The 136,882-nt window shown below is 49.1% G+C and overlaps 7 protein-coding genes across 21 annotated transcripts; 2 read left to right on the top strand and 5 right to left on the bottom strand.

The window, feature by feature from the left end:
• Positions 1-16,768: 16,768 nt before the first annotated feature.
• Erfl (ETS repressor factor like) lies at positions 16,769-19,517 on the top strand. Its single transcript, XM_076928440.1, has 4 exons — positions 16,769-16,805; positions 17,449-17,683; positions 17,932-18,359; positions 18,993-19,517. Exons 1-4 carry the CDS (start codon positions 16,769-16,771, stop codon positions 19,436-19,438), a joined length of 1,146 nt encoding a protein of 381 aa, XP_076784555.1. The 3' UTR covers positions 19,439-19,517.
• A 777-nt stretch (positions 19,518-20,294) lies between these two features.
• Arhgef1 (Rho guanine nucleotide exchange factor 1) lies at positions 20,295-40,487 on the bottom strand. 10 transcript variants are annotated; one of them, XM_076929704.1, is made up of 30 exons: positions 38,916-39,064; positions 35,666-35,707; positions 35,484-35,564; positions 34,999-35,112; positions 30,765-30,863; positions 30,577-30,619; positions 30,143-30,389; positions 29,804-29,833; positions 29,513-29,612; positions 29,245-29,341; positions 29,130-29,165; positions 28,782-28,919; positions 27,714-27,819; positions 26,331-26,498; positions 25,887-26,032; positions 24,828-24,974; positions 24,425-24,507; positions 24,145-24,270; positions 23,904-24,018; positions 23,718-23,818; positions 23,378-23,455; positions 23,087-23,162; positions 22,852-23,019; positions 21,972-22,059; positions 21,791-21,877; positions 21,533-21,600; positions 21,365-21,451; positions 20,914-21,080; positions 20,743-20,842; positions 20,295-20,643 (listed from the first exon to the last, which is right to left on the bottom strand). In XM_076929704.1, exons 2-30 carry the CDS (start codon positions 35,687-35,689, stop codon positions 20,633-20,635), a joined length of 2,931 nt encoding a protein of 976 aa, XP_076785819.1. In that variant the 5' UTR covers positions 35,690-35,707; positions 38,916-39,064; the 3' UTR covers positions 20,295-20,632. The 10 variants fall into 10 exon arrangements, with proteins under 10 accessions (XP_076785819.1, XP_034362536.1, XP_034362552.1 ...); XM_034506661.2 differs by lacking the exon at positions 38,916-39,064 and adding an exon at positions 40,334-40,487 and having other exon boundaries at positions 20,494-20,643; positions 28,782-28,922; XM_034506626.2 differs by lacking the exon at positions 38,916-39,064 and adding an exon at positions 40,334-40,467 and having other exon boundaries at positions 20,494-20,643.
• Positions 40,488-41,613: 1,126 nt separating this feature from the next.
• Positions 41,614-45,989, bottom strand: Cd79a (CD79a molecule). Its single transcript, XM_034483773.2, has 5 exons — positions 45,836-45,989; positions 44,124-44,417; positions 43,890-44,008; positions 42,188-42,256; positions 41,614-42,057 (listed from the first exon to the last, which is right to left on the bottom strand). Exons 1-5 carry the CDS (start codon positions 45,903-45,905, stop codon positions 41,944-41,946), a joined length of 666 nt encoding a protein of 221 aa, XP_034339664.1. The 5' UTR covers positions 45,906-45,989; the 3' UTR covers positions 41,614-41,943.
• A 6,248-nt stretch (positions 45,990-52,237) lies between these two features.
• Positions 52,238-57,438, bottom strand: Rps19 (ribosomal protein S19). Of its 2 annotated transcripts, none has more exons than XM_034487582.2 (6): positions 57,316-57,438; positions 56,771-56,841; positions 56,407-56,507; positions 53,324-53,507; positions 52,839-52,893; positions 52,238-52,303 (listed from the first exon to the last, which is right to left on the bottom strand). In XM_034487582.2, exons 2-6 carry the CDS (start codon positions 56,839-56,841, stop codon positions 52,277-52,279), a joined length of 438 nt encoding a protein of 145 aa, XP_034343473.1. In that variant the 5' UTR covers positions 57,316-57,438; the 3' UTR covers positions 52,238-52,276. The 2 variants fall into 2 exon arrangements, with proteins under 2 accessions (XP_034343473.1, XP_034343479.1); XM_034487588.2 differs by lacking the exon at positions 57,316-57,438 and adding an exon at positions 57,128-57,244.
• Positions 57,439-64,296: 6,858 nt separating this feature from the next.
• Dmrtc2 (DMRT like family C2) lies at positions 64,297-71,762 on the bottom strand. Its single transcript, XM_034524241.2, has 9 exons — positions 71,617-71,762; positions 69,446-69,673; positions 69,212-69,366; positions 68,142-68,218; positions 67,758-67,938; positions 67,164-67,290; positions 66,376-66,436; positions 66,060-66,234; positions 64,297-65,059 (listed from the first exon to the last, which is right to left on the bottom strand). The coding sequence occupies exons 2-9, from the start codon at positions 69,667-69,669 to the stop codon at positions 64,947-64,949; spliced, it is 1,113 nt and encodes a 370-aa protein (XP_034380132.1). The 5' UTR covers positions 69,670-69,673; positions 71,617-71,762; the 3' UTR covers positions 64,297-64,946.
• On the top strand, positions 66,248-77,163 carry Lypd4 (LY6/PLAUR domain containing 4). 3 transcript variants are annotated; one of them, XM_076929653.1, is made up of 6 exons: positions 71,943-72,209; positions 73,287-73,398; positions 74,359-74,539; positions 74,908-75,051; positions 76,303-76,629; positions 76,893-77,163. In XM_076929653.1, exons 3-6 carry the CDS (start codon positions 74,479-74,481, stop codon positions 77,093-77,095), a joined length of 735 nt encoding a protein of 244 aa, XP_076785768.1. In that variant the 5' UTR covers positions 71,943-72,209; positions 73,287-73,398; positions 74,359-74,478; the 3' UTR covers positions 77,096-77,163. The 3 variants fall into 3 exon arrangements, with proteins under 3 accessions (XP_076785763.1, XP_076785768.1, XP_034380143.1); XM_076929648.1 differs by lacking the exons at positions 71,943-72,209; positions 73,287-73,398 and adding an exon at positions 66,248-66,510; XM_034524252.2 differs by lacking the exon at positions 73,287-73,398 and having other exon boundaries at positions 71,944-72,209.
• Positions 77,164-104,227: 27,064 nt separating this feature from the next.
• LOC117716145 (cell adhesion molecule CEACAM6-like) lies at positions 104,228-127,532 on the bottom strand. Of its 3 annotated transcripts, XM_076929635.1 has the most exons (10): positions 127,185-127,532; positions 123,926-124,282; positions 120,292-120,570; positions 119,587-119,841; positions 117,665-117,940; positions 106,859-106,982; positions 106,504-106,579; positions 106,075-106,126; positions 105,401-105,432; positions 104,228-104,351 (listed from the first exon to the last, which is right to left on the bottom strand). In XM_076929635.1, exons 1-10 carry the CDS (start codon positions 127,327-127,329, stop codon positions 104,310-104,312), a joined length of 1,638 nt encoding a protein of 545 aa, XP_076785750.1. In that variant the 5' UTR covers positions 127,330-127,532; the 3' UTR covers positions 104,228-104,309. The 3 variants fall into 3 exon arrangements, with proteins under 3 accessions (XP_076785750.1, XP_076785756.1, XP_034368967.2); XM_076929641.1 differs by lacking the exon at positions 117,665-117,940; XM_034513076.2 differs by lacking the exons at positions 104,228-104,351; positions 105,401-105,432 and having other exon boundaries at positions 106,012-106,982.
• Between the last annotated feature and the right edge of the window lie 9,350 nt (positions 127,533-136,882).

Below are 136,882 nucleotides of genomic sequence, written 5' to 3'. Positions count from 1 at the left end.
GCGGGGTTCCTGCTGACCTCCCTGGGTTTGAACAAGGTGGAACAGGTCAGCCAAACCTAGCTTTGCACAAGCTTAAGTAGATCACTTGGGAGTGTCAATGCTTATAGCAATGTGTTTGACCCACCCTCTAAGGGGTACTTGTCATATTACCTCATTCTTAGAGAAACTAAGACCCAGTGACTTAGCCAAAATGGGTGATGAGTGTCTGCTCTTGAAGGGCTGTAGTGGGGACTGCCACATAAGGGTTCTGGATACAAAGTATCTATTTGGGCATGCCAATCTTGCCTTGAAACATAGTTGCCCCTCCAGGGAGAAACGGCTCTTCCCTTCTCCCTAAATAATGAGGTTTAGGGGTCAGGCTGTGGTGGCATATGCTGATAACTCCAGCATTTGGGAAGTGGAGGCAGGGCAGGAAGAGCAAAAGCTCAAGGTCAGCCTCAGCTACGTAGTAATATGTTGAGTCCAACCTGGGCTACAGGAGACCAAGTCTCACAAGCCAAATAAAACACAATGAGATCTTGGGGCTTGGGAGTGGGGAGAAGCCTGACCTGGGAAGTGAGGGGAGAGTACAAACTAGGGAAGAGAGGCCCCAAAAGGGTGGAGTTGAGGGGGGAAAGGGAAGGTAATCAGAGGGCAAGGTCAAGCTACAGCAGAAGGTCCGGTGGCTGATGAACTGCTTTTGGGGTCCTGCTTTTGAGGTGGTTGATATATTTCAGTGAGAGCAAACTGGCTGAACCTTTTCCAGCAGGCGTGTGTGAAGGGAAGCGCCTCAGGGTGTCCACCCTGGGTTCTGTCTGTTATTGTCCAAGGTGGGTCTGGACCCTGGTGTGGGATATGTGTTACCGTGACACCCAGTGTCTGTGCACCCCCCCCCGTGTGAATGGATCAGGAAGGAGGCGATTGGGGGTTGGGATCGAGTGTGTGTCTAGAATACAGGTCATGTCCGTGATGTGCCCGGCTCTGTATTTTCTGGTGCATCTGTGTGTCCTGTGTGTGTGTATTGCATGGTCTATGTTACTGTTTCTATATGTCCCTATGTCCGCGTGTCAGCTGTCCAGTCCAGGCTCTGCGTGTGTGTGTGTGTGTGTGTGTGTGTGTGTGTGTGTATGTGTGTGTGTGTGTGTGTTTGCATAGGCCAGGCCCAGCTTTGCCTATGCGCGGCAGCGGTTCCTTCTCTACCGCCTGTCCGTCTGTCTGCGAGTCTTCACCGTTTGTGTAGGACAAGGAGGAGGTGAGGAGGAAAGGGGAAAGGTGTTGGGGGTGTCTCTCTGCACCCACCCCACCCCCACTCTCTCAGTCCCGGGATCGAACCTTATTTAGAGTCGCAATTCGACATCTGTTTTCAAATTTGATCAGCTCTGAACTTTATTTTCCGAGTTTGAGGAAAATTATATTCCATCGATCGCGCGCCCGCCCCCTCCCCCGCACAGCCGCCGCCGCCGCCTCCATATATCTGCGCGCCGAGCCGGGCCGGGCGGCCACGAGGGCGGGAGAGCGCGCCGCGCCGCGGAGGAGCGAGGGAGGAGGAGGAAGAGAAACTGCAGGAGAGGAGGGGGCACAGAGACACTGTCACCCCGCTCCCTGGCCCAGAGCTGGGTTCCCAGCTTCCCGCGTCAGTCCTCTGAGCGCGTCTCTTTTGGGGTGTCTTTTCTCTGCATCTCCCCGTCTGTGCTCGTGCCCCTCGTTTCTGTCTCCCTGTCTCTGTCACGCTGTCTCAGGGACTCCCAGACTCCATCCTCTCGGTCTCCGTCTTCGCGGGACTGGGGCATCCCGCGTCCCTCGCCTCGGGGTCTCCTTCCCCAGGACGCCGCGGGGCCATGGCTGCGGGATCCGAACTTTAAACACTTCTCCCCGGACCGGAGCGGATGCGCAAGGCGCGGAAAGTGAGTGAGCGCCGCGGGCCGTCTCAGGGGCGGGGATGAGGGGCGGAGATTGCTGCCCGGGGCGGGGGCCCGGGGCGCGGGAGGTGGTCCCCAGAGACCCCGGGGCAGCTTGTGGGGGTGCCCGAGGCGGGGCAGCTTGGGGGTCGGCGGCGGGGTGCGGCTGCGCCTAACTCTGGGGAGTTGGGAGGGAATCCTGCCGGAGCATCTCCTAGACAGGGGTGCGAGGTGGGAGGGATGAGCGCTGGAGGTAGGACCTAGAGACTAGGGTATAAGGTATGGGGGAGAAAGATTTGAGTGTGGGAGCCTCGGAAGTGGGAACAGGACATACTAGAGTGTGACTATTTGGGAAGAGGGCTGAAGGCTGACTTGAGTTTGGGTCTGGATATTTGAGCCTGAGGAGTCTGGACATTCAGGACCAGAGTACCATGGGTTTAAAGGTCAATGTTGGGGCTCAGAGACTAGATATTTGGTGCTGAAGCCCCAGCTATTTGAGGATGGAGTTGACTCGTTGGGGATGAAGGTCAGGACTGGGGTTGTGGATGTTTGAGGCTGGGGATCAGCGCTGAGGATTTGGATTTAGGAGAGAGAGGGGAGGTCTGGGTTGGGGCTGGAGTTCAAGACTGAGAGTCTACAAAATCGTATCTGCATATTTGGTGTGAGAGATCACAGGGGCTATGGGAAGGGTACTGGAGCCAGACCGGGGTCAGCCCATTTGGGAGCAAGAAGTGCCTAGACTTGAACTTTGGTGTAGGGATGTCTTGGACCCCCTGTGTGTTCATCATAGGACCACCGCTGCCATTTCTCCACTGCCTAAGTCTCTCCTCACTGTCTCTCTATCTCTGTCAGCATCTCTGCGTCTCCTTCCAGCTCTCCCAGGAGTCAGGAGCAACTAAGTCCCAGGATGTGTCTCTCTAACTCTTTATCTCAGTCTCCCACAACACCACTCTTACCTCGGTGGCACTAACCCTTAGACTACCCCTTCCAGAATCCCCGTGCCTATGTCTCTCTCCCGCAGCATCTCTCTGTCTCTCACTATCTCTCCGTCTCTGTCTCCCCCAGTATCTCTGTCTCTGTCTCCCCCTCGCTGGTTTCCGCTCAGATTAAGCCGGGGACCTAATTCCAGGCCCAGGATCGAATTTTCTGGCAACAAAGGGAAATAGCGAATCGATCGGTCGCTCCGGAGATTAAGAGACAAGCGGCGCGCGGATCTATCACGGCTAAACGGCCCCCCCTCCCGCTCCCCCCGCCCCGCCGGCCCGCCGAGGCCCAGACGCGCTCCGCATCGCCAAACAGCCTCAGGAGCCCGAGCTGCCCGGCAGGCCCAGGCCTCCCCAAGCCCAGAGCTAGAGCCACGGGAGGAACCTGACAGCTCGAACTGGCTCCTGGGAAGACAGCACACCTGTGCTTCAGGTAACACCCTCTACCCTCCACCCGCACCCCACATCCAACTCACTTGTGCCTCCATGTTCTCCCCATCTGGAACTAAGGTAACACGGCCTGCTTGTAACTGCCTCAGTTCCCTCATGTGCTTCTGGGGCTCACAGGGCAGACGCACAGGCGGTCCTCCCAGGTCCCCTTCTAGCTCTAGAGAGTCTCATTAGCATAAAGTCGCTCACTTAACCCACGCAGCCTCTTACCTACTCTCCCAGGTTACACCTGCTTTCCCAAATCTGAACCTCTATCTGTACCTGAACCAATTCCATTCTTCAAGTCACACAGTCCCCTGTGACACTCCAAACCTTACCCTCAATTCTCTTAGAGAACTTGATTCTCACACATCTTTATATGTAACCTATGTCTTACCTCTGGTAGTACCTGTTTCACACTTGTGCGTGCGCGTGCACACACACACACACACACACACACACACACACACACACCTTCCTTTACACATAGCCTTCATTACAGCGTGACCTCACCCACCTTTCTCATTCACCCTTACAGCTGTCCTTCCAAAACCACACTCATGTGACCCCATACTCTCTCTGCCTGCATCTACCTGCCACCCTTTATATAAATAAACTCGCAGGGGCTGTAGCTCAGTTCACAGAGCACCCCGTGTAGTGTATCCAGAGCTCTGGGTTCCATCCCCAGCACTCCGTGAACCAGGAGTAGTGACACAGACCCATAAATCCAGCACTCAGGAGAGAGAAGAAGGAAGATCAGAAGTCCAAGGTCATCCTTGGCTACATAGTGAGTTTGAAATTAGCCAGGGCTACGTAAGACCCTGCCTGTTTCCAAAACCAAACCAAACATATTTTCTGCCATCTTTTTTTTTTTTAAAGCCTGTCTTCCCCACTGATCTCAGAGACAGAGACACCATCCTCTGCCACCTGTCCTCCAGCCCCAGGTCCCCGACAGCTCATACACATCCCCTGCTATCACATGTATCTTTCCTGATAGCTCTGCCCGTCCAGTGCAGGGCTTTGTCCACTGAGAGCCCTTCCTGTCACATCTGCATGCTTGGTGTTGGCAACTGTTCATCTCTTCCACCCTGTCCCTACAACACAAGACACGTCCAGGCTTTTGGCCAGGCGTGGACATATCTGCTCACATCTGTGCCTCAGATACTAGATGTCCCTTCTCTTCTACATGCTAAGCATCCTTGTTTCTCACTTCTCCTTTCCAGGCTGCACAAGGTCACACCTGCCCCTCCATACTGACAGCTGGTCCTTGCCTGTCTATCCCAGGCATTGCCACCCTCCATCTCTCTCTGCCTTATGTCTCTTTAAGCTGGTGTCTGTCACAAGTCTGTCTTTCTCAACATCCTCCAAGAGGGACACAGACTTCTGAGCAAACCTAGTACCCCCGAGGCATGCACTGGCTCCTTGAGCTGCCTCTCCCTCTCTCTGTTTATTCCTACATGTTTAATAATCCTCACTCCTTGGTAAACATCACTGTAAGCATCTGTGAACCCGCTGACACTCCAACCCGCCCCTCCTCTTCACTATCTGCCCTCTCAACTTGTTGCTCAACACCTTAAGGACCAATCCTTCAGATCCTACCTTGTCTCCAGTCACTCCATCTCAGAAGCACCAGTCCCTCCTCACAGCCCATCTCCACCCAGCTAGCTCCTTGGGAACGCTCACCTCCTTAGGGCGTTCTGGCTGCTTGTGAGCAGTGCCTGGAGCATTTCCTAAACACGTGTGAGACCTGTGGCCAGACATCTGCATAGCTGCTCCCTGCATCATAGAGACCTCCCCTTAAGCCCGGCCTAGGCCTAGTGACGTAGGCCTGCCATCCCAGCTGCTTCAGAGGCTAAGGCAGGAAGGTCAGAGTTCAACCTACCAGAGCAATTTTGCGTGGCTCTCAGGGTTTGGGAGTGTAGCATGGTGGGAGAATGCTGCCTTATATGAAGGAATAAAACCCTAGGTTCAACCCCAGGCAGGCACTGGGGATATGTATGTATGTATGTATGTATGTATGTATGTATGTGTGTTTGTGCACACACACACACACACTCACACACATGCACGCACGCACAACTCACTCCATAGACCAGAGTGACCTTGCACTCACAGAGATCAACCTGATTCTGCCTCCTGAGTGCTAGGATTAAAAGCGTGCGCCACCACCACCCTGCTGAAGGCTGAGATATTCTAAGAGTCCAGGTGTTGCTGCTGCCACTGCTGGATAGCACAGCTGACTTTCAGCAGCATCTGTCCACACACACACACACACACACACACACACACACACACACACAGAGGGAACCTGCCCTCCCCCATCTTTGTGGTGATGCTGATGGAAGTGGATTTTAAAACCACCTCTGTGACAGGGTCACATTCATCCTCATGGGACCCTCATAAAGCAGGCGCTTGACCTGTGTCCCCATTTTACAGAAAAGTAAACTGAGCTCCAAGAGAAGCAATTCTTTTTTTCTGAGGTCCTTGAAACTGGGCTGTGGAAGAACTGAGTCTAACCGAGGCCATGTGACTTCAGTGATGGCCTTCCTAGCCCAACAGGCTTGCTTGCCTCCCACAGCTGCCACCAAGCAACCTGTCCACCTCATCTCCTTAGCAACCCTTGCTTCTCCTTCACCCAGAACTTCCCAGCCTTTCCTCTTGCCCTTGGGGTACGTCACATTCGGCTCTTACAGATGTTGACCTCTGGGACCCAAGCTCCACCTCATGTCCTTTCCTTTCACCTCCTAACGCACAGCCTCCTTGCCAGACACCCAGCCCAGTCTCCTCTGGTCCCCTCCTCGTCACCTGCTTTGATCTCTGCCACCATCTCCCTTTCAACAGCCCCTGAGTCTGTCCTCGTGTGTCCTTTGGTGTTTCTCCTTACCCCTCTTTTTTCCTTCTGTGATTTTGGGGCTGTAACCCAGGTCCTCATGCATGACAGAAAAAAAGTCTACCGTTGAGCTGTATCCCCGTTGGTGCCCCTTCTTTGAGACAGGGTCTAATATAGCTCAGGCTGACCTTGAACTTAGATGTGGGCAGCCTCCACCTCCCAGTTGCTGGGGTCACAGGTGAGCAGGAGCAGGAGCAGGGTTTTCAGTTTTTGAGGCAGGGCCTCACTCAGTTGTTCAAGCTGGCTTTGAGCTCACTCTGTCAGCTCAGGCTGACAGGCTCAGGCTGGCCTCCAACTTGTCCTCTGCCTCAGTCCTCCAAGTATCTCAAACTACAGACGTAGAACATCTGCCTTAGCTCCGTGTCTCTTTATATATCTGAGTCTTTCTATTTCTCTGTCTTCCACTAGCTGTCTCTCCTCATCTTTTCATCTTTGTGCCTTGTTGCTCCCCTCTGACAGTAGAGATACTGGGGCCTTGAAAGCATCCTGATCTGCATCCAAGTCCGGGCTTCATCATTCATCCTTGTCGGACTATGTCCAAGTTAATGTTCCCTGTTCATGTCTCAGTTTTCACATCTGTGAAATGGGCACCATGGCAGTTCTTACCCTACAGGTGGAGGTAAGGCTGGTGCTGAGGGAAACTACAGGGCCAGAGTTATGTAGGGGTTAGATTTCTTTCTCTGTCTCCTCTCCTGGTCCTGTCTCTTCTCCAGGGCTACCATATAGCCTGGTCCACAGTTGGGACTGTGTATACTGTGGGGAGAGAAGATCATGAGGTGGGCAGAGGAGTCCCAGCCAGCAAGGCCTGGGCATGGGACTGGTGTGGGGCTGGGGACAGGGATCGATCCGCCTCGGCGGCAGTGCTAGGGCCAGGATTGCATCTTGTCACAATAATTTATTGCTCTCATCCTGTCTGATCGATGGCGCTGAATTAGCACCGTGCCTGATACCCCTGGAGCCCCGAGCCTCCCCCAGCTTGGCCGGACCCTGCCCCTTATGGGATCCCCACAGCAGCCCAGCTCCCAGGGCCCAGCTCTGAGCAGCCCAGGCCCCTCTGCTGGCCCAGGGGCTCTTTGGCCCCGCCCTTCTCCTTGTCTGAGTTTTCTCTTGCTCCCCGACTGCCTGTCCTCCTGGGTCTTCAACTCCATTTCTCTGTCCCTAACTTTCAGGTCTCCCCCCACCCCACCCCTGTGTCCCCCGTTTTGTCCCAGTCTCCCTGTCTCTGGGTTCTGTTGTCTGTTCCTGCAGCTCTTCTGCCTGTTGTGTCCCACTGTCCTATCTAGGGTCCTCTCCTGACGTGGTGTCCCCTCCACTCACCTCTATCTCTCTGGTTCCCTGCAGTGTGTGTGTGATGCTTATCTGGATTTCACTAAAATGGCCAGTCTTTGCCAAACCCTACAGGGGAACCCACAGAACCGCCAGGGCTCAGGGATCATTCTAGAAGACTCTCAATTCAGCCACTCTCTCTCTGACACTCTCTGACAACATCAAATACAGTTATCTTGTTCCATGTCTAGGGCCCTATCTGTGAGGGACGGCTTGACCATCAACAGGTCAGCTTTGGGGAGCTAGTAGGACCACTGGGGCAGGACTTCTGGCAGCTAGGGTGAAGATGCAGGTAGGTGCCAGGACAGGGACCACACACATTACTGTTGTAGTCGTAATATCCAGGCCGGGGCTGGAATGGACCACGTGGAAATGAGGAGCCATGGGTTTTAGTGTAGGGAACACCAGAGCCCCAGGACTGAAGCTGAGGTAAGGCAGTAAAGAGGGAGCCATGAATCTACATGGGAATGGGGTGTGGAGGACACGGAGTGGGGGGAGGGTACTCATCACGGAAGGGAGGGTGGTCCTCTGGCTGTCTCAGCTCTTGTCTTCCCATCCACTCTCTTGCCTCTGCCCTAATCCCTCAATTTTCCGCATCTCTGCCCCCTCCCCTGCGTCCTCTCTGACCCAGGTTCTCTGGTGCCCTGGCTCTCAGCTCTCTCATTTACTTCCTCTCAGCCCCTCTCCAGGCATCCAGAGTCCCCCTGATTCAGTCTCTCCTTGTTTCTCTGTCTCTGCCCCCCCTCCACTCCTGTCTGCCCGTCTCTGTCCCCTCTGTTCCTCTTTCAGTCTGTGGGAAGTCTACTCTGCTGCTGTCTCACCCTGCCTCTGCTCCCACTGCCCTGTAGGCTCTTCCCCTCTCCCAACAACCTCTCCCTCTCTCTGAGACCCTGCTTGTCTCCCCTCACAGCGGCCTCTTCCATCTCTCAGGGTCTCCGAGTCTCAAGAGGAGCAGGCTGGACTGGGGCTGCTTGTGCCTCCACCTCCGTCCCCTCCCCCAGCACTGTTTTGTAGGCGGGGTGCGTGGCACTGCGGCTCCCACCTCCCTAGGGACTCTCCCTCACCACTACCCTCACTGACATCGTTCTGCAGGCTGGCTGGCTGCAGCCCCAGGGACATTCGTGCTAAGACTGGGACTCCAGTAGAGAGTCAGAGACCCAAAGAGACAAGCATGGTCCCAGACAGAGATGCTGAGAGAGGGAGAGGGAGAGAGAGAGAGAGAGAGAGAGAGAGAGAGAGAGAGAGAGAGAGAGAGGACTAGGTGGGGCGTGGGCCTCCATTCCTGCCCTTCCACGCACTGGACTCTTCTTTCCTTTTCCTAGCCACCCCAAATCTGGTCCCAGCTAGATCTCACCCAGGCCTTGTCCCTGTCCTGCAGTGAAGCCTTATCAGAGGTCCCCTTGTGTGTGTCCATGTGTTGTGGTACATGTAAATATGGCATGTGTCAATTGTTGTGCATGTCCCCAGGAACACAGGATTAGGTGTGTTTGTGCAAGGTCGTGGGGGCTGCCCAAAGCCACACACATCTATGGACGTGACAGTGGGCCACATGTGGCAATCAGCTGTGTGTCTGGTGTGACTCCAGAACTCTGGGTTGTGCTGTGCTTGGTGTTTCTGCATCTGTGCAGGGCTGAGTGACCAAGGCAGGACAGCCCATCCCTGAGGGTGAGGAGGTAAGGAATCTGAGTCCAGAAGTGGGGTGGGAGAGGCAGGGGGCGTGCTGAGGGGCCACTGTCAGCTGGGCTGCTGAGCAGGAGGGGCTCACTGAGGAAGAGCAGTAGGGTGCAGCTACAGAGGTCCCCAGACCTGTGTCAGATCCCGGCCTTTCGGCAGACTGTTTTTGGAGGCTACTGCATCTCAGCCTGTGTCTGACTCTGGCTTCGGATGCCTATGGTGTTCTTTCTGTGTGTGCATGCACATACAGGCATTTGGGAAACGAGATGCAGCAGGCTGGATTGAATGCTGGTTTGCAGCAGAGTGTGTGCATGACCAGCCCTGAAGAATGCTAACAGCTCTGTGTATGCATGCGCACGTGTGACCTTGCGATTGTGCATTCCTGTGTTGTTGCTGGGTGCTGTGTGTGTATACAATGTGAACTTGTGCCCAATTCTGGGCGTGAGGCCGTGTCTATGATGGAGTGTGAGGAAGTGTGTCTGGGTCACCATGTCTGCCTGCGTGTGGATCTGTATGTCATGAGTGACCCTATGTCGCAGGGGGTTTCAGTTCTTGCATTTCGTGTGTTTGGTGTCTGTGTACCATGTGTGAAGTGTGGTATTTCTTCACACATGGCACACAGACACCAAACAGGGAGCAGGGACGTGGTAGTTGTGGCATTTGGAATGTTGTATGTATGTGGTTTGGTGTCTTTGGTGGTATGTGGTTTCTATGTCGTCTGCGTGTATGGTATGTGTGTGATGCATATATGGGTGTGTCATGAGTACGTGTACTTAGGGTATGTGGTAGATATGTGACATGTGGTATGTGGTGTTTGTACATATGTTGTATGGGTGTGTGGTACGGTATATGGAGTGTATGTCACACGGTATGTGTATGATATAGGAGTATTTAGTTTTGTTCGTGGGGTTCAGTATATTTATGATATGAGTGTGTGGTATGTGTACAGCAGGTATGTGGAGTATATATGGTTTATCTGCTGTACAAGGTGTGTGGTGTGTGTATAGTATGTCTAGTGTGTGTGTGGTATGTGTCACGTGTGTAGTATGTATATGGGATGTGAAGTATGAAGCGTTGGCACAAAGTCTCACATCCTAGGGGCCAGGCCAGAGAGTATGGTTGATGTGACCAGGATGAGAACTGGGTGACATTTGAGGTAAGGTGACTGGTATTGGTATGACAGCTCCCATACTCTTCTTTGCTAGGACAGCCATAGAAGCTCCTACTGGCTGGCAGCATGCCCGTGGTCCCAGAGTGTAGATGGTCTGTGTGCCCACGGCCAAGCATCATGTCTGCTGTGTGCACAGATATGTCCACATTGGCATGTGGTGTGAGGAAGGTTACATGTAGGCTCCAGGGTGTGCATGTGTGCGTGTGCATATGTGTGTGTGGTGTTTGTGGGAGCAGTGTGTGTGGGGGAGCAGTGTGTGTATATGAGTGTGCATGTGTGTGTGGTGTGTGTGGAAGCAGTGTGGGGGGGAGCAGTGTGTGTATGTGTGTGTGCATGTGTGCATGTGTGTGTGTGTAGCATATGTGGGGGCAGCGTGTGGGGGGAGCAGTGTGTGTATGCGTGTGTGTGTGTGTGTGTGTGTGTGTGTGTGTGGTGTATGCAGGGGCAGTGGTGGGAGAGGGGTCTTGGGCCGAGTCTCTCTCCTCTTTAGACAGAGCCCCGGAGAAGATATGAAATTTAAAAAAAAAATCAATTTTCATTCCACTTGTGCAGATTGTGTTAAGGGGAGGTGGGGATGGGGGGGCCTGGGTGAGGGATGAAGGGGCTGGGGGCGGTGTGAGGCCTGAGGCGACTCCCGAGGCGGCCAGCACAGCTTAGAGAAATCAAAACAACTGGTTAAACCCCAGCCCAGGGGGCTGGGGTGATGGGGTGAGGAGACAGAGGCAGAGAGGCCCAGAGGCCAAGGGGGACAGAGGGAGGCATCCAGAGACAGAATGAGAGATACTCAGAAGCATCTAGAGAGAGGCACACAGAGATGAACAATATAAAGACCCTCGGTGACAGACAGACAGACAGACAGACAATGAAGGGGACTGAAGAGACTATGAGGCAAGCACACATTTTGAAAACAGACACACACACACACACACAGAGAGAGAGAGAGAGAGAGAGAGAGAGAGAGACACACAGCGAGAGACTAAAGAGATCCACAGATGATGGATGGACAAACCCATGGTGGTGGTAGGGACATTGAGGTTGCTGGGGGCACCCCCGCCAAGCCATACTTAGCCCTTATGTCTAAGTGAGAATGACTCCTCTCTCTGGTGGTGGGGGCTGTTGTGGGGTTCCCCCACTGTGCTGGTCATATTGAGGACTCTGACTGTGGCTCTATGTCTGTGATGAGTGTGGCCTCGTGTGTGCCATCTGGCTGTGGCAGCCTGTGTTAGGGGTGTTTGTGTGTCTGCCTGTGATCCAGTGTGTGTGTTTGATGGAAGGTCTTAGGTGCCTGTCTGGGTGACTGTGTGCCTGCTGCTCACTTGGCTGTGCTGCTGTGTGTGTCTGGGGGGGGGGGGCTGTGTCTCTGTTTCTGTATGGCATTGTCTCTCTGTGTGATTGTGTGCCTCTGTGATTGAAGGTCTGTGCTTGTGTATTTGTGAGCACTGGTGTGTGGCCCTGTGCCTGTGTTACTTACTATGCATCAGTCCAGGCAGATGGTGTGTCTGTACTGTCGGACATGACAGTGTTGCTGCCTGTGACTTCACGGATGTGTAGGCTGTGCTGCGTGGGTTGTGTGTGACTGCGGGGATGTGTGTGGTTCTGTGGGTCTAGACCGGTGTGTGTTTTGAGTGTGTGTGATGGTGTGTAGGGAGTGCGGTGGTGTATGTGACTTTGTTGGCCTGTGTGATGTGGGCTGTGTGCTTGCAGGAGGTGTGGGTCTGTGTAATTGTGCTTGGCAAGGAGCAGAGGGAGGCAGCCTCTGCCCGCCCAGCCCCTCTCCAAACGGCTGCCTCACTCACTCGCGCACACATTCGGTGCCATGGCTTCGGGCGCTAGAGATGGGGGTGAGGGGGGGTGAAGGAAGCAAAATAAAATTAAAAATTAAAGCTTGCCCGGAGTCCCCATCCGCAACGTGCCGGCCGGCGGGGAGGGGCTTGTGATGCGGCTGCTCCCCCTCCTCAGCCACTGGGGCTGGGGCAGTCTGTCCATCTGTCCGGTGGCTCTGCCAAAGCTGCTGCTTGGCCCTATAGCCCCAGGCCGAAGGCCCTACTTCCTCCATGGGTCGATCAGCAATCAATGGGGCCAGGGGGGTGCCAGGGGCACGGCAAGATCAAAGGAGTCCCAAGAGAGGGACACTGGGACTGAAAGAGAGACCTAGAGACAGAGATAAAGACTTTGCAAGAAAGAGAGACTCAGACAGGGAGGCAGAGATGTGGAGACCCAGAAATGGAGAAAGGAACCATGTGGAGACTAAAGGCCCAGGGACACAGAGATCGAGAGATGAGACCTGGAGATGCTAGCAATCAGACATGGGAGAAATGCTGGGCTAGGTGGAGACCCGACCCTGCTGGAGGGGCCAGAACCAGGTCCTCGGGACCGGGGATGGGGGGTGATACACATAGGACAGAGACCAGACACGGAAGAGATGGAAAAAAAGTGGCAGCAGAGACTGCAAGAAGGCAGAGATGTGTGTGAGAGACGACGGGGGGAGCGTGGGAGCAGGGCCCGGAGCGCCGATCCCACGGCTCCTCGTTATAACGTGTCCGGAGGAGGCGGCGGGGAGTTGAAAGCGTTGGGAAGAGAAATCAAAACCAACACGGAAATGAGAGGGGCCAATGGGGGGTGGGGGAGGGAGGAGGGGGACCCAGAGAGGCAGAGAGAGCAGGAGGGGGGAGTTAGACGGGGGTGAGTGTGGGGAAAGAGATGGTGAGGTGTTGGAGACGCTCAGTAGAGAGAGATAGACGGGATGGGCGGGGCTGAGAGGAAGGGGGCCGGGAGGAGGAGGGAGAGGTAGGCAGATGAGGGAGAGAGATGGAGAGACAGAGACAGGGAAAACAGAGAGACGCGGGGAGGTGGATCAGTGAGGGATGGAGAAGGAAATAGGGGTAGGGACTGGGAGACAGCCGTGGGAAGCGGGTGGGCAGAGACAGAGAAATGAGAGATGGGACTGAGGGCTGGGAGGAGAGAGTTGAGGAGGGGGTGGAGGTGGGGGACCGTTCTAGGTGGAGGAAAGGAGGAAAGAGGAGAGGTGGTGAGAAAAGAGGCCGAGTCAGGGAGAGATCGAAATGAGCAAGAAAGAGAAATAAGGAAGGGCTCCCAAAGAGATGGAATATGGGAGGGGTGGCCCTTGGCAGGGGTGACTCCAGGGGGGGGGCAAGGAAGTGTTGAGGGAGCTGTGGGGAGCTAGATACAGAGAGAGGACGTATCCAGGAGTGAGGAGGGGTTGATGGCTGTGTGGTATGGGAGAGGTGTGTGGAGTGTCTGTAGAAGATCTAATGGGTGGGGTGTGTGAGGGAAAGGGTGCTTGGTGTGTGGGTATCCCTGAGTGCAGGCAGGATGGCTAAAAGATGTCTTGTCTAAGCGTAGTGAGTGTGAGCTGGGCAGGAGGCTATAGATGAGGGTGTCTGAGGGGCTGGCCTCACAGAGGGCAAAGGTGCCAGGAAAAGGGTGAGGTATCTACCAAGCAGGTTCTCTGAGGGATTGGGGATTTGAGGGAGTCGGTGCAGGGAGGAGGCCGATCCAAGGGAAGGAATGTCCTAAGGGGGAGGGGGATGTCACGGGAAGCAGGAAGCCGTGTCAGAGGACAGAGACTAGTCAAGGAAGGGGTCTCTAAGTGGGGATGCCAATCTGAGGGGAAGGGTATCTGAGGGAGAGGCTAGTCTGAGGGGAAGGATATATCTGAGGGGTAATGCCAATCTGAGTGGACAGGAGTTTGAGGGGGGAGACAGTCTGCAGGGAGGGAGTTTCTGAGAGGGGAAGCCGGCTGATCTTAGAACGGATGGAGAATCTTGGTTGAGCAGCAGGTTTGAGGCAGGGGTCCATGGGTTCCTTTGGGCAGCAGGCTTGGGTGGCTCTACCTTGAGGGGAAGGGAAAGGACTGTGTGTGTAGGGGGGTGCAGCTCCTAGAAGGGGTGCCTGAGAGGTGGGGAAGCCAGTCTAAGGTGAAAAGATAGAGAACCTTTGGTGAGCGGCAGGTTTGAGAGAGCAGTGGGGTGGGGAGCGGTGGTCTGTGGGTTCAGAGGGCAGACTGAGGATTGGGGGGGTGGTGTCTGCTAGGGAGGAAAGGCGAGGGCTGGGCCTGCTCCTCCTCCAGCCTAGCTAGCAGGTACCCAGCTCTGCCAGTTTTGAGCTGGCCACTGCTGCAGTGTGAGCCACAGAGGGAGCTGCCGGGGGTCAGCCAGGTGGGGGCGAATTTGTGTTTTCGAGCGTGATAAATCTGAAGTAGCTGGAGAAAGCCACATGCAGAGGGAGGCAGGAATACCCAAAGACCCAGGGACCAGTCCCTTACTCCCCCAGAGGTCAGGCAGGAGGCAGGATAGCCAGAGACAGACCGTGTAGGGGGCATCGGAGGGTGTTGAGGGTCTGCTGGTGGCGAATTGCCAGACTTTGATGAAGAGGACCACACAGAGAAGGGTGCTGGGCAGGAGGGAAGGACAGCAAGGACAGCGGTTTCAGTTAGGGACACCCGGACTGCGGGAGGGGAGAGAGTGGACCGGGAGGGGTTGAGGACCGAAGGCAATTGGGTGGGCTGCCATCAGGTTGAGGTCCTGGGAGGGGAGGAGCCCCGCAGAACCCTACTGGCTGACCCGGTTCTCTCCCCGCTGTCCTGTCTCTGTCCCGGCTTCTGCAGGGCTCGCTCTACCATGGACTGTAGCTGTGTCTCGGACCTTCTCTTCGCCCCGCCTGCCCTGCCGGCTCTCTGGACCCCTGGTAACTGTCCTGTCCATCCTCACAGCCCTTTCTGAGTTCCTTACCTTTCCTCTTCCCGTCTCTCTCACGCACCTGTGAACCTGTGAACCTGTCTATCTCGGTCTCCAGCAGTTCCCTGGCTACAAACCCTTTCATGAGAAACTTGACCAGAAACTTCACGGTCTGGTCTGCACTCCCTGACACCTGCTTGCTGGGACACAAAGGTGGAGGGTCTTTGGGAGGATGAATGAGGTGTCAGGAGGGATGAGGACTGAAGGGGCTGAGATGTAAGATTTCTTCGCCATGTCCAGTCCATCGAGGCTGCACCTATGGTACCTGGGTCTTTGGGTGCAGAGCCCAGAGTTCTAGGCTAGGCACAAGGAGAGGGCACAGCCTAAAGAGAAGGAGAGTGGTGCTTAAGCCAGGGGAAGAGGACCTGCGTGGGCATGAATGGGTCACTAATAAGAGGGAGTCTTTGAGACCGTCTGTCTGTCTGCCTGTCCATCTGTTTGTCTGCTCTGAGTTTCATTGTGGAGTGAAGGCATGCATGACACTTCAGTGTTCATGAAGGGGTCACAGAGGGAAAGTGTCTTTGTGTGAATGCATGTCTGCTCATACACAGATTGTACCACAGAGGCCACAGGGATGATCCCAGACTCTACTTCTCAGGCTCTTGCATGTGTACTTTCCGTGTCGACCAGCTTGTGTGCTGTGCTCCTGCTATGGTGGGATAAAAAGGATTTGCCTGTCTCTGGTAGTCTGTGGCAGTCTCAGTGGATATCTGAGGTATATATTGCAGGGTGTGTGTAGATGGCCCTGGGCCTGGATATCAGGATCTGGGCTTGGGTTCCAGACTGTTTCTCTGTTTCTCTCCCACTGCTAGGCTTTGGGGTTGTCTATATCTGCCTGCTGTAGCAGTCCTCTTTCTAGTGGATCCCTTTTTGTCTCTTGGTTGTACAAACATGTTTGTGACGCAGTGGCTTTTCCAGGGAAGTGTGCCATGGGTAGGCCAGGGTCCATCTAGACTGACTGCTCATGGCATCTGAGCTGAGGTGGCTCAGAGATGAAAACTCCCCTTCCACGGGGAGTGGTAACAACTGCCTGTCCTTTGGCAGTTAGGGCCTCACCTGCACCTGTTTACACCAGAGGGCACCCTGGGTGAGACTCTGCTCCTCCCTGCCTCCTGCTTCTAGAACCTAAACCAGAGAGGTCAAGGAACTACCCCCTGGCTACACAGCAACTGGATACAGGGATCAAGGTCTCCCAGCTCAGAATAGTCCCTCCTGCATCCCAGTCTTTGATGGCTTCCCTGGCCTCCCCTGTCTCTTGTACAGCTCTCAATTTGCTAGAGACCAGATTTAAGTATATGTTTACGGCTGGGTCATGCCAATCTCTGGGCAGGTAGGAGACAGAGGATGACATAGGAGGTGGTGTGGACACTGGGATTCAGAGCCTTCTAGACCAGAAAGAGCAAGGGTAGGTAGGATCTCTGCTCCTGGCCTTTAAGTACGTATGGATGGTGGGAACCAGGAAGCTCCCCCCAGGGTGAAGTAAAGCAATTGCAGACATACACATGCCTGAATGTAGACCTGGGAGGTTGTTTGGTTGTCACTGTTACTGTGCATGTGCCCGTCTGGCTATCTGGGGACTTCAGTGTCATGGCCTCATTATCTCTATCACACCAGATATTAGCTGGGCTGTTGGGCTCGTGTCTGTAATTGTGCATGTTGCAATGGATGTGCAGTGCGGGGTTGCTGAGTGCATAAAGCGTAGGCAGCCTACTTCTGTTTGCTTTAGTGGCCCCAAGCAGGAGTGTATGGCACTTGGGTGTGGTTGTGTCCCATGGGCTAACATGGCAAGTGGATGTCTCCGTGATGTGCTATCTGCCATGGGTACCTACAGGGCTGTGCCTGCATCAGACGCAGCCTTCTACTGGACAGCTTGAAGATGGGCGCACACGGGAAGGGACAAACTAGAGGAAGATACACAGATGCATACAGGCTCGTGTGTGCCAGTGGGGGCCTTAGGGAAGGGGCAGATCACAAGTCACAGGAAACACCTTAGGCTTCCTGTCAGGGTGATCACTGCTCAGAGTTGGCCCTCTTCAGGCAAGTCCCAAGACAGCTGTGGATGCAGGAAATGGGTCCCTCTCAATTCCACAATCTCCACCCTTGCTGAACTTGGGGGGAGGGGAATAACAGGGGACTGCACCAAGGCATGTGGGGCCACAAACTTAGGGGCTCTTTCCAGCTGTTTAGGTAACTTAGGGAGCAGATTCAAGCACAGTGGGTCTGAAGAGTAACTCAGGCACCCATAAGATGCTCCTCAGAGGCTAGACATCTCAAGCTGCAGCATACCTGGAGCCCACCAACAGTTTCCTAACCTTAAGGCCTCCGTGTCTCTTGTCCTTAGGGTTTGCTTTCCCAGATTGGGCCTACAAGCCTGAGTCATCCCCTGGCTCGAGGCAGATCCAGCTGTGGCACTTTATCCTGGAGCTGTTGCAGAAGGAGGAGTACCAGGGTGTCATCGCCTGGCAGGGAGACTATGGGGAATTTGTCATCAAGGACCCCGATGAAGTGGCCCGCCTCTGGGGCATTCGAAAGTGCAAGCCCCACATGAATTATGACAAGCTGAGCCGGGCCTTGCGGTGAGGAGGGACTGTGGGCCAGGCCCCCCTCCCCCATTCTGCTGCTCTCTTCTCCCTTCACTGTCCCTTCTGGTCCACCCCCCAAGGTGGGGGCTTTCCCTCTGTATCCTAGAACTGAATTCCAGTAGATCTCAGTATTTGTGAGTGGAAACCGGGTGGGGTGGGGGTGGCGACAAGAGGAACCTGAGCCCAGCTACTGCCTCACCCCTCCCTTGCCCCTCCCCAGTAGCCCACCCTCTCTCCCACAGCTACTACTACAACAAGCGCATTCTCCACAAGACCAAAGGGAAGAGGTTCACCTACAAGTTCAACTTCAGCAAAGTTGTACTTGTTAATTACCCACTGCTGGATGTGGCTGCCGCTGCCACTGGCTCCCCACTCTTGCTGACCCCTGGGCCCTTTGCTGGGGCACCTGGGCCAGATGCTCCACCCCTGACCCCCGAGGTGAGTCTGGATACTGGAATCTTAGTGCTGGAAGAGGGGTGTTTAGTGTCCCTGACATCAGGATCCTCTCCAGAGGGGGCTAAGCAGTACCACCTCCCTACCTCCCCTCTCCAGACCCTGCAGAACCTGTTCTCTACCCCACGCCTAGGAGAGCCGGGGGGTCGGACACCCCTATTCACCCCAGAGACGGATAAACTACGTCTGGACAGCCCCTTCCCATTCCTGGGTTCTGGTAAGGGCCTGGGGTTGGGGGAGTGGATCTGCACAGCTAGAGAGAGGACTCCAGGAGACAAGATAGTGGGGGGAAGATCCAGGCAGAGATGTGTCTACAGAGTCTGTGTGTGGGTACATATGTTTAAAAGCCAGGGAGGGCGGAGTCAGAGTGGCTTGAAGGAAGCGGGTTACAACCAACACTGCAGCCTCTGGGTGTGGTGCACACACCAGCGATCCCAGCACAAGGGCCACAGAGGCTGCAGGACCGAGCTCAGTCTTGCTCTGGACTACAGATCGAGTGCAGTGTCAAGCTGGGTTCCGTGAGACCCAGCACTCAGGAGGCGGCAGGTCGATCACAAGTTGGAAGCCAACTTGGATTACATAAGGGGAGCATTTCTGAAAAGCCAGTCAAGGCAGAGAATGCTCTGCGCAGAGCAACTTAATGGGGAGGAGCTGGCCACTGGCGGGAAGGGCTTTGGGGAGGCAGGCTAAAGGAACAGGGGGGCAGTGGGGGAGGTGAGGGAAGGTGGGAGACCCTTAGTGGAATTACACTGGGAAGGACAGGAAGACCATGGAGGAGGTACACGCACCATGCAAGCAGGCTCCCAAATGGCTAGTGAGCCCGCCTGACCTGTTCCCTGTGCCCCTCCAGGTGCCACCGGCTACTCCAAGCCACCCAGCCTGCTGGGTCCTTATGGCCGCGCCTTCCCTGAGTACCCCTGGAACTTTAACCCATACCTCACGGGCCCCTTCCCCAAGCTGCCCCCCTCTCTCTACCCACCTCACTTCTATCCCAGCCCTTTGGGTTCCCTGGGCCACTTTCCAGCTGCGGGAGCAGGGGGAGGGCCCACGGCTGCACCCATGCTTGCTGCAACAGGGGAGGGCCTGGGCCCCGAGCGTCCCTCAGGGCTGGCAGTGGCCCCTCGCCTGGCATTGCCGGGGGCTGGAGGTCCAGAGGCCACACTGGCTGGGAAGGAGGACAGTGACTCTGAGCTGGAGATCACGGACATCAGCGGCTGCAGCTCTGACAGCGAGGGCGATGAGGGTCTACCAGTGTCCCCCAAAACCAAGTCAGGCAAAGGGGGGAGCGGCAGCTGAGCAGGTGTAGGGTGGATTCTGCTGGTGACCAGGGCAGTCACCCATGAAGCTTCTTCTACTTGGTCTTCCCTTAACACCAGTCCAAGGCCCAGGACCAGCCCTTGGCACCCTCCTGGCCACTTCCAACCCCCGAGCGGAGGCCATGCCTTCTCCACACAGTGGAGAGGAACAGGCTGGCCTCTAGTCTCCTCCCAGGTTCAGATTTGAGGGGGTAACTGCCCGGCCCCACTCTCAAAGTGCAATACGGCGCCCAGCCTCCCCTGACCTCCTATGTGCTGTGACCTGAGTGTTCGTGTGGCAGTGTCCCCAATCCAGTGCCAGCCCCCTCTCTTGAAATCCTCCCACGCAGGTCCCCCTGGGGACAGGGAGCTCAGAGCAATAACCCCGCCCCAGCCCCACCCAGGAGGAGCCTCCCCCCACTGGCTCCCTTGGAAACCCCACAGCCACTTCCAGAGTTTACTACAAAATAAAAGAACAGAGTGTGCAATGTGGGTGCCTCATTCTGGATGACCATGGGCACACCTCACATGCAGCGTGTACGTGTGTGGAGTCCCTGGTACAATACAGGTGAATGGTAAAGATACAGGTGTTTGTCATCAAGCCTGACGACCTGAGTTTGAGCTCTGGGACCCAGGTGGCAGAAGAGAACCGACTCCCACAAGTTATCCTCTGATGTGGCACACATGTGCGCCCCACCCATAATATACTAAATAAAAATGTAAGACAAGCAGATGGACGGACGGACGGAAAGCTTGAAAGGAGCGAGAGTCATGGAGGTGACATAGGTCAGACCCAGTCAGTCAAGGCCAGGCCCAGACATGGGGCCCACTGCCCGACACCCTCACACACACAGATCTCTCCTTAGATAATATATATTAAAAATAAACCTCCAATTCAGGATATAAAAACAGAGCAAAGGCACTTGGGGAAGAGGATGGAGGGTGACCCCCCCCATAGGCAATACTGAGATGGCCTGGAAATGGGGATTATGGGAGTGCTCTGGGAGTGAATCCCTGAGTCCCCCAAGCAGAAGGCAGGAGGGAGAAAGGCAGAGGCCAGGGCAGGAGGCAGGGGCCGGGGTAGGTCCACTATCAAGTTCAGCCAGTCTCCCTCTGCTCAAGGCCTCTGGGGTGTGAGATGCTGTGGCAGCTGTGGGGGTGGGGGCCCCCTGCATCCTCTACCCCACTCTTCTCTTCATGAAAGGCCTGAGGGTAACAAACACGGAGAGAGGGAGGGAAAAGGGTGGGACAAGGGTACCCCTTCCATCCCTTAGAACAGCACCCTGACCCCAGCTCCCCACTCACCTGTCTGAGGAGAGCGTTCAGGTGCAGCCAGGTTGGGGGACAGAGTCCCCCCAAGCTGAGACAGGAGGGGTCTTAAGCGACAAAATTCCTCTTCTACCTCCTGGAGGGGGTCATAGATGAGGGAGACGTTTCCCTCCACAGCCTGCCCAAGTCCCTAGCCCTCAAGCATACCTCCAGTTGTCTGATGGTCACTTCTAGGCTAAGCAGGTTTTCTTCAATCTCCTGGGTGTGCTCGGGGCCTGGAGCACCACCACCACCAGGCACCCTATCCCCATCTCGGGGAGCCCCCGCTCCACTGTCTTCCTCAGTGCTTAACAGAATCTGTTTCAGGGACAGTACTGGGCAAGGCAAGAGGAACAGGGTCACCAGGGGCAGGGGCCCGAGGGCCAGCTGACAGCTAAGGGACAAGGTGGGTATCAGTCAAAAGGATTAGAATGGGGCAGGGCCTGAGGCTGGAGAAGCTGAACTTAGCATCCAGGGCAGGAGAGCAGCTAAAGAAGGGATTTGGGAGGGTTTCTTATTCGTGGACATATAGAAATCTGAAAGATGGAGCCTTTCTCTAGTTCAAATAGAGGCACCATTTGACTAGATACCGGACCCAGAGGGTGCAAGGCTGGCCTACCTTTCTTAAGGGCTGTGGCAGCAAGCTGGCCCTCTGGGCCTGGTCTGCAGAAGGGCAGGAGGTCGCTGAGGATCCGCTCTGTCCGGGCTAGGTAGGCAGACAGAGAAGGATGCTCAGATCCTGTCTGGTTTCACGTGCCCTCCCATAACCAGTGACCTTGAGACTTACCATCAGCTGGAGCTATCTCTGCGCCTCCAGTACCGTTCTCAGAGCTGCTGAGCAGGGGTTCTCGGGTGCTGGGGAGGGAAGCGACGAGTGACCCCATATCCCTAGTCCAGAGACTGGCAGGTTGGGTACAGATAGCCGGAGGTAGGCTGTGCTGGGCTCAGCACACACACTTGTACATGCGCTGGGGCTTAAGTTCTGTAGATGCATAGGGGCACAATCTCCACGCTCCCTTCTCCAGCTCTCTCCTCCACCCCTTACCTGCTTGGGCTGGGCCGGGGTTTGGGGCGGGAGGCAGGGGCAGGGACCTTGAGGGATCCGGCAGTCTCAGTGATGAGGGCACACCAGCTGGGGAGACAGGACAAGACCAGAGGTGGTCAGCACACCCAAAGCCCACCCTGTTCAGGACAGACACCTTCACACCATCCTTGGGGACTCTCACTTCTTGCGTTCCGACGATGTCTGTGCCACCAGCTCATATATCTGGGCCTCCTGGTCCCAGGTAAAAATGACGTAGAAAGCTTTGTGATCTGCACAGGGAGGGAGAGACGTGGCCTGGAGCTCGGGTTCCCTTCTGGGCGCTGTCTGCTATTCCTCCTCACGTGATACAGTCCACATTCACTGTCCTGCTAATACTGAGGCCCTCCTCCACAGCCCTGATCACATGGGCCACAGAGCCTAGGCTGCCTTCGCCTGAAGAGCCCCTCCACCATCAGTGGCCCTAGCACAGCCTCTCAGCAATGCTTGCAAAACTCTCTGTCCTGGGCTTATGCTCCAAGTACCTACAATTCCTAAGAGGGAGGCCAGCATTGTGGAAAACCAAACAACAACAGCAAAACCTGTTGAGGCGGGCTATGCTTCTCTGTAAATGTAGGCAGTTCCCTATATTTTTAATTATTTTTAGTTTTGTATTTTGCTGTTTTTCCAGACAGGGTTTTTCTGTGTAGCCCTGGCTGTTCCAGAACTCTCTGTAGATAAGGTTGGCCTCAAACTCAGAAATATGCCTGCCTCTGCCTCTGCCTCTTGAGTGCTGGGATTAAAGGTGTGCACCAACAAGCATGGCTATTTTTAGTTTCTTGAGACAGGGTGGTCCTTTGTAGTCCAAGCTGACCTGACACTCAAGATCCTCTGGCCTCAGCCTCCTGGGTACTGCGATGACAGTACACCTCATCTCTGCCATCCTTACTTAGTCCCGCCCACTTCTGCCTCACTTGGACCCTTCTCAGTCTCTGTCCCTTCCCAGAGTGGGCTCTGTGGCTCTTAGAGACTTCCACTCCCCCTGTCACAGGGGAACTGTGCTCAGATGACCTGCCCCAGCTCACCGGTGGCCACCTCCCGGGTCATGGCAGAGGTCAGCCGGAGCACAGGCCGCAGCATGGTCTTGCCGTCGGGCGTGGGTGTCAGCGTCCGGCTGTGGGACTTGAGGAGCAGCCTCTCATCCTGGCGCTGGAGTAACAGCAGCAGGTCGTCCAGCAGGAGCACATGCACCTCTGGGGGGAGGCAGCAGGGTCACACCTGACCTCTACCCCTGGCCCCCACACCTGTGCGTGCACTCACCTACAGCTTTGTCTTTGGTTACTCGCCATGTGAGGGGGCCTTCATGGACCAACTTCTTCTTAGTGATGTCCAGGTTCTGAGGCAGGAAGGAGCCATGGTCAGCTAAGGTGGTGAAGGGACGGGAGCTGAACAGCCAAGGACCAGGGACTGAGGTCAGGGGCCACCATGGACACCCTCTGGGAAGGAGGTGGGGATGGAGACTCCCTGGACACATTCTTGGCTGCACTGTACATAAGAACTCCCCCTGGGCAGCAGGGCCAAGGAGAGCTGAAGGAAGACTACATGGTTCACCTTGAACTCGCTCAGCATAGGGTCACTGCTCTGCCGTAGGTGAGTCAGGTCCAGGCGCCGCTGGTAATCCTTGAGCCGCTAGGACAGAGACAGGAGACAGGAGGGTTACAGGGAGCTAGACCAGGCACAGAGGCTGACCCCCAGAGACTCCAAGGTGGGTGGTTAAAGCAGTAAAACAGGGCCAATTTCCGGGGGACAAGCTGAGGTCCATGTCTGACCTCTAGAAATCCTGAGAGGAAGACACCAAAGGCCAAGTGGCTCCTGAACACTGACCTCTGAGCTAGGTGCATGTCCTTTCCCCACCATGGCCTGTCCCAGGTGGAGCCATGCCCCGGCTCACCAGCAGGTCCTCCATGTCACGGACGGCTTGATTGACGTGGTGCAGAATCTCACGGCAGCACTCAGCTGCAAGCTCTACTTTCTCCCGTTCCACAGGCTCTTCTGCAGGCAAAGGGCATGGTGTAAATCCCCAGGCTGGCATGTCCTCACTCAGCAGCCATGTCGGGGAAGGTGGGAGGGAGGGCACCTGTGTTCTGTCCGATGCTCTGCAGCAGCAGCGGGTACTTGGTCAGTCGCTGCATCTCAGTGGGGATCATGTCCTTCAACTGTAGGCGCCGGCATCGTGGGCGGCTCTCCGCTTCCTGAGGAGCAGCAGGCAGCACAGGGGTAGCCCAGGGTCATGCCCATAGCCCTTCTCTTCTAAGACCGAGAGTTCAGTTGGAGCCCTCATCCCTCACACCAGGACACCACACTGTGTCCCACCTCACCTGCACAAAGGCACAGAATCGAGGCTCCTTGCGCTGTTTGGCTTTGAGCTGCTCTAGAGCGAATGACTGGCGGCTGCAGAAGCGGGAGGAGATCTTCTGGAACCATGAGCCCTCAGCTCCATCGAACTGCAGGAAGATTCAGGAGGGGGAGGCCTCAGGTGGGGCTGTAAAACATTCTCATACAGAAATGGAAACCTAAGGTAGGACAGGCCTGGGGCCCAGATCCCTGTGGTATGTAGGATGGAGAGTGAGTGTCCAGGGCCATGTGGGGGCACCTCACCCGGGCCAGGAGCACATCGCCGATCTCCTCAATGAGGTAGCCACTCTCTTGTCTCCGCTTCATCAAGCAATCGAGGAACAGGGCTGTGGGGTGCAGGAAAAGAGGTGCTTTATTGGAGCCCGAGAGACTGAAATGCCTGGTTTGGGCTGCTGCTGGCTCAGGCTGCAGTTGTGTATTTGATCCTTGGGGCTGGTGGGCTGTCATACACATTTCTTGTGATTGTCCAGTGTGTCTGTACCTCTGGAGTGTATGCTGTGGGGGACAGGAATGTGTGGTCCCCAGGAGTAGGCCAGGCTGCCTGGGGCAGGTACTCAAAGGATGCATGGGTTCTGGGCGTATGAGGCCTGGCAGGAGGGAGCTGGCGGTGGGATGTGGAGGAGAGGGAGCGGTGGCTGGCACTCACAGTGCACCTCGATGAGCTCGTCCAGGCTGGGGAAGATGTTCTGCAGCTCCTCCAGAGGGAAGAAGCCCCCATCCGCCATGGGCTGGTAGAAGAGATCATGCAGTACCCGTAGCATGCGCACGTGTGCTGCCTCTGTCACCAGCAGCTCTGCGGGGCCCAGAACAGGAAGCATCACTAGGGAGGGAACAGGCTGTAGAGCAGTGGGTGTCGGCCTTCCTATCGGGCGACCCTTTAACACAGCTCCTCATGCTGTGCTGACCCCCAAGCATAAAACTGTTTCACTGCTACTGCAATGTTGGTGTTTAGAGGCAGAGTCTCTTGATATAGTCCTGGAACTTGGTATGTACTCCAGTTCAGCCTGAACTCACAGAGAGCCACCTGCTACTGACTCCAAAGGCTGAGGGTAATGTGAAAACACACACACACACACACACACACACACACACACACACACACACACACACATGCAGGCATACCATGGTACCCATGCGGCAGTCAGAGGACAGCTTGTGGAGGTGGATCTCTCCCAGCATGTGGGTCCTGACAGCTGTCAGGCTTTGCAGCAGGCCCCTTTTACCTAGTAAACCACCTCCTGGGCCCTGGCCTTGAACTTCTGATCCTCTTTCCCTTTGGCCGCCTGATTCCCCAGGGCATGTGGCTGGGACAGCTTGTGGAGGTGGATCTCTCCCAGCATGTGGGTCCTGACAGCTGTCAGGCTTTGCAGCAGGCCCCTTTTACCTAGTAAACCACCTCCTGGGCCCTGGCCTTGAACTTCTGATCCTCTTTCCCTTTGGCCGCCTGATTCCCCAGGGCATGTGGGCTTTGCTGTATCTGGCTCCTGACCTCAGCCTAAGCAGCCACACTTCTCTGGAAGCTCAGCACTGCTAGTACTTGAAGCACAGCCGACAGTGGCACTTAACTTACACTGAGTTTGTTTCGTAGCCCATTCATCCGCTGCCTCTGCTGGGAAGCAGCTGCTCTCACGCGATCTTGGACTTGGCCTCAGCCAGCACTGGCTAGCATCCCTGGCTGCAGGGAGGACTTCAGGGGAGCACTCACCACTGATGACCTCTTGTCGCTTCACTTGGCTCTTGGGCAGGCTGAGCAGAGTGTCTGGGGGCACCAGTTCCCTCCACCCAGGGGGTTCTTCTGGTTCCAGTTCCAGGCCCGACCGTCCTGGCTCCCCATCATCTCCGGGCTCGGGGCTGTGGACAGAGGCACTGTTAGGCCGCATTCTGGAGTAGCCCAGGGGAGCCTCTTGCTCTTCTTTAGTTACAACCCCTCTGTGGCCTTGACATCTGACGCCTCTGGGTGGCCATGATACAGACTAATTCCCAGATCTCTAGATAGCAGTGTCCCACCTCCCAACTCCTCAATGGCCTGTGCTATCCACAGCTGGCCCCAGCAACCTCAGACACTGTCTGTCTATTTCTTTGAGAGTCTAGCATCAACCCACCACCTCCCAACTCTAGGCTTCCTCAGCTTATGAGGGGAGTGACGTACGTGGCTCGTCGGGCAGGGCCAAGCACGGCCGTGGCAGAGCTCGGGTCCATGTCCACGTCGCTCCGGGAGCGGCCCCCACCCCGGCCCTTAGCCCCGAGGCTGCCCCGGGAAGGCCGGCGGCGGTCACTCACCCGCAGGCTCTCTGAGCGACCCAGACGCCCTGATAGCCTGGACCCCGAGGCCAAGGACAGAGTCAGGCAGGGGCAGGGCAGAGACAGGGGTGACCAGAACAGAGACGGGACAGGGACCGGACAGACCAGGACAGAGACAGGATAGGGACAGGACAGGGACAGGACAGGGACAGGACAGACCAGGACAGAGACAGGACAGACCAGGGCAGAGACAGGACAGACCAGGGCAGGGACAGCCAACAGGGGAGACCAGGCAGGGACACAGACAGGACAGACCAGGGCAGGGACAGGGGAGACCAGGTCAGGGATGAAACAAGCAACAGAAGAGAGAAGAGAGGGTCAGAAGTGATGGGACTTGGGGAGGTACCTGGGGTTGGGAGTGGCCCCAAGGGTACTGAAATTTTGTGCACTGATTGAAACCCACTATGGCCCACAGGACCAGCCCCCCTCCCTTCCCTGAGGTTGGGGTCAGGGAAAGGGACAAGGAGAAAGGATTTCCATACTTAGCTCAATCGGGAGGGTGACGTACCTACCCACCCCTCCCCTCACAGGGGGTGAAGGGGAGGAGGTGGCCATGGGGAGGGGGAGGGGCTGGGAGAGATGGGGGAGGGCTGGCCCTCCCCCCACCCAGGGCCCAGGCACCCACCTCTTCCACCTTCTGGGGAGAGAGGGCAACAGGGTCAGAGGTGGACCAGGTGTGTCCAACCCAGCTCCCCATACCCACCAAGGGTTCCCCGAAGCAGCAGCACAAGGACGGGCAGGGGGCAGAGCCTGCCCCCCAACTGTGAGGGGGACAAGGCCCCCAGGACACAGCAGCTTGGAGCATAGAGGGGGCAAGGGACACCAGGAGCAGGGTCACAAGGGAGGCAGAGCTTACTAAGAGGGAGAGGGGTGGGAATAAGAGATGAAGGAAGCTGAGTGGGGAGGGGAGGAGCCGGAGAGAACCTGGCCAGAGAAGGCTGGAAACAGAGGGTTAAGAGAACAAGGGAGGAGATGGAGGAGGAAGAGGAGAGGGAGGAGGAAGAAGAGGAAGAAGATGAGGGGGAAGAGAAAGAGAAGGAGGGGAGAGGGGAGGGGAAAGGGGGAAGGGGAGGAGGATGGAAGAAGCCCAGACACAGGCAGAAAAGGGAGGTCCAGCAGCAGAGATGAGTGGGACAGGCAGGTGCAGACTGCAGCAGCAATCCCAAGCACCCTCCCTGGGCCCGCTATGCTGTCCTTCCTGCCCAGGCCCTCCCAGCACCACAGCAGACACCTCTCAGTCTCGCCGTTGTCCTCTGTGCTCTCTGGAGGCACCAGGGGCTCCGAGCTTGTAGGGCCCTGTTGGGGTGTATCCCCTGGCTCCTGCGGGGTATCTACACCTATGGATAGAGGGGTGTGGGTGAGGGGAAGAGAGCTGGTTGGAAGGTCTCTGGTGCGGAGTTCTTCCCTCACAGTAGTTGTCTCAGTTTCCCTGACCTGTGCACAGAGGGAGGGCTGGAAGACACTCAGTGCCTGGCAGCTTACCACCGACTCACTCAGTATTCAGTGTCAGGGGACAGAAACATGTTCAGACCTCAGAGCACTGGAGTGGGGAGTACCAGAAGGAGGGGGTGTTGTCACAGAACTAAGGGAGTCCTCCTGCCCAAGGCAGGAGGGGACTGGAGGCCGCCAGTCCTCTGTCCCCATAGCCTAAGGGAAACAGACAGACCCACTGAGAGGTGAGTGAGTCCAGAAAGGGAGGTGGCTTCCAGAGCACAGCACAGATAAGCTGCAGGAGGGACCTGAACCCAGCTCACACAAGCTTCCAGGACCTAAGGGCTAAGAGAAGAGACCTGTAGCTCTGGGGAGAATGACATAGTCAACTCATGGGGCTTTGGGGTTCACTATTCAAGATGACATAAGAATGTCATGTGGACATTCCTCACTGAGATTCCATTCCAGGAAATGAGCCCCAGGGACTGTTGGTAACAGCTGGATTATAGGTCAAGAGAAGTAAGCTCAGCAGCACAGCACGGGCCTAGAGTGCAGTGGGGTTACCAGGGCAGCTTGGCGGCAGAGAGCTTGCCTACCAAGTGTGATGAGGAGAGTTCCAACCCCCAGTGCTAAAACCCAAGCCCCAGAGAATAACAACACGAGAAACCTAGTTCAGGGATGAGGAGACATGACACTAACACAGAGGTCAGAGCCCAAAGGGTAAACTGAGGCAGGAGGCAATTACTACTCCTGACCAGGAGCTAGAAAAGATGCTGAGAACCAAGGAGAGATCTCCATGGGACGGGCTTTCATCTGAGTAGGGGCTGAGGGGATCATGGTGTTCCTGTCCCAACTCAGAAATGCTTACCTGGTTCCCGGGAGTCAAGGCTGTCTGCAGACACAGGGTGCAGGGAGACTCCTGGGTTTTCCTGCCCGGGAGTCCCAACAGTCCTTTCCCGAGAAGACATACCCAGGCCTCCCTTCCGGTCTGCAGGGCCTGGCTTCTCTGCTGGAAAGGCAAGGAAGAGGGGGAAAACAGGCTTCTAGTCTCATCTGCTATGGCATGCAGGGAACTATAACACTGTGCTTAATCTTCTTCACACCAGACCCTCCTCCCATGCTCAGTTCTCTACATACTGTTCACTCCTCCCTCACACCCAGGGTCCAGCCCTGCTCCCTCAGTCCTGGATGGATACCCTAGCTACAGGTTCATTACCGTCAACCTCAGCCTTCAGATGTCGACAATCTGGAGCTGAAACAAAAGAGTGGGACAGTTATCTTGGGTGGCCTAAGACCCACAGGGTGGGCAAGGCTGAGGCTAGCCCTCTTACCAGATGGCTCTCCCCGGTTCCAACGGGCAGGATCTAGGATACTGCTCAGCCCTTTCTTTGTCTTGGGGGGCTCGTCTGACCGCCGATTCCCCATCACCTGTGAGAAGATGACAAAAAGGAAGGCTGTCATTTCCAAAATGACACAAAGCAGAGAGTGGATGCAGGCACCCAGGCTCTTGGCCTCCCCAGAGAGTGACTGCAGGCACCCAGGCTCTCAGCCTCCCCAGGGGATTCTTAGAGAGGACAGGGCCAGACTTGACCTCAGCACCTTTTTCCGGAAGAAGTTCCTCCCTGACTTCTTGTCCCCACTCTTGGTCCGGACCCCAAGGTGGCGCATATACAGGCTGATGGCGGTGACCACAGCAGCACTGAGGGAGGGGACAGTGAAGTGAGGGCCCACCTAGGGCAGACACAGTCCCCACCCAACCCCTCAACCGATTCCTGTGGTTAGAGGAAAGGGTGGCTCCCAAAGCCAGGAGCGAGGTGCTGCTCCAGGGGGACCATGGCCTTCTCGGGCCCAGACCATGACCTTCCCTCACAGCCCTCCCACGGCCATCACCTTTTCTCTTCATCTGTAGAGATGGTATGTCTGAAAGAAAGAAATTCACATTGAAACCACAAAAGCTGGCTTCCCTGTCCACTGAGGCTCACTTCCGGGCTGCTATCTCTCAGTAAGCAAGGTAAGCAGAAGGAAAGAGGCCTCAGAAGGTCCATTCCAGAGGACACAAGCGCTAGATCCAAACACATGACCACAGACAAGACCCAGAAACTTCAATGGAACCCCAAAGTTATAAGAGTTAGGTGGAATTAAACTCAAGACGGGGCAAGAATACAAACACTAAGGCTCTGACACCAAGGGAGATCCACGACTGGAGCCTGATTCCCATTACCCACTCACTGGATTTCCTCTAGGTGGGACAGCAGCCGCTCCGCAACATGCCGCTCTCGGGCCTCATAGTTGCTTCGGTCTTTCCCAATCCAGGGCTCTAGCAGACTCAGCTCCTGCTCCCAGGGCGTCATGCCCATGAGCCGCTTGGAGCGGAAGTCCTCAAGCTGACGGCTCACGGCTGCTTGCTGGCTCTGTACCACCTCTTGTATGAACCGCCTCTGGACGTCCTCAGAGATGAGATCAGGCCGCGTACGATCTACAGAGGCGCATGCAAGGGCTAGGAGCCACATCCCAGGGGGCCTGGCTCCCAACCTAGTCATCACTGTCCCCACCCATGAATTCCAGTATTTCTCTGGGCTGCCACCACCAAGAATGAAGGACTGAATCATGGCTTCTGTCCCAAGAGGCTTGTCCCTCCCTTATCCCCAGACCCCTCTTCTTACCAAGTTCAAAAGCGACACTGGAAGGAACCGGCACCCGTAGAACCTGCTCAGGGGAGACAGGAGTGAGGTGGCAGATGTACCTCCAGAGGCCTTGGTGGGAAGGGTCTGAGGGAGGACACTGGGGAGGACCCAGGCACCTCCACAGGTGGATATTGGGACAGGGACAGGGCAGCTAGGAGGTGTCTCACCGCAGTCTTCTCCAGGAAACTGTGATAGAAGTCGAGGAAGGCCTTCTTGGCTTCTTTGGGGCCCAGTGAGCTTAGCATGTCTGCATGCAGGCAGCAGAGCTGGGGACACACAGAGCGGGACTCTTTCTCCCGGCCCCAACCGCCACACTCCCTCTTTGGACAGCCTCAGCAGCTCTGTGACCACTGTGTGTCTGTGGGGTTCAGACATGACTTCCTCTGTGAAGCACACTCTGACCTCTAGCCCAGCGGTCCAGCCTGCTCTCCCGAGACTCCCCAGGGTCACTGCTATGACATTTTCTTATTCCTTTACAATTTTACTAGTTATCTCTACTAGCTATTCTGAGGATTCGGGGTACACCAGAGGCAATTTAGGAACCTGTCCCATCACTGAGACCACCATTACCACCATTTTGTAAGTGTGAACCTTACATAGTGGTGCATGACTACGATGCCATGTTTCCAGGCAGAAGCAGGAGGATCAGGAGTTCAAGATCATCCTTGAATACTTGTGAGTGTGAGGCCAAGCTAGGCTATATGAGACCCTGCCTGCTTCTAAAAACAAGGGCGCGGAATTGGTAGTTCAAAGCTGAGTGCCTTGGCACCGGCCTGCAGTCTCGGCCCTGGGGACTTCAGGCAGGAAGACCAGGAAGGGGTTCAAAGTCCTTGTCTCAAAAAAACAAAACACCATCAAAAGGAAAGAGAGCAAACAGCTTAAGCTGCACGGTCAAAGGATCGAAGGTCCAAGGGCAGCCCTGGGTAACTTAGAGAGTTTATCTCAAAATACAAGGTAGAGCCATCATTGCCGGCACCTCCCAGCGCTCGCTTGGAAGGGGAAGCAGGACCACTGCAGGCTCACAGCTCCATATAAGACCATCTTTAGAAAAGCCAGAGCATGGGTTACAAGGATATTTCAGAAGAGAAACAGAGGCTATGAATCATGAGCACCCGTTACACCTCTAGCTCCGATGTAAAAGCCAAGCCCGGCAGCCTGTGGACCTTGGGGGCGGGTTCCTGGAGCTTGGCAGACTTGCCAATCAGATGAGCTCCTTGATCATGAGACCCTGTCTCAAAAATAAGGTGGGACCAGAGAGATGGCTTAGCTCCACCTACCACCAGGCCTGACAACTGGGTTCAGTTCCTGGGAACTACATGATGGGGAGAGAACTGACTCCCAGGGGGCTGTCCTGACCTTCACACATATGCTATGGCAGGCATGTGCGCACACACAGGCATCCACACACGTCGTACACAAAATATGTTAAAATTTAGTAAGAACAATTTAAAAAAGATCTGCGATGTAGTGGTGCATGACTTTAATTCTAACATTTGGGAGTCAGAAGCAGGTGGATCTCTATAAGCTCAAAGCCAGCCTGGTCTACACAGTGAGTTCCAGGACAGCCAGTGAGTACTACATAATAGAGACCCTATCTCCAATAAAGAAAGGAAGGAAGGAAGGAAGGAAGGAAGGAGGGAGGGAGGGAGGGAGGGAGGGAGGGAGGGAAGGAAGGAAGAATAAAATTGAAAAAGGAGAAAGGTTGGGGCTGGAGAGATGGCTTAGAGGTTAAGAGCACTGACTGCCCTTCCAGAGGTCCTGAGTTCAATTCCCAGCAACCACATGGTGGCTCACAGCCATCTGTAATGGAATATGATGCCCTCTTCTGGTGTGTCTGAAGATAGTAACAATGTACTCATATGAATATAAGAAAGAAGGAAAGAAAGAAAGAAAGAAAGAAAGAAAGAAAGAAAGAAAGAAACCTTCCCAGCACTTGGGAGGCAGAGACAGGCGGATTTCTGAGTTCGAGGCCAGCATGGTCTACAGAGTGAGTTCCAGGACAGCCAGGGCTATACAGAGAAACCCTGTCTCGAAAAACCAAAAAAAAAAAAAAGAAAGAAAGAAAGGGGAGAAAGGAAATAAGGTAGAAAGAGATCAGACACCCAGTGTTGACCACTAGCGTATACACATAACATATATGTTCACATACACTCACACACCCAAATGAACACACATACACCACATAATACACACACAATAAAAATAATGAGGGTTTGGGAGGTAGCTCAGCAGTGGAGTGTTGCCTAGCATGGCTAAGGCCCTGAGTTCAATCCTCAGTACCAACAATGAATAAATATGCCTGCTCAATGTCACATGGTAAAGCCAGGCTCAAGCGTAGGCAGCTGTCTCTGGCCATCTATAAACACCATGAGAATCTGCCTAGGGCGCAGAGCAGTGAGGGACAATAGATGGGTGGGCATGTGGGGCTCACTCATTCTTGCCAGGCGTCTCCTGAGGCTGCCTGTGTGCCAGCCTTTGGTGGGTGACACTGGAGACACACAGGGACACTGACTGGCTCCCACGGCTGCTGCCTGGCAAGTGACATGTCTTACTTGTGCTTCAGGACACACCTATGCAGGAAGACCTTTTTTTTTTTTTTTTTTCCTTTTGGTCTGTTTTGGTTTTTTTTTTGGTGGTCTTTGGTTTTTTGAGATAGCATTTTTCTGTGTAGCAGTTGTCTGGAACTCACTCTGTAGACCAGGCTGGCCTCTGCCTCCTGAGTGCTGGGACTAACAGTGTGTACCACCACTGACTGGTGGCAGAACATTTTATATTTACTGGTTTCAGCACATCAGTGTATGTCTGTTCTTCCCATCCTCTGCTTTAGTCTCTATCTTTCTACCTTATTTTCTTTCTCCTTTTTAAATTTTATTCTTAATTTTATTGATTGATTGATTGATTGGAGACAGGGTCTCTCTATTATGTAGCACTCACTGACTGTCCTAGAACTTACTGTGTAGACCAGGCTACCTTCCCATTCCCCATTCCCACAATATGGTGGATGAGGAAGCTGCATCAAGGGCAACTCCCACAATGCCAGAAGCCATCTGGGTCAAACAGAGCACTTCCACTAGTCCTTGAGTTAAAAGTAAGAACTAGGATGGGACACTTCTGAGCTCCAACGCTGAGGCAAGGACAGCATCTCTGTACCTGGGGAGGGACAGCTGCTTTTCCCAAGAATACAGATGGAGAGATTGTATCCATTTCTCAATTTTCCAGGAGTTCCTAAAGTCTGGTGTCAGGACAACTAGTGTCAGCCTTCCAGTTCATGCTTTTCTCTTGAGATAAGGTCTCATGTAGCCCAGGCTGGCCTCAAACTTGCTAAGTAGCTAGGGATCCTCTTCTTCTGCTGGGTGCTGGGATCACAAGCCTGGATCACTATGCTCCTGTGCTTGCTAGGCATAGCTTCTACCAACTGAGCTACATCCCCAGCCCTCCTGTGCCCATCTTTCTTCATCCCTGGGTGTCCATGCCCATGATTTCTTTTAGTCTCCTAGTTTTTTGGGTCAGGGGGATCCTCTTGCACTTGCAAGCAGTGCAAGACCCTTGGACATCCCCTGCCCAGTAGCTTGTGCTGGGTGGTATCGAGTCTCCTTAGGAAGAGGCCTAACCCCCCATGCTCTGACCTAATAACCCCCCTTTTCCACACACACCTACCTACCCATCCTCCCCAGCCAGTGCTGTGGCTTTTTGCTAAACCAGGGACTTGGGTTTCTACTCTATTGGGGTTTCTACTCTATTGGGGTTTCTACTCTATTGGGGTTTCTATTCTATAGGTGTTTCTGGACCACATAGTTCTATGTCTGTGTCTCCCAGGTGTCTCCTGCCTGGCCCTGGAAGTTTTTTTTGTTTGAGGTCAAGTCTTGCCATGTAGCCTTAGCTGACTATGAAGATGTAGCTATCCTCCCGCCTCAGACTCTGATGTGCTAGGATCACAGGTGTGTATTATCATGCCAGGCTCAGGAAGTTTCTAGGTTAGCAACCACATGGAGTTTGTCTTGGTTATTTGTATCAAGGTCTGAGAGCTCTATAAGTCTGAGATCGGCTAAGGGAACCAAGTTCTTAACTGGTGACACCTGCTGAGAAGGCCTTGCTGCCACCCCCAACCCTCCCCACCACCAAGGACAGCTAGGTGAGGGACAGTGTTACCTGCTGGAGATGCTGGAGAAGGACAGGACATGGCATCTGTCAGGACGCTGGGTTCTGTTGTATGTATTCAGGCCTGGGCACCCTGCTTACTAAGGCTCACCTGAGCATCTGCAAGCCTGTCTAGATCATATGCCTGCTTTTTATATCTTGTCTGGAGTCCTATTTCTAAACCTCATGCTGTGTTCTGGATTTTCCAGACCTCTTAGTTGCCCAGTCTCATTCCTCCTCTGCCCCCTCCCTTTGTATCCTCACCAGTGGTCCTGGCTCGAACTGCAGGGCCACATGCTGCAGGAGGGCCATGAGGTGGGCTGGGCGTCGCTTCACTTGCTCCAGGCTCTGGAACTGGCTGTTTTGATCTTCTGAGTTCTGGAGGGCGGGGACAAGGGAGCTGAGTGCCATGGAGAAAAATGGGACATCTTGGGCTTGCCCTACCCAGTCTCTTGTACCTCTCAATGGTTTCATGACAGGGAAATGGGAGTGGATGCGCCTATGCTACAACCCAGACAGTAAGGACAAGTAGTTGGGAAGAAGGGATGAGACCTGATTTTACTGAGAAGGGACGTGAGTCAAATGGGGGAGGGGTAGTGATAAGCTGGGGTTAGAATAAGACAGGTGGGAGTCTATGGTGGACAGTGACACTCAGTATGGGGTGGGAGATGACAATGTGAACAGAGAGAATACATCCCAGGAGGGAGAACTGGGCCCTGGTGAACACGTTACCATCCCACCCTGCTCACCACCTCCAGCTCGTTCTCAAAATCCTCATCCTCTGCCCCAATGATGACGGACACCAGGCCAGACCGGGGAGGCCCTGGGGCCTGCAAGGGGAGACAGCACTTCAATCCACAGGGCTCCCTACCTCACAGAGCACCAGAGCTCCCTCACCTTGGCTCAGATCTTCTCCCAGCACCGCACTCACCGCCCCTCCGGGGACTTCTCCCATCTCCAGGACTCCACCAGGCTGCGGAGAGGAGGAGCAGTTAGGGGTGGGGAGGAAGTGCCGGAGGCTGGGCAGTTACTCACAGATTCCTGGCCCAGGTGCGGAAGGTGAGTAAACACCCCCCAACCCCCAGCCTCTAAGCTCAATGGAGCCTCTGTGTGGCGACAAAGAGCTCTTCACAGCCTGGCTGAGGCAGAGTGACCAAGGGGGGGGGCGGTGAACTGGAGCCCAGGAGCATGGATCCATGGGTGGGCTAGGTGGCTGTGGGTAAAACCACTAATTTGGGTCACTAAAGAAGGAAGGACCAGGGGTCCAGAGGGCTGGCTGGTCCTCAAGGGGGAAGGACTTTGGAACAAGCAAAACTAAAAGAACAGTCCTTAAGGAGGAGGTAGGAAGAATATTGGGGTGGGGGGGAGGGTGATATACTCTGATCTGTGGCAGGCCTGGGCCAGGATGTTGCCTCTGAACCCACTAGCCCCATTTCCTGTGACAGGAAATGTCAATGGCGAACCCCAACCTCCAGCTCCCTCTACATGAGAAAACAAAACCGAGCCCCTCTCAGTCAGGCACCTTGAGCTCCTGGGCCTGGTGGTTCCCTACAATTCCCAGCTTTTGTAGCTATGGTCCCAGAAAAATACAGGGTGGGGTGGGGCTCAACAGCCCACTCTCAGGTGTGTGCCATGCCCCTTCAGAGCCTGGGACTCCACCTCTCCTCCCAGACCCATCCTTCTGATCACTTCTGCTGGCCCTTCCTCTGCCTCCCTATCTCTCCTCCCCCATCTCAGGACAGCTGTCCTTCCACAGCTGTGTTGCTTCTGTCCATCTCCTCGCTGTGTCTCCTCTCTCCCATCCCATCTTCCCTCTACTCTCCCCTTTCAGCACCATCTTCCAGACCCTAATTAGTCTGACTAATGCTGTGTGGATCAGTGTCAGGAGGGAAGGAATGGTGGAAAGAGCGGTGGAGTGGACTAGTAGGGGGCGGGTCCCCACACCCCAGAGCTATTTATAACCCTGGCTGCCTCGGACCCGCCCTTCTCCCTCTTCCATGAGCCTCCTCCCTAGCACTCAATGAGCCGTCCTATGAATCTGATTTCTGAACAAAGATGCTTTCTGGAGTGTCCAGAAGTCATGGTTGGGGGCTCCCCCAAGCAGCACCATTTGTATTCTTTCTCAGAAGCTGTATCTGTCCACCATAAAAGCTCAGGTGATTTCAAGGCATGAACACTGTTGAGTGTTTAATAAATAAACTTGCAAGCCAACACAGTAAAGTAATAGTGGTTATTATGAGAGATGAAGCCATCTAGTACTTGAGAGTTGTTCTGGGTATATCAACTCAGTTTTTGCTTTTCTTTTTTCTAGTCAGGATCTCACTCTGTAGACAGGCCTCAAGCTTGAAGCCGTCCTCCTGTCTTGGTCTCTCAAGTTCTGGTATAACAGGAGGGAAGCACTGTGCCTAGTCCCGTCGACCCCATTACCTTTCCCACCCCAAGCACTCATGTACACGCACTCATTCCCTGAGAGACATGAGGCCTTCAAAGACCATGCATTCCAGCCAGACCTAGGCTAGAAGCCATGACCACAGACCAGGAACTCCCATGCTCATCTCAGTTAGCAGTAAAAATGTTCACTTGAGAGACCCCAAAGGAGCCAAGGAGGGCTTGGGGGTGTAGCTCAATGACAGAACACTTGTTTGTCATATAAGAGGCCTTGGGTTACACTCTGAGCAGCACCAAACAACGCAATCAGGTTAACCAAAATGAGAAAGCATTTCTCTTAGACTCACACCCATCTTCTTTCTCTCTTTTGGAGACAGGAGACAGGCTATCCTGGAACTATGTAGAGCAGGCCAACCTTGAACTCAAGAGAACTGCTTGCCTCCTCCTCCCCAGTGCTGGGATCAAAGGCATGTGCCACCATACACATCATTCAAAATAGCCCCCTTAACTCTTATGCTTAAGTCTTTAGTAACTCACCCACCAAAAAAAAGAGAGAGCCCAAGGAAGATATGAAATTTGAACAAATGTTCACCAGAAGACCCTGGTTCTCACACACAGTTAGCATGCATTCTCTGTATTCCCTATCACAATAATAAGGGATCATGGCTGACACTTCACATGTTTCAGTATGTGCCAAACATAGCAAAGATGGCACACACATGCTTAGGTTCTATGCAGGGTTCAGGGTCTGTCTATAGATGTTAACAAATTTAATCCTCTTACTGATCCCAATGAGGCCAGCATTATTTGGGTTGGTTTTAGGGGAGGTTTGTTCGTATTATTCTTGTTGCCAGTTTACAGAGGGGGGGAATTGAGGCATGGCTTATAAGAGTCAGAGCCAGGATTCAGGTTCAGGCAGTCTGGCTCCACAGTTTAAACATTCAGCACACAACAATGCTTTGAGGCACTCCCCCCTTCCCCCCCCCCCACCCCCACACACGTTGACCTTAGGACACTAAAATGTGCATCTATGCTCTGAGATAATACATCAGGTCTGATAGTGCCTCTAAAAGTCACGTGCCTGCTGTGACCTGAGCAGTCACCCAGAATGGACCCAGCAGCTCCAGAAACCTGGGCTCAAAGAGGATTTGAAAATTAGTATAGGTAAAGAGGGCAAAAAACGAAGCAACTGACAAAGTCCACTACTGTCCGGCAGAGGGAGCGTTTTGCACTTGAGGCTCTGGAGGTGGGGTGGATGGAGGAAGTCAGGGCAGGTTTAGGTTTATGCAGTAGAGGTAAGCACATAAAGGCACCTGGGTCCTAAGAGCTTATGTTCAACAGGCCTTTAGACTGGATTATTCAGGTCTCCAAGAACTTCTAGAAGCCTTGAAAAAACTACATGAGGGCCCTGGAATGTATGCAACCCCACATTCTATTTGATACATAGTGGGCCTCAAGAATCCAGAGAGATGGTGATTCTAAGGGGAAAACTAAATGGTTTATGGGACCTCCATAGTGGTGTGTGGTGGGTTCTATAGGGTCCTGCCTTGATCTATGAGAAGCCGATGTTTATGTTAAAAGCCGGGTCTCCGTGAAAGGCTTCCTGAAACCTAGAAGGTATGTAAGATCAAATTGACCTATGTAACGTGGCGGGTCTTCACGAGCCCTAAATCTTACACGGGACGTGGCTGATCTACACGGGCGCTCAATAATTCTGCAACTGTGGCAGTGTGGGTGGCAGGGAAGACAATGTGGGGTCAGGTTTCACGGCAGCTAAGGGCTGCCTATCTCACCTGTCGGATGGGAAGAGAAGCAAGCAAGCCACTGCAGCCTCAGGAACCGAAGGCTCCGCGCTCGAGCTCCAGGTTCCCCCACCCGCGCCGCAGAGTCGCTCTAGCCGAGCCAAAGGCGGCCTTTGCGTCCAGCTCCACTCCTCCCTCCGGCCGCTCTAGGCCGCCTCCTACCACTCTCCGGCCTCGGCAACTCCACTCCTCCTGCCGGCTGGTCTATCACCACACGGCGCCACGCTGGCCCGATAGGGCCGCTCTGGTCTGCCTTGGAGGACTCTCGTTTCCGTATTTCGACTGCCCCTGTCACTCTCCTGGGCCCCGCCCACTTTGCCGGAGTGGTGGATGGTTCCAGCGCCTGGTTAAGGCTCAATCTTGGAGAAGCTTTTAGTCGCTCAGGTCCTAAGTACCTATCAGGACCTCGCATGGGCTCTTCCCACCTTGTCTACCTCCCTAACTCAGACCTATTAAATTCCAAATGCTTGTATACCGACTCCCTCTGTCACCACTGTCAATTTCTCCCGCTGTAATTGGAAAGAAAACCCAAAACAAAACTAGAAACTCCCACACGGACACAAAAAAAACAAACCATAACATAAAACACCCATGCTCCTGAGCATGTATTTCCTCCTGCCAGACTAACCTGCAAAAAGCAATGACTTCCCTTTAGGCCTCAGTCTTCCCATCTGTTCATTGCGGATATGTTTCCGGTTCTCTCCCCTACAGCCATCTCCCAGAGTATAATTAATAACACACAGGGGGGTTAAAAAAGAGAGAGCTTCCTGAGACGTTTTTAATGCTCTGTAACTCTTGGCTTCAAAATGGTCTGCAGAGATTCTTGTGTATTTTAAGGAGCTCTAATCAAGCATCCATGATTGCAGGGACAGTGCTTTACAGGAAACAGTTTCGAGTTCAAGTCCCAACTGCTATGTACCTACAAGGCAGTCCGACTCCCTGGGCCTCAGTTTCCCTGCTGATAAATGGGTGTTATCGTTCTGTGCTAAACAGTTTTGGGAGTCTGGATCCCAGCCTAGTTCATCTCTGCCTACTGTGCACTCAACAAACTCTCTCTCTCTCTCTCTCTCTCTCTCTCTCTCTCTCTCTCTCTCTCTCTCTCTCTCTCTCTCTCTCTCTCTCTCTCTCTCTCGTTTTGTTTTTCCTTTAGAGGCAGGGTCAAGCTAGATCGCCCAAGCTGACTTCGAACTCATGACAATCCTCCTGTCTCTGCTTCCCAACTTCTGGGATGACAGGCGTGCGCCACCGCGCCGGGTTTTCTCTTTGCTCTCTTTGACAGATGAGAAAACTGAGGCCAGAGAAAGATGACTGCAGGCGCTCCCCGGGAGGCCCTCAGCGCCCGGTCCCCTCCCTGCTCCTCCCCCGGCGGCGGAGGGGGAGGAGGCCGGGCGGGGCCAGGGACAGTGTACCTGGTGTCCGCGCGGGGAGGTGACCGGCGGGGCGCCCGAGGTCGGGCTCGGCGATCCCGGGTCCGGTGTCCCGACTCCGGCTTCCTGGCTCGGGCGGGCAGGAAGTCGGGGCGTTTTTCCGGAGCCCCCGCCCGCCGCCCCTCCCCGCTTCCTGCCCGCGCCCCGTGCCCGCCCGGCACCTCGGCTTCCTTCCCTTTCTCGCCGCCCGCGCGGCTCCTCCTTTCCCCGCGGGCGCGGCCCCACCCGGCCCCGCCCGACTCCCCTTCGCCTTTGTCCGCCTCTGCTGGCCGCTCTGCTGCTGCCCAGCTCCTGCCCTGGCCCTTCCTCTCGCTTTTTCTTAGTTTGTAGCCCTGACTAGTCTCGAACTCGCGGTGTAGAGCGAGCTGGCCTCGAACTCACAAAGCAGCGTCTGCCTCGGGAGTACAGACACCAAAGTTAAGGGTGTGCACCATCACCCTGCTTTCTTTTTCAAAGCTCGCTGGCCAGCGAGTCCTGGTTGTGTCTACAGTGTCAGGCCCGTCCAGCACTCTTTGCTCTCTGGCCTCTGCAGCTTCACCCTGCTGCAGCTCCTCTGTGCCTCGATCACTTTGGGTCCTTTTCTTGCTGCTGGCTCTGCCTCTGCAGGCGTCCTCTGAGATTTCAGGCTTTGTCCTTTCCCCAACTGTTGTTATCCCCCGGGCTCAGGCCAGCCAGCTTGTGTCTGTTTCTTCCTTTGACTTCTATCTCTGCATCCTTGTCTCTGGGGATTCCCCTGAGTCTCCTCCTTGCCTCCTGTCCTTTAACAACAGTTCCATGTTGGCTCTTCTCATCCCAATAATTGTCAGGACACTCTAAAGCTCTCTGTCACCCCCAGGTTCTTAACAGAAACTCTGTAAATCTGCCTATGCAAGTGAACCCATGAGGGAATTAGGTCCCGCTCCAGGAAATAATACTGTGTGTTCTCAGAGCTTAAATATGGGTAAAAATTTGGTAACACCCGGGGCTGGTTCCCCCTTTGCTTTGGGATATGCGGAGGGTGAGGCCCTATAAAGGAGATAAACCAGCATTTCAATTAGGGTGGGGACTTCCCCAAGAGACTTCCTGTTATTTGGGGGTGGGGGTGGGGGGTTGGGGAGGACAGACAGCAAGGACTGTCTGGTCCCAGATCTCAAAAGTGGGCAGGTGAGAACTTGGGTCCAGAATCCCGGGTCTGAGGGAGGAGGGGATTTGGGCTTTCTGCTCCTGGTTCCTGGCAGTGTTGAGGAGCAGTCTACATGAGATCCATGACTCCTGCCAAGGGCTGCTTTGGGAAGGATTTATTATCACTTAAGTGGCCATGACAGATCTGGGAGGAGGGGGGTGACACTAACGAGGCTGCTGTAATCAGCTCCCCTAGAGGCAGCGATTAAGGGCTCATTACCCACTAGAGAGGGAACCCTAGTGGGGAAGGACAGATTAGGTGGGAGAACAGGGTGGGGCAGCCTGGAGGCAAGGGTGGGACACTCCAGAGGGACAGGCACTGCAAAGGGGGGACTCCAGGGGAAGAGCAGAGAGCAGGGATGCTGAGTTGGGCATATGGCAAACAGGGGACAGCACAGCAGGACTGGGAGGGGGAGGGTGGGGGGCGACAGTCATGGCTTCTCCAGCTGGACGTCTCCAATGTGGAGGCTGCCCACATCCTGGTAGGTACCCTGGAGTCCCCTGGAGATGTCCTCATACATAGAGCAGTCATCAAGGTTCAGGCCCTTCAGGGAACAGAGAGAGGAGACATCAGTACCCTGACAGCTTCGGCCCCTGCCCCCAGTCCACCCCAGGGCGGGACCCAATGCAGACACCACCCCCCATGCACCAAAGCCAGATGCATTCAGTGCTTACCTCATACAGATTTTCGTCTTCGTAGTCATCTGGCATGTCCACCCCAAACTTTTCATTTTGCCACCGCTTCTACAGAAGGGGATGAGGTATAAGGGCGTTTAGCAAGGAGGGAGGTGAAGGGTTTTTAGACCCTCTCTGACTAGCAAGTGCTTTATCAGACAAAGCAAGGGACACCCCCACCCACCTCCGCCATATATTGGGATCTTGGCAGATTCAATTCTCTACCCCTCTCTCCTCTCTTTCTTCTTCTTTTTTTAAAAAGATGTATTTATTTTATGTATATAAGTACAATTACAGCTGTCTTTAGACACACCAGAAGAGGGCATTAGATCCCATTACAGATGGTTGTGAGCCACCATGTGGTTGCTGGGAACTGAACTCAGGACCTCTGGAAGAGCAGTCAGTGCTCTCAACTGCTGAGCCATCTCTCCAGCCCCCTCTCTTTCTTCTTATGGACCTCAAACTTTGAGCAATCTTCCTCCCTCACCTTCAAGTGGACTTAACCATTACACTCCACTGACACTCGGGATTTCTATCTAGCAAGAACTTCCTGGAAACTCAGTGTGGACCAGCCTGGCCTTGAACTCCAGAGAGATGTGCCTGCCTCTGCCTCCCGAGTGCTGCTAGTATCAGAGCTGTGCACTGCCGTGCTGACTCGCTACTATTCAGTGACAAGTAGAACAGTGAGGAGGAGGAGGAGTGCTGAACTTCTGTAATTCCAGTGCAATTCCTCCTCCTGAGGCAGGAGGATTGTGAATTCCAGACCAATATGATCTATATAGTGAGTTCCAGCCCAGCCTGGACTACATAGCAAGATGCTGTCTTACCCTCCTCACAAAAAAAATAAAACAAAAAACAAAACAACCAAACAAAAAACAAGACAAAACCCAAAACAACTGGTGGTGACACATGCCTATAATTTCAGTGCTTGGAAGATAAAGATAAATCAGGCCAGCCATGGAGATATAGCAAGTTTAAGGCTAGTCTAGACTAAAATCTAGAGGAAAAAAAAAAAAGTGAAAGCAAAGAAAGTCCAGGAGCTAGCTCAAGCTGGTAAAGTACAAGCTGGTAAAGTACATACATTTGGTCTGGGACAATCCCACAGTGGAAGGAAAGAATCAACTCCTGAAAGCTGTTCTCTGACCTCCACACTCACATGCCCACATACTCACTGATAAGATATGAACAAAGTGGATGCAGGGTGCTGTTGGCACACAACTTTAATCCCAGCACTTGGGAGGTAGAGGCAGGTGGATCTCTCTGAGTTTGAGGCCAGCCTGGTCTACAGAGTGAGTTCTAGGACAGCCAGCTCTACAAAGAGAGACCCGGTCTTGGGGAGAAAAAATGAAAAAGAAAAAGAAAGGCAGAAGGCAGGCATGGTGGCATACACCTTCAGTCCCAGGCTAAGGAGAAGCAGGGCCTCTGGGAAGACACACCTTCTTTCCTTGTCTTGGCTGCATTTACAGGGGACTTCCTTTGGTGGGCCAGGAGGACAGTGAGAGGGTATCTATGAGGGCCAGTGGGGAGATGCTGACCCTCCTCAAGCTCAGTGCTACTGGAAATCCTTCTGGTGGTTATTCCCAGCCTCCCAAACTTTGAAGGAAGAACCTCAGAATCCAGAGGACCAGCTGGACACTGGGAGTCACAGGCCAGGTCCATGTAAGCCGAGATGACTTGAGGGTGTCACTCTGGGAAGACTCACCCTGAATAGCAGCAGTGTCCCTGGTACCACTGCACAGAACAGCAAGATGATCCCTTCTGCCGTGATGATGCGGTTCTTGGTACCTTCCCCCATGTCCAGAAAGGGCCTAGGGACTGGCTCTGTGAAGACAGGGTGCTGTTCAGAGTTCTGGTATCCCTTCCTCTCCCAGCCCTACCCCTTGTGAAGTCAGGGAGTCCTTGTGTGACTGGTTGCAGAGCTCCCCTCCCTACTCACTGCGCACTCGGAGGTAGGTACCACAGGAGCGTTTTAGCATGCTGTTCTCCATCACTTGGCACCAGTACAAGCCCCTGTGGCTCTTGTTCACTTCAGAGAAGATCAGCTCGCCTGTGGGACCCAGGCCAGGACCTAGTGACACTGGGGGCCATGTGTTGTTGGACTGAAGACTGAACCACCATGTGATATTAGGGTTCTTGCCGTTGTTTTCACAGATGAGGCGGGCCTCCTCGCCAAAGTTCACCGTCAGGGATGGTGGACCCCTTTCTACCCGCAGGGCCTGGCATCCAGGACCTGTGGAGAGAGGAGAGGAGACGAATGGGTCAGAGCCTGGAGATGGAGATGATTGCCCCAGCCCAGACTCCTTTCCACCAGAACCCTCAGGAGTGGAGCTGTACTGATTGGTAATGGTACCTAGAAAAAGCATTGTTCCCCGGAGACATACCCTATGGCCCCTTTCTTCCGTTTCCCCTTTGCATTTTGATGCTCCCCCCCACCCCCAACCAGCCCAGGGACTCTCTCATGATGACCTTCCCATTGGTACCCATCCCTCACAACTCTTAGGCCTCACAAAACCTTAGGCCCAGAGTGGGTGGGTCTCAGCCGTACCCAGCCCATTGGGAAAGGTACTAGAGCCCATTTCCCACCTCCCTGAATCTGGCCTTTAATGGCCTTGGCTTGTTTTCTGTGCCTAGGCTGTTTCTCATCTCTGTAATTTAAGTGTGGCAATCTGCCAGGCAGTAGTGGTACACGCCTTTAATCACAGCACTCAGGAGAGAGAGTCAGGCAGATCTCTTGAGTTTGAGGCCTGCCTGATCAGGGCAGCCAGGATGGCACAGAGAAACACTGTCTGGAAAACCAAAACAACAAAAGGAAGAAACCAGTGTTTCCGGCACGGGGACTGAGTTCTGTCTGGGGTATCAGAGGAGGCTCAGAGAGACAAGGGTAGACTGGTGGCTATGGTGTCTGCTCTTGTGTTTATCTTGAACCACTCCCCCCTCCCACCTCTGTTCTCAGCCTCCTCCAGCACCACACTGGCTTGTAGCTCCCTTTGTGGACATAACAGGAAAGAGGAAGGTCTGAAGTGAAGAAGAAAGGGAGGGGAAAGAGGCCCCGGCAAGTTCCTAGTCACCGGCTTAAGACTCAGACAGCGGGACTACAATCCCTGGTCCTAAGACCTTCCCCTCTGAAAACCTAGGTCAGTGTGGTCACACTTGGGTGGGGGAGGGGAATGGAGCACCTGAGGAAGCATGCCCTCCAGATGTAGGCACAGGGAAAAACAAGCACCATTTTCCTCACTGACACCCTTTGGTATCTTGGTGCCCTGATGTTCAATCAACACTTACCTCAGTTCCTCATTCTGACTTGTGGAGAGAAGGTCATGTGTTGTGGGGCAAGGTGGTTTTGATCCTAACAGTGGACCTACTCAAGCCTCCTCCAGCCTGTGGCTTGGTACAGAAGGCTTTCCCTGATTCCCTCCCCCTACTCCTTTTCTTTTGGGGACAGATAATCAGTAAATTGCCCAGGTTGGCCTAGATAGAACTCATTATGTAGCCCAGGCTGGCCTCCAGCGTAGTATTCCTCCCTCCTCAGTTTCCTAGAGTTCTGGCATTAAGAGATGCCCTGTCTGGCCATTTCTGACTCTACTCTGCATCTCTCCTGTCAGCAGCACCCTCCCGCGCCCCAAGGCACCTCCCCTTTGGCCACATTACCCAGGCAGGCTTCAGAGAAGAGGAGGAGGAGGAGAGGCAGGGCTCGGAGGACTCCTAGACCCCCTGGCATCGTCTCCCAGTGAGTCGGTTAGTCTGGGTGACCCTAGCCTTGAGGTACAAGATTCCACTCCAAACTCCGCCTCATTTCCTGTTCGGCCCTGCCGGAGATGGGCTCCAGTGGCCCTTACTCCTGGCCCTTTATTTGCCATATGGCGTGGGCCCTGAGAGAGGAACTGCTCTGCACCTGGGCTGGCCACAATTCCCTTGAGTCTCTAGTGCGTGGGGTCGGGGAGAGGTTGGTTCATCACCAATGAACCCGGGAAAGGATCCCGGTGAGCCAAGGTTTTGGGTGCCTGAGACAACTTTGGCTTGGGCTCTCACTAATATTGGGCAAAACTTATCATCCCATCCGCCCTTCTCTCTCTCTCTCTCTCTCTCTCTCTCTCTCTCTCTCTCTCTCTCTCTCTCTCTCTCTTTGAAACAGGGTTTCATATAGCCTGGGTTGGCCTTTGAATTCACTATGCAGGTGAAAAGGGTCCTTTGCTTATTACCAGCTTTATCATTTTTAATTGGTGAAGCTTTATTTAATGTGTGAGTGTTTGCTTACATGTGCTCATGCGTACCGTGTGTGTGTGTGCCTGGTACTTGTGGAGACCAGAAGAGGGCTGCAGATCCTAGGAAATAGAGTTATAAGTTGTTATGTGGGTGTTGGGAATTAAACCCTGGTTCTCTGCAAGAGCAGCCAGTGCTCCTAACTACTGAGTCAATCCCCCAGCCTCTGAAAACGCTCTTGAAGTCCCGATCCTCCTGTCTCTGCCTCCTCCTTCTGAGTGTTGTGATTACAGATGTGCTCCACCATGCCAGGCAAACTTTTTCTTTCAGTGTAAGAGATGACACCCTGGGTCTCATGCGTTCTAGTGACTACTCTGCTGCTCAATGAGACACTCTCATCTTCAAGTTCTTTTATAGCCTCTCAGTAGGGCAGAGGTCGCCCTCCTCTTGACAGAGAGGAAACTGAGGTGCAGTGAGGGGGAGTGGTCACTTGCCCAGTGCTGCACACACAGTCTAGGTGGCTGACGTGTGGTGGTGGCTCATGCCTCCGATTCTAGATCTTGGGAGGCTCAGAATAATTAATCAAGAGGCTAGCCTGGGCTATGTAAGAAACTGGCAGATTATGGAGCAAAGGGAGGGGACAACAGTGAGCTCACAGGCCAGCCAGTTTGACCAGTATATTAAGCTCTGGGTTCAGTGAGGAGAGCCTGTTTTTTTGTTTTCTTTTAGAGGTGAGGAATTAGCTGGGCAGTGGTGGTACATGACTTTAATCCCAGCACTCCAGAGGCAGACACAGGCAGATCTGAGTTCAAGGCTAGCCTGGTCTTCAGAGTAATTTCCAAGACAGCCAGGGCTACATAAGGAAAACTCTGTCTCAAAAATGCTGCATAAATTTTTTTGCAAACTACTTTTAATAAGGGTTCAACCTCTTCTAGCCCACTACTTGGCAGAGGTAGTGGAAGAGAAAAGTTATTAGGATGTGGGGGAAGTGGACCTGCTCAAGATTAGTTCTTTGGGGCTGAGCTCGATCTTCTTTGTCAGCAGTTCAGTCCTGTATCAAACACCAAATACGACTCAGCAGCTGCAGACAGTCCTCTAGGCAGGCAGGCAGCAGACACGAACCAGCAGTCACAGTCCAGTCCTTTCAGCAAGCAGACACCGGGCAGCCATGGTTCAATCCTGAAGAAACTGGCAGGCTCACCAACAAGCCTAAGGCAAAGCGGTGGAAGTGGCAAGCTGCCGCAGGAACCTCACAAGCAGTTCTTGGGCAAGTTTCTCTCAATGGCGGTGTTACCACAAGTTGAGCTCAACAATGCTATGTAAGGCGAGCTAATACAAGCATGTTGTTAGCAAAGAATAACAAGGAGGGGCAGACCAGACCAAGGCTCAGTGCTCGTCTCCCACTGTCTCTGGGTCATATTTACACTCCTTCATCACTGGTCCTTCCATGTTTATTATATCCAAACGTCCTTTCTCCTGTGTCTGCTTCAGGAAAACAGTCTTTCACTTGTTTGTTTTAGAAAGACATCCTTTCACCTGTGTGCTCCAACAAAACACCACTTGACATAACTGACTTTCTGAAGAACTAGTTTAGACTTCACAAAAAGAAAAAAAGGGGGCTGGGTTGGGGGGAATGAGAAATTGGATGGCTCAGTGGTTAAGACCACTTGTTTTTCTTGATGAGGAACTAGGTTTAAGTCTTATCATTCACATGGTGGTTCACAAACATACATATAAACACTAAATAAATCTAAAAAATAAACTACAAGCATTTGTAAACATTTCTTTAAAGCCAGATAGTGGTGGTGCACACCCACCCAGCACCAACACTCAGAGGCAGAGGCAGGAAGATCTCTGTGAGTTCAAGGCCAGCCTGGTGGTCTACAGAGGGAGTTCCCGAACAGCCAAGGCTACACAGAAAAATCCTGTCTTGAAAAACAAAACAAGCCGGGCGGTGGTGGGGCACGCCTTTAATCCCAGCGCTTGGGAGGCAGAGGCAGGCAGATTTCTGAGTTCGAGGCCAGCCTGGTCTACAGAGTGAGTTCCAGGACAGCCAAGGCTATACAGAGAAACCCTGTCTCAAAAAAAAAAAAAAAAAAAAAAAAAAAAAACCAAACCAAACCAAACCAAACCAAACCAAAAACAAGAAAGAAAGGAGCGGGCCTTCAGCTTGTACATGTTCTGTAAACTGGTGAGAGCAAGCACACAGGCATGTGCACACACAAGTAAACAAAAGGAAAACATCAGATTCGAGTGGCGGCCTGCTTCTGTCATCTCCAGATGACCCCTGTTTGATTACCAGCACCTGCATGGCAGCTCCCAGCTAATTCCAGGTCCAGTGGTTCTGACACCCTTTTCTTGCCTCTGTGGCACCAGGCATGCAGACAGTGCACAGGCATATGCAGATATAGCAACCATACGCAGAAAAATGAATGCATTTACAATGTTAACAAGAGTCTGATTTATATCCAGAGAAATGAGATCTGAATGGGAAGTGAACTTTTGAGATACTGTAAGTAGTTAGGTGATTTTCACATATGTAAAGACATGGCAAAATATGTTTATTAAAATAGGTGTATTGGCATATGCCTATAATTCCAGAGTTTGAGACAGGATAAAGTCAGCCTATTCTGCAGACTTTGCCTTGGACAAAAAAACAAAAACAAAAACAAACTCCAAATCAAATCAGATCAAAACAACAAAAGGGAAGCAGAGGCAGGAGGACTGTCATGAGTTCCAGGATAGCCAGAGTTATAAAAGACCCTAATACAAACAGACAGACAGACAGACACACAGACAGACAGACAGACCAACTCCAAAAATAAGGGCTAGAGAGATCAGAGACAGCTCAGCTGTCAAGAGCATGTATTGTTCGTGTAGAGGACAGAGGTTCATGCTCTGAACTCACCTGTGGTGGGTGACAACTGTTTGTAATTCCATATCAGATGATCCAACTCCTGAAGTACAGGGCCTCATGCACACATGCAGTGCATACACGCACACATAAAGTAGCTCTTCCAAATAAAAAAATAAATGAAAAAACTTGCAAGAGGCTTTAGGGGGCAGTGGAGTCATGAAGAAAACAAAAAAACCACAGGATATTTTCCGTAGGAAAAATGGCAAAGGAATTCCAAGGTACACCTGTAGAAGGAAGGACAGCCTTTGTAGTACAATGGGCTAGCTAAAAGCCAGAGTAGGAGACAAGTCAGTGGAGAAATGGGAAGGAGAAAAAAAAAAAAACCTGGTATAGATGATGCAGTTGACTGATTTTTCTCTTCTTTTTCTCTGTGTAGCCCTGGCTGTCCTGGAACTCACTATGTAGACCAGGCTAGCCTTGAACTCAGAGATCTGCCTGCCTCTGTCTCCCAAGTGCTGTGATTAAAGGTGTGTGTGCCACCATGCCTGGCAGTTGACTTGTGTTCCAAAGGCAAAATGTCACTGTATGCTGTTTGGGAAGAAAGGCCTGTGGTAGAGATGAATGTGCACACCACATCATGCTTACCTCCTGGGGAAGAGGACTGGGTGGGGCTGGGGAAGGACACAGCTGGATTCACCCACCTTTAAAAAAAAAAAAAAAGGCTGGGTAGTGTTGATGTGTGCTTTTAAATACAGCAGAGGCGGGCAGAATTTGAGGCCAGCCTGGTCTACAGAGTGAATTCTAGGACAGCCATGGCTATAGAGAAACTGTCTCAAAACAAAACATTTCATTTTCATTTATGTGCCTGGGTGTTTTACCTGCACGTATGCCATCAGATCCTCCTGGACTTATAGAGGCCATATAGAAGAGAATAGTACCAGGGACCTCTGGAAGAGCAGCAGGTGGGTTTTTATGTTTTGGGATTTTGAGACATTGCTTCCCTGTGTAGTCTTGGAACTCACTTGGTAGACTAGGCTGACCTAAAATCCAGAGGTCAGCCTGTGTCTGCCTCCAAGTGCTGGGATTAAAGGCATGCACCACTACTGCCCATTGTGGCCGGTGCTCTTAACAGCGGAGACATCTCCCCAGGCCCTTATTTTGACTTTGTAGTGGTTGTGTGTCCTTATTCTTTTTTATGTTTGGTTCTGTGCTGAGGATGGAACTCTGGGCTCCTCCTGTGCCAGACAAGAGGTCTGTTACTGAGTTACAATAGATTTCCTTTACACTTTTCCCGTGTTTTTTGACAGAGCTCTGGCTGGCCTGGATCTCCCTATGTAGACCAGACTGACCTTGAACTTGTGATTCTCTTGACTCTTTGCTTCCCAATATTGTAGGTGTATTCTGCCATCTCTGACTCCCCTGCATTACTCAAGCTGGGCGTTTTAAAAATTTACTGTTACTACTTAACTATGGATAGGTGTGTGGGTTTGCACATGGGTATGTGCACCTAGTGAAGTGTCCAAGGCCAGAGGCATTGCATTCCCTAGATCTGGAGTTACAGCTCAGTCACATGAATACTGTGACCTGAACTCAGCTCCTCTGGAAGAGCAAGTATTCTTAAACCCTGGAGCCATCTTCCCAGGCATTCACGGAGAGCTTTTGCAAGGCTGCTTTAAGTACTGTTTTACATGCCTGGAATATTTCATAATTTAAAAATAGGGCAAGTGGCTAGACTTAGTGGCTGATTGTAATTCCAACACTCTGAAAGTGGAGGCAGGGTGTCCAGGAGTTCAAGATCATTCTAGAATGCACAGTAAGTTAAACACTGCAACTATTCTATGGTTTCAAGATTGGAGATCCTTCTTGAACCTCAGTCAGCTGACTGGTCCCGAGCTTTGTTAGTATCACTGAATGCAGTTGGCAGTTCCTGCAGCGATCAGTTCTCCTTCTGCTCCAGTGTTGAGTAGGTGCCTGTTCATACAGGACAGCTGATCTTGAGGCACCCAGTTCCCCAGAAACGGAAAAGCTGGCATTTACCTTGTCCAGCAGTGGCTAGCAGCTGCCCTCTAGTGGCTGAAGAGCAAAGCAGCAGCTAGGCCTACTTGGCCAGGTAGTTTATCTACCCTGTCATGGGTGCAGGCCAGCCAAATGCACTCATGCTCTCATGACCACAGAATGGGATTGGACTAGGCTAGCCTGGGCTTCTCTTTTCTGAGGGAAAGGCAGGTGCCTGAGGTTGACTACATGGCCAACATTGGCCATGTGATTCTCACAGCCTTAGAGCATTCAGCAAACCACCAGGTGATATCCTCTTCAAATGCTTCAGGACTGCTGAACATCTGCAAATTGCTTGGCATGCACTTCACAGTGGGAGAGGCAGCCCATACCATGTACAAGAAGAGTCACCAGTCACTTCCATCAAGGGAGCCTGTTTACCCAGCATCAACCTATTACCAATGGGGAAATAAGGATCGGACAGGGACAACAGACAGGCCCCGCTGACAAAACCTTGCACCTGGGACGCTTCCATGACCAACCGAGCTGGTTTAGACCCAGCATATTCAAATCGTTAAGCTACTTGGTTACACGGACTAATTTAATCTGCTCAACCACACCTGGGTGCTCTACACACAGAATGGAGGAAGGCCTCAATTGCAATATAGCACCCATTTCATTCATCTTTAGCAGAGGGAACAGTTAGGGGAAGGCAAGGTCATTCCCAACTATACCGTTTTCTTGAAAGTTCTTCTGGGAATTGCTGACAGATGCAGAGTGCTGCCCTATACTACTAAGACCACAGCTCTGGTGTCTTGTGAGAATCACAATGCCCATCCTTCTACTCCTAATGAAGCCAAGGAGAGACCCAGACCAGAGCTGGGTGGTGGTTGCAAAGGCAAGGTGATCTAAGTTTAAGACCAGCCTCATCACCAGGACAGCCAGGGACACCCAGGTAAACCCTGTTTTGAAAAGCAAAACCCAAACCAGATCCAGAATTATGAATGAGGCAATTTATTAACCCAGCATCCTTTGTTCTAATGCTTCTTGTTGGCAGCTGCCACCTGTGGGAAGACAGAGGGATCAGTATGGGGTCAAGGTTTGTCATAGCTCACTACTCACACCCTCAGCCCCGCTGCTGCAGATGTTTGGGTCAGGCCCTTTCTACTAAGACCTCAAGTTAAGGGCTAAAGCCTTCTAAGACCCTTAGGTGGTAGAGTCTATTGTAGAGAAAATTAGGCATGGAATTCCCATCAGATCCCAGAGGCTCCTCTTTACAACATCGCTTTTCAGGGTGAGACATCACTTCACACAGAATGTATCGTCATTCTACAATGTGGCCCTAAACTGTCCGCCACTCTACCTCATTCCAAGCGGTATGAACCTGGTACCTAGTATGAAGGTACTAAGGAGGAGGAGCAGCTAGAACCCTAACCAAGTGTATCTACGGGGCCACAGGTCTAAGTTTATAGACCCTTACCACCTTGGGCAGCCAGTCTCCAGCAATTACAGTACACCATGACCTCCCACCCCCTTCCAGTATGGCCTCCAGCCCTCCCCAGGCTATGCTCCAACAGAAGCACAAAGTGCACCTCTCACCTGTCCAGCAATTCTGTCCAGATCTCTCTGTCCCTGAGGTGTTAGCTTGCGGCCCCTGTGTAAAAAACCCCAAAACCCTTGGATGAGCACAGCTCACCCCCTGGGGTGGCGTACAGAAGAAAGTAGCAAGTGACAGAACTGCACTGTGTTTGCCAAGTCCCACTTGTACCCAAGGCAGCCGCATCCTAACGAGCTGGGGGCAGGAGAGGGAGACCCTTGGGAGCTGACGGGGTGTCGTTTGTGCAAGCATTAGATCAAAAGACTCGAAAAATCAATTGGGAAAAGTTAACGAGCAGGCTAATGAAAGCGGACAGTCACTAAATTACCTTCCCAGAGCCAAAGGAAGTCAGCCAGAGAGGTCTGGGCGAAGCCCTCACTGCTGCTTTCTGAAGGCCCTGAATCTCCATTTGTAGGGAGGTCCAACAACCCCACCACACGCCACCAGCGGGAATGACTACCCCTGGCCCAGCCACAACCCTGCATACCCATCTTGGTCCTTTTCCACCATTTTCAGCCCCTCCAGGGCTTGGAGGACCCGGCGGGCCACACTCTTAGAGCCTCTGCTGAAGTGGCTGGGCCTGACACCATTTCTCTGCCGTCCTCCGTAGATCTTGGTCATGGAACCAACCCCTGCACCACCACGGAGGTACAGGTGCCGTGCTGTGGAAGCTGTGGGTGGAGCAAGAGGGAGCCTGAGGTCATGTGCTTGTCATTCACTGGGTGAAATGAGGCAACTTCTCATTTTACAGGGGAAACTGAGACCATGTACCAAAACTGGGGCTTGACACCCCTGGTTCATCGCCCCTCTCCAAGGCTGGCCCTGTGCTCTAGACAAGCCTCATCATGACCATATCCATGTGTTTGAGGCAGGACATGGCAGGGCAGCCACTTTCTGTGGCTTGGCACCTCAAACTCGTACTGTGCATCGGGTCAACCATGGGCACAGGATTATTATCCTGTGGGCATCCCCCTGGCCATCAAAACAGCCTCAGCCAAACCCAAGGCACGGAGCTGAAATGCCATGCACTCTTCACATTCCCAAGCAACACAACAGCCAAGAGGCACAGTGCTGGTGCCCCAGGCAATGCGCTCCTTCCTAGGGATGAACAGTCCTAACAAAGACTCAATCTACCTATTACCCAGGTTCCATTTAGCATCGGGCTGCCACCCAAGACACTGCTGCCACAGCCTGTTCATTTTGTTTTGTTTTAAGCCACAGCCCCATCAGGATTAACAGTCATTTCCCATCTTTTTGCAAGGCAACATTGACAGACAACCTCAATCTTGAAGACCTATTCAAATGCTCTACCTCTCATACCATAACCTGTCTGCTGAGTCATTTCTTCCTTAGGGTAGGGAACCTTGGTCTCACTAGGCTGCCTATGACACAGTGGGTGCTTGAATCTCAGCACACCACCAAAGGTAGCCAACTGCAAGCACAGTGAACAAACAGGGAGGGACTGTAACAAGGCTAGCCAGCTTCTGCAATGGGGATTTAACCGTCCTTTTCAGCACCGCATAAAAATCATCTAGTGGAGAACCACCTGTCAGCTAATTACAAGGCACAGACCCGCCACTCCAGAGCTTGTGTGAATTCCTTTTTTCTTTTTGATTGAATTGCTGCCAGCATTTCAGAGGGCCGATGAGCCAAGGCTTTGGTCCCATGGCTTCTCATCACCGGGGAGCTGTCCAGGAGGGGCTGATACCTTGGATTTGAACTTACTTGCAGACCAAGGTTTCACGAAGCACTGCAGCTTAGCATAAGTGTGAGGTGGTGACCCCATCCTGACCAACCCCATCCAAGTGTGGGATGAAAATCCTTTTACGTTCCCCCCACCAACCCTCTTATGTGAAAATTTTTAAGGAAAATCTATTCTCCCAGCTCTAATTCACCCATCCATTGGTTCTCCAATGGAACTGGTTTCCTACAATGGTCACACTGAACTCTCAACAAGCCCTCTGGTCCCAACACCTCAGGACTCCATGCCCACAGCGCTGCCCATGCACACATCAACCCAGGAGGCCCATCCTTCTGTCAGAGCCCTTTCTCACAACCTAAGACAAACAAGCCTGCTGCCCCACTGCACTCTAGCCCCAAATTTAACTGGCAGCAGAACAGGCCAGCTCCTAATTATCCAGGGAAAACCACAAACAGTCTGAAAAATAATTCTGAACAGAACTAGCTTATCTTGGAAGAAAGCAATGCCACCTCTGTACCCTGTTCTTCACTGTTGACAGTGAAGACACACTGACAACAGCTGTCTTCAATGTTGTCACTGAACATTGAATGTTCAATGCTGTTACGACAATGGCTACAATTTGTAAGAGCATAAAGCTTTTGAGGCCAAACCAGACAGGAGCCCATTAGACCCCAGAACAGGAAGGTCTAGAACCCAAACATAGTAGCTAGGAAAAGTTTAAAAAAGAAGAAAAAGAAGAGAAGACTTCTGGAGTTCAGGGAAGACCAGCAAGCAGCTAGGAGGTGTTGGGAACACAACAAGCGCACATCATCAAGTCTGGCCCTAAAAATCAAGGGATGTGCCCGCTTCTGGCTCCATCCTATTTCTTGCCAACCCCATCTTGCCTGGTAGACAGCTCAGTGTTTGTCTAGAACATACAGAGCTGCAGTCAGTCCTCAGTACTTAGGAGGAGGAGGCAGAAGCCAGCCTGGTCCACTTGACAAATTCCAAGCCAAACAGCATGTACACAGTGAGACTCTCAAAAAAACCACAAACCAGCACAGTGACAAGGATGGTAGTCACATCACTGGCTGGTGGTCCCTGGCCATAGCAGCCCCCACCCCCCACCCCAACTGTGAAAACCAGACAACCAATTCTGTCCCTCGGGATGGGACCACCCAGCATGTACGCCACTCTCCCTAGAGAGATCCAGTATCTTCCTTTCCCCCTGTAGCTCTAACCCCAGCTGCCCTAAACCTACCACTGCAGCACTGTCAGTGTCACTGCACGATTGCTTCCAAGAGGGGGGTGAAGTGTGCATCCTCAGCTAGACCTCACCCCCTTCCCTACATCACCCTCCTCCTTAAAGATGTGTTGGCAGGTGGAAGCACCGACCTTTTCCCACACTGTGGAATTGACCTTTGGGTTTCAGAGGCTGTGTTGAGTCATGGTGGTCCCTGTGCCCATGCCAAAGCCTGAAACAAAGTGGATCCCGTCGATATTCAATATAGATTATAAACTGCTTCACGGTCTCAAGTGAAGAGTGGCGGATCCCTACAACCCGGGGAGTTCTCAGGCTGGGGCCCCCTAGCAAAGGCCGGAACATGGACTGCAGCCCTGGCACAACCCAGCATCGACCCCACCCCTCCAAGTTAAGACGACAGGACTTGATAGAGATTACATCTAAATGCAACATCACGGACACAGAAAGCTATGACTCTCAAGCAAGCAATGAGTGGACATCCACTTGCCCTCAGATTTCCTTCCTAGTTTAAAGCTACAGCTACTAACTCATGAGGTCTGCCTCCTAGTGCAGTTGGGAGGGTTGGTAGGGTCCCTGCCTGGGGTCACCCAGGTTCCCACTCCAAACCAACAGCCCCGGCTCTTACCAGCTCGTGTGTAGAACCAGTTCTCATCATATGGGGCAAGCTCTTTATGTTTGGCAAGCTTGACTGTGTCCACCCATTCGGGGACTTTAAGCTTCCCGGACCTAGGACCAAGAGAATTGAGAAAAGCACACTTCAGGAAGTTTCCAAAGATTACTTCAAATATCCCAACCTATTCCCCTTAAAAGAGTTGGAAAAAAAAAAAAAAGTAAGACAGATACTAGCATATGAACGACACAAGAACAGGCTAAAACGGAAGCATGGTCACCGTAGGCCTAATCCACCAAAGATCCATAAGTGGCCGGCCGCACTAATGACACACCGGGGTCACAGCTCACAGGGGTCAGGCCTTAGTTCCAACACTTACTTTTTGAGGAAGGCTGCCAGAGCTCTGACGAACTCCTGCTGGTTAACGTCTTTTACAGTAACTCCAGGCATCTGAGAAAAGGGCAAGCATGCCGATGTCAGGCTTGCTGCAAACCACTGACGCGGGGCCAGGTCAGCACCAACCCTGGTCCTCCGCCATCCAGCCCGAAGCCCCAGCATCCACCCAGCCTCAGTTCCCTTCAACTGCAGCTCGGCTCATGTGGGTCCGACAGAGTTGCCGGGTGCCCACGCCATGCGGATCGCAACACGGCGGCGTGGTGACCGCGTGGCAGAGTCCTCCACATCCCTCTCCCTCAGCCCACGTTCCGGACGCCCCGCTCACCCCTCCGCTGCCCACCTAACCCTCTGGGCTCCCGGAGAGTGGCGATCAGGCATGTCCGGGCCTGCCGCTCGCACGTGGCCGCGGCTCCAAGGGGCGGAGCGACCCCGCGCCGGGCTTCCCGCAGTCCCCGGCACGAGCTCTTGGGGACAGATAGCACGGCCCCGTGGCCCCGCGCACAGCCGCGACCAAGAGCCCTCGCTTACCGTGCGGCCTCCGCGCTGCCAGCCAGGGGAAAGGGAACGACGGGGTTTCCCGGGCGCACAAGTCGGGCGTCGAGTCTCGCGAGATTTCAGAGTGCTCGCGAGAGCGGCTAAACCAGAGGACTCCGCCTCTCTGAGGGCGAATATGGCTTCGTCTCCACCTAAAATGGGCGGGTCTGTAAGAGAAAGGGGTGGAGAAACCAAAGAGAAGGGACTGGTGAGGAGAATAAGGGGTCGGTTTCGTCTTTCCGTTTCCTCGGGCGTGAGCGGAGAGCGCTGGGGGAATCGGCCTTCCTTTGAGCCTTGCGTGTCTGGCGGGAACAGGAGAGGTGGAAACTATTGAGGGCGGAAGTGCGGGCGGAGTTAGGAGCGGACGAAAGGAAGGCGGGATTCAGCGCAAGACCCTGCTTCCTTGCCGGAAATGGGAGTAGTAAGGGCGGAACCGTGACAGCAACCCAGGCACTATGACATGTGGCCTCCACCACCTTTTGTGCTAGCATTTGTATTCGCGAGACCAAGATTTACACGGAAGCCCCACCCTTCTTTGGGCGGAAGTTGCTTCAGCTCCTTAGAAGCTAGCGGAGTGGGGCGGGGAAGCATTGGAAGCGGGGGAGGAGATTAGGGCGGGGACAAAGACAGAGGTGGGACCTTGGTGGAGGTTCATCTCCGCCATCTAGTGCCGGAGTCTGTTCAGACCGTTAGTTAGCCCCTCCCGCTTTGTCTCTTCTGAGTCAGCCAAGCCGACGACTTGTGCAACTTTATTATATCTCTACCTACCTACCTACCTACCTACCTACCTACCTACCTACCTACCTACCTACCTACCAACCTACCAACCGATCTACCAATCTGTCTGTCTATCGTTTGTTGTTTTGAGATGGGGTCTTATTTATTTAGCCAAGACTCGCCTGGGACTTTTTAATTTATCTAAGGCTGTCCTTGAACTCATGATCCTCTTTCTTCATGCTACAGGAGTGTGTCACTACGCCACGCTCTTAGTTTGTTCCTTAGCATTACCCCCTACCTCCACCCCACAGCGCAACGCATTAAATATTTGAGGCTGTGTTGCATCCAGGCGATTAAATATTATTCAAGATAAAAAAGAAATGAGGGCCATTGAGGCGGCTCACATGGTAGTTCTTGCCATGCAAGCTTGATGACCTGATATGATTCTTGGAACCAATTACAGAATTTTATTCTTTGACTTCCACAGTCAGGTCCTGGAGACACATGTATGTACATGTATCACACCTCTCTATACACACACTAAGATTTAAATTAGAAAAAATATTTAAAAGAAATGAATTATCGGGCTGGAGAGATGGCTTAGCAGTTAAGAGCACCTTAACTGCTCTTCCAGAAGTCCTGAGTTCAATTCCCAGCAACCACGTGGTGGCTCACAACCATCTATAATGAGATCTGATGCCCTCTTCTGGTGTGTCTGAGGACAGCTACAGTGTACTTATATACATAGAATAAATACATATTTAAAAAAAAAGTGAATTACCAATAGATGAGACAAAGAGGAAAGTCAAGCCATTTTGAGGGAGAGAGAGATGGCTCAGCTCTTTCAGAGAACCTGAGTTCAGTTCCCCGCACCTATACTGGTGGCTCACGATAGTTTGTAAGTTCACCTCTAGAGGTTGAGACTGTCCTCTTCTGGCTTCCTCAAGCACTTGCATGCATGTATGTGCATGTGCATATACATACACACAGAAGTAAAGTTAAAAAGTCTTAAACACCTAAATGGCCTGGTGATGCACACCTGTGGTCCTAACACCCAGGACGATGGCCTTTGCTGGAGGAAGAAGTGGTATAACTGGGAACTCCTCTTGCCTGGGGTCTCTTATCTGTGTGGTAGTCCTAGCCCCTCAGCAGGACACACCCAGCACAACAGTGATTCGCCCAATCACTGGGGCCGCGTGGCAATAAACCAGCTCCCCTCCAAACTGAGAAAAATAAGTAAATCCTTAGGTTGTTTCTATCTGGTATTTGGTCACAGTGACAAGCTTGTGTCAATGAGGAGGATACATCCTTGTCACAGATGTATGACTTTGGTGTAAGATTGATGAGGGAGAGGCTATTTAAGGAGTTACTATGTGGAAACATTTTTTTTTCATTAATTTTCCAAGTCACCATACACAGCAGTGGGTTGTGGCACAGCATTTTCACGTACACACGTCTTTTTACACTGCTCTCACTTATGTCCCCTGGCCGCTCTTACTGGTTCCCTTCCTCCAGCTAGTAAGTCCCTTCTGCCTTTCTGTTCCATAGACTTCACTGCCACATTTCCTGCCTCCCTTAAGGTCTCCTGCTCCCCTTTCAGTGAGTACAAAAGCATGACTTTAGATCTAGGTTCTGTACATACACAGTTTTTGTCTTTCCCAGTCTGACTAATTTCACTTAACATAATGGTTTCCAGTTCTGTTCATTTTCCTGGAAATGTTATGACATTTCCTCCTCTTCTTTCTCCTCCTCTTCTTCCTCTTCTTTCTCTTCTTGTTTTGTCTTGAGACCATTTTTCTCTGTGCATCCCTGGCTGTCCCGGAACTCACTCTGTAGACTAGGTTGGCCTCGAGCACAGAAATCTACCTGCCTCAGCCTCTCAAGTGCTGGGATTAAAGGCGTGCCTCACCACCACCCTGTGGCTTTTTTTTTTTAAACTCTGTTGATTGGAAACACTACTTGCTATAAAACTAAAAGTAAGCAGAGTGAAAAAGAATGTCTCGAGGCAGGAAGTTGTTGATTTTACGGTGGATGGAGTGGGCACTGGAGGTCACTAACTGAGTAGGCACAGCATTCCCAAGGGACTAGACAGAATGAGTTCACTCAGTCATTTACTCTGAGTCCCCCAGAGAGAAACTGCACAATAGTCCTGTCTTCTTTGAATAATTATTCAGGGGGCTGGGGACACAGATTGACATAAGCCTGGCTTAGGGTGATCAAATTTGTACCTCTAAGGAGCATAAAGGCCTGAAGAGCTTAACACAGATGCCGAGTCGGATAAAAGGATAGAGCCTGCTTCGGGAAGCTCTGGACCCCATGAGGTCTACATGGTACGGCCACTCCCTACGGAGTGTGAACACAGTGTTGTGCAGCTAGCTATCCAAGGAGATGGGGCAAGGGTGAGCCTACAGGAGTCGGGGCTGAATAGGTAGGTGTTTAGAAGGTCATTTCCGTCCCTAGACTCCAAGTGTGGTCAGGAGTGGGCCATGTTCCTGTAGGGCTGGAGTGGCCAGAATGTAGATTTTCAAAGGACAGAATGTAAAATGTACTCTTGAAACAAAACTTGGGTTGTTGTGAGGAGGAGCAAGGAGGGCACTTCATGGTTGGAAACTTATTGGTCACTTCTGTAGAGCATCAAGGCAGAAGCTTAGAGGCTCAACACTCAGATCAGGCACCATCCTTCACTGCGCTGTGATGGCAGCCACAGGGAGTGGGCCAGGACATTGCTGTTCACAGTCCACAGGCTTCATGAAGCCTCAGGGCTCCCCAGCAGCAGGTGAAGGGATCCACTCAGAGAGGTGTCAATGTGGAAGCCAGAGCAGTGTGTGTGTGTGTGTGTGTGTGTGTTCCAGAGTAAGTGCATGCGCCATTGTGCCCCGATTTGGGTAGAGTCTCTACGTAACCCTGGCTAGCTTCGAATTCTCTGTGTAGACCAGGCTGGCTTTGCAGTGATACCAGTTCATCTGCTTCCTCTCAGAACTTGGGAGTGTTAGGATTAAGCATGTGTCACCATACACAGTTTAATTCTTAAGTTTTCCCTGTTCTCAAAGCTGACCTTTGAGTGTTCACTCCCTCAGGCACACTTTGGGGGTCCACATGATTTGAAGGATGCCTTGGCTAGCTAACTGTGTGGCACGCCTTGCTGGGTCTGGCAGGGAGAAGGGGACAGTTCGTAAAAGTGAGACGTTCTCCTCTGTGTTTCCTCCCCTGTCCTTTATTTATTTAAAACATGTGTACCCCAGCTAACTGCTGAGTTACACAAGCTTAAACAGCCTCTTTTTCTTTTAATTAACCAGTTGATGGGTGGGCGGGATGCATGCGGCGCAGGCTGGAGGTCAGAGGGCAGCACTCCAGAGTTGGTTCTAGCCTTCCACCTTCCAGTGGCTTCTGGAGCTGGAACTCTGGTTGGGCTTAGTGGCAAGTGCCTTCTTGCAGCTCTCCACTCACTTCCCTTTCGTATGACCTTTTCTTTCATCCTTTTTGGCTGTGTGACCTTGGATTACTGGGGACCCTTAGTTAGCCCCAAGCAGCAGTCTCAGCTGAGTTGAGTTTGCAGTGCTTTCCTGCCCTGTGCCTGTGTGTGCTCAGTCATCTGTCACTGGAAGAACAGGCACTGCTAGCGAGGCTTAGGCAGGTCTATTAAAGGGCAATCGTATATCTAAGTTATAGCAGGGAGGGACTGGAGGTGAGGCTGGCTCTAGTCTTTTTGTTTCTTACAGTGCGCCCAGATGAGAGCTGCAGGCCCATTATTCTGCCATCTGCAGGGCTGTAGGAATAGCTCGAGTCCTCAAGGCCTTGAATTCAGAGAACAAGGTATCTTTGGATGCCATCATCCTCTTGAATGAAAAGAGGAACAGGCACAGGTAAAATGCCGGGAAGAGCCGTCAGTTATGAGGTATGTTGCTGAGCACCGAGTCCCCCACCCACAGGGAAGGATGGGCTCTCCAGGTCGTCCTAGTATTGCATTAGCTCACCAGGAGTCCTCTGGACAGCAACTTAAAGAGGACTGACTGGACAGCACAGGAGCGTGACAAACATACGATCCATTATTAGCTGGGCCTGGGCTCTCTTAATAAGAACCTGTAATTCAGCACTCAGTAAGTTTGGGTAGGAGGAGGGCCATGAGTTTGAGGCTTGGCTTACAGAATGAATTTGAAAATGGGTTCTAAATGGGTTAGAATTAGGCCCCATCACAAAACCAATCATTTGGTACTGGAGAGATAGCACAGTGGTCAAGCACGTGGGCTACAATTCCACAGGACCTAGGTTCAATTCCTAGCACCCATATGGCTAATCACACTCACCTCGAATTCCAATTCCAGTTCCAGAGAGACTGATACTTTTTTCTGGCTTTGGTAGGCACTGCATGCACACAGTACACAGAAATACATGCAGGCAAAGGATCCATGCAATAAACAAGAAAAAAAATAAAGCTCTTTAAAAAGTTGCATTGTGAGTGTATGAGGTGGTACACACCTTTAATCCCAGCACTTGGGAGGCAGAGGCAGAGGCAGGTGGATCTCTGAGTTCAAAATCAGCTTGGTCTACAGAGTGAGTTCTAGGACAGCCAGGACTACACTGAGAAACCCTGTACCAAAAACAAACAAACAAAACAAAATAAAACAAAACAAAAACAACCCCCAAAACAAAAAGAACAAAAATACACACACACACACACACATTCATAAAGGACTGTGTTTTATATTGTGATACTACTATTAACATGAGATCTTGAAAAAACAAACACACACACATACACAGAAGGACTGTGTTTTATATTGTGATACTAATATTAACATGACATCTTGAGGATAAGCAAGAAAGGAAATTGTTAAATAGTGGTGTGTGTTTGTATGTATGTGTATATGTATGTGTTTGTATATATGTGTATATGTGTGTTATGTATGTGTGTACGTGTGTAAAAATATATGTGTCTAAATGTGTCTATGGATGTGTGTGTGTGTGTGTGTGAAGTTGACAAAGGATCAATTGTATTGGTTAGTTTGTCAACTTGACACAAACTCCAATCATCTGGGAAGAAGCCCTCAATTCAGAAGATGTTTTTAATCAGGCTTGCCGGCAGACAAGTCTGGAGCAATTTCTTGATTAATGATTGAAGTGGGAGAGCCCCGCCCACTGTGTTGATACCAACCCTGGGCAGATAGTCCTAAGTTGTAAGAAAGCAGGCTGAGAAAAATCACGAACAAGTCAGAAAGCAGTGCCCCCCTAGTGCCTCTGCATCAGTTCCTTCTTCTAGGGTTCTGCCTTGACTGTCTCCAGTGACTGACTGTGGTGGGGCATGTGCAGTGACTGACTGACTGTGGTGGGGCGTGTGCAGTGACTGACTGACTGTGGTGCGCGTGTGCAGTGACTGACTGTGGTGGGTTGTGTGCAGTGACTGACTGTGGTGGGGTGTGTGCAGTGACTGACTGTGGTGGGGCATGTCAGTCTAATAGACCCTCTTCTCTTCAAGTTGCTTTGGTCATGATGTTTATCACAGCAATAGAACACCAACCAAAACCATTACATAACAACCTTGGGAGAAAAAGGGGAGACACATTGGTGAGAAGTGCTTCTTTCTGCCTGATGCGTTCCTGTAGCCTTAATGTGTTCATTCCTTGCTTTACGAAGGCTTAACAACAAGAAGGAATCCTTCTGATTGGTTACTAGAAAATTTCCATAAACTTTTGGGCTAACCACTTTTCCTCTTTTAGCATAGACTGCATACAGAGTTGCTGTTGGGGCTGGCGGTACTCAACAAATGGAAAATATTCTCTCTAATCCTTGATTGAGTCTTATATTTTCTGGCTTATACTTTGTGTGGCGTGCTGAGTATTGAACTTAGATCCTGGCATTCCAGGCAAGCATTGTACCACTGCACTATAGCCCAGACCCTCTAACAGACGTTTTAAAAAACAATGAACCCTCTTAGTTAGGAAAAACTCCGATAAAGATTAACTTGGTTTTTGTCCTGATTGACTTAAGACTTCCCATCTGGAAAATGTCATGTTAGATAAGAATCAAATTAGTGTTCTATTGGCCAAAGTTGATCTGAAGCTATGTTATTTGGCCAATAAAACATTTAAAGAAGGCTGTACCAATGTTTGAAAATTATTATAAGATGTTGTACATAGAAACCCAGTTTCCAGATTTCTCTTGAAAAATCAGAGGAAGTGGCAACACTGAGCCTATGTGTCTTCTTGGAGTAATGGAATAGGCTAAAGCAGGCTGGCCATAGGTAAGGATGCAATCTGTTTCCCAGCCCCCATCTGGCCATCTTCACTCCTTTGATGGTCTACTTGACCCCAGTGTAGGCATTTTAATTTGTGGCTCCCTGGATAGCAGAGAACAGGTTATATCAGGTACAGAGCATGTGATAGGAATGAGCCGACCTACCCAGCTTTGTGGAAGCTCTTAAGTAGATGGCGGTCTTTTCTGTCAGTCAGGATAGACTAGTCACACAGATAACAAACTCTTGTTGGCTTAAATGGCAAAGGTTTATTTCTTGCTTACAGAAACCTACATACAAAGTGAACATATTCTTGTATTTTCACATTCAGAGACAGACATAAGAACACAGGCATATATAGAGCATAAACTCATGAAAAATGTATTTAGATGTGGGTCATCTTAAACTGCCCAACATTCAAACAGGCTACGAGAATATCCACCTTCAACCAAGGAAATACCCACACTATAAAAGGAACCTGAAAGCATGCATATATATATATATATATATATATATATATATATATATATATATACACACATATATACATATATATGGCTGAAGCTTGCATTACATTAAATCCCATGCAAAACTCATAAATAAAATACCAAATATGCAGTGCCTGCAGTTTGTCGTCTCTTTGTCCCAGTGAGGATGGAGTAGCCTCCATCTCTGCTTTCTAGCTGAGGAGGGAGATGGATCCCAGACGTCCAATATGCAGAGAGACAGAGGAACCTGGACTAGGCCGGAGAGGTGGGCCAACAGGCTGGAATCCTCTTCCCCCAGGAGGAGCTGAAGGCACACAGGAAGAGGCAGGTCCAGGTCAAATCCAGTGCATTGCCCCCTCACTCCTCCAGCATCCTACTGACTTAACCCCACCCTGCCTGTGCTCTTACTCTCTGCTGGTGTTCCCGCCTTCAGTCTTGTTTTCTCTGGTTCCTCCACCACAGCTACCCTGCTCTGTCTAGCTCTCCTAGGTCCCCTTTGTACAGTTGTTGTTCCAGACTCGCATGCTTTATCTATAATCAGAAGCCTTCCAGCCTCATCTCTCCTAGGTCCAGCAGATCCTCTAGGGTGGTGGTTCTCAACCTTCCTAATGCTGCAACCCTTTAATACAGTTCCTCATGTTGTGCTGCTCCCCCACCCCATAAAAAGTTGCTATTACATAACTTGTAATTTTACTACTGTTATGAATCGGAATGCAAATCTGTTTTCCCTATGGTCTTAGGTGACCGATGAGAAAGGATCATTGGATCTCCAAAGGGGTTATGACCTACATTGAGAGCCACTGCTCTAGACTAATACAGCATTAGACAGGGGCCTGCTCAGCCTTCGTCTCTGCCCCACTGAGCTTGCTCCTTCCTCACATCTCGTCCAGTCTTGCCACTAAGCCTTGTGAGGGATTAGAAGCTCTTGAAAAACATTTATCAGTCCCTCTAGTCCAGACCCTGGTTACTTCACTCCCTTCCATACTTGAGCAGGAAGCTGGAGTCTGGAGTCCAGTCTCTGTAGGGTTTTGCTATATGCCAGCCCCTGAAAGTCTCTTACTTCCCAGGGCCTCATTTTCCTAAAGTCAAGGCACTGGACATTTGTCATTCAGAACAAAACTGTTAAGGAGTGACTCACAGAACAACATGCAACTGCAGTCTCAGAGGCCTGGCTGAGAAACTCTGGGGCCCAGACCTGAGGGCATTCAACTAGTGTCTGTCCCATTTCGGTTAGTCCCTGCTTGTTCTAATGGCTACAATTTCCCAACCAAACTTATTTCATCCTCTCCTCTCAGGAAGGTTACCTGGTGGGCCACAAGGGTGGAGAAGAGAGATCCAGGCAGGGTTAGGGGGAACAGATGGGGTCAGGCGGGGAGCCTGGGATGAGTCTTTCAGACCTACAAGGGCCTCAGCTGCCTCCCGCTGCAGCTGCCGCTCTGAGGGGCCAGAAGTCCAGGCCAGGCAGGAGGCTCCAGGGGCCTGCAAAGGACAGGGAGAGGAGCGTGCTGGGAATCTCACTTCTGTCCACCCTGCAAGTGCTTCCTTCCTTTAATCCCTGCTTTTCCCTTCTACAGATTAAACCTCCTCCCAGGCTCCTGGATGCCACTTCTTTTCCAAAACCTGTGGTTGTAGCAGAAGAGAGTCTGGGGCACCACAGGACTGGAGTATCAGAGTTGAACATCTGAAAAAAGGAGAGAGACACAGGAAGTGGGCGGGGCATTCTGATCTGGGAACTGGAGAACTCTGTGGACTTGGGTAAGTCTTGTTCACTATCTAGGCCACTTTACTTTCTATAAAATCAGAATCTCTGTGAGCTTTCCCCCCCCTAGGCTATTGTGAAGGTTATGGGGAATCACTGGTGCTGGGTTTTCAAAAGCAGAGAAGATGCCCAGTGGGACTGGGATTGCTGTTTGCTCCATGAGCCTGCGTCTCTAGCCCAGCTTCCTGTTCCCCAAGGAATAACACTTTCAAGAAGCTTGCTCTAATGGTGTCTGCTCTATACCTGTGGCTTCCCGTGTCACCAGACAACCCTATCCTATTGTACTTGTTTCAGAAGAGTGAACTGCTTATTCATTCAAGGTCAGGCCAGTGTTAGGTGTTAATTATTATAATGACCCGAGATGAGTGGCATCTAGAAATCACTGATATTTAGAACAGGTTCTGAGAGCCGAAAGCCTTATCAAAGCCTTAGTTAGGAAACAGAAGACATCTGCCTGCCTGCTAGTCTGCCACCCCTTTCCTGTTTCCTAGAGAAGAATCTGAAGCCCTGACCTTGCTGGTTCTACCTGCCGAGCTCTAGATTACAGGTGTGCACCATCACACTTGGCCTGAAACTGTTCCTTCTATAGTAGCTGTCATGGTCGGCAGCACAAAGATAAACTCACATTTCCTTTTGTGTTCCTACTTACGTGTGAGGCAGGTTAGGGGGTCCTTGGGGCTCTCCAGAAAGTGGAGCCGTGAGTCCTGAGCGAGATCCTGGGCAGGTTGGGAGGGTCCCATGAGTGGGTAGCCGAAGAGAGGTGCCAGGGTCAAAGCCTAAGGAGAGAAAAGAACACAGAATGTACAGGGCCCATGTCCCTTTTCTCTCCTCTTTCTGGTATAATGACCACTTAGCATTCAAATATCTGTTGAATAAAAGGTAAATTAACTTTGTTTTTTTTGAAATTCACTTTACATCCTGATCACATCCCCCCTCCTCTATTCCCAGTCCTACCCTTACAAATCCTTCCCTTCATTGTCCCCTCCTCTTCTCCTCAGAGAAGGTGACCCTCCTTGGGTACCCCCCATACCCTTGGGCATCTAGTCCCAGCAGGTCTATGCACATCCTCTCATTGAGTAGTCTAAGTAGGGGTAAGGGGATGTAACAGCAGGCAGTAGAGTCAGAGATAGCCCCCACTCCACTTGTTAGGGGTCCTACATGAAAACCAAGCTACACAGTTGCTACAAATGTGTAGGGCGTCTATGTACAGCTCCCTGGTTGGTGGTCAGGTGAATTGACTTACCAGGGAAAGGATGTAGAGGTACAGCAGGTTCTTGGCACAGCAAGCGGCACACCACTGGAGGTGGCATTGAGAGGCCTGGGGGCAGCCAGTGTCCAGGGCCCCAAGGCCCAGGAGGCACTGGAGTCCAGGGCAAAGGCAAGGCTTCTGGGGGGCGGCTGAGTAGCAGTGGCCCATAGTTTTCCTGTAAGGGTGGAGGGCAAGCCTGAAGTGAGCATGCTCTGGGATGAGGGTGGGACCTGCAACTGTGGGCGGCTCTTAAGTCCCAGCTTAGTTCACCCACTGGCAGTAGAGCACATCACAAGTCAGGCTGCTGCTGGAACCCAGAGAGCACAGAGGAAACATGAGCCAGGCTAGGAGCATTCCCTCAGGACTCGGGTCTCTTACCTTCCCAGGTGGCGTTAGTACCAGTGGGACTGTTCCATGGGGACTCTGAGGCTGGGGTGCTATGTTCTCCTTTCCAGCTGTGAGGAACCAGGGAGAGATCCAGTGAGCCTGTCTCCTGACTCTTCTCCTACCCCAATTTCAGCTAAGGGCTCATCTCCCTCTGGCTTCTTTAGTCTTTTGTTCATGAGGCTCAGGCTGGCTTTGAACCCCTGAGTCTCCTGCTTCTACCTCCACATGCTACCATGGCCAGGACTGTTCTGATGCTTGCTTCTCCTGCACAGCCCTCCTCTAGACGGGTCTAGCTTGGTTGGCTTCCAGTTCACCTTCCGTCTCCAGTGCTGGGATTATGGATGTGTCCACTATGCCCTTCTCTTTCTTTAACAGAAAGTATTATTGTGTTTGGGTGCACACGGGGGCTGAGGGCAACTGTGGGGAGTCAGGAGTCAGTTCTACCCTCTGTCCTTCCGTAGGCTCAGAGGATGGCGGTCAGGTCACTAGGTTTACACAGCAAGTACCGTGACCCTGACCCTGACCCATCTCACCGTTGTGCTCCTGTCCCATCCACTTTCTCTCTTTAGCTGGCACTGTACCCTGGCCCACATTTTAAAATAAAGTGTGACTTATTCATGTATATGAGTGTTTTGCCTCCATGTATGTAAGTCTGTGCACCACATGTGTGCAGTGCTTGGAGTGATCTGGTTGTGAGCTGTCTTGTCAGACAACACGACTGCTGGCCCATCTCTCCAGCCCCCTTGAGCACATTTTGTTTGTTCGTTTTGTTTTATAAGATGGTGTTTTTCTGTGTAGCCCTGGCTGTCCTGAAGCTTGATTTGTAGACCAGGCTGGCCTTAAACTCAGAGATCTGCCTGCCTCTGCCTCCTGAGTAGTAAAAGTAGAGGCGTGCGCCACCACTGTCCAGTTCTTGAACACATTTATAGTTGGAGAAGCTGAGGCTCAGAGAGAGGAGACATGGTACCCAAGTCTGCACTAATTTAGTTTCAGGACAGGGATGCTTGTCCTTATCTTCCTACATCCAAATCCCTGTCCCATTCCTAACCAGAGACACTCACAAGGGACCCCTGGCCGAATCGTTCCCTTCTTGACACGGAGGGGAGCTTTCAGAGGGGTTGCCCCTTTTATCAGTCCCTGAGCCAGGTGCCTTTTCAGCTGTGCCTCCTGCTGCCTGCGCAAGGCCACTTGGGCAGCCATGACCCTCCGACGTTCCCTAAGAGGGGGTGTTGCAAGTCAAAGTTAGCCGTTTGAAGGAGAGTCCCCTTCTCCCTCTCCCTGAACCGTATACTCACAGGATGAGGACACATTTGTGACACTCGCAAGCCTGAAAGAGGCAGAGGCGCTTGTGGCCCTTAAGATGGGCTGTGACCCCATGGTTGCGACAGCGGGCACAGGTAGGAGAACGACTGACTGGTCTCCTAGGAATAAGCTCTGTATTCTGGGACACTCTGGCCTCATCCGCTGGGGAAGAGTCAGCAGAACAGTGGTGGAGAGCAGGCGTTTCATTGGGGTCCATGGATCTAGGAGCAGGAGTGGTGGGTCGGGACAGTTACATGGGCTCTGTCCTACCCAGCCCTTCTGTTTTAGGGAAGCCACATCTGTAGCCATCCATCTTGGCCCTCTGAGGACCCAGCTTTCACCTTGGATTCTCCTCTCTTCACCCCACAACCTTTCTCATAGACCCTCTTTTCTTTCTTAAGTATTCATTCAACACAAAGATCCTTCACTTTTGCTCACCCACTGGCTTTGCCATGCTTGGGCATATATACGCTCCCCGTCCCAGACCCCTCAAGCATGCTCACACTGTATTCTACAAACAGGGCTTTCAGGGCTTCAACAGCTGTCATCATTTCCCTGCGTTTATACAGTCCTTACATTTTTATGTGGCCCCTCAGTTCTAAGTCCCACACGAGCTATCTAATTCCATCCACTCTTTCTATGCCACCATTGTGACTTTGGGGTGTGTGTTTTAACAGCGTGTAAGCATGTCTGGAGCCTAGTGGCTGACATTAGATGTGTTCTCCCCCATTGTTCTCCAGTTTGATTTATTTATTGTTTTCAGATAGGGTCATCTTGCTGAACCTAAGCTTATGGCTTTAGCTAGACTGGGTGGCCAAGGAGCTTCAGAGATCTCCCTGTCTCAGCTCCCCACCCCTAGTGGGATCTATGTCACTGCACCCACCTTTTAATATGGGGATCTGAACTCAGGGACTCACAAATGTGCTCAAGCTTTATCAACTGAGCCCCCTCCTCAGCCCCTGTGGGTTTTTTTTTTTTTTAATTAATTATTTTTGGAGGCAAGATCTCACTATTATGTGTGTATCCCTGGCTGGCCTGGAATGCTCTATGAAGATCTGATTGGACTCAAACTCACAGAGATCTATTTGCTTCTGCTTCCAGAGTGCTGGGGTTAAAGGTGTCTGTCACCAAAGCCTGACTTTTGTTTTGTACTTTATAGTAACAATATCCCCAAGAGATTTTCTATCCCATTTTCACGGGGGGGGGGGATTTTCTTTTCTTTTTTTAAAATGGGCATTGAACCTAAATTAGTCTTATAAATACATGCTAGCTAAATGCTCCTCACTGAGCTACCTCCCCAGCGCCCCCTTTTGAGTCAAGGTCTTGATAAGTGGTCCTTGAACTTGCTATCCTCCTCCCTCAGCCTCCTGGGTAACTGAGATTACATCACTGGCCTGTACCACCTGCTTCCTAGATATTTTACTCAGACTCTATTAGTTTAACAAATGTTTACTGAACCATGCATACTAGCTCAGATCTGTAATCCCAGCAGTTGGGAGTGTAAGGCAGGGGTATTGTTGTGAGTTCTAGGCCAGTCTGGGCAACTATCTTTAAAAAAAAAATAACAATAACAAAACCTGACTGAGTGTGGTGGCACATACTTAAAATTACAGGTTTTGTGGGGTAGAGGCAGGAGGATCAGTTTAAGGTTGTTGCTAGGAGACAAAGATTGCCCTGAGCTACATGAGACCCTGCCATTAAAAAAAAAAAAAAAAAAAAAAAATCAAACCGCCTCTCCCAGATGGCCACTGAGTCCCTGCTAAGTGGGGAGTCCTGATGTAGGCCAAAGCTGTTCTCAGGACGCCACTGTCTTGTACCCAACTGCATGGGCATCTTGAAAATCCATGTAGCCACTGCAGCTTGTGGGACTTATGCCCCTGTACCCCATGTTAATGGCATGCACTGTCCCTTCCCAAGCAACCATTACTTGGGTGCCCCCTTCCATCAGCCATCCATCACCCCCAAACGCTGGGCCTGTGGCCCCTCCCGTTCCAGGGTCCCAGGGAGGGGGCTGGGCACGAGGACCACGCTCAGGAGGTGGGGGTGGGCGGTAGAGCTGAGCAGCACGAGGGGGCAACAAGGAGAGGCCATGGTGGGGACCCAGCTCAGGAGAGGGGGGGGAAGGAGGGGCGGTATGATGTTCATGCCGCCAGCGGGTGGTTACCGCAGCCTCGAGCCGAATCACAGTCAGCCAGGAGAAGGCCCAAAGAAAAGGGCGACACAGTGGCGAAGAGGAACGGCCGGCTCGAGCGGCTTTTCCCGCTCCTTCACTCAAGGGCCAATGAGCTCCAAGCACAGCGCTCCTGCTGCGCTGTGCAACCAATAGGGTTTGCGATCGTCCTCCGCTGGCCCGCCCCTTTCCTTCCTACCCGCTTCTCCGCGGCAACAATCACTCCAGCCAATAGCGCGTCGAGTTGAGTCTCACACACGTTGCCTCCCTCCTTTACCTCACCTGACTGTTCTTCACTCTGGAAGCAGGCAGCCAATGGGGCGTCGAATTACCTCAGCCAGAGCGAGGCTGGCGCTGCCCCACCCTGCCCCCACCGCAGGAAGCACAGGCGTTGACTCAGACCCACTGCGCTTGCGCACAACTTGGGCCTGGCGCTTAGGCCTCCTTCATTTCCCCTCCCATGCCTGGTGTTTAGTGCAGGCTTTCTAGCCTGCCTTTTGCCACACACATCTGGGTTAAAGAAGGTGGCAGAAGTGACTTCCGGCTGGACTGCTGCTATGCAGAGGATGTGTCCTGGGGCTGGACAGGTGCTTTGTGCCCGACCTGGGGTGTTGGGATTGCTGAATGGCGGGTTGAGAGTCAGCTTCACACCGGGAAGAGGGAGCGCAAAAGAAGTGAACGCTTAAGCGGTTGGCCTTCTGGTACTTATTATTATTCACAAGGCCCCTGCGGGATGAATAGTCACTACGGATTTTTGTGAATAAGAAGAGTTTGTCAAAGTGCACAAGATCTCCCAGTTAATCCAACGTGGACTTGGAGATTATGACTTTGTTTTAGTTTGGAAAACGCTAAGCCTGGCAACACTGTAGCCCCGTGGTATTAATTATTTCACAATCCTGTGCGCCCCTGTTCCTTAAACTCCCGGTAGGCAGTAGTCCTAAGGTGGTTAGTATGTTTCTTCTGATTTTGTGTGTGATCTCCAGAGATGTCTAGTGTCTTGTGTACCCGAGTGTTTTGTGGATGTGGTAATGTCTTATTTAATGACAGCACTGTTCTTTTTATGGCTAATCCATGTGCACCTGTACATCTATACCTTTTTACTTATTTTTATTTATTTATTTTTATTTCGTGTGCTTTGGTGTGAGCTATTGGATCCCTCAAACTGAAGTTACAGAGAGTGGTAAGCTTTGTGTCGGTGCTGGGAACTGAACCTCTGGAAGAGCAGTCAGTGCTCTTATTTGCTGAGCCATCTCTCTAGCTGTTTTGTTTGTTTGTCTTTTGTTTTGTTTTGCTTTTGAGACAAGGTCTCAGAAATTGCTCTGTAGACCAGGCTGGCCTCAAACTAAGAGATCCACCTGCCTCTGCCTCCCGAGTGCTGGGATAAAAGGCCTTTGCCACCACTGTCTGGCTGCACATGTACATCAATTACTCCACGGTGTGCTGTTCTGTGGTGTGCCTCCCTGCAGGTTGTGTGCTCCCTTAGTTTTAGGAGGGGTGAACCTCTTACCTACCACATCACACAACGATGTCTTCTCATGTGTTGGAGGGTGATTTTCATTATATTTATGAAGTGGGTATGTATAAACCTAATTTGACTATTGTTAGACTTCTCCCTGCACTAGGCTTTAGACACTGATGGGAACTCCCAATTTCTCTTTTCCCAGGGGTTCCATCTATCCTTCAATCACTCCACAAACAACAGTATACAGAAGTGCCTTTATTATCTCACGCCTGCCAACACTTGCCCTCTTCCAGCTCACTGATTGCTGTCAGCCTGTGAGTTGTATAATGGTACAGTTTGCAAGATAATTGTACTTCACAGGCTATGGTTAGATTTGAGCACCTGCTCAAATGCCTAGTCTTGACTCTTGAGAGGGTATTTTCTTCATGAGCTTAGCCAAAATTCGCTCTCTTTTTTCTTGGTGATGTAAAGAAGACCTTTAGTTTTGTCAGTTTAAAGTATTACATATTTTCTTATGCCACTGGCTTTGAATAAGTTTACATGTTTTGTGTAGTTTTTGTTGTTTATGTTTGACACAGGGTTTCATGTAGGCTGGGCTAGCCTTGAACTTGTTGTGGAGTTCAGGGTGATCTTTAACTTCTGATCTTCCAGTCTCCCCCTTACAAGTGTTGGGGTTGTAGGCATATGGCACCATGGTGCATTATCATAAAATTGACAGTGTAATATTATAACTAGACCATATTTAGTTTCTTGCAGATTTTATATGCATCCTTGTCCATGAGTGGCCTGCATTATGGTTGTTATTTTTCAGTTCTAAATACTTTTTAATTTCCTTAGTCAAAAAAGGGGATTTAGGAAAATGTCTGTATGTACTCTCTCCCAGTTTTTTTGTATTTGAGTCAGGGTCTCATGCAGTGAGTTTGTTCGTTTGGTCTGGCTGGCCTTAAACGTAGGTCAGCCTCCTGTTTGCTGGAGCTGCAGGCGTGCAGGTGTGACCTACCATGCTTGGTTCATATTGAAGTGTTCTCAATTTGCAGTTCTGATTTCATTGCATTTGGCTGGAGAAACAGCCTGTGTAATGGCAAGTCTCTGGATCAGCACCATGGCTAGAGGGAGGGCCTAGGCAGGAGAGTGAGAGGTGTCCTTTGAAATGCAGAATATTCAGGGTATGAATTATTTTGAAGGGGAGACCACAGAGATGGGAAACTTGTGTCATTGAAGGTCTCAAGGGAGTCCATTCCACAGCAGCTGACATAGTCAATTTTCTTCCTTAGAAACAGTAACCCACAAGGAAGTGGACAGAGGATTCAGGGACTGACAAGAGCCAAACTTGAGATTCTATCTGAAATTGGCTCCAGAGTGACCTGTCACATCCAGGACCCTGACACAGAACCATGGTACTGCACGGATCTCTGCGGCTGCTGTGCCTCTTAGAAGCCATCTCTTTACTGCCTTGTATGTCCTGCAGGGCTATATGCTATAAGGCCACATGTGGGAGGTTGCACTGTGTTCTGGTAGAAAGTGGGCTGCATATCTGCTCCCTTCAGGGGTCAGGCTTTCTGTGTGCTGTTGTTAAGATGGTGATGTGGAAAGCCATGATGGGCCATTGGTCCCAGCACTTGGGAGGCAGAGGCAGGTGGATTTCTGAGTTTGAGGCCAGCCTGGTCTACAGAGTAAATCCCAGGACAGCCAGGGCTGCATGTTTTGAAAATACAAAACCAAAACCAAAAATTGAAAACAACGCCTCCCCCCAAACCCTAAAGAACCAATAAACAAAAAGAGAAGGTGGGAGACAGATGACTGGAAGAACATTGTGTCTTTAGGTACTGAAGCTCTTCTGTGCTACGAGGCGACAGCCTCCGCCTTCAGAGCTGTGTCCTTGCATAACTGGAAGTGGCTTCTGTTGAGGAGCATGGTGTGCAACCAGAGAGAGGGCTGCGAGGAGACCATAGTGTTCATCGAGACAGGTGACACACACCCCTCCTCCTGCTCGTTCTCCTGCTCGCCCACCTTCTTAGCTATAGTCCCAACACCTGGGACTGGGATTACATGCACACATGCACATGTGTGCACACACACAAGCACACACTGGGATTATAAACACACATATATTGGGATTATACACACAGACACATTGGGTTTATACACACACACACACTGGGATTATACACACACTGGGATTATACACACACACTGGGATTATACAAACACACACTTGGATTATACACACACTGGGATTATACACACACACACTGTGATTACACTCACACACTGAGATTATACACACACACTTTGGGATTATACACACACACTGTGATTACACTCACACACTGAGATTATACACACACACTTTGGGATTATACACACACACTGTGATTACACTCACACACTGAGATTATACACACACACTTTGGGATTATACACACACACTGTGATTACACTCACACACTGAGATTATACACACACACACACACTGGGATTATACACACACACACTGGAATTACACACACACACACACACACTGGGATATTATACACATTGGGATTATATATACACACACTGGGATTATATATACACACACACTGGGATCATATATATACACACATACACTGGGATTATATACACACTGGAATTACATATACACATACATACACACACTGGTATTACACACACACACACACACACTGGGATTACACATACAGATCACACATACACATATGTGTACAAATTGATCATAAAAGCATAATGTTGATCATTTTGATAGTAACATTACTACATGCACACAATAAAAATGTGTGACAGTGAAACACTTCATGTGCCTTGATGGCAGGCCAAGTCAAAGGGGACACATCAGTTACTTCAGCTTAACTGCTTTGGGAGACATTAAGGAGGGAGAGTGAGGACTAGGGATTACTGGGAAGAACGGGGTAAGTCTCAGCTAATTGTAATGTAGTATGGGAGTGGACAGGTCCCTGGTGGTGGGGACAACCTGGGGAAGAGGGAAGGATGAAGCAGACACAGGAGCGAGAGCAGCAGGAAGGACCAGAAGACAGAGAAAGCCCTGGCTTCTCAGCCCCATGCAGCTACAGTCTGCAGACACAGGAAAGACACAAGCTAATCTTGGAGCCTGGGGAGTACAGGGAATATAGGGACTAGGAAGGGGAGCAGCCTGAGTTGGGCTGGGCCAGCGACAGTAACCTCTCTGCTCTGCTCTTCAGGGACCAGTAAGGGTGTGTTGAGTTTCAAAGGCTGCAGCCCCGCCTTTTCTTACCCTCCCCAAATCTCCTACCTTGTGTCTCCACCTGGAGTATCCATCGCCTCTTACAGCCGGGTCTGCAGGTCCTATCTTTGCAACAATCTAACCAACCTGGAGCCTTTTGTGAGACTCAAGGCCAGCCAACCCATGTCCACACTACCTTCTGCCAAAAGCTGTCCGACCTGCGTGGGCAAGCACAATGAGGAATGCCTTCCAAACTTTGTCATCACTGAGAATTGCCCCTTTGCTGCTTCTACGTGTTACAGTTCCACCTTACAATTTCAGGCAGGTAAGAGCTTTTATCAAATGACTGTCTGTGGGCAATGTATAGTCTCCAGAGCTTTTGGTACACCCGAGAGACTGGTGGGGTCTGGAGGTAAGATTTGAGTACAGGAGGCTAGACACATGAATTCCAGTCAGACCAGGTATGGTTCCTGGAATCCAAATCTTTGGTGGAAAAGCAGGTGTCCTGGTTGGTGAGGGATCTCTGGGAAGAGAGCAGGACTCTTGATCCTTGAAGCTATCCCTGACTCTTCTCTTCCTTCCTTGTAGGAAATCTCAATACCACCTTCCTTATCATGGGCTGTGCTCGTGAATCACACAAGCTTTTAGCAGATTTTCAGCACATTGGGAGCATCAGAGTGACTGAGGTCATCAACATCGTAGATAAGTCTGAGGCTGTTGGTGCAGGGCACTGCAGTCAGGGTTCCTATTGGGGCATTCTCTTATGCTTTCTTCAGATCTTCAAAGACTGACCACCCAGCAGGACTGGAAAAATATCAGACCCTCCCCTTGCATAATCAAATAAAATCTTGGAATTATCCTTCTGCTTTGTCCTGTGGTCCATGAGACTGTAGAGGGGCCCAGCATGTACAGGGAGGGTGACAGAGGAGCAGAGTCCAAGAAAGCTGGGTTCCTAGATCGATGCTGTTTTGTGTTCAGAAGCCAGTACTGAGGGGGCGAGGCTCGGGAAGGAGGAGAGCGGTCTAAGATCTGGTGGCATCTTTCCTCTCTCTCTTCCTTTCCTTCTTCACCTCTCTGTGTCTTATTCCTTCTCTTTCCTTCCTCTGGCTCTAGCTCCACCCCACCCAACTTTCCTTGTCCTCCTCCTCTCTCTTTCTTTCCCCTTGAGCTGGGAGTTTAAGTCAGCTCTGGCTCAGGCAAATCAAATGGTCTCTCACCAAGCAACTTCCTAGGCCCCTCTCAGCTCCTGCAGTTAGGTGGACATGTTTCCTTCCAGCGGAATCTCACTCCACTTTACGTATGTTTGTGTTATTTGATACACAGAACTAAAAAAAATAAGGCAGAAACACACACACACACACACACACACACACACACACACACACACACACACACGGCCCCTACTTGGTGATTATTTTGGCAGATTGTGGTGACTTCAGGAAGTGAGGTCTTGCTGGAAGGAGAGGATTAGCAGTGGTTCTTGAGGGGGTTTTGTTCATGGTTCCTCCTTCCTTTCTGTTTCCTGACTTCCATGAGCTGAGAGAGGTTCTGCCATTTCAGGGCCTTGCCACAGTGATGATCTCAAGCACACGGGGCCAAGAGACCATGGGTCATTCCCTCCAAAACCTTGAGCAAAACCGCCTCTCCTCCCTTAAATGACGTGTGCAGATGCTCTGAGGGCAAAGACGATGAGTGTGTGCTACAGAGGAAGACCGAGAGCTTGCTGCCCTCGAGGGCGGCTACAGGAGCTTTCCAGAGGGTGATGGAGAGAGACTGGAACTCCAGGAGGAAGTGAGAGTGGAAGTTGACACGATGCACTGTCATTACTCCAGGAGTTTAATCATGCCCTTCATGGTAAAATATAAAAAGGACTGTACATAGAGGAAAATTCCCAAGACGGCTCTGTTTGTGAATATTTTCTTTCTGTCTCTGTCTCCCTCTTTCTCACTCTCTCTTCCCCTCCCTCCCTCCCTCCCTCCCTCCCTCCCTCCCTCCCTTCCTTTTTTCCTTCTTTATGTTTTTCAATCCTTAGGTCAAACCGTTTATTGATAGCGGAAGTCTTGGTCACTGTGAGCCACACGGGGGATAAGGCAGTGTGGGAGGCAACAGAGGGCTCTTGGCAGAGGTGCTGTCCCCTAGGAATGCTGTGAGCTTAAGGCCATTACGGCAAGCAGTGTCAATAATACTGGCAGGTAGGCATAGGCAACAAGAATGAGGTAGGACAGCCACTTCAGAGAGCCATCAGGGACATGAAGACATGAGATACAAAGAACGTTGGTCACAGGGACACAGGACACGTGGGACCATGGAGACGCACAGAGACAAATGGTGGGGCAGTAGGTAACATAAAACATGCTTAGGTGACACATTGGGCAACAGGGCTGGAATTCTGGGCTGCTCTGGAGACTACCCAGGAGGCTTCCTTCACCATTCAGGCCCTGGGCTCATAGGCAAGACACACTGAGGCAGGGCTGGGGTAGCATCCTTACAGCCAAGTAGGTGACCTTGTGCCTTCAGGGTCCTTGTCATAGATATGGCTGCTCACAGTGGCAGTGTTCAATCCCTCCGGTCCAAAGATTATTCTATAACTAGCTGTGGCAGTTAGGGCTAGCCACCACACTCAGAGTGCCCACTGGGGTCAGTGTCTTGGAGCAGCACTCATGGCCCAGACGGGGCTGGTGCTGGTCCTTGCCCAGGTCACCTTCTCAGAAAAGTGGTAAAGCATACCATTTGGGTACATCGAGGACACATGCTGGAGTCTTCAGTGAACACGGAGAGACTTGAGGCTTTGTTGGGACTGTGTGTGTGTGTGTGTGTGTAAACCTCTGGCCTCCCATCCTTCATTTGGACCACTGAGATGACCTGAGAGTCCTAGGTCAGAGGCTTTTCATAGATATGGGAACTGGCACCCCTGATAGTCATGCCAAACAGTATGGCGTAGCAGGGCGTGTGGCAGAAGGGCTCCTCATTACACTCAGTGTGGCCTCCAGGGAGTCGGCGTCTTATTGTAGTGCTTACAATAGAGATACAACTTGTGCCCATCCTTGCCCAGAGAGCTTACCTTCTTGGCTATGTACACAGTCTTGACACTTGGCACACTTGGTGGTCATGGTCAGTGGGTCCGATCAGCCAGTCCCTCTATCTGCCCTGGCTCTGAGCCCATCATCATTTTCTTATGTTTTTAAAATTACAATATTATTTGGCTATACCGCATAAAAGTAATCTATTTCAAATGTCTGACTGGTGATTAGTATATCTACAGAAGTATACAGTTAAAACACTTTTAATCAATCCTAAGAGAAACTGCATTCATTAGTAGCCACTCACCAAGGTTTCCACAGCTCCACAGCCCTGGGACACCATTAGTCTATCTGCCTGTCTGCATATCCTCCTATAGTGGAGATACCGACTCAGATATAATTAAATCATATCACAAGGGTTTTTTTTTTGTGTGTGTGAATGGATTGTATTGTGTAGGATAATGTATGGTGTTATAGCATGTACCAATACGTCATTTCTTTTGTTGAGAGTGTGTGTGACATGTTTGTGTGTATGTGTGTTGTATACGTGGATGCGTATGGGTCTGTGTACCTATGTGCGTGCAAACACCAAAGGATGATATGGGGTGTCCTTTAATTCTCTGCTTTAGTCCCTTGAGACAGGGTCTCTCTAAGCCTAGGTGTGATGGTTCATATATGCTTGGCCCAGCACTATTAGGTGTGGCCTTGTTGGAGTAGGTGTGTTACTGTGGGCATGGGCTTTAAAACCCTAATCCTGACTGCTACGAAGCCAGTCTTCTAGCTGCCTTTGGAACAAGGTGTGGAACTCTCAGCTCCTCCAGCCTCTTGTCTGCCTGAACACTGCCATGTTTCTACCTTGATGATAATGGACTGAAGCTCTGCAGATTCAGCCTCAATTAAATGTTCTTTATAAGAGTTGCCTTGCCTTGGTCATGGTGTCTGTCACAGAAGTAAAATCCTGACTAAGGCACTAGGTGTGGCTAGGCTGGCTGATCCAAGCTCTTGGGATCCTCCATCTCCACTCTCCAATGCTAGCATCACAGATGTATAGAACCCTGCCTGGGTTTAATGTGGGTGCTGGAGATTTGAGCTTAGGTCCTCATGCTTGCTTGGCAAGTGTTGGTACCCATTGGGCCATCTCCTCATTTTCTCTCTCTCTCTCTCTCTCTCTCTCTCTCTCTCTCTCTCTCTCTCTCTCTCTCTCTCCAGTGAGACAAGGTCTTGCTATATAGACCTTGGCTGGTCTGATACTTGCTATGTATTTCAAGCTGGTCTCAAACTCACAGAGGTTCTCTTGCCACAGCCTCCTGGGGACTGAGATTGCAGGCATGTACTACCACGGTTTTTATTTTCTTTTAATAGAAAATAACAATTCACTGTATTTATTTGCCTAATCATAAGTTTGGTTCAATTTCCTGTGGGGTTCAGCTGGGATTCAGGGAGCAGGCTGCTGGGCTGAGGGAATATGCTCCAAGCTGGGTGACAGGTGTGGTTTCATGGTTAAGCAGTGGGGGCCATATTGATAAAACGTTCCCATAGTTGTGGGGCTGAGTTAGCACTGAGTCTCCAGAGCAGAGACGCTGAGCACACTCAGGCTCCATCTTTGTCCTGCTGCTGGTGTCTGGTGCCAAGTGTACTCTCCTTTGTCTCATATGCAGCTGTTTCTAGAGGACACCAAGAAGCCACATCTGTTGTGTGGTTGATCCAGCCATAAATGTCTGAATCAGGTCTTAGTAATTTCTGTAGAAAAGTAAAGAGGCCTTTGGGTCCTGTGTTGTTCTCAGGGCAGCATCCCGCACCTCTCAGGCTCGGGCTGCTCTTTGCTTTGTCCTGGTTGTGTTCAGGGACCGTGTTCCCAGCTCTCTTCATCCCTGATTATACCACCAACAGTCAACCGATTTCCTCTTGATTTTTTTTTCTTTCTTTATAGCCATGGCTGTCCTGGAACTCACTCTGCAGACCAGGCTGGCCTGCCTCTCCCTCACTCATCCTGTACATAGGAACAGCCGCTCTGGAGCCAGTGTCAGGGTCAGCAAGACTGAGACATCACTGAACAGTAGTAGCTTGAGCTTGGAAGATTCTGGTCTTTGACAGGCCAGACCTCCCTCCCCTGTGTCCACTTCCCCATTTCCCTTTAGAGTGTCCAGCTTCCGGAGCACCAGCTTTCACACCAGGACGATCCCTGGGTGTGCCCAGCTCACACTCTCCCTGGGTGTGCCCAGCTCACACTCTCTGGGTGTGCCCAGCTCACACTCTCTCTGGGTGTGCCCAGCTCACACTCTCTGGGTGTGCCCAGCTCACACTCTCTCTGGGTGTGCCCAGTTCACACTCTCATTACTCAGGGACTCCTGTTGGGAATTGGTTCTAATGCTCTGTCTGATTTCGGCTTCCAAAAGCCTCGCTTCCGGACCAGGATCCCCGCCCTCAGCTGGCTCCAATTGATAATAAAGAATTGCCACACAGCCAATGGCTGGGCAGGGAGACAGGGTGGGACTTTTAGATTGCTCTGACAAGGGACTGTGGGAGAGGGGAGAGATGATTGCCATGACGGGGAAGCAGAAAGATGAAACTTAAAGGCTCATCAGAGTATAAGAATCTGGGAAAGTGGATTGGGTCTGGGGTAGCGGAGATGAAATATAGAATTTAAAAGATGTTAACTCAGGAATACTGGAGGGGGGTGTTTGCTAGACATGGGGAGGTTTAGAAGTGCCCACTCATTGAGTTAGTCAAGGCCTAACTCAAAATCAAAATTAGCTGGCATGTGCATACGTGTGTGCATGTGTCTTTCATTCTTGAATTCAGAGAGCTCTTGGACAGCTGCAGCGCACACACATGACGACCTGTTGGGAGCCAAATCAGTTTAACTAATTCACTCCAGACCCCTGGCTGATCCTCCGCCATTCTGTATGTGTTAGAGTCTGTCGATCTCCCAGGCAACCTCAGGACAGGGTGAGGGTGGTGTGCTGCCCTTTAAAGAACAGCCTAATTCTAGAAGGGCTGGGATAAACCTCTCTTGGCATTTTGGTGAGGTGGGTCTGTTGTAATGGGAATGACACTGCCCTGATTTAAGCCTCTGTGAAGAGGAGGAGAAAGGTGTAGGGGATGATATTTAGAAAACAGTGCTGGGTCTGGCTTGTTCCCGGACAGCCACCATGTTCCCGCTGCTCCTCAGCTCTGACTGGGGCTCAGGCTAGCTAGATGCTCAGGCCCTGGCACCCATGAGATGCCAGCATGGGGGATGGCTCTGTGTTAGGAGACACAGTGAGCGTGACAGCATTCTCCATTACAAGATGGCGCGGGCATCCTGTGCTCCCACAAGTAAACAACTAACTGCACAGGTGCAAGAGGCAAAATCGCGCCAAAGTCACTGCCCATCCCAGGGGGTATTATGGGGTGATGAGTGAACAGCCAATCAGAAGTGAACACACCACTCTAGGGTATATATAGCAGTGCCTTTTCCGGGCTTGGGGTCTTTCCGCTTCTGCTGATACAAGAATAAAGCCTCGGTGTAGTAACCACCTGAACACTGCCTCACGTGTCTCTTTTGCGGGTGAAGGGGACTCAGAGAGGGGCGCGGAACAATTTGGTGCCGAAACCCGGGTATTTCAAGGCACTGCGGGAGACCCCCAGAGATTCGGGGCAGGTTAAAAGACTACAGGATCGAGGTAAGTCTCTGAGAGGTATGCTTGGGGTGGAAGCCTTCGTTGCGAGCGGATTTTCACCCATTGCCGCCGCTGCAGTAGTTGGCCTCTTGCTTGTGTTGTTTTTGCTTTTAGCTTATTTGTGTTGTGAGGATCCAGCCCGCAGCACAGCTATTAGGGCAAGTCAAGAGGTTTCAAGAGAGGTTCACTCCAGGCTATCAGAAACAGAGCGTGTTAGCTGGCATCAGGCCAAGGAGCCTGGGGAAATAGATCAGGCCAAGGAGCCTGGAAAGGAGAAGCAGGCAAAAAAGCCTGGGCAACAGAGGCAGGCCAAGAAGCCTGGTCATAGAAAAGAGTACTCAAAAGGAATAGGGGCCACTGCAGGGCCGGTTAAGGATCCTTCACCTGCTGGTGAAGAGAGAGTGGAGTTCGGGGGGAACCCCCTGTACCCCATTAAGGAGCCTGCCTCCATAGACCTTGGCAGCTCTGAGGAGGAGAGCCTAGAGGAGGAAGCAGCCACCTGTGCAAAGGATAGCCGTTCTGGGATAAGACTAAGAAAGACCTTGAATTCCTCGGCCCTGTCCTTGCCTCCGGCCTATGCCCCGGGAAGTGCCTCTAATTCATTTCTCAGCCCAGGAGATCGGAGACAGCTACAGCTTGCATTTCCGGTCTTTGAAGCGGCAGAAGGAGCACGTGTTCATGCCCCAGTAGAGTATAGGCAGGTCAAAAAATTAGCTGAGGCAGTATGTGCATATGGAATTGGGGCTAATTTTACTGTATCCCAAGTGGAGAGATTAAGTACAGCTGCTATGACGCCAGGAGACTGGCAGGACACAGTGAAGGCGGTACTTAACAATATGGGCCAATACCTAGAGTGGAAGGCCTTGTGGCACGAGGCACTACAAGCACAAGCCAGGATTAATGCAAACACTGAGGGACAGGGACAACAATTATGGACTTTTGACATGCTGGCTGGAATTGGCATACATGCGAACGACCAGACCACTCATTCCGGGCAGGTCTATGCACAGATAGCATCAGCTGCAATAAAGGCATGGAAGTCTCTCCCTAGGAAGGAAGGCAGTAACCTGTATTTGTCCAAGATAATTCAGACATCTAATGAGTCCTTTTCTGACTTTGTGGCCCACATGACTGAGGCAGCTGGCAGAATCTTTGGGGAACCAGAGCAAGCAATGCCATTAATTGAACAGATGGTCTTTGAAAATGCTACAGCGGAATGCCACACAGTCATTGCCCCTCATAGGAACAGAGGGTTACAAGAATGGTTAAGAATCTGTCGTGGCTTGGGAGGTCCCCTTGCTGGTGCTGGACTTGCAGCAGCAAACTTAGAAATGGCTGCAGTCCTCCTTAAAGGTCAGAATCGTGGAATGCTTTGCCTGTGGGAAGGCGGGACATATGCTGCATGTTGCTATTGAGAAAGTTCAATTTTCGGAAATTGGCTCCTTTTTAGGGACGGTTATCTATCCAGAAAAGATAATTCCTCAGAAATTGGAGATTCGTAGAGACCATTTACATACTTTGAATGGTTTTCAGAAATTATTAGGTGATATAAATTGGTTAAGACCATTTTTAAAAATTCCCTCGGCCGAGCTGAAACCTTTATTTGATATTTTGGAAGGGGATGCTCATATTTCCTCACCAAGGGCCTTAACACCGGCTGAGAGTCGTGCTCTGCAAGTAGTAGAAAATGCTTTACAAGATGCCCAGTTAAAACGCATAGATGAAACCAAAACCTTTGACCTATATGTTTTAAAAACTAGACACTTACCAACTGCTGTGTTATGGCAGGAGGGGCCTTTGTTATGGGTTCATCCCAATGCTTCTCCCGCAAAGATTATTGACAGGTATCCAGATGCAGTTGCTCAACTTGCCCTTCGTGGACTAAAAGCAGCCATTACCCATTTTGGAAGGGAGCCTAAGGTTTTGATAGTGCCTTATACTGCCCATCAAGTCCAAATATTAACGGCGACCTTTGATGTTTGGGTAGTGCTGGTTACTTCCTTCAATGGTCAAATAGATAATCATTATCCTAAGCATCCCATCTTACAATTTGCCTTAACTCAAGCTATCATATTTCCACATATTGTGTCTCAGGAGTCACTCCCAGATGGAATGGTAGTTTATATGGACGGGTCTAAAACAGGAGTGGGTGCCTATGTGGTTAATGATAAGGTTACATCCAAACAATACCATGAAACCTCACCTCAAGTTTTGGAATGCTTAGTGGTGTCAGAGGTTCTGGAAATCTTTCCAGGTCCCTTAAATATTGTTTCAGATTCCTTCTATGTGGTTAATGCAGTGAAAACATTAGAAGTTTCTGGGTTAATTAAGACATCTAGCAGACTTGTAGAAGTTTTTCAAAAGATTCAGCTTACCCTGGCTAAGCGAAGATTCCCTGTCTTTATAACTCATATTAGGGCTCACTCAGGCTTACCAGGACCTATGTCCCATGGAAATGACCTGGCAGATCGAGCCACAAAGTTGATTGCAATTGCCCTTTTGCCAAAATTGGACTTGGCTAAAGCCTTTCATAAAAGGTTTCATGTGACAGCTGAGACGCTACGATGTCGATTTAACATTACTAGAAAGGAGGCTAGAGATATCGTGACTCAATGCCAAAACTGCTGTCAATTCCTACCTGTTCCCCATACTGGAATTAACCCTCGGGGAATTAGGCCATTACAGATCTGGCAAATGGATGTTACCCACATCCCATCCTTTGGCAAATTACAATATTTGCATGTCTCCATTGATACCTGTTCTGGAGTTATGTTCGGTAAGTATCCTGCTACAGAAAGGCTGACCAGGGAGGCAGGGCTGTCTGAGAGCCCATGTCCTAGAGGCAGAGACAGGAGTTACAGGAGGATGTGAAGAGATCCAACATATCCTTCAGGAGCAAGAGCATCAGGAGAAACAGACTGTTTTCTAGAGACCATCCAGCAATTTTCAGGCTCAAATGAGCAGGCAAGGTTGAAGAGGTGACCATGGTTTGTATCCAGTAGGTCTGGGCTGACCTGGCACTTGGGGTCCCATGTGCTGTTTATGAGACACCTTTTTGAAGCTCCAGGGAGATACTGAATGTTTTGCTCAAGATCATACACCTGATACAGATCAGAGATCATGGTACCATGGCCTTTGGCTTTGTTTTGTTTGGGTGTTTTGAGATAGAATTTCTCTATGTAGCCCTGGCTATCCTGGAACTTGCTTTGTAGACCAGGCTGGTCTTGGACTTAGAGATCCGCCTGCCTCTGCTTCCCGAGTGCTAGGCTAAAGCAGTGTGCTACCTCTGCCTGGCTGGCTTTTGGTTTTTAAACACATTCTCACCAAGCTCTGAAGATGTCTTGTCCTTATTGCTTCTCTGTCTGCCTGCCTCTCTCTGTTTCTGGTTTATTTTTGTTTTCTGTGTATAAGTGTTTTGCTTGCATATGTCTGTCTATAACGTACATGCCTGGTGTTGGCATTCCTTTTAAACCCTGTCCAACAGTTACCTAGGTAGGCCTGGCTTGCTATGAAGGGAACTGTTTGGCTTCTCTTACTCTCTCTGACTGATTCTTTTCTCTTCCTAACCACTTTCTCTCTTTCTCCCCTTCTCTGTCCCCCCCTCTCTCTCCATGTGTTCCTGGCCAGCCCCCTCTCTCTTTCTCTCTTTCTCTTTCCTCCTCTTCTCCCCTCTATCTCCTCTGTCCCCTATATTTTTTTGCTTCTACTCCCTTTTCAATTCTCCTTCTTGAGAAGGGGGAGATGCTTCAGCATGGGCCGGCTGAGGTACCCCCTCCACCACACCATACCTTGATCTATAAGACATATCTTTGTTTTTATAAAAGATCACCTGGTGCCCACAGAGGCAAGGGGAAGGTGTTGGATCCCCTGTAACCTGGAGCTACAGATGGCTGTGTGCTGCTGTGTGGGTTCTGGGAACTGAACTTGGGTCCTCTGCAAGAACAGTGAGTATTGTTAATTGCTGGGCCCTCACCCCCGCCTTCTGCTAGTTTCTGTGTGTGGGGTGGTTCTGGGACAGCGTTAGACTCTCTGTGAGTCCCCAAAGAGCCACCAATTGAAGAGTCTAGTGTCATCTGAGAGGCAGGTAAGGGCTGCAGAGCTATGCCCTGTGACTGGGATATGGTGACTTGGATAGAAGCCTGTCTCACCATCTCTGTGGACAAATTGGAGACAGATTTAGCCTGAGCCTGGTGTCCAGGTGATGTCAGCTCTCAGGTTTCTGAGCTGTGGGTGGAGAAGGGTCCTGACCCTGTGCAGAGGTTGCATGTCTTAGATGACTGTCTCTAAAGAAAGGTTTGCCTCTCTTTCTGGTCCTAGGTCACCCAGGTATGCCCCTGACGGGTTCCCCTGAGTTCATATAGGAAACATTTTCTTTTAGTTTACATTTCTAGCAAGCTCATCATTAGACAGATTTAGATTTATTTTTCTCCTGGGCCCTTGTTAGATCCCCTCTCTCCCGAGAGTCTGGGATAGGTCTACTGTTTTGTTCTGCTACAGTGAAGGGCGGTAGTGGCTTAGACACTTTCTAAAGAATAGAGATTTATTTCTCACGTTCTGTAGCTATGAAAATCCACTATCAAGAAGGTGCATCTTGCACCCCCAAGCTGCATCCTAACACGGCAGAGGTGTGGAGAGCCCTTGATACCACTTCAAGGATATTGGCAAGAATATTTACATTGGGCTAGGAAGACAAGGGAGTAGGCTCAGATAAGAATACTTACATTGGGCTAATATAAGGCTCAAAATAAATACAGCTGAGGAGTTTATTGTATTCCTTGTACCTTGGTCATCCTGGTAAACTCCTTGACACAGTGACCACGGGACTTTGTTTATTGCCTTGTTTGACTACTTTGTCTATACTTTGTCTTTGATCCAAGACCTGACTCTAGTCTCTGCAAGTATCTAGAATGGTATAAAAGCAGACTGGGAAAAAAATTAATCCGCTTCAGCTTCAACACTGGCTGAAGTCATGTTACCACGTGGTCTAATTGTCTTTTCTTTCTTTATTCCTCGCTCCCTCCCTGGAGACCCCATTGACTGACTGAGCTGGCTTGGTCATGGAGGTTTCCCATAGGAAGAGATGGCAAAGGGAAGGGGCTGAGTTGTCCTTACTTGAGAGGCTGGTACCCACTCCCTGGAAAGTTGCCCCACTCCATTTCCAGAGCAGAGCCCTGGGATCCCAGTCTTCAGGCAGAGCTGCCCTGGAAAACTGATGCGTGGGGGTTCAGTCTTCAACACATGCTCTTTGGAACATTTTCTATTTTAATATTTATTTTTATTTTATCTATGAGTTCTACTCCCTGCAGGCCTGGAACACATGGAGGCAAGAAGAGAGAGTTGGATCCCCTGGACCTGGAGTTACAGACAGTTGTGAGCCACCATGTGGTTGCTGGGAAGCAAACCCAGGTCCTCTGGAAGAGCAGCCAATGTTCTTAATCACTGATTCATCTCATTTTTTTTTTTTTTTTTTTTTTTTTTTTTTTTTTTTTTTTTTTTTTTAAATAAAAGCCTAGGTCTTCTCTTTCGGTATACGCTTCTGGGTATACAGGAGAAGAGAGATGATCATTTTTGCCTGCCCCTGCAGCCCGGACAGATTTACACAAAGCATGTGCTTCTTGTTAAATAACCTTTAGGGCACAAGGATGGCCTAACCCAGTCAGCCTCGCTTTGAGACAGGTGAGACAGGTGGAGATGGACTTTCTGGTCCATCAAGGTCAATGACAGCTAAAAGGAGGTGGTCCCCATGCGGATGTGAGACTAGCCATGCAGGCTTCTCTCTCCTGCATGGCTGGGCCTGTCCTTCCGTCCTGTGCAGGCAGGTTTAATATAAATATTAGTAGTAAATTAATTAGCCTGCTGTATTTCTTTACCTTTTTTATTCCCCAACAACCACAGAGAAAGCAAGATTACTTTTTCAAGCTACACCTCAATACTTGGACAGTTAAATGATCTACCTTAACCTCCTATTCTAATCTGGCCGCCTCCCATCCCCATGATACTTGCAGTCTAATACTGTTCCAGTTCTGTCTGCCTCAGATGCTTCTTCCCATGGTGTTTTCTCCATCCCTCTCCCCACGGCTGCCTCTCTTCTATCACACTGGCTGATCTGAATCTCCCTCTTTCTTTCCCCCCTTCCTCTGGCTGCTGGAAGTCCCGCCCTCTTCTCTCTTTTGCCCAGTCATTGGATGATGCACATTTATTGACAAGACAAAGACTAGATGGTAAGAATTATTTATACAAAATTGAGACTGGCGATTGTAGAGGTAGCATGTCCAGACACAATGCCGTGTCCACATTGAAACAAAATAGGGGAGCAGAGAACTCAGCATTGAACAACACAGGGATGACCTTTACACAGTGCACAAACACATTATGTCCACATGTTTCTCCACAGAGTGGCATATGTCCTGGAGTGGCATCTCCAGCCTCACACAGCTGGGGCTCCACAGGCAGGACCCAGCTCAGAGGTCTTCCCAGAGAGCTCACTGTTTATTCCCCTGGGGAAGCCCAGGACCCATCAGTGACAGATGTATCCTGATGCAGCACGGGCTTCTGGGCATCTTTTCACTCACCATGCACCACCTCAGAGAAGTAAGAGCAGGGTCTCTCTCTCTCTCTCTCTCTCTCTCTCTCTCTCTCTCTCTCTCTCTCTCCTCTCTATCTCTCTCCCTCCTTCCCTCTCTCCCTCCCTCCCTCCCTCCTTCCCTCCATCTTCCCCCTTCTCTCACACACACAACAGAGAGACAGAACCCTACCATACCTGGATGGCTTTGTCTGTATTCCAACTTTGAGTGTCATGGAGGGAAAGAAGTCGGATCAGAGACACAGTGGGGGTCATTCACAGTGGGCGACATTTTCTGCTGATGGAGCCACTGTGGAGCAGCAGCTTTGTGTCTTTTACTCGAGATTGGGAGGGAGTGCTTAGTCCAGGGTCAGCGTAGGAAAGGAACAAGGCTCTCAGCCTCAGAAGAGATAGGGAACAGGGGTGGCCAGAACCTCCCAGGACTATGAAGGCAGGTTCTATTCTCTGGAGAAGTTCTAGGTCACTCACTCATTCATTCGCTCACTCATTCATTCACTGGTCCTTCTTTTTCTTTATCACAAGACCTCTGAGCATCAGTTGCACACTGGGTCCTGTGCTAGATACTGGTCTAGCGGGAAAGTAAAGAAAACTCATTTTCTTTAACTGCAGGGAAATGGCTCCCTCAGGAAACAGTCAATTTTAAAAAAGAATGTGGGTTGGCTGCCTAGAGAAGAAGTCTGGGACATTTTCTTGAGGCGATTGACTTAGTTATAGAGTAAAAACTGATCACCCATTCTGTCACTACCCAGACTAGACTCCTGTTTGCTCATTTCTAAGATTATAGTACCTTATCTGGCTGGGTGTGGAGGCACCAGCTCACTAATACTCTGGATGTATAATGAGTTCCTGGCTAGCCTGGGCTACATAAATAGGATCTCCCTCTCCCAAGTAAAACAATTTCCTGAAATTCCATGTTAAGTAAGTAAGTTAAGAGGCATCTGAACCTGTATTAGCTCCAATTAAATGTTGTCCTTACAAGAGTTGTCTTGCTCATGGGGTCTGTTCACAGCAGCAAAACCCTAACTAAGACAACAAATTACTAGCACACTTGTCTCTGTTATACAAATGCCTAATACCAAAAAAGCCTCTCAAGTCAGAACATGGGCTGTGGTTATAAATGCACATTTTAATTCTCTGTCCGTCATTTATGTCCTGTGTGACTCTGATTCAGCCACTGTAATTCCTTGTGTCTCAGGTTCCCCAAGTAAATGATAGCTGGATTGCCGTGTAACCTTGAAACGTTTGCACTGATTTGACCTTGGGATAGAAGAGCTGCCTGAGATCAACATTTGGCACTGTATGTCAGCAGGACCCCCAAGGACAAGGAGCTACCAGGAGTTCCTTTTTCCTCAGCCCCTCCCCTTGGGAATACTGATTTTCCTATGACGTCTCATGAGCCCATGGAACATTAGCCAATGTCCGGGCATCTGTCCATCTGCTCATCACAGAAGTCTCAAGAGCAGGAGCTTCCCAGATGCCCCTGCTCAGATGTGGCTCTAGGAGTGGTACACTGGTGGCGCATCACAAGCTTCAAGCTTCTGGGAGCAGTACACTAGATTTTGGCATCACAGGCTTCAGGCAGCCATTGAATCAGCTTTTAAAGGAAGCTGAGTTCCAACCGTGGCCAGCAGATCCCTAGGGTCACCCAGAGTCAGAGACCTGTGATAGAGATCTGTAACTAGGTCTTTGGGATGGGCTCCTCTATGAAGATCCCAAGAGACCCCCTCAGTCAGTCTCTGACTCAGTCCTACCGGCATGTGCGAAGGCCATGCTCATTAGGAGGGAGCCATCGGGGCTGGAGTTAGGTGAACTCTATGCAGTTTGTCTCTATGTGTGCCCTGCAGTTTACACCAAGCCTTGACACGGGGATATAATGCATGGGGCGATAGCCACTGTCCACGCTTGACCATCTCGTGTGTGTGTGTGTGTGTGTGTGTGTGTGTGTGAAGTGGGTTAGTCCCACACAGCACCCAGAGGTCACTTACAGACAGTCACTGTCTTCATTTCTAAGAACTCCTGCTTAAGGTTAGTAGGTTGCAGCACCCTGTGTCCTTCTTGGGTAATGTTCCAGAGTAGCAGGAATCCCTCGGGGTGTATTGTCTCTCTCCCACTGCATGCAGGCTCTGGCTAATCCTTGTCCTTCCCACTTTGTATCACAGAAAGCCTAGAAGATTCTATGACACATCATGGAAAAGTACAAGAACGTCCGCTCCTTCAGCATCACTGGATGCTTGTTCAATAGCGACTTGAGCGGTGGCGGGGAGATTCTGGACATTGAAAAGTGAGGCCTTACATTTCTGGGAGGAGGAAGCTTCAGCTGAGGTCTGCCTTTACCACACTGGCCTGTGGCCATGTCCGAGGGCCCTTCCCTCGACGGCTAATTGATAAGGGAGGGTCTAGCCCACTATGGGTAGTGCTATCGTGATTTCCTCCTCTGGCCCACTTAGAGGGTTGGACCCCTCACCTGTGAGCAGAATCTCGGGCCTGTGAAGGGGCCGAGAGGAGCTGCATGTCTTTGCTGCTGGCTCTCTTCAGCCTCTGTGGAGAAGGGCTTCGGGTCCAGCGCTGCTCTCAGGCCCACTGCTCTGGTGTCAGCACACCTGACTGCTTTTCAGTGTCTGAGCTGAGCCTCTTTCCAGACAGGAGCCACCCCCAGGGTCACACAGGCTGGGGGCAGGGTCTGCTGCATTCACTTCCTTTCCCCTCCCTTCTCTGTCCTGCCTTCTGTCCCTGTCCCCTTACTCCTTTGTGAATTTCTAGACAGCAGGATGACACTTGACAAGTAAGGCTGATGGGAAACCCTGTACTCTTGAGAGGACAACAGAAGCACCCTAGTGTGGCTTTGAACCAGCCAGCAACACACAGAGGGTCCCCTCCCCAGATCTAGAGGCATGCTTCCTTCTGGGAGACAGAAATTCACCCCGGTCACCCATGATAAGCTTTTTCTCCACCTGCAAAATGAGGCAATTCAAGCCAGATTAGAGTATATAAAGGCAGGTTTATTGGGAAGCTGCTCTCGGGTGGGTTCACTGGTCCCAAGAAAGGAGGCCAGAGAAGTCACCATGGGGAGGGAGACAGAGGGGAGGGAGAAGAGAAAGAGCATATAGGGAGAGAGAACACACACACACACACACACACACACACACACACACACACACACACGAGAGAGAGAGAGAGAGAGAGAGAGAGAGAGAGAGAGAGAGAGAGCGCAAAATGTCTGGATTATATAGGGAGGAGCCTCTGGAGGGAGGGGAAGCCCAGCCCCTGGGATGGAAAGTTCAGGATAGAGGGCAAGGTATGCCAGGTAGGGACTGAGGAATGCTGGGAGAACCTGAAGGCCAGGGCTGCTTTAGTATTTTCAATATGCACCTCAGCTGTTTGGGGTCTAAATCCCAACAAGCTAGGCCCAAATGTATAACCAAACACCCTGGGATACTGGAATTTCATCCTAGCAAGAAGTTGACAGGATGGCTCTGGGGGCCATATGGGGACCAGCTGATTGGCTAGTGCTTTGAGGGTGTGTCTTCTGTGTCTTCTGGCCTCTCATTCAGAAACATATACTTAGCAGCACTTGTTTCAGAGGGAGCTCCGTGTCCGTGTCCGGTGTAGGAGGAGGTGACCCACAGGGGAAAGGAAGAGTCTGGTGGGGAGAAGTTGGGTGGTCTTGGCTCCTCTGTTTAGAGAAGGTTCAGGGATATTTTCCCTCTGTACGTTGTATGTATGAGCTGCGGCTCAGGTCTGTTCATGTCCCTTCTGGATTTCTGAGCAACTTGGTCCTCTTCCTTGGTAACTCTTTTCCTGTGGGCAACGCTTGAAGGAGGCAGAGGGCACACAGTCCCGGACAGAACAAGGAACGGTGGTGCAGAGGGAGGGGCAGGGTAGAGCAGGCACTCAGACACCATCCCAGACTGAAGGGCCAGGAGTGAAAACTGGGCTGTGCCTCCTCTTCATCCCTCAGCCAAGACCACGTTCATGTTTCAGGGCTTTCATTTACTGTAGTCTTTGCCTCTGTTTCTCTCTGTCTGCCTGCCTGCCTGTCTGTCTGTCTGCCTGCCTGCCTGTCTGTCTGTCTGTCTGTCTGTCTGTCTGTCTGTCTTTATCTCTCTCTCTGTGCCTGTCTGTCTCTATTTCTCTGTGTCTGTCTCTCACTCTCTCTGCCCCCTCTCGTGTGTGTGTGTGTGTGTGTGTGTGTGTGTGTGTGTGTCTTTGTGTTTCATTCGCTGGAGGTACTGAGGAGACTTGTGTCCATTCATTGTAGTAGGAACACTGCCCAACTTCCAGTTCTAATTGTTTTCCCAACCTTGGCATAGGTGAGATCTGACAGTGGGGCTTGTCACCCTGCGTCCTGATGTGGAAGGGCACCAAGGCTGCCTGGCTTCGAATTTTGGATACAGGGAGTGTAGAGAAAGGACAGTGTTGTCCTTGAGTGTGGTCCAGAGTGGGGAGAGCCATGTGCCCAGAGGATGAGTGGCCAGAGGAATTGTACCTCTCAAAGGACAGTCTGGGGACATGTTTCTTAAGACTTAAGGGGGAAGACTTCAATCTGGGGCCTGCACCTGCAGTTAGCCACCAGAGACTTTATTCTTGGACCATCATGGGCAGTCTGACGATTATCTGAGCAGTGTGGATGTTTTATAGTAACGTGTCTCCTCTGAAGACTTCAAAGCATCTCTAAAATATGTATCATGTGAAGTGTAGTTAGACCCACTTAAACATACTCATCAACATTATTAATTACATTAGAAGGTTGCACCTCTATCATTACTATTTCTAGAATTTACTGTCACCATAGCAAGCTTCTTACATCCAGTAAACCATAAGACTGATGGCCCCTGTAAGCCTAGAATCTGCTTTCTAGCTTTGAACTTGTAGAGTCTGGATATTTTATTGTGTGCAGTAAATATATAATAAATAATCAATTATGCAACGAATTCCATTTTGTTTCTGACTTATCTCACCCAGCAGTGTGCTTCCAGGTTTATTAGCTTTAAAACATCTCTCTGTTTCTTTCTTTTCGTCTATCTTTGTTTCTTCTTTCCTGTCTGTCTGTCTGTCTGTCTTTCTGCATGCACGTGGGTGCCACAGCTTGTGTGTGGAGGTCCGAGGACAACTCTGGAGAGTCAGTCCTCTCCTTCCACATCAGTGAGGCAAGCTCTCTTGTATTTTCTGCTGCTGTGCCGTGTACTTGGGGTTAGCTGGCCCCATGTACTTTTAGATGATTTCTCTTGTCTCTTATCCTGTCACAGGCAAGCTGAAATCCCAGATATGTGACACAGCCTAGGGTTGTGAGACAGCATCTGGGTGCTGGGAACCAGACGTAGGCCATCTGGAAGAGCAGCCAATGCTCATAGCCACTGAGCCATCTCTTCAACAGGGAGTTGCATAGTTCTTTGTAGACTATGAACATGAAACTTTTTTTCCATATATTTGATTTGTAAATATTTTCTTGCAACCCACTGATAGTTTTTTGTTGTTATGAAAATATCCATTGTTATAAAAATACTAATTTTTTTTTCTAGACAGGGTTTTTCTGTGTAGCCCTGACTTTCCTGTAACTCTAGACCAGGCTGGCCTCAAACTCTCAGAGATTGTCTGCCTCTGCCTCCTGAGTGCTGGGATTAAAGGTGTGCATCCCCACCTCCTGGCAGTATTTTAAATCTTTATAAAATATGAATCATTTATTTTCTTTTTGTTGTTCATGTGTTTGGGTCATTTATTAAGATTATTTGGCGAATATTTGGGTGGGAGATTTTCCTCTATGTTTTATTCTAAGAGGATTTGAAGAAAAATGGGCATAGAAACAAAAGGCGGAAGTGTCCACACATCAGTAGTCAGCCCTCGGTCACCTACAGCTGGAGCCTCGTGACTTGTGGTATCTTACAGCCAGAACCTAGTCCCCAACAACCAAGGGTGTCTCATTTCCAATAGCCAGTCCAGAGAGACAGCTGTGAGCTTGTGGCTTTGGGCAGCGAGGTGCCTGCTCACAGATGCAGCCAGAGTTGCCATGTGCACTCTCACACATGCCGGGGCTGTGTGCCTGTGCAGCATGTCTTTTTTGGTTTTTCAAGACAGGGTTTCTTTGTGTAGCTCTGGCTGTCCTGGAACTCACTCTGTAGACCAGGCTGGCCTCGAACTCAGAAATCCGCCTGCTTCTGCCTCCCAAGTGCTGGGACTAAAGGTGTGCGCCACCACCGCCCGGCTTGTTTGTTTATATATATATTTTGAGACAGGGGTTTCTCTGTGTGTGGCTGCCCTGGAACTCACTCTGTAGACAAGGCTGTCCCCAGACTCAGAGATCCACCTGTCTCTATCTTTCAAGTGCTAGAATTAAAGGTGTGCACCACCACTGTCTGGCTTATTTTTTAAAGAATAAAAAGTTATTTATTTTACTTTATGTGTATAAATGTTTTGCTTGCATGCATGTATAAAAAGCATCTGTGTGCCTGTTGTACCTATGTGAACTGGGGTTACGGATGATTGTGAGTCACCATGTGGGTGACAGGAGTCAAACTCAGGTCCTCTATGTGAGCAGCAAATGCTCTTCAGCACTCAGCCTGGATGTGAATCCGTAAACAAGCATTATGCCAGTTTTTATTACCGCGGCACCATAATAAGTACATTAAATGTTCAGGTGAGGAAATGTTCTCACGTTTTAATTTTGTAACTCAAGATTGTTTTAGATGTTCTTTTTTTTTATTTTAAATGTGTTGTTCAGTAGTTGGTTTTTAGGAGTTTGAGTTGTCACTATGGGTAGTCTTGGCAGATCCGGAATTTGCCATGTAGCACAGGCTGGCCTCTTCTCAAACTTGTAGTAATCCTCCTGCCTCTGCCCTTTTGAGTACTGGGAATGTAAGGATATACTATCATATCCAATTCAATAGTTCTAAAAAATTATTATTATTGCCTTTTTGAGATAAGGTTCCTCTGTGTAGACTAGGCTGTCTCGGAACTCAGCGAGATCTGCCTGCCTCTGCCTCCCGAGAGCTGGGATTAAAGGTGTGTGCCACCGTGCTCTGCTAAAAATTATTAGTGTAGTTATTATTTGTGTGTGTGTGTTGCATATAGGGAGGTCAGAAGACAACTCTTGGTGGTTGATTCTCTCTTTTCACCCTGTGGGATGCAAGGATGGAAATCAGGTCACCTGACCAGCACCTTGAATATCTTTCACCATCGAGTGTCATCTCCCAGATCTGTAAGGAGTGATGCTTACCTGTCTAAGCTTAAGCTGGTATGGCTTAAGAGACAGCAAGGAAGACTTGAATAAACGGGGACACTTGTCTTTTGAGACAGAGTGGTGTGTACTACACGAGGCTGGTCTTAAACTGACTCTGTAACTGAGACTGTTTTTGAACTCTTGCATCTAACCTCCTGGGTGCTGAGGTTACCACATGTGCCTCCAAACCCAGTTTTCCGTGGTGCTGTGGGTCAAAGCTAGGGCTTTATACCTGTGGCCTCCAGTGTCTTCCCAAAAAACCACAACGCTCACCTCACAGAGAATAAGAGATGGCTTTTATTCTGGAGTAAAAATTATGGGTGATCACAGCCCAGGAACACAGAACTACACTATCCCAGATTCAGTGTCAATGCAGAAGCAGTTTCACAGTATCAGAACAAAGTCTGGTGGGTGTTGGGCTAGAAGGGAGGTTAAAGTGTTTAAGAGCCATCATTAAAAATAGGGTTTTAAAAATTAAGGTTTCACACATGTATGCAAATGTGAAAGTCAGAGGGCGACTTGTGGAAGATGGCTCTCTTTTTCCACTAAGCAGGCATGGGGGATCAAACTCATGCCATCATGCTTGGTTACCCTTGGCAACAAGGCCCACCCACTGAGCCTCACTGCCCCTATATCTCTTATTTCTCCTCTTTGCTTTAAAAAATTTTGACACCACCATTTTACCGATAAAACAATTACATCTTAAGTGAAAACACGGGAAATTGCATCCGAAATGCAGAAAACGTCTGGTATGCCACAGAGATGGGTTATTACCAAACACACTGTAAGAGAGAAATTACATTCACGCTGTAGTGAAACACGTCCGGGCTTTATGTATTCCAAGATGTCCCTGTATGTCTTTGGCCAGGTTATGTAATTTTTAAATTTGAATTACCTTGAAATTCTTATATATTACGTAATACCCGTACATATATCACACTCATCCTAAAACTTGGCTCCGCGCTTTATCACTAACTCCTGAGTAAGGGTTTCTTAGGAGGGGTCTTTGGGTCAGTGAGGAGATAAAATGAGCAGGGGGACAAGCAGCTGGCGACAGCACAGGCTTTTATTCGGGAGAAAACCCTGCAGGAGGGCTCTCTGGCATCAGATTCTGAGCTGGCCATCTATCTACAGGCTAGTGTGAAAAGACAAGAAAGGGTTGCGAAATCTTCTTTGGCCATTGGCTGATCGTTGCTAGGGGTAACCAAGGAGTGGTGAGATTAAAAAATAAATAAATAAATAAATAAATAAATAAATAACCAGGTAGGAGGTGGGAGTTGGGGGTGTGTGGAGGCGTGGCTGTTCTTCCAGAGGATCCGAGCTCAACCTTGTGGCTCAGAACTCTCTAACTCAGTCCTAGGAGTCTGTCGCCCTCTTCTGGCTCCCAAGGGCACTGTATGCATGTTGTACACAGATAAACTATATATACAAAATAATAAAGTGTAAGAACCTCAGGTTATTGAAAAATACTTTTTCCCCCCCGAAACGAGGTTTCTCTGTGTAACAGCCCTGGCTGTCCCGGAACTCCCTCTGGAGGCCAGGCTGACCTCGAACTCACAGAGATCTGCCTGCCTCTGCCTTCCCAGTGCTGGGATTAAAGGCGTTGTATCACCATTGCCCATCTGTGAAACACCTCTTAGAAGATTTTAGTGTAGGCGCTGACGCAAGGCAGAAGAGATCAGATCGCCAGATATCCTGGAGTTGGAGTTGCAGGCAGTTGTGAACCTCCTGATGTGATGCCCCAACTGAATTTAGGTCCTCTGCAAGAAGAGCACGCATGCTCTTAACTGTTGAGCCATCTCTCACCAGTTCTGAAAAGCACCTCTTAGGTTTGGCCGTTCTTGGGATAGACCTTGCAGGGAGGACAGAAACCTAGGGAAGTTTCTAAGTTACATTAGCTTCGGGATTTTTTGTTTAGCCAAGATGGCCACTGCTTAACATTTTCCACTTTTATTTTTATTAGGTAGTTGAAAGATGAGACATAATTTTTATTTTTGTTTTTGTAACTTTTTAGGGGTTGCTGGGCAAGGGCAGTGTCTTCATCAAGAGGGTCTTTGGTATCAGACATTTCAGAGGGAGAGGATACTGTGAGGGAAGGCCGCTAAGCTCACTAATATCTGCCTGGCTGCCTACCATTCTTCCTTCAAGAGTTGGGATCCTAAGATCATTTAGGAGATAGACATCAGGTCACACCCCCGACTTTCCTGGCTGAAATAGGAGAACAGAAGCACTTAGGGCCTCCCCCATTGCTGAGTTTCAGGTATAGAGGGTGACCAAAGGGACCCAATTAGATTCAATTTAGATTGTCACAGGACCATCTGAGTGGGATAATGGTGTTTGGTATGGTCTTACTCTGGTTTGTAGATGTTTATCAGAATCATCAGGATTATGCAAATGGTATTTTATTTGCAGTTAGGAAAAGCATTTGTTTCTTTAATCTGATTGCCTCTGAGGAGGGAGTCTACATGGTGGGGTCAGCAGCCTGTATATTTTAATGAAGGTTATTGATTCAAGGTTTATTTAATGAAGAGGCCTTTAACCCTTGGGTTGCCTGGGCCCTTTAAAATCTAGCTTAGTTTTTGTTTTGAATTATTATCAATTATTTTAACTTTGGGTTATACTTTCTTTTGAGTATGTTTAAGACCATGCAGGTATCCTAAATTAACTTTTTTTTTCCATTAAGGTCAGGTTCCCTCGTTTTTTTAGCGCCCCCCCCCCTTCCTTAGCCTTTCTCTTGGCAGTTGGTGCCATCTTCTGGGGATGTCTAAAAGGCCATGCTTTCTCTCCAGGTTAACACTCCTCTGCAGAATGTGCACTGATTGGTGTCCACCTGCAGGGCTTCTATGGCCTCTTTGATCCAGAAAACAAGTGACTTTCAAGAGCTACAGGACCTTTTGAGAAATGTGTCATAATCCCCTGGAACCTAGTTGGCCTTGGAGGGCTAGAGTCAAAATATTGTCCCTTTAAGGCACTCTGTTCCAATGTGGTTATTGAACATTTAGATAAAGCTTAAACAAACCAAAATAGTTGAAAATAAATCTCGATCAGACATACAATTTATTACTTTAAATCAGTCCTTGTCAAGTACAGATCAATGACTTAAGAGAGATCTGATAATTTAGATATTTGGGTAAACTAACCTTAGACAATTAAAAACAGAGTTTGAAAAAAAAATTTTGGCGTGTGGGTGTTTTGCTTGCATGTGTATCTGTGATGTGTATTACGTGGATGGTGCCTGTGGAGGTCAAAAGAGGCCATTGGATCTCCTGGAACTGGATTTACAGGATGGTTGTGAACTACCATGTAGGTGCTGGGAATTGAACCTAGGTCCTCTAGAAGAGCAACCAGTGCTCTTAACCACAAATCCATCTCTCCAAAAGATTTATTTGTGCATGCACACATGTGTGTTGTAAATATATGCTATGGGCATCATGGAGACCGGAAGAGGGCATTGGAGTTACAGGAAGTAATAAGCTGCCTGATAACCAAACATAGTATGTTTCAAAGAAACAAAGAAGACGAAGGAGACAAGTACTTTATATAAGACTTTAAATATATATGTCTTCCCAAAGTGGTTGTTTAAGTAAGGTTGGAGGTCAAGGTGAATAGATCATTGTGCCAGAAGGACGTAAGGCTGTCTTTGCCTATACTCTTAATAGAATAAAGGTTAGCATCCTTTTTAGTCACTGAGAAATAATCCAGCAAACCTAAATATTAAATATTAAATATTTTATACATCTGAAAGGATTGAGCAAGCACAGTCCTCTCCTGCTGTGCTTCAGGGAGTCGTCTTCAATCAGTGAGCTCCTCCAGCTGTCCGGACTTCCCAGGAGCTGATTGGGATAAACTCACAATTTATTAGTGGCAGTTATCATTCTAGTGGACCAAAGGCCTTGGGTACAATGATATTCTGTATAAACGGGCCACATTTATGGATAGAATTAAGTTTTTTGTTCAGCAGGAGTCCTTAGTGGGATGCTTCCCATCAAGCCCCGATTTTACTCAAATAGGAAACCAAGTCATGTCTGGAGAGATGTAGTCAGTCTCATTTAAGTCAGAAGAGTGCAGCTAGCCGGCCAGCATCCTGAGAGCACGTGTCTACAGACAGACAAACAACAAGCAAACATACAGCTGTAAGTGGGGAAACAGGCAGCCGCTATTTTTTTTTTTCTTTTTTAAATCATCTGGGTGTAGTGGCACAAGCCTTTAATCCCAGAATTTGGGAGGCAGAGGGGAGGTCAGTGAATCTGTCGAAGTTGAAGACCAACTTGGTCTACAGAGTGAATTCCAGGCCAGCCAAGGCTACATAGTGAGACCTTGTTTCAAATAACGAACACCTCCCCTCCTCAACTATACACATTGTAACTTCATTGTATCTTTTTAAAATTTGATTGACTCATTTGCTTATAAAATCTTAGCACCGACTATATTTTAGGTTAAAAATTGATAAATCATATTTAAAATACAGAAAACATGTTTGATTGTATTTCAACTGTCAAGTATAGGCCAAACACAGTCTTCATTGTAAATATACCACTGGCGAGAACTGAGTATCTGTGAGCAACTAATGTAGTTTTTAAAATTAAGTTACATTAAAATGTTTAGCCATCAACAACAACATTAACGATGACGACAACAACAGCAGGTAACTTAGGGAGTGAGTAAAGCACTGTAGATATGGGCTTTGAGGTCCTATGCTTAAGATCCACCCAGGGTAGAAGACAGTATCTTCCTGGATGCCTTTGGGTCAGGATATAGACTCCTGACTCTTATTGCACCATGTCTGCCCGAACACGGCCCTGCTTCCTGCCATGATGATAATGAATTGAAGCCAGCCCCAATTAAATGTTTGCCTTTACAAGAGTTGCCTTGGTCACAGTATCTCTTCACAGCAATAGGAGTGGGAATGGATCCTTCTGAATGAGGGGACTTCGTGTACTAGTCTGGCTTTTGTGGGCCATAATACCTGGATTTACTTTAGCCACATTTGGCAATAATGGGGGAACATCATTATTTGGAAGAGGGGTGGGAAAGTGGGAGGAGCAGGTCATAGGGCAAGGAAGGAATCTAAATGAGACATTCAGAGATCTGGTCAGACAGCTGGAAAGGCTGGCAGGAGGTGGCAGTTGCTCCCCAGGTGGAGGAGACTTTTCTAGAAGAGGCAGCATTTGTGTAACCAGAGCCTAGTAGAAGGGGTTTTTATGGAGGAGGAGAACCAGAAGGGTGGAGCTAGGTGAACAGAGGTGGGTGATAGGAGGGGAGATAAAAACATGGATCTTTGACCACCAGGCCCCTCTCCCCCATTTAATTTTTCTCTTTCTTTCTTTCTTTCTTTCTTTTTTTTTTTTTTGAGACAGGGTTTCTCTGTATAACCTTGGCTGTCCTGGAACTCACTCTGTAGACCAGGCTGAATCCACCTGCCTCTGCCTCCCAAGTACTGGGATTAAAGGCATGTGCCACCACTGCCCAGCTTTTCTTTCTTTCTTTCTTTCTTTCTTTCTTTCTTTCTTTCTTTCTTTCTTTCTTTCTTTCTTTCCTTCCTTCCTTCCTTCCTTCCTTCCTTCCTCCTTCCTTCCTTCTTTCTTTCTTTCTTTCTTTCTTTCTTCTTCTTCTTCTTTTTCTTTTTTTTTTGTAGTGCAGTAGTAAAAGTTCAAGGTCCTTTTTCTGGAGGATGTTTCAGCCAGGCCATGTCATAGTGTAAGGGTCCAAAGATTGCTGAAGGAAGACCCCAGACTCAGATAAAGAGCATTTATTCTGCAGAAACAACCAGCACGTGGGGTCAACCATTTTCCAAAATGGTTACCCCAGACAAAGGCATACAAGTCTTCTTATAGGGAACCAGGGGGATACTCTAGAAGGATTAGGTAATTTGTAATGTGATAGGCAGGGACCAAAGCAGTGAGGTTAGTATAACTTTGACTGGCTACTATGTTAGTTCTTGTATATTTAGAGAGTGGGTTAGGTAATCCAAAATTTCATTGGTGGGTGCTGGGGAGGTCACAGGGCTCGGCTTCTGATTGGTTGTGCCATCAGATCAATGGTCTGCATTCCTATATTATGAATGTTTAACCACAGGATGAGGTAGGTCTGCCCAGCACAGATGACCATCCTGGGATGAGATATTTTCCCATTCTGAGGTTATCCCCAGGCTGTTCTTTGGGAGAGTGTTTTATGACCTTGTTTCTGGATTTTATGGTCTGTTCCTGGAGGTGATGCCTTATGGCCTAGTTTCTGGGACTTATGGTCTGTTCCTGGAGCCTTCTTTTCAAAATCAGACCTGGTGCTGGAGACAACTGGGGTCTGTTATCCTTTCTACAGGAGAACACATTGTGACTTAATAGAGCCTTTCTGTCTCAGAGTTAATTAACATTTTTGGATGAAACATGCCAAAGGAGAGGCTCTACCAACAGTTTCATAGGATTGCTAGCCAAAGCCTGTGAAAAGGGGTGACAAAATGTAAGGCTCGGGAAGCCCCCAAAGGGGACCCCACTGGAATCACAGGATGGCGTGCACCCAAAGGACACACGAGAGACCAACTTGCTGCAAGAACACGAGGTAGTTTAATGGCGGAACGTTCCGGGCCGACACGTGTCTCAATGTAGGAGACAGGGGCATCGACCTCGTGGCTCCGGGGTTTAGGGTTAATATAAGCTCGGGGTGGGGAAAAGGAGAAACTTTCGCGTGGGTGCACACGATTGGTTGTTTTCCAATTTTTGAACATCTGGCCAAACCGGTCCATGGGGGCAGGGAGCAGTTCCTGCAGGCGGATGTTTATCTCTTATCTTCATTCCTGGGATGGCTCAGTAGCCCATTGTCCTGTAACCCTGCATTCTTTGTTAACGGATTAACTGGCCTCTGGTTGGCAAACCCCCGAAGGCGGCTTTAGCTACTCAGGTTAGGGAGAAGGAATCTATAGGGCCCTTTTCTTTTATATATGTTTTTCATGGGACCCATAAAATTTTCTTTTAAAAGGAGAATTTTCCTGCATGGAAAGCAGGCCGGAAGGAATGGTGTTCCCAGACCCAGCGGCTCTGTTTAGTCAGGGTGCCTGTGAGAGGAGGGGCTGTCCAACTGACATGAGGGTTTGGAGAAGTTGGCTTGGTAAACTTCCAGAAGAGGGATAGCAAATCTCAAAGCTCACCCAAAGTCAGGGAAGCTAGCATATGCAAATTATGCCTGAGGAGTCTGCATGCAAAGTCACCATAACCTAAAAGCCACTTACTTCTCTCAGCATGAGGACACCCTTCACTCCTAACCTATTGCTTTTTGTTGGTATTATCCTAGGGGCTCCCCTCCTGGCTGCTTTTCCTCTAACAGGTAAATTAATTCACCACCAATTCCTTCCTGTCCAGTGGCCTGAGACAGCTTGGAAGCACTGTGTATGTTACAAGCCCCCCTCCCCCCTGCTATCAGCTGAGTTCAGCAGTGAGGTCGGCAGGAGGGATCCTGTTGATTCTTTACTTCAGAAAACTGGTTCCATAATGGTTCCATCTGTAGCCTGGGGGCTGAACTTGGCCATTTGGGTTACTAGGTGTTGATGTTCTGGACAGAGTACGTGATGTTATCCACCTGAAAGGAAGAGTGTTGATCAGTGACAGTCAGCACCACGGGGCGGAGCCTCACCCTGCCAGATGTGCTACAGAGTGGAATGGAAGTCAGATGTGCAAGGATATGCACCATCTGACTGTCTTTGCCCTTTGTGGGCAACGTGACAGCAAAGTGTGTCTGAGGGAGAGGACAGATGTGTGTGCTCACTGTAGGTGGGGTCCAGCTGTGAGAGTATAAGTATAGCCTCCATAGGCACGAAGACAACAGGCGACCCTAAGGAGGACAGTACCAACAGCGTGCATCTCAGAGAGAAGACTGGTCCAGACCACAGTGGGAAGACACCTTTGAAAACACTACCTTTCTCAACTGCTAAAAGGACATAAGATACTTTCTGATAAAGAACAAGGCACACAATAGTTCCCTCCTTTAAGAGTCAATCCATGTGGTCTATCAGTCTCCTGAACAGGAAACCATGCCTTGGGAAGGCTGTCTGTGCAGAGTGTCCAGTACCCAGCCTACCTAACCACACAGCCCGTGGTCCTCTGGCCATTGTCCACCCCTTGAGGGCCTTCCATCTGCGGTGGGCCCTCTGGCCGATGCCCACCCTCACTCTTGGGCATACCTCATGTGTTTCTCTAAGAAACCTGCCAGTCTCCTGTAAGATGCCCTGTGTCTTGTCTGAATTATTCTGACAGACATTAAAGGACTAGGGTGCAGGGTAGAGGAGGAGACAGAGACCCCAGCACTTGCACCTCTCACTGCTTTGAATGGAATGCCTTCCACTGAAAGCCAGAGAGGGTTCAGATGAGCTTGACAAGGGAGAAGGGTGCGGCCCTTCCTTTTTGGGTCTGTGCTGGGAGCTACACAGGTGCTAGCTCAGCCACACCCTTTGACCTCTATTTGTAGTGGGCAGAATGTAGGTGAGCAGGCTAAGGACAGAGAAGGTGAAGCTTCTTCTGTGTTTCATGAAGAACTAAGGACACACGCTTGACCACACAGTTGTGGCTCTGGGTCCCCAGTTCCTGCAGAGCCCTCTGAGGGGAAACAGACAGAGTGAGGGCAATACTCGCCTCATGAGGAGAGTTGCCGTGGAGCTTGTGACCTGCGGAAGGAGCCAAGAGAGGAGTCACCAGAGCATGGAAAGGCAAGGCTGATCTAAGACTTGTGATTTGTAGCGGAAGGAGGTGGTGGCTGACATGGCAAGGGCTGAGGGTTGGAGATGTGCATGGCTGCTTAGAGAATTTGCATGCTACAGAGTCTGTTTTGCAGACTGAGCTTATTGGGACCAGAGGAGAGGCAATAAGGACAGAAGCCTGGATTATTTGGTGCAGGAGTCCTCCCAGATCACAGAGCTGTGACAAATCTTTCCTCTGGAGTTTGTGTCAGGGACATGCTCCTGTGAAGACAAGGAACACACTTCACACTCACAGCAGAGTCTCCTAAAGGGGAAGGAATGCTCAAGGCCCTCAGAGGTAGGAGGGAAGCCATTAGCAAGAGGAACTGGCTCCTGGACACGTGGTTCCCTCAGACCTGCCCGGCCTAGGTGGACTGAATCTCCCTTCAGCACTGACCTGTTCTCCCATGTCTGGGAAGAAGTGAGGACCTACAGAAACTGAGGGCCTGGGAGAGAAGATGACTCACTGCTCTGTGAGTCAGACAGTGGGCAGTGGCTGCTGTCCTGGATGCCATGATGGGGACAGGTGGTGGAACCTTCTGGCTCCCCTTGGTCAGTGGCTGTACTCACCTTGGGTGGACAGTGTCAGCTTGTCCTTACTGAGAATGCTGTTACTTCTTGCCTTTAATAAGTGGGAGACATTGTCACAGTTGTTTGGTTCCTGAATTGGGGAGCACCCTGGGAGCCATGACTCCTGGGAGTTGCTTGGCATCCTTGTTGTGCATTCACACTACGGGGGGCTGCCTCCCTTGGCTGCCTCCTTTTCCGATGTAAGCAGTCCCCTCCCAATGTTTGCTCCTTTCACCCTGTCATTTGCTATCTCTTTCCCTGGTGCTGGGGTGGTACTTTGGGGGAGAAGATCTTTTGAGTGCTCTGCACAGTCTATCTTCACACACACCCCAACTTGTCTCCCACAGGGAGGTGGTTCCTCCCTTCCCCGTCCAGGGCTGTTCTGGGGACCCTGACTATGCTGTGCCCCCTCTAGATTCTCTAACCCACCTTTCTCTGCTCTTTTGCTCTATTGCGGTTCTTTCGTTTCTTCTTCCTGTGTTGTATTCTTTTGTGGTTTTCCCGACTGGGAGACAGAAAAATACAATGGAGTACTTTGCTCTAAGTCATATGGGAATGTGAGGGACCGTGAGCATCAGAGAGAGAGAGAGAGAGAGAGAGAGAGAGAGAGAGAGAGAGAGAGATATTCGGGAGATCAGAAGGCAGGGATTTGAGGACCCCCAAAGAATTAATGAGAAGCAGGCACACAAGAAAGGTGAGAAGAAGGTCCAGTCTAGAGACAGAGGTGAAGAAAACCTTTTCTTTTCCCAAGCAGGGAGGAAGGGGAAGAGGAAAGGCACCATACTTGTCAAGTTTCTTGAAAAATGCGAAATATGCCAGGCCTCCTAGGATAGCCAGCCCAGCCAGAATTTCAGCAACCACGCAAGCCACAAGTGGGGGTGACAACAGGAAACTTCTTGACGGTTGATCTGTCGTGGAAGGATATCAGAAGAAGGAATTAAAGTCATTTTCAATGGGTACCTGAAAGGCATGATGGGTGTCTCTGTCTGCTCCTTTGGGGAATGCATCCTCTATAAGAAGGTCCAGAGGTGACTGGGGAAAGGGAGGTGTGAAGTGAGGCTGAATGGCAGGGTGGAGTTTAGGGCAGCCTGGGTTAAAGTGTGAGATCCCATCTCTAAACAAGAACAGGAACCACGAAACACAACATTCCTTCATCCCGCTGTGTCCTTGTAGGTAGATGATTTTTTTTTTTAACAATTATTTATTTGTGTGTGTTCATATGCATGTGTGTGTGTGTGTGTGTGTGTGTGTGCCCTCTGGACTGTATGAGATCAGAGGAAAGCTGTGGGAGTCTCCTGGAGACTGAACTCAGGCATTTACGCTTGGCTGCAGGCACCCTTGTCTGCTGAAGCACACCAGCCACCCCCCAGTCACTTCTGACGTGAACGCAGGAATGGGCCCCTTTCCACAGTCCATATTGAGGAAGCTGGATATCCATCCATACCAGACAGCTTTCCCTTGTGCAATTTGCGAAAAGTTGCAGATCAAAGACCTCAATCAGAGAACTGAAAAGTCTAAAACTTTTAGTAGATGGTAAAAGCTTCATGACATTGGATTTGGCTGCTTGACAGAAAAGCAGAGGTGGCAGTACTAACCAAACAATAAACTAGGGGGCTTGAAAATGTCAAACTTCAGGCATTCAGAGCATGGTCTGCCAGTCTCATTCTGGGTTGTGTATACAAAGGAACCAGTACTCTGTGTTACAAGGATAGCTAAGTCCTTATGCTCTTTATTTTATTATCAATGGAGCCAAGATCTAGAAACTTCAGTGTCCATCGGTGGATGAATGAAAAGGCAGTGGTGTAAATACACCTTGCTGTGAAGTTGGAACTTTAAAAAGAAGTAAACTCTGTATTTTGAGATCATGGGTGAATCTGGAGGACAATAACTAAATCTCACACAGAAAACAAAATCCACCATCTCACACGTGTGATCCATTAAATGACATCTTCTGGGAGATGTGAACATACATAGTTCTGTATCAGTCCACATGGCCAACAACAGACCAAAGGTACTATGTCACAGATGTTTAGCTGAGTGAACTGGTGAGATTTTTGGATAAAACACTTGACAAGGGTCGGGGTGAGAGGTTAATCATGGGAGCATAGGTGACTCTGAGTCAGCTGCATGCGGGTAAAGCCCGCCCCATTATATGTCACAACTCAGGAAAGATGGAGCTTTAGGATACCCTGCATGACTGACAGGTGTCCCCTCACTTCAGGAACCATTACTGGGTACACAGCCTTGGGGAAAGGCCTTGTGAGGTGTGTAAGTTTCAGGAGCTTTCCGAGATGTGTGAGTTTCGGTGGTGTCTTAGTTAGGGTTTCTATTGCTGTGAAGAGACACCATGACCAAGGCAACTCTTAATTAAATTAAACCTGTCTTACAGGTTTAGAGGTTCAGTCTATTATCATCAAGACAGGAAACATGGCAGCATCCCGGCAGGCATAGTACAGGAGGAGCTGAGAGTTTAAGTCCAGTTTCCAGCATCAGATGTGAGTTCTCTCCCGTGTAGAGGGTCTTAAACCCAGTTGGAAAGCAGTTGGGTGTGTACCTAAGAGTCGCATCACTATTGAGACGGTAGGCCCACCTTGCCTGGTACAGCACGTAGGGTCCATAGCCAAGCAGAACTGTGGGAGACGGTTTCCCTTAGTAACCATTATGATACCTTTCAGCGCTAAGCAGGAGAAAGGTCCAGTTCAGTCATAGTCTCCAATCAATGTGTGTGCTGCCTTAAGCAATAGGGTCTTGCCATCCAGCTCGGGCAGGCAGCCAACAGTAGTAGCCATAGTCTTCGTAGACTGTGTGGCTCCCCTAGATAACAATCTGTAAGAGCTATCCCACATCTGGCACTGAGATTTTTTTTTTTTTATTTAACAGCCTTATGGCTGCGGAAGTGCCTTCATTTAAACCCACTAAACGATGGTTTTACTTTTCTAGATGCCTCTTACAAATCTCTAAGACAATCAATCCAAAATTAGCACTATGTAACAAAATCTCTTTTGCAGATTGATGGGCCTCATGTCTATCTGATGGGCCACCATCATCTAATCAGAGTAAGTGACAACTGATGCTTGGTTGCTATGGGGATGCTAAAAGAGAAAGATACTAGCAAGGCCTAATACAGTACTCAGAGATCTCATTATCACTTACCTCAGCGGTTTCATTAACAGGGTAATATAGGGTACATTGGCATCGTGTGATGGTTTGTATATGCTTGGCCCAGGGAGTGGCACTATTAGGAGGTGTGGCCTTGTTGGAGTAGGTGTGTCACTGTGGGCCTGGGCTTAAAACCCTCATCCTAGCTGCCTGGAAATCAGTCTTCCACTAGCAGCCTTCAGATGAAGATGTAGAACTCTCAGCTCCTCCTGCACCATGCCTGCCTGGACACTGTCATGCTTCCTGCCTTGATGACTATGGACTGAACCTCTGAACCTGTAAGCCAGCCTCAGTTAAATGCTGTCATTTATAAGACTTGTTTTGGTCATGGTGTCTGTTTACAGCAGTAAAACCCTAAGTAAGACACATGGGTAGGGGGTAATTTCTTCTACATATCTCTCTATAATCTACAGATATTTTCCATAAGCCATTCAGTCACTCTTCAGGGCTGGTTTGCACTGCTTGGCCTAGCTTAGCCTCAGAGACTGTAGTCCACTGCTGTAAGGATCCTAGGTTGGGCAGACAGTCTTTGTGGCAATTATATTCTATGCCACATGCTTTGGGGGAAATAACAGTGCACCCCCTAGGCCAAGCATAATATTCTCAACTCATTGTGTTTCCTGGAAGCCACTCTGTGGGTTTTAAATCACTAACACAGCGTCTGGGGTTCTGTTCATTGTTTTTGTAGCTAATCTGGCTCCACATGGATTCCTACATTTGCCTTTGAGTCACCTGGACATAGATCATTGTGCACTTTAACATCTGTGGTGGGTTAAATAGGTATGGACCCCATAGGCTCATGTGTTTGAATGCTTGGTTCATAGGGGGAGGCACTATTAGGAGGTATGGCCTGGTTGGAGGAAGTGTGTCACTGTGGGGGTGGGTTTTGAGGCCTCCTATGCTCACACTACACCTAGTGTGACACACAGTCTCCGCCTGCTGCCTGCAGATGAAGATGTAGAGCTCTCAGCTCCTTCTCTATGTCCGCCTGCACGCCGCCATGCTTCCCACCATGACAATGGACTGAGCCTTTGAAACTGTAAGCCAGTGTCAAATAAATGTTTTCCTTTATAGGAGTTGCTATGATCAAGGTGTCTCTTCACAGGAATGGATCCCTAAGAACACCATCCTTTCTCCCCTCTTGTTTTTTAAATTTTACTTTATGTATATTGGTGTTTTACCTACATGTATGTCTGTGTGAAGGTATCAGATTTCCTGGAACTGGAGTTACTGGTAGTTGTGAGCCACCATGAGGGTTCTGGGAATTGAACCTAGGTCCTCTGGGAGAGCAGCCAGCGCTCTTAACTGCTCAGTCATCTCTCCAGCCTCTCTTGCTTGCTTTTGTATTTTACAGGCTTTTTGCATGCTTTTCCAAACCCTTCATCTGTGACAGAACTTCTGCCCCATAAAGAACAGATCCTACCACAGACCTCTGGAAAACCACCAAAGTCCTCCGCCCAATCCTAGCTTCTTCCTGAAAGCAGCTCTCTGCAGTCCATTAAACTGGCTATTGACTGCTACCTCTGCGCACCCAGCTTTCTTAGAAAGAGCTGTCCTGTTTTTTTTCCAGGTCCTAATATTGGTGGGTGATGTTAACAGCATCCCTAGTAACTCAGACAGCCAGTCATTGGGGTCTGATTTCTGCCATAGTCCTTTAGGTCAGAAGCCTTTGTCTTAGGACAGATGGGTGCTCACATCACCCAGTTCCTCTGTTTCTGTGCTTCTCAGAGCAACCCCTCCACACACAGGCCAGAATCCTCATGATCCAGGCTCTGGTTGGAGTTTTTAATGTTTGTTTGAAAGCCTTCAACAAGTAGATCAGGGGCCAAGAACTCAGCAATCATTGTAGCTTCTTGTACTGAGCCTCTATTAAGGACCCTTCTGCATGCTGAAACATGGCTTACTCTGTGTTAAAGGTCAGACCTGGGGGGAGGCATTTATCGCTGCTACCATGTTCTCTTCCTTGTCATTCTCAATAGCTCCTATGGGTTCTGGATGTCTGTGTTTTGAGTATAGATCTAATAGAGACCCTTTTACACCATATCCAGACATCTCCATCTCTCTCTCTCTCTCTCTCTCTCTCTCTCTCTCTCTCTCTCTCTCTAAGCCACCCCAAATAGAAACTAATGCAATGGAGACTGTCTACCTGCCTTTGCCTGTTGTATCCTTTCTCATTCAGGCAAATTCTTTGTGGGAAAGAGGTGAACATCACTTTCTGCCACCAAAACATCTGCCAAGGCATTTATTTATAAACAATCAGGTGGTACACCCCTTTCACCAAGGATGGCATGCCACCCATACCATTAAAGAAAGATGGTCATCCTGGGATCTCCTCAGAGGGCACTCCATTCTCAGTGCCCTCTGCATACCTTGATTGCATGCCTGTGATCCACCATATGGAACATGTAGCATCCATCATATTACATGGACAAAGGTGCCATACTGAGAACAGCTCAACAGATAACTCATTCTCACATCATCAGCCCAGCTCCGTGTGTTGGCACCCTTCGCTGTGGCCATGTGACTACTTCTCCCCAGCTCATCCTTGGTACTATCAGTCTTTTTTTGTGTGTGTGATTTTTTTTCTTTTTCTTACCTTTATTAAAAATAGATTCTTCTCTCTTTTTTATTAATCATTTTATTTATTTACATTTCAAATGATATCCTCCTTCCTGGTTACCCCTCTACAACTTCCCCATCCCATCCCCTTTCTCCTCCTTCCCTTTTGCCTCCATGAAGGTGTTCTTCAACCCACTCACCCACTCCTGCTTCACCACGTTAGCATTCCCCTATGTTGGGGCATCAAGCTTCCACAGGACCAAGGGCCTCCCCTTTCACTGATGTCAGACAAAGCCATCCTCTGCTACATATGTATCTGGAGCCATAGGTCCCTCCATGTGTACTCTTTGGTTGGTAGTTTAGTCTCTGGGATCTCTGGGTGGTCTATTTAGTTGATATTGTTCTTCTTATAGGGTTGCAACCCCTTCAACTCCTTCAGTTCTTCCCCTAGCTCTTCCATTGGGGTCCCCAGGCCCATTGGGGTCCCCAGGCCCATTCCAGACCTTATCTGTATATAGAGCAATAGTGATAAAAATCACGTGGTATTGGTACAGAGACAGGCAGGAAGATCAATGGAATAGAACTGAAGACTCAGAAATAAACCCACACCTATCGTCATTTGATCTGTGACAAAGAAGCCAAAATAATTCAGTGGAAAAAAAATAGAATTTTCAACAAATGATGCTGGTGGTTAGCATATAGAAAAATGCAAATTGATCTATTCTTATCTCCTTGTACAAAGCTCAAGTCCAAGTGGATCAAGGACCTCCACAAAAAACCAGATACACTGAATCTAAAAATAGAAAAGAAAGTGGGGAAGAGCCTAGAACACATTGGCATAGGAGAAAAAATTTCCTGAACAGAACATCAATGGTTCATACTCTAAGATTGACAATTAAGATTGACAATTGACAGATGGAACCTCATAGAACTGCAAAGCTTCTGCAAAGCAAAGGACACTATCAATAGGACAAAATGGCAACCCACAGATTGGAAAAAGATCTTTACCAACCCTACATTTGATAGAGTGCTAATATCCAAAATATACAAAGAACTCAAGAAGTTAAGACTTCAGAGAACCAAATAACCCTATTAAAAATGGGGTACAGAGCTAAAAGAAGAATTCAAAACTGAGGAATCTCAAATGGCTGAGAAGCACTTAAAGAAATGTTCAATATTCTTAGTCATCAGGGAAATGAAAATCAAAATGACCCTAAGGTTCCACTTCAACCAATCAGAATGGCTAAGATCAAAAACACAGGTGACAGCAGATTCTGGTGTGGATGTGGAGAAAGTGGAACACTCCTCCATTGCTGGTGGGACTGAAATCTGGTACAACCACTTTGTAAATCAATCTGGTAGTTGCTCAGAAAGTTGGAAATATCTCTACCTGAAAACCCAGCTATATCACTACTGGGTATATACCCAAAACATAATCCATCATATAACTAGGACACATGCTCCACTATGTTTATAGCAGCCTTATTTATAATAGCCAAAAGTGGAAACAACCCAGATGTCCCTCAACAAAGGAATGGATACAGAAAATGTGATACATTTACACAATGGAGTACTACTCAGCTATTAAAAATGACTTCATGAAATTCACAGGCAAATGGACGGAACTAGAAAATATCATCCCGAGGTAACCCAGACACAAAAGAACTCACATGGTATGTACTCATTGATAAGTGGATATTAGCCCAAAAGCTCAGAATACCCACACTACCACCCACAAACTATATGGAGCTTAAGAAGGAAGACCAAAGTGTGAATGCTTCAGTCCTACTTAGAAGGGGGAACAAAATAATCACAGGAGGTAGAGGTGGGATGGACCTGGGAGGGAGAGAGAAAGGGGTGGAAAAAGGGGGGAAGGCAGGATCATGTATTGAAAGGGACAGGAGAGAAGTACAGAGGGTCAGGAAATCGAATAGAAATATGTAGCAGTGGGGGAATGGAGAACTTGGGGGAAACCACTGGAAAGTCCCAGATTCTAGGGAAGCAAGAAGGCTCCCAGGACCCAAAGGGGATGACTTTAGCCAAAATAAGCAACAAAGAGGAGATAGAACCTGTAGAGACCACCTCTAGTAGATAGGTATGGCCTCCAGTTGAGGGATGGGACCGCCCACCCATCTCGAAATTGTTAACCCAGAAATATTCCTGTCCAAAGGAAAGACAGGGACAAAAAATGGAACAGAGGCCGAAGGAAAGGCCATCCAGAGACACTCCCCCCCCCCCCCCCCCCAGGAATCCATCCCATCTGCAGACACCAAACCTCAACACTATTGCTGATGCCAAGAAGCACTTGCTGACAGGAGCCTGGCATGGCTGTTCCCTGAGAGGTTCTACCAGCACCTGACTGAGACATGCAGATACTCACAGCCAACCATCGGACTGAGCCCAGTACTATAAGTCTTTATTCAGATGGCAATTGTGTTGTGTGACTTTGACTGATCAAAGAAGTGATTTTTACTTGAATTGAGCACAGTGAACCAGTGGGTTTATTGGAGTTACTTATAGGAACATGGGCAAAGGGTTACTTAACAGGAACATGAATGACTGGAAGGCAGCTACATCACAGACAAGCCCATCTCAGCATGGGTAAAAGCTCATGAATCTGCATTGGGTGGGAAAGTCTACTCTCCCAGGGAGAGGTGAGTGGGTACTGTTAGTTTCAGGAGATTCTTGAGACTTGTGAGTTTGCATTCCTTCTGACCGCAACCAAATGTTTATTTCAGAGGAAACAGCTGCCCAGTTAAAAAGCTGAACTTCTATGTAAATAGAAGGCTGAAAGGTGCTTACAAGAGACTGGGTATAGGAAGAAAATACTGAGGAGCTGTTGGCAGTGGGATATAAATTTCACATTGGGAAGAGGAGCAGGTTAGAAGTAACCCATAGAGAATTGTATTTCAAAGTAGCTATGATGAATTTTACATGTCTCATCATAACAAATGGGAAGATAAATGAGGTAGTGGATACTAATTGGCTAACTTAGACACTCTACCTTGTACACAGACATCAAAGAAGATATTCTACTTCTCCAAAGTATGTTAGGATGCTGGTTAAAACACTATTAACAAGCAGTCGACCAAGGTTGTTATCAAGAAAATGGAAAGACCATTTTCAAGTGCTAAAAAATGTTGTGTATTGTAAATCTGAACATGGGCCAAAATATACAAAGAATTCTCACAATTCAACAGTAGTCAATGGTAAAAACTACAAACAGCCCAATTCAAAAAGAAGGACCTGACATTAAAAGGAAAAAAATGCTTGGAGTAGTGCCAAACATGTTTAATCTTAGCACTAGAGAGGCAGAGGCAGGTGGATCTCTGTGAGTTCGACCAGCCTGGGCTACAGAATGAGTTCCAGGATAGCCAGGGCTACATAGAAAACCCCTGTCTTGGGGGGAAAAAGATAACACAGCTCAGTGAGGAACGGCAGATATAAAGGATTTGCTAATGGAAAGGCCTGGGGGAGTTGGTTGCATCACAGAATGGGAGTTACAGGAGCTGCAGCGGGAGGGGTGGGAGCGATTGTTTCTGTGTGTGACTGTGTGTGCTCATGTGAGCACATTTGCATGAAACCAGAAGTTGACGTTGAGGTCATCCACCATCAGTTCATCACTGGTTTCTTCCTCTTTTTTGGGACAGAGGCTCTCATAGATCTGTAGTGCACCAATTGGCTAGCCTGGCTGGCCAGTCAACTCTTCCATCCCTACCTTGCCATTTCCTGCCAGACCCTGATCATAAATGGGTGCTGGCGATCCACACACCTGCTTGTCACTGCCTGTCCTCAAAGCTAACATATAATGGCTATGAAGGCTTGTGTGTTAAGATGATACAGTTCTGGAATTGGACCACGGCTACATAACCCTATAAATGTACTTAATGCCACTGAAATGTACACTTCAAAATAGCTAAAACAGGAAATACTATATATTATATAATATAGATTATAAATATAGATTATATTTACATGTGTTATACATATATATTATATGTGTTATATATCTTTTACATATTATATATGTATTGTATAATATATATCATAGATATATATTATAAATATATTATATTTTACATGTAATATAATTAATATATAACACAATAAGATATAATACATAACACATAATATGTAATATGTAATATATAGTACATAATAATATAATGTATTTTATTAATTTATATATATGTAAAATATAATATATTATATATCACACTTCAAAATAGCTCAAACAGGAAGTACCATATATATTATATATTGCATGTTATATAATATAGATTGTAAATGTAGATATTTCACATATATTATATTTATAATTATATATGTAATATGTAGTATTTTATACTATATATATTAAATATACACTTTAAAATAGCTAATACAGGAAATAACATGTAATATATAATAAATATATTTGTATACATTATATATAATTTATATATTATAAATATATTATATAACATGCATATGCTATATGATTATATAATAAAATATGAAATACATATAAGATATAAAATATATTACATAATAAATATAATATAAAATATAATGTGTAATATATAATACAATATATATTAAATACTTTATATTATAAATATAATCAATATTATATAATATAATAAATAATACACAATATATACAGATATAATGTATATTATATATAATTATAAACATGCAATATGTATATAAAATTTACCACACAAACAACATGCAGAAAAGAATCTAGTGCAAGGTCACAGTACATGGCACACACAGGAGGGAAAACAATGCTTTCTCTATAGCTTTCATCTCCCTGGAGTAAATCAAACTCAGGTCATCAGAAATACTCAGAAAAATCCAGATGTGGGGTGTACATCTGTAGGAGCAGCACCTGGGCTTGGAGGCAGGAGGATCAAGAGTTCAAGACAATCATCATCTCCATACTGAGAGGATGCCTGGGCTCAGACATGGTTCCCCCAAAGCAACAAAAGACCCCAACCAACCAAAACCTCTCAGAACAATTGTGTCTGCACTGAAAACTGCACAGACGTTTCCTGGCCTCATTTCTTACTCACAGTCTAGTTCTGGTGCTGTATCTCATGCTGGAATCTGAACATGACACAGTATGAGTGATGACATGAAGACCTATCCTGAAACACTGCCATTTTTGCAAGGAACAAGACCATCCGTGGATTCTGGTATCAGTGGGTCTCCTAGAGCCATTTGCCCATGGATCCCAAGGACCACATGCCAGACTCAGAGCTTGACTCTTAGCCCCTTTGTAATTGGGTTTACTGTTTGAGTTTTATTTGTGTCTATGTAATTTAGAGACAGGTTCTTAGTCTGTAACTCAGGCTGGTCTTTCCATCCTCCTGCCTCAGCCTCCCAAGTGTGGGGTAGTAGTGGATGATACCATGCCTCACTATATGGGTGTCTCAACTGACATTCTCTTCCCTGGGTCCGTCATCTATTTTGCACAATATCAGTAAAGAATCCCCCAGTACGGGGACTTGGAGATGGTGCAGTACAATGGCTCCATGAACAAACGCAACTGAGTTGGGTTCCTATAACCCAGGGAAAGGTGAAGGGGAAATCCTAAGCATGTCCTCTGACCTCCACACGCGTATCATGGTTCCCGTTTGCCACCCAATAATAATAAGCTTTTAATAAATCCCCTGGTGGGGTCCACCCTCTCAGAGGCAAAGGGGAGGGGGCTGAGGGAAGAGACTCTGTGAGGGGGGACTGGAATGGGGGCAATGTTTGAGATGTAAATAAATAACACTTCCAAAAGCCAAAACAAAAACCAACCAACCAACCAACCAACCAAACGAAAAACCCTCAAAGAAGTCCCCTGGTAAGATGTACGAGGGAAGGAACCGGAGTCACTCACAGAGCACAGCCAGCTTGACTGGATCACTCAGCCTGGTGTTGAGGGGGTTGGAGACCTCACACTGGTATGCCCCAGCGTCCTTCTTTGTGATTGGGTCTATGGTGAGCCTTCTGTTGTTCCAGGAGAATGTCACCCTGTCTGTGGCCTTCAGCTTCTGATTGTTGAAGGTCCACCAGATGGAAACTCCGATATTTTCTGACACGCAGGTCAGGTCCACAGAATGATGTTCTAAGACTGTTTCATTTTTGACTTGGATATGGGGCTTTGGCAATTTCTCTGTGAATGTACAGAAGAGAGGACCAGCTAAAAGGAGTCTTTCTTTACAGAAAGGTTTCAGCCAGCTCTTGGGGACCAGAGTATGAAGTGTAAGATGGCCCTGAAGTTGTCTCCAGCACTATAGAGATCCCCCATCTTGGTTCAGGAGACAGTCTATAGGGAGAGTGAGGGACCTGTTTAAACCTCCTCTCTACTGTGTCTCCTGACTTGACCTGGGACATGCCTCTAGCTTTCATATCAAGAATCATTTCTAGATTTCAATGTCCAACATCATCACCATCAGGGGACTCTAGATGTCCATACAAAATAATAGGTTTCATTACAACATTTTCAAGAAACACATGTCACTATACTTTATTCACACTCATTCTATAATTACTTCTTTATCTATATATTACCTATAAATTTTATAAATATTATATATTTATAAATATACATAAATATAATATATATTTTATATATTATATATAATATATAATATATAAATATTATATATAAATATATCTATATGTATACATATATATATATATTTTTTGGTTTTTCAAGACAGGGTTTCTCTGTGTGGATCTCTGGCTGTCCTGGAACTCACTCTGTAGACCAGGCTGGCCTCGAACTCAGAAATCTGTCTGCCTCTGCCTCCCAAGTGCTGGGATTAAAGGCGTATGCCACCTGCCCAGCACATATATACAAATATTACATTTTTGTTTTTATTTTTTATATTCATACACACATACACACATACACACATACACACATACACACATACACACATACACACATACATAATTCATACTGTGGTGGTTTGAATATGCTTGGCCAAGGAAGTGGCACTATTAGGAGGTGTGGCCTTGTTGAAGTAGATGTGTCATTGTGGCAAACACTTTATTGGCTGAGCCATCTCCTTACCCACTATGCTCTTCCATATTTTTTTCCCTCCCAGGCAGGGATCCCACCTGAGACCATCTGTCCTCTCCTATGCACCAAGTGTCCACAACCTCCACGACATATCATCAGAGCAAGGACCTGGCTTAGAGACATCTACTCCAGAGCTCACTCAGAACCAGACTCCTGACTCCATGAAGGGTCTGGCATTGATTGGCTTCAGGTTTTATTCAGATTCTGGATAGGCGTTGCAGGGTAATTCTCCACCTATCCTGTCTGACTATAGGTGGAGTCAGAATAGAACCAGTCAGCAGGGCAGGAGCAGAACTGGGGAGAGCTGTGAACTGCTGTTCACCGTTTGTTGGGAGTGAAGTCTTTCCATCCCCACAGGTGGGCAAAAAAAGTGTGAGTGCGTTCCAGTGTCCTGGTGTTCTTTGTGGGCTATGGGGAGTATAAAAGATGAGAGGCAACGCAGAGGATGAAGGAGCAGCAGGGTGCCCTCCCTCCTCCTCCCTGGGATGTACCAACTGTGCCTAGGCTTGCAGCATACAGAGTACCCCTCTTTAAAATCCCAAGTCAGCAGAGAGAAGTCAGTGTATTCAGGGGAAGAGAGTGTCTCCTGGGTCAAGCCACCCCAGAGGAGGACCAGGTTTTGCTTGCAACTGTGGACAGGAGCTGTGGACTTTCTTCCTCTCTATTCTTTACAGAAAATGAGACCCCCCCTCCCCCAAAGATTGGCCTTGATGTTACAAGGAGCCACTTACCAACTATTATAACTTCTTTGACTTTGGAATTATTGCGACCAGTTGCTGGGTTAGTGACGAGGCAGGTGTACAGTCCGTTATTACTTATGCCGACCTGGTGGATAGATAACTCTTGTCTAGAGTTCCAGGGTTCCCCATTGACATTCCAGGAATAGTGTGCTTTGGGGTGAGACACTGTTTGGCAGGAGAGCCACATACTCCTGCCTTCCTCAAAGTATTTGTATGGGGGAAATATTTTGGGGGTATCTGGACCATCTGGAGGAAAGAGAAAGACAGAACACCGTAAAAGGACACAGAAAGATCCTGTTCTGTAGAAGGTCAGGGTATCCCTGAGCAGGGTGACAACCTTGCCTTACAATTGGTGCCAGATGGGGTTGGCCCTTGGATAGGTCATAAAGCAGTTTCCTCTGAGGGCTTCAGGTCCTTCTCTAACATTCATACAATCACACACAGAGGATCATACCCACACCCTGTCAATCAAAACCTTAAACATGTGGCATGCCTTGCTTTCTGTCACTGGTATTGATCCCCAGCATCTCCAGAATAGAACAGCCCCTCTGCTGTCTGTCTAAAGTCTTGGTCTGCCAGGATGTGCCTGGAGCAGATGGTGTGGCCAGTCTGGTTCAGGGGCAAGAGTCAGTATCATGGATGTTCATTGGATGTGTATTGGGCTGCAGGGAAGAGAGCGGAACAGAAGTTACTCACAGAAAACATCCAGAGTGAACGGCTCACTGTGGAAGGCGCTCAGTGGGTTCTTAGCTTCACACTCATAGCGTCCTCTGAAATGCCTAGAGACCTTGAGCAGAGTGAGAGTTGCGTTACCCCGAGACAGGATGACATGGTCATCAACGTGAAGCTTCTTACCATTTAGATGCCAAAGGTAGGTGGTTTTCCGGAAGGGAGGTTCACAAATCAACTCAACAGTGTCTTGACCCTCCACAGCAGTGGTCCTGTTGCTTCTTATGGAGGGTTTGCTTAACAGAGCTGTGTAGATAACAGAGAAGAGTGATCTGTGTGGTACTGGATACCTGGAAAGTCCTCTCCCTACAAGGGTGTGCATCTCTCACCCATCCATCAAGGAGGAGTGAGCCACAGATGCACAAGACTCTGGGCACTCAGGCCCCCACCCACAGGCACTAGGTGTGGGAGATGCTCTGGCTTTCTTACATGGGAGCTGAGCTGCAGAGCTGCGGTGTGGACTGACCTGGGGATGGCAACAGCAGTCCTGCCTCTCTGCCTTCTCTGCTCTGCTGCCCTCACTGCCTGACCTTAGTGATAAGTTATTTCTCTGCAGGTGAAATGAGCCAGTTCAAGCCAATTCAACTCAATTCAATTCAAGTCAGATTAGATTATATTAAATGCATGTTTATTGGCAAGCTGCTCTCGGGCGAGTTCACTGGCCCCAAGGACCAAAGCCAGGGGAGTCACCATGGGGAGACAGAAGTGGGAGAAGGGGAAGAGAAAGAGGGAAAGGACGCACTTGCAGGTGCAGAGAGAGAAGAGACCACAGTGTCTGGATTACATGAGGAAGAACCTCTGGGGGAAGGGCAGCCCAGCCCCTGGGCTGGAAAGTTCAGGGTTAGGGGCAGGGTATGCCATGTAGGGACTGAGGGATGCTGGGAGAACCTGGAGGCCAGGTCTGCTTTGGTACAAAACATATGCACCTCAGCCCTTTGTCAGGGCTCAAAGCAAACAGCTCAGTGATGTGTTGCTCTCTACTGCTCAGCCTGAGCTTTGGCTGAGTCTTGGCTTTCCAAGACTGTCATGTTGGTAAGTCACTATGGGACATCCTATTGCCCACAGTCTATCCTAGACACCAACACCCGAGCAGTGATCAGAAACCACACATGGAAGATTTGAAGCAAGACTGGTATTGGCTCACAAGTCATCCTGGATCCCAGTGTCAGAGTGGGGGTGGGACAGACAGGTCCCAGATAGAGAACCTGGTTCTTGTGTCTAAGAGAAATGTCTCTCTTGAGTGCAGGCAGTCTGAGACTAAAGTCTGGAGTCCTTCAGGACTGCATATGGTTCTCCTGTATAGATTTGTGCATCCTGCCACAAGGATGGAACTGCTCACAGGAAGTGTGCCTTGTCTGTGACAATAAATGTGAACAAATGGCATGCCATATTGATAAGTTTCAAAGAGTAGATGTCCCTGCTCTGGAGAATCTAGCAGATTGGTTTGGAGCCAATAAATGCATGCAAAAACACTTTATCCCTTTACTTTGATCCCAGAAACCACAACTCGAGCTGAATCAAGGTCTTCCAGATGGGGCAGATTGACAGCAAACTCCTAGACTTGAGCTGACAGCAGCTTCAGAATGTCACTGAATAAGAGGACTCAGAGACATCCTGAGAACACAGTTGTGTGTGGAAGTGGGTTAGCCCATGCCAGCCCTGGCTGATACAGCTCCCTCTTGAAGATTTTAGGAAGCAGTGACACATTGAGGAGGCAGGAGCTCCCTGGCCTGCAGCCTCAGTATCCCTGGGAATCAGTATATGGTGAATTGGTACAGATGGAAGTAATTCCTCTGTCTTGTCTTGTGGCTTACATCTCACACGCCAGTCACAGAAGAGACCTGGGTCAGACACAGGCAGCTAGACCTTTGTCTAATGGTGGAAGCTTCAGCTTCTTCTGCTTTCTGTGTTCCGCAGGCACCACTTAGCTACAGGTGTAGACAGAAAGGGGACTGGACAGTTGGCCACTAATGTGGGAAGGAAAGAGAGAAGCAAGCTGTTCAGGGAATGCACAGTTCCACTTGTGATAATAGAGGAAAGAGATGGGCATCCAACAAAGAAGACCAGGGGCCCCATAGACCATAAACTGCATAGCTGCCTCAGAAGTAAGCCAGAAACTCTCAACTAAGAGTTGACTTGTGAAATGGCTCCTGGGTTAGCCTTAAGAGCACATACATGTTCACAGGAATGGGGCAGGATCGGCCTCCAGTAAGAACAGAAAGTGGGTTTGTCCAGAGATCTAGACTCTATACATGTTGCAGCATCTAAATAGCTTCCAGGGTCATTCACTCATTTGCGGCTCACCACTCAGGAAGTGGTCTGAGCTGGTCTAGAGCTTTGGACAGTCTTCCACCCCCCACCCCCCACCCCCCACCCCCGGCCTTTCAAGTGCTGGGATTGAAGGCTAATGCCATCTCGCCTGGGTTTCTTTCATTCTTTATCACAAAACCATTAGGAGTTGTCTACTTTCTGGGAGTCTGTCCTGGTCCAGTGTCCAGTGAAGCATCAGAGAGAACTGTTATTTTCTTTATCCTTTAAAGGGAGTGCCCCCCCCTCATCAATCAGAGACATGACTTTAAGTCTGGTGAGCCAGCATGTGCCTGGAGGACATGCTTAGACATTGTCTTGAGTCATGTGAGTCTCTCGAAGAATAAGGATTAAGTACACGCTCTAAGGCTCAAACCAGCCTCGCCCCCAAGCTTCTCCTTTATTAGGAAAGTTCCTGACCCACCAGCTCCACAGGGGCCTCAGCAATCCAGTCACAGGGAAGAAGACTGTGGCTGTAGGCAGACATCCCATCCTCTGACCAGCACTCAGACCCGTGTGGCCCAGATTCAGCAACTGCATTTCCTCCTGCTGTGGCTTCCTCTCAACAGGGAAACTGCTGTGGGGATTCCTGTCTTGGCTATAGATTAGTGTTAACAACCGCCAGAGCGGCTAGTCAATTCTTGACTGAGCCCTCCGGCTTCTCCTCAGAGTCATGGTCCCTGGGACACAGCATGTGTGGGGCTGCGCTTCCCCTTCACGCCAGCCTGCCTTCTGTAGTGTGGATGCAGAAAAGGAGGCCACTCTTGTGAAATGTTTCCATCCTATGTGTCCAACACTAAGTATTCAAAGCCTGGTAAGGGACCATGACGCAGAGAGGATGTGGGTAGGCACTGTCCAGACAGCCTGTGTGTGTGTGTGTGTGTGTGTGTGTGTGAGAGAGAGAGAGAGAGAGAGAGAGAGAGAGACAGAGAGAGAGTTTGTGTGAGAGAGACTGTATGTATGAGTGTGCATGTGTGAGTCTATGTGCGAGACTGTGTGTGTGAGTGCATGTGTGAATGTTTATGGGTGTGTGTGTGAGTGTATGTGTAGATGTGTACATGAGTATGTGTATATGTGAGTATAAATATGTGTATTAGTGTGTCTGTGAGTGTGTGTGAATGTGTGCATGTATCTGTGTAAATGTGTGAGTGTGTGACTATGAATATGTGTGTGTGCATGAGTGTGTATGAGAGTGTAATATGTGTGTGAGTGACTTGTGTTGAGTGTATGTGTATGTGTGAGTAAAATACAACGAACCCCACTTAGCTATCAGAAACCAAGGAGAGTCACTTACGGTACACAAAGACTTCGGCAAACACTGATTTTTGGCCATCTGCAGAATGGATATTTAGGTGGTAGATTCCGGATTGCTTCAAGGTGACATTCTGTAACATCAAGGATCCGTTAGGGTATAGGGTCTCTCTCCCGCTGTATAGCTTTCCTTGTTTAGTTTCTTGAGATTTTATTTGATACATTATAATTAGATCTTTGTCTATCGACCGCTTTCCTTTGAACCAGTGATAGGCTAATAGGTCGTCTGGCAGATTGTGAGCAAGTAGAAGGAGGGTCTTCCCTTCAAGAACAGCAGGTGGCACCAACTCAATAGTGGGCTCCGCAGCAGCGGGGATGTTCCAGATGGTTAGCAGTGAGGCTGAGAGGAGGAGAGAAAAAGACATTAATACGTGGAACTTTATGAATAGAAAGATGGAGTCCTGTGTCATGGATAAGTATCTCTGTTCAACAGGCGCACACACGTGTGTGTGAGTGTGTATATGTGTGTATGAGTGTATGAGTGTGTCAGTGTGTGAATATGTGAGTATGTGAGTGTGTATATGTATATGTGAGTGTGTGAGTGTGTGTCAGCGTGTGAATATGTGAGTGTGTGTTTGTATGAGTGTGAGTGTGTGTGAGTATATATGTGTGTCAGTGTGTGAATATGTGAGTGTGAGTGAGTATATGTGTGTGAGTGAGTGTATGTGTATGAGTGAGTATGAGTGTATGTGTTTGTATATGTGAATATGTGCATATGTGAGTGCGTATGAGTGTGTGTGAGTGAATGTGTGAGTGTATGAACGTATGCAAGTGTGTCAGTGTATGTGTGTGTTTATTTGTATGAGTATGAGTATGTGTGTGTTTTCCTCAGCCTCAGTTACTGTTGAGGTCAGCAGCATGACCTCTTTCCCATCAGCTTCCTGAACTTCCTGCATCTCTCACATGTTTTGTACAGTAGAACTGTTTCCCCAGGTGCCCTCAGAACCCGCAGTTCCCTGTCCTCAGATGCACACTCACATTCAGGGCATCCCGGGGAATGTATACCTTAACCACCCTTTCTAGTGACCCTGGATTGTGGGCAGTGCATGAAGTCTGTGTGTAAATGCGTATTGTTAGCACAAGCACAGACGGCCATGTCAAGGACCCCGAAGTCCCAGACCCAAGGGAATGACAATGCCTTTCTGGGGTCAGGCTCAGTATGGCAAAATCCTTTTCTGGTCTATGTATGAATGTTACAAATCATTGCTTTTCGGCTAAAGCCAGTGTATGTAGAAACTATCAACCATGCTTCCTCCTTCTGGATGTGATTGTGTGTGTGTGTGTGAACCTGAGACTCTTCCTCCCACTAAGATTAAACCAACCCACCTGCCTCCTTGATTTTTTGTATACAACAAACCTGTATCTTTAACTCAGTTGTACAAAATAAGTATATTGAGTTTCCCAGCTCCCATTGGTACATTTCTGTCAGGGCTCATTGCCCTGATCTCAGTTTCTCTGTACATGTGTCTGTGTGTCTGTCTTTTCTTCAGGCCCTGGTCATGCCAGTCAGGTTTTGAGGACCCAACCTTGTGGGATGCAACCTTGGGTCTCCACTTTCTGACCCTTCCCTTCGTTGTTCTGTCCATGGCTTTTGTCAAACACACAGACACTATCTAGATGCCTTTGGTAGTTTGCCTTTCTGCCTAGTAGCATGTCTCTGTGAGGACAGGGATTTGTTTGATCCAGCTGTTGTCCCAGTGTTGATAATAGGTTCAGATATCTGTGTAGGAATGAGATGTCCCCATGATCCTGTATGCTGAGGGTTCAGCTTTGTAGCTGTGGGTAGTATTTACTGGTCCAGTTTTGTTTGTTTGTTTGTTTGTTTGTTTTTTGTTTTGTTTTGAGTCCCTGCAAACATCAGGCTGGCAGGGAAATGACTCAGGGGAGGTAAGAGTGAAACTCAGTTCAGTATGAATTAGTTAGCCGGTGCTAGGTCAAACTTCTGGAGTCTAACACTGGCTAATTTTAGCCATATTTGAGCACAGCACAATTTTGGAAAAAAGGATGCCTGATGACAGCTCATTTCCAAGTGTACAACAAAGTTTACGATGTGTTTACACTGGGACTCTTCACAGAGTACATATGGCTTCTTCCATAAAGATGGGTTCTGCTGACTTACAGACAGTGCTCAAGATAAAGGTCTGTAGACAATGGCTGAGGTAAACAGGAATGACCTGTCCCTGGGATAACTCAGAGGTCACAGAGGCTGTTCTAAAGTACAAGTGACACCACTCATAAGGATGGGTTTTATGAACTAAGAAGCAGTGCTCAAGATTTGGGGGGGGGTCCTAGGATAAACAAATACAGTATTCTGGGGGGCTCAGGTGAAGCCTGGCCAGAGCAAGGATAGCAAAGGATCAGCAGGTTGCAAACTACATCCTTTCCCACCATTCCTTGAGGTAAACATCTTCCTTTGAAGAGACTGGGTGTTTAACTTTGTTGGCTTCTCTGGTGCTTATCTGTGTGACAGGGACTTTCATGCTCTACAACCCTGACACCTTGTGAAAATCAGTCTTAAGGAGTGCATTAGTCAGGGCTCTCTAGAGTCACTGAACTTATGGAATGGCTATATATTAAGGGAATTTACTGGAGGACTTACAGTCTGTGGTCCAATTAACCCAGCAATGGGCAGCTGTGAATGGGAAGTCCAAAAATCAGATAGTTGCTCAGTCCCACGAGGTCAGTGGTTTCACTCTTGTCCCTGTATTTGTCCCTTCCCCTCAGTGGCCAAGAGAAACCTTTTGTCCCTTCCTAGAATCCTGCATTCTCCACACGATTCCAGCCAGCCACGTAGGAAGCATGAGACTCCAGCCATGTAGGGGAGCAGAGGAAACCCCAGTAACTGGAGTGAATGTGTGCTGTTGACATGCGTGGCCACTTCAAGGACTCCATAACTTCAGGCTCAGAAGGATGGCAAATCCTTCCTCACAGGGCACTAGGTGGGCTTATCAACATTGAATGCAGAAGATGTCTATCATAGCTGTCTCCCTGTGTGCCCTGAAGATTTCTCCCCTACAGAGACTGCTGCTAGGACATTACCTGTTGCTTTGATCCAACTGTTTTCCACAAACCCTACCTCCCTAGTCAGCTGTATGCAATAACCCCCTTTCCCTGTCCAACTCTATACAATAAGCCATTCCCCTCTGGTACATCTCTGGAGCTGTGCCGGATACACTTCCTGGTTGTGGCACACCTGATCTATTCACTGACTTCCTGTTCACTCCCAAGGTTGTTCCCCTCACCTGTAAGCAGGAGCCCCTGCCAGGGGACACATGTTGGGAGAAGGGCTGAGGGGGGCTCCATGATCTGTTGTTGGCTTTGTCCTCTCTTGGTGGAAAAGAGCTTGGGCTCCAGCACTGCTCCCAAACCCTGATGGCCCGGCCGCATCAGTTCGGTTGTCTGTTGTCTCTCTGAGCTGAGTTCATCCTGGGGCTGGACCTCTCAGGGTCACATGGGCTAGGGACAGGGCCTGTTGTTAGGACTCCCTGTTCCCTACCCTTCCGGCGTTCTTGCTCTCCCTTCTCTGTGCTTGTTTTCAGTTCCCCATCCCCCCAAAGACTGAAGTGGGCCCCAGTCAACCCATCTACCCCAGTGCTGACCTCTGTTGTGTCCTCAGCCTGGGGGCTGTTTTCATCACAGAGGGAGGCCTTGGAGTCCCAAACTAAGGGTGTGTTTCCTTTTTGTGACACAGAAACACAACCAACTGTTCACCTGCCCTTCTCAGTGTCTTCTGAACTCTGGGACAGTAGGATTTTACTCTCAGCAGGAAGGTGACTGGTTTAGGAGACCAGTTCTTTACCTGTAATCAGGTTGACCTGGACACAAATTTAGAAACAGAAAGAGCTCCAGGTCCTGAATATGTAAGAGGAGGTGACCTGGATATTCTGGACTGCACTTTGCTCAGTAGAAGGTCCAGAGAGACCGTCTCTGTGTATCAGCAGAGTGTCTTGGGTTTGTTCATCTCCTCTTTGACGTTTATGGGCAACCTCTGTCCTATGCTTAGGTGACTTTCTGTAATCTCCCCCTAGGGTGATGCTTGAAGGTAATGGAGCACACAGGTTCCCCTTATTGGACAGAGGAAGAAAAGGAAGGGCAGAGCAGGCCCTTGTAAGGAACTCACTATGGTTTGTTAGGTCAAAGTATGTGAAGCAGGCTGCATATCCACCTCTTGATTCAAAGCCATCATGTCTCTGGGATTTCATTTGCTGACTGTTACTTTGTGTCTTAATATCACCACCTTGATGACATGAGAAGACCTGTAGAGAGACTCTCTTGTGTCCTGTGTGGAAGCATCACCTGTCAATTAAAAATCTGATGGCCTATTAGCTGAGGCAGGAAATTAGAGGTGGAAGTTCTGGCAGGGAGAGAGGAACTCTGGGATAGAGTCAGGTGTGAAGAGATTCACCCCAACTCTGAGGAGACAGACACATGAAACAGAGGAGAGGTAACCAGCCACGTGATGCTCATAGAAGGAACAGGTTAACTAAGTCCAGAGCTAGTCAGGGAACAAGCCCAGGCTTAGGCCTAGGCATTTGTTCACAAATAATCAAGTCTCAGAGTCATTACTTTGGGAACTGGGAAGTGGGTGGAAACACCCATGGTTACAAAGACCTGCTTCTGGTGCTACAGGCTGCAGCAGAAACACTGACCAGGCACCCCGATGCAGATGGGCTCTGACCTTCAGGCTTCATGGGTGATCATCCCGACCCCACTCACTGTGGTGTCCCTTCACTACTGGGGTCCAGCCCAGGCAAGGTAAGTGTAGGGAGGTGATGAAAGGTTTCTTGAGACTGCTGGTCCAGAGCTGGAGAACTAGGAGGATGAACAGTATATGAGGAGCTTTGCACCCCTGAGGGTTCAAAGAAAAATCTAGCTGTGTATCTTTTAAGGGTTGAGACAAAGGGATAGTCTTTTATGTATAAAAATCATATTATCTACAAATATAGACACCTCCTTTCCTGTTTGTATTCCTCTGATCTCCTTCAGTTGTCTTATTGATCTAGCTAAGAATTCAAGCACTATGTTGAACAGGCATGGAGAGAGTGGACGTTCTTGTCTTGCTCCTGACACAGAGAAGTCAAGTTGGTGTGTAGGTAAAAAAAACGGCTGGGGAACCCAGGATTCCTCCCACCAGGCTGTGGGTAGTTGGCTGGGAATGCTCTGGATTCCTTCAGCTGGAAGTTAGGCCTGGCTGCTCACTAAAGGCCTCTCCACGGCTCCTCACAGCTCAGCCCCAACACACGAGGAAGTCCTTGGGTTTCCAAAACCGGTTTATTGGCATGGCGATGGTGGATGGATCTGGATGTGCACCCCCTAAAACCCAGGACAGACCTGAGTTAAATAGGGAGGGGAAAAGGGGGGAGCTGGGAGGAATGCTTAATTGGCTCCACACTCTGGCCTTCAGGTACCTTATTAGTATGTAAATCTCTCTAGGGCCTGGGGCCTGTTTATCATGCCCCACCTGTGTAAGTGACTGGAAGGGTGAAGGTTGAATGGAGACTAGACCTCATGTCAGGCCCGACATTGGTGCCTAACTGGAAGTTTCATCCCTACTGACCAGTGTTCACAGTACTAGAAGGTATTCTACATGCTACCAGAAGAAGTTAACTACCAGTATCACCCAGCTACAAACTCTTTAACTACAACAGCAACCTATGTTCCATGCCCCTTTTCGAGTCCCCTTCGCCTGCAAAAGAGACACGTGAGGAGAGTTCGGGTGGTTACTACAGCAAGGCTTTATTCTTGTATCAGCAGAAGCGGAAAGACCCCAAGCCCGGAAAAGGCACTGCTATATATACCCTAGAGTGGTGTGTTCACTTCTGATTGGCTGTTCATTCATCACCCCATATTACGCCCCGGGGATGGGCAGTGACTTTGGCGTGCTTTTTGACTTTTGCACCTGCATAGTTAGTTGTTTACTAGTGGGAGGACAGGATGCCCGCGCCATCTTGTAATGGTGAATGTTATCACGCTCACGTGGCTCCTAACATCTCCCCCTATCAATTTTATTAAGATGGAACAGCCTTTTGCCTATCAAGCACAGCACCAACTCAGTGAGGGAAAGCAGAGGCCTGATCCCCTGTGCAAAATGAGATATTGTAATGGGTTTCTTCTCTCATCGTGCAATGAGGAATACTTCCCATACCCATCTCGATGCCTTTTGGCGGGGAAAGGGAGCCTCCACCCTGGGGCGCCACCAGGGGAGGTTTCTTGGCATCAAACCTTTGTGCAATCAGGCATACTTTCGGGAAATCTATCCACACTCGCGGAACATTCCCTGTCGAGTACCCACTCGCAAACACCTCTAAATATTCAGGTACCACAGTTATTCAGGCAAGGGCTGGCTAGACTTAGACCTCTCATCGACCCAGTGCAATGGGCTGAACCCTTGGGGTGCATCGACTGAGGGTCTCAGTCATCAGCTACTTTCTTAGCCTAGATAGCCAAATTTCAGGGGAAGATGCTTGCTCAAGGCTATGAGTGCTTGGGCGATAGCGACCTTGTCACGTTTTTGTTGGGCTCTGAGCTTGCAGACCAACCATAACATGAACACTAATCCACAACATAGGGCTGCACCAAACAGGCCTATCCCCACCCTTTAAGAAAGAAAAGGCAGAGGTAAGCCAAGAAGTAAAATCGCCAGGGGTAACAGGGTCCACTCGTGTTCCATCAAGGCTCAAGATCCGGATCTGCAATTGCTGCTGCATCTGGTCCAGCTCCCTAGTCCACTTCTCTTGTAAATAAGCAGAAAGATTATGGCTTTGAACAAATGCATCATTCACGAATCTCAGAGGTGTAATACAAGATGTGGGGTTGCTGACACGCAGCTCATTTGAACCACATCCGTGAGCTGCTCCACATGGGCTTGGAGCAAATCAACTCTCTGATTGACCAACAGGATGTTTGATGCCAATTATGCATCCACTTTCTGTAGAATGGCCAAAGCCTCAGAGGTCTTTTCTGAAATTTGATTAACAACAGTAGCTGCTATAACTTTATTAACCATGCCTGTGCCGGCTGTCACAGCTGCAGCTGCAGAGATGGTAATAGCAGTGATAATGGCTGCAGTAATGCCAAAGTCTCTTTTATGTCTCAATAATGATGTAGTAGGGAGAGTTTCAGGATCAGCTTCTACTGGGATGGGCACAAAGGTAGGCATGTGCACAACCAAGGCTAGGTCTAGTGATCCATTCCAGCATTGTGTCAAAAGGCATGTAACATTCTTACAATCCAAGATATCAGAATTATTTTGAAAGTTGGATAACATAAAGAAAAATGTGGGGTCCACACACACCGACACCGGTTGTGCATATGCATTATTAATTTTAATGTTATTCAAATGGCTAGAGATATTAGATCGTGTAGCTGAAACATTTTGTACTTCATGAAATATACCATTCAACAAGACAAAGGCAGATACACCTTTTTAACATTCTAAACAGTGGCTACAACACATAATTTAACTGTGTTGAAGCAGGGTAAACTCAAGAAAATACACGTATGATTTAATTACATATACTGTCTTCTCAATAGATGAGGCATCTGTAAATATAGTAAATATAGCAAACATCTTTTCTATGGTCTGCATGCATAGTAAATTTTAGGAAATATAAAAGCATGTATAGAGAAAAACTGTAACATATGATTATCAAATTTGTCTAAAATGTTTGTCATGTAAAAGGCCAAATTTAATAATTCAATAACCAATTTAATTGCTATTTGGAATAAAGGAATAAACCTTTTATCTAAAATGTTTTTAGGATTTTATCATATAAACTTTATTTGTGAATGAAGAAAGACAAATCCATATTAATGGTTTCTTTTGTCAAAGGGCTGTTGTGGACATATGAGTAGTAATAACACAAACAGCCAACAATTTATCATAGTCTATATAATTTATCTGTTGATAACTAACAGCTTACTTTATTTTCAGCAAAGCTATCTATCTTTTATTAGTTAATTGTCAAGGGGAATTAGGACTTGCATCCCTTTGAAAATATCAAACAGAGGTTTAGATCCTCCTATGGTAAGCTTAAGATGAGGTTTTAGCCAAATAATATCTCTAAACAACTTTTAAAAATCACTAAGAGCAAATCAAGATTAAAAGTAAACCATTTTCTTTTTGCATGTACACTCACAAGCCAGAAGATGGCGATAGACCCCACCACAAATGGTTGTGAGCCACCATGTGGTTGCTGGGAGTTCAGCTTTTATATTTTAAATTACAAGTCTAGCCTTTAACGGCTGAGCCATCTCTCTAGCCCCAACTATCTATTTTTATTAGAATTTTCTGTGTCACAATCTGATTAGGATATAACTGAGGTCTCAAATAGTGAAAGACACTGTCTTTGAATCTTTTTTGGAGCAACAAGTACTCTAAAAAAATTTTTTTTAAAGCTCGTTATATTGGAGCAAAGGCTTGCAGAAAAAACTTCTTTAGAGAAATCCACTAATAAAGTATCACACAATGAATAATATACACTAAAAGATTTAACCTCTTAATTTTTTGTATTAAAGCAACAACAATATTTATATATATAAAATGTAAAACAATTAACCATTTTCTGAAGCAATTATTTCTAACAAATATCGCTTCATGGGCTCTTAAAAATTATGAATAAATTTACTGACTGTAAACCTCTCACCTTTACCAGAAATGTAAAGGGATGGTATAAAAACATCTTTTATATCTATAATAATTCTATAAGCATTTACTGAAATGGCAGCTGGAGTAGACAAGTTAGGCTGTATAAATCTTAAATTTGAACTTTATTTTGGATTAATTTAATAACCAATCTTTTTTAGTCCAATGAATATATCGGATAAAAGCCAACCTTATTTTCTAATAATTGTTACATATATTAGAGGAATCCAAAGCATCTCATTTTTAACAACTTTGAATATAAAGGAATTAAAACAATTTGAACAATATTTTATCAGCAGGTACAGTTATACTCATGGAGGGAAGTAGGCATAATTTTAATGTCTCCAGCATAATCATAACTTTTAGCATACAGACTGCTGTAAAGTCTTTGGGTCTTAGATTTATCCCTCTTCTCACAAGAAACAATGAAGACAAAAGACGAATTCCCCTGTAAACACATTTCTAGGACCTGGTCGTGAAGACCCAGGACAAAAGGAACTTTTGGCACCTGAGCTGCAGAGCTCAGTCTGCATTGTCTTAATTCAAATGTAAATGTGCTTAACCTCCCTCTGGCCTGTTCTCTGAGGCTTGGCTAGGCCTGAACTGTGCGGTTTTGACTTTAACTTTAACTTTAACTTTAACCCTTAAATTTAAACTGTAAACTTTAAAAGACACGTGTTGTATCTTTTCTCTATAAACATAGGCAAATCAAAAATTTTCAAACTCTCGGTTGAACTACCAACTGTAGCCAATGGAATATTGGCAGTTTAACTATGTTTTTAAGCCTCTTTTGTAATATTAGAGTATAACCATATTTTTGAGAAACAAAACCAATCTTTAACGATGTAAGCAATCTATTTTCTCTAAAATTAACTGTAGGAAGCTGCTGTTAGCTGCGCAGTTGCTAGGCAGATAGGCTTCCTTAGTCACTGCCAATCCCGAGGCATATTGGGTAGTGAGCGAACACCCACGTGGAGAAACGCGGAAGGGGCGAGCTGAGGAAGGGGTCCTACTTAAGTACAGTCCAGAGTGACGTATTCACTTTTGATTGGCTGTTCGCTCACCACCCAATATTCCTCGGGATTGGCAGTGACTAAGGAAGCCTATCTGCCTAGCAACTGCGCAGCTAACAGCAGCTTCCTACATCTCCCCCTGTTTAAATTATTAATATGAAACAGCCTTTTGCCAATTAAATGTAGTACCAAATAAGATTCGAACTCAAACCCGATCAAGCAAACTCCATCTTGGGGGGGGAATAAGCGATCAAGAGCTTATAGCCCGAAGAATTTTTCCTTACCCTTCCAGGTGCTATGGAAACGAGTCCTTTGGGTGCACGGGCTAAGGAAATATAAAGAGAATTGACACCCATCCCTGTGCAATGGAGTATATATAGCTCCCAGGGGTGCGAGGGCTGTCAACCTATTATTAGGTATCACAATTATTTAGGCAAGAGCTGACTGGACAAGACCTCTCATCTACCCAGTGCAAATGAGCTGAGCTCTTGGGGTGCATAGACTGAGAGTGTCTCTGTCATAGGCTATTTTTTTTTTAGCCTAGATCGTCAAATTTCAGGGAGGAATGTTTGCTCCAAGGTTTGCGAGTGCTTAGGCTTCAAGCTACCTTGTCACTTATATTGCTGGGCTCTGAGCTTACAAACCAACCATTTATGAATACTAATTCACATCATAGAACTGTATATCAAGCAGGCCTATTCCCGCTCTTTAGAAAGAAAGAAAGAAAGAAAGAAAGAAAGAAAGAAAGAAAGAAAGAAAAGGGCAGAAGACATTTAAGAAGTAAAATCTCCATGGGGAACAGGCTCCATCCGCACTCCATCAAGGCTGGAAATCCGGATCTGCAATAGTTGTTGTGTCTGGTCCAACTTCCCATTCCACTTTCCTTTTAAATAAGCAGAAAGATTATGGCTTTAAGTAAGTGCATCATTCACAAATCTCAGAGGTGTAACACCTGGATGTGGGGCTGCTGACACAGCTTATTTGAGCCACATCTGTGAGCCGCTTCACATGGGCTAGAGCCAATCAACTCTCTGATTGACCAAAGTCTATTTTAAGTCTCCATAACGATGTACTGAGATGGGCACAAAGGTAGGCACATGCACAACCAAGGCTAGGTCTAGTGATCCATTTTAGCCTTGTGCTAAAAAGCATGTAACATTCTTACAATCCAAGATATCAAAATTATTCTGAAGGTTGGATAACATAAAGAAAAATGAAGGGTCTACACACACCAACACCGGTTGTGCAGATGTATTTTTAAACACCTTATTAAATTTAATGTTATTTAAATGGCTAGAGATATTAAATCTTGTAGCCGAAACATTCTGCACTTTATGAAACATATTTAACAAGACAAAGGCAGATATACCCCTTTTTAACATTTTAAAACAATGACTACAACACATAATTTAATTGTGTTAAAGCAAGATAAACTCAAGAAAATATATATATGATTTTATTTTGGACTTGTATCTCTTTGAAAACATTAAACAGAGGTTTTAAATCCTCTTATGGTAAGCTTAAAATGAGGTTTTAGTCAAATAATATCTCTTAACAACCTTTAAAAATTATTAAGAGTAATTCAAGATTAAAGTAAACTATTTTTCTTTGCATGTATACTCACAGGCCAGAAGATGGCGTTAGATCCTCACCACAAATGGTTGTGAGACACCACGTGGCCGCTGGGAGTTTAGCCTTTATATTTTAAATTTGGTCCAGCCTTAATGGCTGAGTTATTTCTAAAGTCAAATTGACTCAAACATTGAAAGACACTGTCTTTGAATATTTTTTTGAAGTAACAAGTATTTTAAAAATTTTAAAAGTTCGCTATATTGAAGCGATAGCTTGTAGAAAAAATTTTCTTTAGAGAAATCCACTAATCAAATATCACATATGAATAATATACACCAAAAGATTTAACCTCTTACCCTTTTTGTATTAAGGCAACAAAATTTGTATATATATGTAAAATATAAAACATTACCCATTTTCTGAAGCAATTATTTTTTAACAAATATTGTTCCATGGGCTCTTAAACATTATGAATAAATTTATTACCTATAAACCTTTTACCTCTACCATAAATGTAAAGGAATGGTATAAAAATATTTTTTATGTAAACATTTATTGAAATGGTAGCTGGATAAGGCAAGTTAGGTTGTATAAAACTTAAATTTGAACTTTATTTTGGATTAATTTAATAACCCATCTTTTTTGTCTCATGAGAATATCGGATAAAAGTCAATTTTATTTTTTAATAATTGTTACACATTTTAAAGGAATCTAAGGCATCTTATTTTTAACAACTTTGAATCTGGTCATTAGACTCAGAACGAAAACTGCCTTTTGGCCGCAGCCTGCAGGTCTTAATTCAAATGTAAATGCACTTAACCTCCCTCTGCCTGTCTGTCTGCCCGCGCAGTCTCGAACTGAACCATTTTGTTTTTATTTAAACCTTAAATTTGAACTAAAAACCTCTGGAATAGTTTAAGATTTTACTAAATCCCACATCGATATACTCAGCCACAATGGCAGAAGAGTCAGAGCTGAGATCTTGTAATCCAGCTTCCTTTTTTCTGATCCTCCAATGGCTCTCGCTCCTGTAGCTGCGTCTGCACCATGGGGGGCCAAGCGGCTCCAGGCCGCGCTCCGCCATCGCCATCGCGCTGCCATGTGCCACGGGCCTGAATTAATCGCCTGTGAAAGAAACACAAAAAAGGCCTCTCTCCCGGCCCGCAGCATGTTTCTAGGCGCGCTCCCTTGCTCTGTCGGGCTGCAAGCCGCCACACGTAGCAGAGCGCAGACGCTTCTGTAACCTGTCTGACCCAGGCCCTGTCGCAGGCGCAGCGAGTCTTGTCCCGGCGCGGGAGTCCTGAGCTCGCGCGGGGAGCTCCCCGTGTGCCCGCCGGCCCTCCCCGCAGCGTGACCGGGCGCAGTGGCCGCGGGGAGGGGGTCCGCTTCGTCGCCAACCGCGCCGCGCTCCCTTGTTCTCGCCCTGCCGGGCTGCATGCCGCCGCCACAGGCGCCGACAGCGACAGCGGAGCGCAGATGCCCCTGCGCCTGGTGTGGCCCGGGCCCTGTCGCAGCGCCTCTGTTCCCACAGCCCGAGCCAAGAAGCACGGAAGGGGACCCTCGAGCCCGAGCGAGCCGCTGGCTCCGGCCTAGGTCGGTGGGGCTGGGCTGAGTGACTTAAGATCTTTCTTAGTCTTATCTCAGAATGGCAATCTTTTGCACAAACGGCTACTTCCTCCTCGGAGCTGCCCAGTTCTATGGAGTCAGGCTC

The sequence above is a fragment of the Arvicanthis niloticus genome, chromosome 1 (assembly GCF_011762505.2).
Source record: "Arvicanthis niloticus isolate mArvNil1 chromosome 1, mArvNil1.pat.X, whole genome shotgun sequence".
NCBI classification, from domain to species: domain Eukaryota; kingdom Metazoa; phylum Chordata; class Mammalia; order Rodentia; family Muridae; genus Arvicanthis; species Arvicanthis niloticus.
Note: the sequence above shows the minus strand (reverse complement) of the source record. Positions and strands in the feature narration are given on the sequence as shown.

What these genes read in the sequence shown, in the direction of transcription:
- Lypd4 (XM_076929648.1), top strand. Translation starts at nt 74,479, where the DNA reads ATGGTACTGCACGGATCTCTGCGGCTGCTGTGCCTCTTAGAAGCCATC. An exon ending in AGCCATCTCTTTACTGCCTT is followed by an intron (nt 74,540 to 74,907) that starts GTATGTCCTGCA and finishes TTGTGTCTTTAG; the next exon opens with GTACTGAAGCTCTTCTGTGC. An exon ending in CACCTTACAATTTCAGGCAG is followed by an intron (nt 76,630 to 76,892) that starts GTAAGAGCTTTT and finishes CCTTCCTTGTAG; the next exon opens with GAAATCTCAATACCACCTTC.
- Arhgef1 (XM_034506661.2), bottom strand. Translation starts at nt 35,689, where the DNA reads ATGGGAGAAGTCCCCGGAGGGGCG. An exon ending in CCTTGACTCCCGGGAACCAG is followed by an intron (nt 27,820 to 28,781) that starts GTAAGCATTTCT and finishes CTCTATCCATAG; the next exon opens with GTGTAGATACCCCGCAGGAG. An exon ending in GCGACAAGAGGTCATCAGTG is followed by an intron (nt 24,975 to 25,886) that starts GTGAGTGCTCCC and finishes TGGGCCCCGCAG; the next exon opens with AGCTGCTGGTGACAGAGGCA.
- LOC117716145 (XM_034513076.2), bottom strand. Translation starts at nt 127,329, where the DNA reads ATGCGGCCGGGCCATCAGGGTTTGGGAGCAGTGCTGGAGCCCAAGCTC. An exon ending in TGCCGAAGTCTTTGTGTACC is followed by an intron (nt 120,571 to 123,925) that starts GTAAGTGACTCT and finishes TTATCTACACAG; the next exon opens with CTCTGTTAAGCAAACCCTCC. An exon ending in AGTCAAGCTGGCTGTGCTCT is followed by an intron (nt 106,983 to 117,664) that starts GTGAGTGACTCC and finishes CTTCCACGACAG; the next exon opens with ATCAACCGTCAAGAAGTTTC.
- Dmrtc2 (XM_034524241.2), bottom strand. Translation starts at nt 69,669, where the DNA reads ATGGACCCCAATGAAACGCCTGCTCTCCACCACTGTTCTGCTGACTCT. An exon ending in CCCCCTAACCTGCCTCACAC is followed by an intron (nt 66,437 to 67,163) that starts GTAAGTAGGAAC and finishes TCCTTTTTTCAG; the next exon opens with ATGTTCAACTCTGATACTCC. An exon ending in CTCTTCTGCTACAACCACAG is followed by an intron (nt 66,235 to 66,375) that starts GTTTTGGAAAAG and finishes TGTCCTTTGCAG; the next exon opens with GCCCCTGGAGCCTCCTGCCT.
- Cd79a (XM_034483773.2), bottom strand. Translation starts at nt 45,905, where the DNA reads ATGCCAGGGGGTCTAGGAGTCCTCCGAGCCCTGCCTCTCCTCCTCCTC. An exon ending in CTTCTCTGAAGCCTGCCTGG is followed by an intron (nt 44,418 to 45,835) that starts GTAATGTGGCCA and finishes CTCTCTCCACAG; the next exon opens with GTCCTGGATGCCAGGCCCTG. An exon ending in TACCTACCTCCGAGTGCGCA is followed by an intron (nt 44,009 to 44,123) that starts GTGAGTAGGGAG and finishes CTGTCTTCACAG; the next exon opens with AGCCAGTCCCTAGGCCCTTT.
- Erfl (XM_076928440.1), top strand. Translation starts at nt 16,769, where the DNA reads ATGGATGTGCAGTGCGGGGTTGCTGAGTGCATAAAGC. An exon ending in AAGCTGAGCCGGGCCTTGCG is followed by an intron (nt 17,684 to 17,931) that starts GTGAGGAGGGAC and finishes TCTCTCCCACAG; the next exon opens with CTACTACTACAACAAGCGCA. An exon ending in CTTCCCATTCCTGGGTTCTG is followed by an intron (nt 18,360 to 18,992) that starts GTAAGGGCCTGG and finishes GTGCCCCTCCAG; the next exon opens with GTGCCACCGGCTACTCCAAG.
- Rps19 (XM_034487582.2), bottom strand. Translation starts at nt 56,841, where the DNA reads ATGCCTGGAGTTACTGTAAAAGACGTTAACCAGCAGGAGTTCGTCAGA. An exon ending in CTGGCAGCCTTCCTCAAAAA is followed by an intron (nt 56,508 to 56,770) that starts GTAAGTGTTGGA and finishes TCTTGGTCCTAG; the next exon opens with GTCCGGGAAGCTTAAAGTCC. An exon ending in GTGGAAAAGGACCAAGATGG is followed by an intron (nt 52,894 to 53,323) that starts GTATGCAGGGTT and finishes TTTTTTACACAG; the next exon opens with GGGCCGCAAGCTAACACCTC.